This window comes from Pristis pectinata, chromosome 1 (genome assembly GCF_009764475.1).
Source record: "Pristis pectinata isolate sPriPec2 chromosome 1, sPriPec2.1.pri, whole genome shotgun sequence".
NCBI classification, from domain to species: Eukaryota; Metazoa; Chordata; class Chondrichthyes; order Rhinopristiformes; family Pristidae; genus Pristis; species Pristis pectinata.
The window spans coordinates 6672693-6816871 of NC_067405.1; the positions used below are offsets into that span (position 1 = coordinate 6672693).

Consider the following 144179-nt stretch of genomic DNA (forward strand, 5'->3'; position numbering starts at 1 on the left):
AGAGATGGGGAGGAAATTTCTGTGAACCCTTGAAATTTTCTGCCCCGGAGAGCTGGTGGCAGAGTCATTGAATATATCCCAAGGCCAAGGCCAAGGGGAATCAAGGGATAAGGGTTGAAGCCAAAATCAGAAAGCTTCCACCCCTGGAGGAGCTGTGTGAGCAGACCATGCTCCAATATCCAAGGTTCTCACTTGAAGAGCAACACATAAGACTCTGGAGGAACTCAGCAGGTCAAGTACCATCTCCATCTGGACTGATGAAAGGTCTCAACCCGAAACGTCGACTGTTCATTTCCCTCCACAGACGCTGCCTGACCCGCTGAGTTCCTCCAGCATTTTGTGTGTTGCTCCAGATTTCCAGCATCTGTAGTATCTTGTTTCTCCTTCTTACCTGAAGAACCCATCTAAATTCCACGTAGTTCTTGGGTTGGCTCAGTTAGTTGCTCTTGGATCGGGAGGTAGAAGTCTTGTCGCTGTCCAGGATCTGATCACGTAGTCAAGCTGAGGATCAAGGATGGGGGGGGTGGGGGGTGCTGGGTGTGGAAGCTTTCCAGAGGTTGACTGGGGCTCTGTCTGCCTTACTCAGGCAGATGTATAATGCCCTGGGCACTGTTTCAAGAAAGCCAAGGAGATTCTTACTGACCTGTCCAATATTCAGCCTTCACTACTACAGTTGATCCTATCTCTATATTATTGTTTGGGGGGATTCTGCTGCACTCAGATTGACTGCCACATTTCTTCTCTGGCTGCATATAGTGACAGTACCAGGCTGGAAGTAATTGGATAATTCCCTTGTTAATTAAACTCAGTTACCACAGCTGCAAAGTGGCTGAGGTTAATTATATGTGTTGAATTTACATATAACTATCCCCCACCCACTGCATTTTTATTGGGATAAGTTTCTGTAATTTCTGGTTCCTCTGTTCCATTAATAGACTCTGTTTACTGGGTAAATTGACTTTGCTAAACGGTGGTTACTGTTTTGGATCATTCACCTAGTCTCACCTTCAACTCATTTGCTGCTGCAGTGTTAGCAGTGAATAGAACATGGAGCATAGAACAGTACAGCACATGGTTTATCTCTTCTAAATTCTCTTTCTCACACTCTCTCTCTCTCTCACACTCTCTGTTGTACTCAGGTCACTGCCTGTGTGGAGTTTGCACGTTTGCATGGATTTCATGGATAAGGCTATTGAACAGTTTCCTTAGACAATGAGATGGACTATGACCTCACGATCTACCTTGTTGTGACCTTGCACCTTATTGCACTGCACTTTCTCTGTAGCTGTGACACTTGACTCTGTACTGTTATTGTTTTTACCTGTACTACCTCAATGCACCCTGTACTAACTTCATGTAACTGCACCGTGTAATGAATTGACCTGTACGATCAGTTTGTAAGACAAGTTTTTCACTGCACCTCCGTGCAAGTGACAATAATAAACCAATACCAATACCAATTTCTTCTGGGAAATCCTGTTTCCACTCACATCCCAATGACATGCTGGTCAGTAGGTTAACTGGCCACTGTAAGTTGTCCCTCATAGAATCTGGGGGGGGGGGGAGTTGATGAGAATGTGGGGAGAATAAAATAATGTAGGAAGGATGTGCTGGCCCTGGAGAGGGTCCAGAGGAGGTTCACAAGAATGATCCCAAGAATGAAAGGCTGAACATATGAGGAGCATTTGATATCTCTGGGCCTGAACTTGATGGAGTTTAGAAGGATGAAGGGGCATCTCATTGAAACCTACTGAAAGGCCTGGATAGAGTGGACGTGGAGAGGGTTTCCATCAGTGGGAGAGTCCAGGATCCGAGGGCACAGCCTCAGAATAAAGGGACATCCCTTTAAAACGGAGATGAGGAGGAACTTCTTCAGTCAGAGGGTGGTGAATCTGTGGAATTCGTTGCCACAGACGGCCGTGGAGGTCAAGTCACTGGGTGTATTTAAAGTGGAGGTTGATAAGTTCTTGATTAGTAAGGGCACCAAAGGTTACGGGGAGAAGGCAGGAGAATGGGGTTGAGAGAAAAATAGATCAGCCATGATCGAATGGCGGAGCAGACTCGACGGGCCAAATGGCCTAATTCTGCTCCTGTCCCTTCTGGTGTCTTATAGTCTTTTTTATTGTATATGCAACATTGACTCGATGGGCTGGAGCGCCTGTTTTCCCGCTGTTTCTCTTTGCATCAAGAGATGTCCTGATGCAGGGTTTCCACCCGAAACGTCGACAATTCCTTCCCCCAACCCCCCCCCCCCCCCCCCCCCCCCCCCCCAAACACACACACACAGATGCTGCCCGACCCGCTGAGTTCCTCCAGCAGATTGTGTGTTGCTCCAGATTCCGGCATCTGCAGTCGCCTGTGTCTCAGAGATGTCGCTCTTTCTTTCTCTCTTGCGCACTTTCTGTCTACCTTACAGCTTACCTGTCTCGGCACCTCCTCAAGTCTCTCTCTCTCTGCCCCTTTGCACATCTATCGCATAGTTTCCCCCTCCTCTCTCTCTCTCTCTCTCTCTCTCTCTCACACACACACACACACACACACACACACACACGCGCGCGTCTCTCTCTACCTGTGTTAGGATCCCAGGTGGTTTTACTGAGCCCTTTACCACCTCCGCTCCCCTTCTCCCCCCCCAACCCCTCACCTTCCCTTATATCCATTACTGCTTACAGTAAACAGATCCGCCAGCGACCCTGCCTCGCCACCTCCCCTTGCACAGATCAACCCCTCTCACGCTCTTGACTGACACATAAACAGCTTTTCTCTCTCTCTCTCTCTCTCTCTCTCTCTCTCTCTCTCTCTCCCTGGCTGGGGGCGACGTCAGCGGAGAACGTAAGACGAGCGAATGTGTGGAAGAACAAAGTGATTGTTCCCCTCGCTGGCAAACAGCATTCAGTAAAATCTGAGAGCGCGGCGCAGAGGCGAGCGCAGCCGGTCAGGGACCAGATCGCCGGGGACTCACCGCTAACTCTGGTGGTGGTGGGGGGGGGGGGGGGGGGGAGAGAACCCACAACAAACTGGCTGTGCTCCCTCTAACGTATCGCTGAACGATCCCGCCGCCTTTAACCCCTCTGTCTCCCTCTCCACCTTCTTTCACTTTCACGCCGTGACTGACTTAATTTACAATCTGTTCCTGGCTGAGATTCTGATCGCCGATTCCTTCCAACTCTCTCCAGGGCGCGTCTCCTGGTCCGGTCCACTTGTGAGATAACTATTGATAGGTGAAACGAATCCCCGACACCCATACCCTTGCAGGGACAGGGTATTGGTCTGCAGTTGGGTATGATCCCAGCCGGGACAGATTGACCGCAGCTCCCTTTCCGCGCACTGACTGGACTTCCCACGAAATTGACTCAACTCTCTTCCAATTCTTCAATCAATCCAACCTTCCGAGCTACCGAGAACTATCTGAGGTCTCCAAGCCGAGCGAGGGGGTTCTGAATTATCCTTAACCACGTTCCCACCTTCTCTGGAAGATCCTAGAAGATTTCCCCCCCATCCCCTTTCCCTTGTGAAGACTCCTAACTCTTCAGCGCCTTGTCTATCTTGTCCGGCACCTGGTTCCTCAGATCTCCAAGCTTCTCCACGTCGGTTCCATGTTGACCCAGATCTGCCTTCCTTCCAATGAGAACATCCTCCGAACTCTTCTCCAGATCTCAGCTCAACGCGCCGCCAACACCTCGACTCCTCGGAGCTGAAGACTACCTCCGCCTCGGGGGTGCCAGGTCCCGGGAGCGTCTCTCCATCTCTTGCCCGGGACGGTGCGAAGACAGCTCATCTCCCAGCCCACGCCCCTCATCACCCACACTCTCCGCCGAGAACCGCGTCTGATCGGGCCGAGTGGAGGCGACTGTCAAGAGGCTGGTCCTGAGCTCAACAGCGCCGTGAACCAGAGAATGGAGCCGGTGTCCCGGGGACAACTCGCTCTCTTCTTTTTGCTGCTCTGCCCTGCCAACATCATTAGCCTCTGGTGGTGAGTAATGAGAGCTCTGCCTCCCTTCCTCTCTCTGCGCTCTCCCCTCGTCACCCTCTCCTGTTCTTTCTTTGCACCTCTCCCTTCTCCCCTGCTGTCTCTTTCTCCTTCCTTACTTCCCGGCCTCTTTCTCTCTCTGTATCCCCCCCCCCCTCTCTCTCTCTCTTCCCTCTCGCCCGTCTGCCTCATTACAGATCTCAACACAGCCCCTATCTCTCTCGCCCCTTTCCCTCTCCCCCTCTCACTCATGTCTTCCCCTCTCTCTCTGTACCTCTCATCTCTTTCCTGTCCCACTCTCTCTCTCTCTCTCTCTCACTTCCCCTCTTTCTGTCCGTCTCCCTCTGATTCTGAACCTACCCCTTTCCCGTGTCCCTATTTCCCTCTGTAACTCCTTTCCTAGAACCTCCTCTCTCTCATTTCCTCCCTTCCCTCTGGTCTCTCTTGCTTGTTACCGACCTCTCTCCTCACCCTGTCTGTTTCTGTCCCTCTGCCCTTTACTCCGTCTCTTTCCATTCACCTCCTCTCTCGCACGCTGGGTTCTCCCTATGTTACATTTCTGCCAGAACTTTACACCTGAACAAAAGTGTTAAGATGCTCAGAGTTATTGACGCGTGTAAAGGGTGCTCTCTACTTAATTAAAGGCGTTTTACCCGCTGCACACACGGCAACATACATTTCATGAAACACATTTCTTGCACAGCGAGTGCTCTCTCGATGACAGGAATGCTTGTTCCTCTCCCCAAAGACAGAGGGAGAAATATCTGCCCGACCACATTTTCAGGAAGGCAGCCCTCGTCAAACTTGTCCCTGGGGAGAGCCATCTCCAAAACACACCGCCCCGAGTCGTTAGCCTCGCCAATGCCCAGAGCGGTGACAACGTACAGTGAACCAGCTCACGTCCCAAAGCAGTGAGATGAGAGAGAGAGAGAGAGAGAGAGAGAGAGAGAGGGGGGGGGGGGGGGGAGAGAGAGAGAGAGAGAGAGAGAGAGAGAGCGCTAGATGAGTTTACTTGCTAGTTAATTTCCAGCAAACCTTTACTAAATTCTCCCGGTGCTCGTGTGTTAATTGCACGGTGTGTTATAGGCATTTCCCCATTCATTCTTACGGCAATCTGTTCACAGTAGGTCATGGGACAGATTCCAAAGGGGTGTATGTGTGTGTCTGAGTGCAAGTATATCTGTGTGTGTGTGTGTGTGTGTGTGTGTGTGTGTGTGTGTGTGTGTGTGTGTGTGTGTGTGTGTGGGTCTGAAATATGTCTGTCTTTCTGTGTGTCAATATTCATGTCTGTGTGTGTGTGTTTGTGTGTAAGTGAGAGAGAGAGAAACTGATCATGTGCATGTGTGTCTGTGTGCGTGTCCATGGGTACACATGTGTGTGTGAATGTGCATGAATGTACGTATGTCTTGGATGTGTATAACTATGCATCTGATGTGTGTGTGTGTGTGTGTGTTTGATTAAATATATGCTTATAACTGTGCGTGTCTGTGTCTCTGTATGTGCATCTGTGTGAATGAGTGTGTATGTGTTTGTGTGGGTAATACCTCTGTATGTACTTGAGTGTGTAACTGTGTGAATTATGTATGTTTCTGTGTGTTTGTGTATGTGTGTATGTTTATGTGTGTGTATGTGTATGTATGTGTGTGTATGTGTATGTGCGTGTGTGTGTGTGTGTGTGTGTGTATGTGTGTGTGTGTGTGTGTGTGTGTGTGTGTGTGTGTGTGTGTGTGTGTGTCTCTGTTTTCCTGATTTAATTTTCTTTAATTTTCAATCGTTTCACTTTCCCCTTTGATTTGAATTTACTCATCAGGGGAGGTAAATTCTCCGTATACAACCCAGTGGATCCGCTTTTCATTTTAAACCACTTGATCAGATCACCACCCAAGTTAAACGCATGAGAATGAAGCTTATGCATCCTGTTCTTGCAACTTAACCCTTTCAGTGCCAACACAGTTCTAGTGCAAGTACCAGAGACCCTCCAAAAAAACCCACAAAAAAGTGCTGATTAATCACCTTCACTGAAAGTTACATTTCAGAAGCAGAGCAAGATTTCACTGTGATACAAAAATATTTTCTTGATGATGGCATTAAATTACTTACCCCGACACCCTCCTTCCCCATTCTTTAGCTCCCGTCACCCAGCTTTCCCAATGATATGAAATCTTGAGCTGTTTGGTTGTTTTGCTGTCTTCTCTCTGCTGTTATATCATGGCCCTATAGTAGTGTACTGATGAAAAGCGTCAAATGTCTCGCTGCCTTGGTGAAGCAGCCAGCATAATCAAAGACCCCACACACCCGGGACATTCTCTCCTCTCCCATCGGGCAGAAGATACAAAGGCCTGAAAGCATGCACCACCAGGCTCAAGGAGAGCTTCTATCCCGCTGTTATAGGACTATTGAATGGTTCCCTAGTACGGACTCTTGACCTGACAATCTACCTCATTATGCCCTTTAACCTTATTGTCTGCCTGCACTGCACTTTCTCTGTAACCGTGAAACTTTACTCTGCATTCTGTTATTGGTATTGGTATTGGTTTATTATTGTCACTTGTACCGAGGTACAGTGAAAAACTTGTCTTACAAACCAATCTTACAGGTCAATGCATTACACAGTGCAGTTACATCAAGTTAGTACAGAGTGCATTAATGTCATACAGGTAAAAAAAAACAATAACAGTATAGAGTAAAGTGTCACAGCTACAGAGAAAGTGCAGTGCAATAAGGTGCAAGGTCACAACAAGGTAGATCATGAAGTCATAGGTCATAGTCCATTTCATTGTATAAGGGAACCGTTCAATAGTCTTATCACAGTGGGGTAGAAGCTGTCCTTAAGTCTAGTGGTACGTGCCCTCAGGTTCCTGTATCTTCTACCTGATGGAAGAGGAGAGAAGAGAGAATGTCCCTGGTGGGTGGGGTCTTTGATTATGCTGGCTGCTACACCAAGACAGTGAGAGGTAAAGACAGAGTCCAAGGAGGGGAGACTGCTGTCCGTAATGCGCTGGGCTGTGTCCACAACTCTCTGCAGTTTCTTGTGGTCCTGGGCAGAGCAGTTGCCATACCAAGCCGTGATACATCCAGATAGGATGCTTTCTATGGTGCGTCAGTAAAAGTTGGTGAGAGTCAAAAGGGACAAACCTAATTTCTTTAGCCTCCTGAGGAAGTAGAGGCGCTGGTGAGCTTTCTTGTACTTCGTCAATGCACTGTGCAATGAATTGATCCATGTGAACGGTATGCAAGACAAGTTTTTCACTGTACCTCGGTACATGTGGCAATAATAAACCAATTCCAATTCTAATTCCAGTGCTAGAAAGGGGTCTTCATTTAACTCTGGGGAAATAGGGAATGATTAATGCAGACTGCAGATGTTGTAATCTGGAGCAAAAAGCAACCTAATGGAGGGACTCATCGGGTCAAGCAGGATCTGTGGGGGGAAAAGAATTCTTGACATTTAGAGCTGAGGCTTGAAGTGGTCCTGATATGGGGTCTTGACCCAAAATGTTGGCAATACCTTCCCCCCACTGATGCTGTTTGATCCACTGAATTCCTCCAGTAGTTTGTTTGTTGCTGGGGAATAACTAAGGTGTTCAGTCAGAACTATTTATAGGCAATAATGGATGGTTGGCACCAGGTTCAGGAACAGCGACTTCCCTTCAACCATTCGGTTCTTGAACCAGCCTGCACAATCCTAATCACTACAGTTCAGCAACACTATGACCACTTTACTCACTTTGCACTAAAATGAACTTTGTTTTCTTTTGTTCTAATTGTGCTCTTTCTTGTAAAAATTGTGTATTATTTATATTTATTTGATGTTTTTCTTGTGAATGCTGCTTATCTGATGTTGTGTGCCCGTGATGCTGCTGCAAGTAAGTTTTTCATTGCCCCTGTGCACACATGGACTTGTGCATAGGACAATAAACTCGACTTTGACTTTGAGATATGGGACAGAAGTTGAACTGAAAGGTGTAAGTTGCTTAAAAGTCCGCCTTTGGGAGAAGCAGGGTGTTGAGAAATGAGGTAAGAGAGTCGGTTTGATTTTTGACAAAGGAGATTGATTCCTTATTCAAAAGCCAGGATTTCCCCGTGGCCAGCCACATCAATTCCACATCCCACTCCCATACTGACATGTCTATCCACGGTCTCCTCTACTGCTACGTTGAGGCCAGACGCAGGTTGGAGGAACAACACCTCATGTTCCGCCTTGGGAGTCTCCAACCTGACGGCCTCAACATTAACTTCCAGTAACTCCACCCCTATCCCCTCCCTCCATTTGTTTCCCTCATTCCTGTGGACCCCTCACTCATTCCCTTTCCCCTCCCTCACCCTCATGACCTTCCCATCTATTCCCCACCTCCTTCCCTTTATTCCAGGGTCTACTGTCCTCTCCTACTGGATTCCTCCTTCTTCAGCCCTTTGCCTCTTCCATCAATCAACTCTCAGCTTCTTACATCACTCCCTTTAATCCCTCCCACCCCACCCACCTACGTCTCACCTGGACTCAACTATCACCTTTCAGTCTGTGCTCCTCCCCGTTCCCCGACCTTCTTATTCTGGCTTCTTCCCTCTTCCTTTCCAGTCCTGATGAAGGGCTGGAAAGGAAGAGGGCAGAAGCCAGAATAAGAAGGTTTATTTCCCTCCAGCATTTTGTGGGTGTTGCTCTGTATTCAGTGAGATATTCCTTAAAGTCCTTAGGAAGTATCAGAGGATGTATTGCTTTGTGTGTTGTGAAATGTTTATTATCTGCCATCGTTGCCAAGCATAAAAGTACAGTAAACAATCTGCTGGAGGAACTCAGCGGGTCGGACAGCATTTGTGGAGAGAAAGGAATTGTTGACATTTCAGGTTGAAACCCTCCATCAGGAGCCATTTCAACACCCCAGTACAGGTCTTCCACCTTGCCTAGTGTTAATGCCGGGAGTGGTCCATGTATCTCCATACACCCTGCCTAGTGTTAATGCTGGGAGTGGTCCATGTATCTCCATACACCCTGCCTAGTATTAATGCCGGGAGTTGTCCATGTATCTCCATACACCCTGCCTAGTATTAATGCCGGGAGTTGTCCATGTATCTCCATACACCCTGCCTAGTGTTAATGCAGGAGTTGTCCATGTATCTCCATACACCCTGCCTAGTATTAATGCAGGAGTTGTCCACATATCTCCATACACCCTGCTTAGTGTTAATGCCGGGAGTTGTCCATGTATCTCCATACACCCTGCCTAGTATTAATGCCGGGAGTTGTCCACATATCTCCATACACCCTGCCTAGTATTAATGCCGGGAGTTGTCCACATATCTCCATACACCCTGCCTAGTATTAATGCCGGGAGTTGTCCATGTATCTCCATACACCCTGCCTAGTATTAATGCCGGGAGTTGTCCATGTATCTCCATACACCCTGCTTAGTGTTAATGCCGGGAGTTGTCCACGTATCTCCATACACCCTGCCTAGTATTAATGCCGGGAGTTGTCCACATATCTCCATACACCCTGCCTAGTGTTAATGCAGGAGTTGTCCATGTATCTCCATACACCCTGCCTAGTATTAATGCCGGGAGTTGTCCACATATCTCCATACACCCTGCCTAGTGTTAATGCAGGAGTTGTCCACATATCTCCATACACCCTGCCTAGTGTTAATGCAGGAGTTGTCCACATATCTCCATACACCCTGCCTAGTGTTAATGCCAGGATCTCCACATGCTTGAACTGCCAGTGGAACTGGTAGAGGTGGGTATTGGTACTGGTACTAGTATTGGTTTATTATTGTCACTTGTACCGAGGTACAGTGAAAAACCTGTCTTGCATACCGATTGTACAGGTCACTTCATTACACAGTGTAGTTACATTGGGTTAGTACAGAGTGCATTGATGTAGTACAGTACAATAACAACACTTAAAAGACACTTGGGCAGGTACATGGATAGGAAAGGTTTAGGGGGATATGGGCTCAATGTGGGCAAATGGGACTGGCTTAGATAGGCATCTTGGCCAGCATGGACGAGTTGGGCCGAAGGGCCGGTTTCTGTCCTGTATTATTCGAATAAGAAGCTCAGAACTGAGACAGTAACAGTTTCTCTTTCTGTAGATGCTGCCTGACCTGCTGAGATTTACCAGTACTTTCAGTTTATCGTCCCAGTCTCCTGTCTGGCCTGAACCTGACAGAGACTGTTCTGGCTCTGTTGTTACCCTGGGAAGACTCCTCCTGAAGTCTAACCTGAGGTGTGAACTCTCGCATGCTTCCTGGCTCTCAAGCTGAGCCTGCCTGCTGTATCGAAGCTGGGTTATATCTTGGTACAAGCACAGCAACTCCTTTCACATGAATAGGAGACAAAAGCTGCTCAGAGATGGATAAGAAGTTTTCATTTTCTTATTATCTTAAGTTGATTGCAATGTAATTTTGGGGGCAGGGCTGTGTTTTAAATGTAAATAAAACCGAGTAATTTTACAATTTTTCAAGAACCCATGGGCAACACCAATAGCACTGTCCTCTTTGGCTGCCCATGATGCTGGCGGGTGGGGCCTCGCCAGCTGTTGAAACCCTTGTGTGAGTGCAGCCAACTACTGTGCCAAGACAGACACTGCGTCGAACAGGGCCGGGTCGAATCGCTGGGAACTAGGATCCCCATGGAAGTCTCCGCCAGGGACCGTGCCAAAGCAAACATCGTAGCCCTGGTGCAGTCGGACAATGAGGCTTGTGCAGTGTAGGCAACGATCACCTCTCTGCAATAAATTCCATCAAATTCCTCACATTTACTGTCATTTTTAGTCTCCTTCCACTTGGAACACAGCACAGCACCGGAACAGGCCATTTGGCCCACAATGTCTGTGCCAAACACGCTGCCAAATTAAACTAAATCTCTTCTACCTGCACATGATCCACATCCCTCCATCCCTGCATATTCACGTGTCTATCTAACAGCCTCTTAAACACCTCTATCATATCTGCCTCCACCACCACCCCTGGCAGCCTGTCTCAAGCACCCACCACTCTCTGTGTCAAAAACTTGCCCTGCACATCGTTAAACTCTCCCCCTCTCAGTTTACATGCACACCCTCTAGTATTTGGCATCCTGGATAAAATAAAGACAACTGTAACAGAGTTAATGAAATTAGGGAAGCACAGTGGTGTAGATAGCAGAACTGCTGCCTCACAGCTCCAGAGCCCTGGGTTCAATCACCACCTCTGATGCTGCTGTCTGTATGGAGTTTTTCACCTTCTCCCTGTGACCCCGTGTGGATTCCCTCCGGGTGCTCCGGTTCTCTCCCACATCCCAAAGATGTGCCAGTTGGTGGGTTGATTGGTCACTGTAAATTGCCCCGGGGAATTCACAGTGAGTGGTAGAGTCTGGGGGGAGTTGGTGGGAATGAGGGGAGGATAAAATAACAGGGATTTATGTACAATTAGTGTAAACAGATGGTTGATGATGGGTGCAGAATGTTTGGGCTGAAGGGCCTGCTTCTGTGCTGTTCTGGGCAGGCACGGTAGTGTAGGGGCAGGCACAGTAGTGTCAATTCCAGGCACTGTCTGTAAGGAGTTTGTATGTTCTCCCCTGCGTGGGTTTCCTCCGGGTGCTCCGGATTCCTCCCACATTCCAAAGATGTACGGTTTAGGAAGTTGTGAGTTGTGGGCATGCTATGTTGGCACCGGAAGCGTGGCGACACTTGCGGGCTGCCCCCAGAACACTCTACGCAAAAGATGCATTTCACTGTGTGTTTCGATGTACATGTGACTAATAGATATCTTATCTTATAACTTCATTAAACTTTGAATTATGAAGGTGTTTAAAAGAAGCTTATTATTTATCAATTGCAGGATTGCACTCTGTTGCAGTTTTTGCCCATTCCCAATTATCCATGGGTGCTGAGCTCCCCTCATCATCCCTGGAGCCCTCCTGATGAAGATGCCCTCACAATGTGCTGGGGCTTCAGTTCTGGGATTCTGAACCAACCATGATGAAAGAGCAGTGATAAAGCTACACACAGCTGTGTGTAGAAGGCCTGCTTGAAGCTGGGCTGAGAGGCAGCAGGTGTAGTTTCCTGGCAGGGATAGTTCAGATCTTTATCCATCTGACTTGTGTAAAATGAGGATGTGAAGAAAGAGCCAGACCTTTCAGTGACTGTATGAATTGATTCACATTTGACACGATTAATGCTCTTGGACGTTCCTGACTGTTGGATATTGAAACATTACCATCTGGTGGTGACAAGATAAGTCTTGTAAAAAAAAACTATGTACAACGCAGCTCATTTATAAAAGTTATCATAAGTGTACTTTATAAATGTCACATTTTGTTTCAAATGCCTAAAATTTACTGTTGTAAATTTTAAAGCCAGTTATTTCCTGCTGTTCCTTTGCTGAGATTATTTAGACTTGTCCTTCCCAACATCCTCCCCACTTCCCACCATCCCACCTCACCCCGAAACAAAGAGCATAACCACTGCCAAACCAGGGGATTTTCCAACGACGAAGCTAAATAGGTTATGGTGTGACCAAAAAATAACTTACATTTGTGTAGCGCCTTTCTTGGAGTAGAACATCCCAAGGTGCATCCTGGGAGTTCCAACAATGAAGAATTGACAAAGCCCATTTTTCCCATTATTGAGCGATCCAATACCCGAGGGCATGCATTTAAATGAGAAGGGGTAGGTTCAGAACAGACATGAGGGGTAAGTTTTACTGAGAGAGTGGTGGATGCCTGGAGTATGTTGCCTGATAGGGTGGTGGAGGCAAATTCATTGAGGACTTTTAAGAGGGGCTTGGATGGGCACATGAATGAGAGGAAAATGGAGGGATATGGACATTCTGTAGGTAGGAGGGAATAGTTATGTCGGCACAACATTGTGGGCCAAAGGGCCTGTTCTGTGCTGTACTGTTCTATGTTCTGTGTTCTAAAGCCATGTAAGTTGACATTAGGACAGATTGGTAATTGGTTTATTATTGTCAAATGTACCGAGATACTGTGAAAAACTTTGTTTTGCAAGCCATCCATGCAGATCATTTCAAAACGTAAGTACTTTGAGGTAGTACATGGGAAAAGCAATAACCGAATGCAGAATATAGTGTTATTTACAGAGAAAGTGCAGTACATTTTTGATACTTAGTAGAAGAGGTTGGATTTGGGGGAGCGGTAGAGGGACACAGATGTTGAAAGTGAGAGCCTAGAGCATAGGTCTAGCAGATGAAGGCAGATGTTGCATCCCAGTGTATGAAGTTGGAGTGATTAAAGATGTGCATTCCTTGATCACTTTAGCTTTAGGTGTGGGAAGTTGACTGAGATTTTGGAACACAGGATCTTGAGGAGAATCCAGAGTGTGGAGGCAGGATTGCAGAAGGTTTAGATGCAAGTGAAACAGTCATGGGTTTATTGACAAGATTTCGACTGACTCTGCAGTGCAGTACTGAGGGAGTGCAGCACCATATTGGTGCCACCATTCAAATGACCTGCTAAGCTGAAGCACTGATGTGACAGTATGGATTGAATCTAGTCAAATGGCCAAGTGCTTTCAAGGGCATGGTCTACATTTCTGGTACGTCAAATGACTGCAGCTGCTAAATGAACAGTCCCCTAGTATGATAGTATGGACTCTTGACCTCACAATTTACCCCGTTATGACCTTGCACCTTGCAGTGCACTTTCTCTGTAACTGTAACACTTTATTCTGCATCCTGTTATTGTTTTCCCTTGTACTACCTCAATGCACTGTGTAATGAATTGATCTGTATGGACGGGATGCAAGACAAGTTTTTCACTGTACCTTGGTACATGTGACAATAATAAACCAATTTAACAATTTACTAATTCAGTTTTTTAGATTATAACTCAATATTTGGTCTAATCAAGCCAGTTGACACCAGCTATTTGTGCCTTAGGATGTCTCAAAGTTCCATATATAATTGACCAAATGCAGAAATTTGAAAGATCCTGAAGACATCCTGGTGTACCTGACTCAGAATCAGAATCAGGTTTACTATCAGAATCAGGTTTACTATCACTGACATATGTTGTGAAATTTGCCATTTTGCAGCAGCAGTACAGTGCAAAGACATAAAAACATAAAAATGACCATAAGTTACAAACTTGAAGACTCTCTGTTCAGCCCCTAGACTCACTGTTGTGCCCAGTGGTGGAGCAATGTCTCTCTGAGTAGTGTTCCAGATACCCCACACCCTGTCTTCAGCTGTTATATTGCAGTTGCACAGGACATTGGTGAGGCTGCATTTGGAATATTGTGTCCAGTTTTGGTCACCTTGCTACGGGAAAGATGCTACTGAGCTGGAAAGAGCACAGAAAAGATTGGCATGCTGTATAGGCAGTCCTCAGCCAGAGTCAGCAGCCCCTACAGAGGTGGAGCACAGAACAGTACAGCACAGGAACAGGCCCTTCGGCCCATAATGTTGTCCTGAACTACTTAAACTAGTAATTAAACACCTAACTCAACTAATCCCTTCTGCCTACACAATGATAAGATAAGATCTTTATTAGTCACATGTACGTCGAAACACACAGTGAAATACATTTTTTGCCTAGTGATTTTGGGGGTCAGCCCACAAGTGTCGCCACACTTCCGGCGCCAACATAACAGGCCCATAACTTCCTAACCCGTACATCTTTGGAATGTGGGAGGAAACCAGAGCACCCGGAGGAAACCCACGCGGACACGGGGAGAACGTACGAACTCCTTATAGACAGCGGCCGGATTTGAACCCGTGTCGCTGGCGCTGTAAAGCGTTATGCTCACCACTATGTTACCGTGCCTATGTCCATATCCCTCTCTCTGCTCATTCATGGGCCTATCTAAATACCTCCATCATATCTGCCTCCGTCACCACCCCTGGCAGTGCATTCCAGGCAACCCCACTCTCTGTGTAAAAAAAACTTGCCCCACACATCTCCTTTGAACTCACCCCCTTTCACCTTAACTGCATGCTCTCCAGTATTAGATATTTCAACCCTGGGGAAAAGATATTGGCTGTCTACTCTATCTATGCCTCTAATAATTTTATAAACTTCTATCAGGTTTCCTCTCAGCCTTCGCCGCTCCAGAGAAACCAACCCAAGTTTGTCCAACCTCTCCTTATAGCACATGCCCTCTAATCCAGGCAGCATCCTGGTGAACCTCTTCTGCACCTTCTCCAAAGCCTTGACGTCCTTCCTATAATGGGGTGACCAGAATTGAGTGCAATACTCCAGATGTGGCCTAACCAGAGTTTTATAAAGCTGCAACATAATCTTCTGAGTTTCTGACGATGTTGCTAGGACTTGAGGGACTGAGTTTTATAGAGAGAGGTTGAGCAGGCTAGGATTTTATGCATTGGAGCATAGGAGAATGAGGGGTGATCTTAGAGAGGTGTATAAAATCATGAGGGGCATAGATAGATAAATGCACACAGACTTTTTCCCAGAGTTGGGGATCAAAAACTAGAGGGCACAGGTTTAAGGTGAGAGGGTAGAAATTTAATAGGACCCTGAGGGGTAACTTTTTTACCCAGAGGGAATGTGCTGCCAGAGGTAGTGGTTGAGGCAAGTACATTAACAACATTTAAAAGGTACTTGGACAGGTACATAGAAAGGAAAGGTTCAGAGGGATATGGGCCTAATGCGGGCAAATGAGTCTTGCTTAGATGGGCATCTTGGTCGGCATGGACTGGTTGGGCTGAAGGGCCTGTTTCCATGCCATATGACACTATGACTCTATGGTCTAATTCACATAAATTCCCAAAGTATTTTTTTTTGCCAATTTGAAATTTATTTGGGATTTCCCTGAGGCCACAAAAGTCCAATTCATATAAATCAACAACCCACTGAAAGACATTTGGAGTAACAGGGAGAGAGCTGGGGAGGGGGACTGATACTGCGCTCAGTGGGCAGGGAGACCTCCTCCTGCAAATAGATTCTCTGAGTCTGCTCCAGCCTCCAAACAGATCATCTATAGGAAGAATGTGATTGAGCTAGAGAGGCTGCAGAAAAGATTCACAAAGATGTTGCCCGGATTGGGGAGGGCTTGGGTTATCAGGCGAGATTGAATAGGCTGGGTCTGTTTTCCCTGGAGCGAAGGAGGCTGAGGGGTGACATGACAGAGGTTTATAAGTTTATGAGAGGCAACTTAGAGTATTGTGTTCAGTTCTGGTCGCCTCATTATAGGAAGGATGTGGAAGCTTTCGAGAGGGCGCAGAGGAGATTTGTCAGGCTGCTGCCTGGATTGGAGAGCATGTCTTATGAGGATAGGTTGAGTGAGCTAGGGCTTTTCTCTTTGGAGAGAAGGCGGATGAGAGGTGACTTGATAGAGGTGTACAAGGGGCATAGATCGAGTGGACAGTTAGAGACTTTTTCCCAGGGCGAAAATGGCTAACACAAGGGGGCATAATTTTAAGGAGATTGAAGGAAGGTATATCAGAGGTAAGTTCTTTACACAGAGAGTGGTGGGTGCGTGGAAAGCACTGCCGGCAGAGGTTATGGGGGCAGATACATTAGGGACATTTAAGAGGCTCTTAGATAGACACATGAATGATAGAGAGCTATGTGGGAGGGAAGGGTTAGAGAGATCCTTGAGCAGGATAAAATGTTGGCACAACATTGTGGGCTGAAGGGCCTGTACTGTGCGGTAGTGTTCTATGTTCTATGTATAGAAAGGATAACAGCCAGAATCTGTTTCTCACAGTAGGGGTGTCTAAAAGTACAGGGCAGAGTTTTAAGGTGAGAGGGAGAAGGTTTAAAGTGGATCTGAGGGGTAAATGTTTCACAGAAAGATAAGCTAAAATAAGATAAGATATTTTTATTAGTCACATGTACATTGAAACACACAGTGAAATGCATCTTTTGTGTAGAGTGTTCTGGGGGCAGCTGGCAAGTGTCACCACGTTTCCGGCACCAACATAGCATGCCCACAACTCACAACTTCCTAACCCGTACGTCTTTGGAATGTGGGAGGAAACCGGAGCACCCGGAGGAAACCCATGCAGACACACGGGGAGAACGTACAAACTCCTTACAGACAGTGGCCGGAACCACTGTAAAGTGTTACAGTGTCTGGAACGAGATGCCAGAGGCATCTGGATAGGTACTTGGATGAGCAGGGCATGGAGGAATGTGGAATTATTGCAGACAAGTGGGGTTAGAATAGATAGGCATGATGGTTGGCATTGCAAGGGTGGACCAAAGGACCTGCTTCTGTGCTGCACAGTTCTGTGACTCTTACGTGAATGAATTCAGGGTCCAGTTGTTGCACTGAGGACAGTTTGTAGATAGGAAGTGGCTTGTTCCTTTCGCTGTAGGAGTCAGAGGTTTAAAACCAATTTAAGGTCACTAACTTTCTTCCCTTCATTTTTAATGCATCTGATGCCTTAAAATGTTTTGCACGGGGTAAGATGGACCCTGTTATATTATAGTTAATAAATGCAGAAATTACAAAGTGGGTTATAAGAAGCAATTTATGCATCTCTCTAGCAGTCTAAGTAACCCCAGGATGCCCTACATAGCAGGATCCCACAGTCAGCACTGGGATATTGACCAGATTTGGCAGTAGGCAGGACAATGAGCGCACTTCCGCCCTTCCACTTCAAAACATTGATACGGGATCTGAGAGGGGAGACCTAAGCTAAACTTCTCATCTGAAAGATGAACAAACCTCTGATAATGCAGCACTCTGTACTGTTATTGTTTTTACCTGTACTACATTAATGCACTCTGTACTGACTCAATGTAACTGCACTGTGTAATGAATTGACCTGTACGATCGGTATGCAAGACAAGTTTTTCACTGTACCTCGGTACAAATGACAATAATAAACCAATACCAATACCAACACCAAGTGCAGTGGGGTGAGCGCTCTAGGGGGCATAGGTTTACGGTGAGAGGGAAAAGATTTGAAAGGGACCTGAGGGGTAACTTTTTCACGCAGAGGGTGGTGAGTACATGGAATGGGGAAGTAGTTGAGGCAAGTACAATAGTATCGTTTAAGAAGCACTTGGATAGGTACATGGAGGGGCGGGAATTAGAGGGACGTGTCGAACACAGGAAATTGGGACTAGCTGGGTGGGCACCGTGGTCGGCATGGACTGGTTGGGCTGAAGGGCCTGTATCCATGCTGTATTGCTGTATGACTCCAGTTGGACATAAAGGTTATGGACTTCAATGAAAGTTAATTAGTAGAGCAATGAAATAAGTGACTGTTCAAAATTTTCCAGAGAGCATTTGGGATCTGGTCAGTGGAAAAATGCTTTCTTTAATTCACTTGAATTTTAAACTGGAGAGTGCAAGGAAGAGTCTCAGCACTGGGGATGCAATTGTGATATAGAAAACTCGGTTATGCCACACATGGAGTATTGTGTGCATTTCTGGTCGCCCCATTACAGGAAGGATGTGGAGGCTTCGGAGAGGGCGCAGGTTTGCCAGGATGCTGCCTGGATTAGAGGGCATGTGCTATGAGGAGAGGTTGGACAAACTTGGGTTGTTCTCTCTGGAGTGGCGGAGGCTGAGGGGTGATCTGAAAGTTCATAAAATTAGGTGAAGCATAGATAGGGTGGACAATCAGATTCTTTGTCCCAGGGTAGAAGTGTCAAATACTGGAGGACATGCATTTAAGGTGAGAGGAGGAAAATTTAGTGTGCGGCAAGTTTTTTACACAGAGAGTGGTGGGTGCCTGGAACGGTCTGCCAGGGGTGGTGGTGGAAGCGGATACAATAGTGGGGTTTAAGAGGCTGTTAGACACACGATCATGCAGGGAATGGAGGGATATGGATCATAGCCACATGAATGATCGAGAAATGGAAGGCTATGTGGGAGGGAAGGGTTAGATAGATATTAGAGCAGGATAACATGTCAGCACAACATCATGGGCCGAAGGGCCTGTACTGTGCTGTAATGTTCTATGTTCTATGTGCAGGCAGCAGAGATTTAGTTTAATTTGGCATACTGTTCAGCACAGACATGGTGGGCCGAAGGGCCTGTTCCTGTGCTGTATTGTTCCGTGTTCTATGTTCCATGTGATGTGAGGTTCACACAAGACAGGAGCTACCCAGTAGCTGGTTATGAGCCTGTAATCCAAACATGTAGTTCTGATGCAATGCTTGAGTGGTTCATGAATGTTAGCAAAAAGATCAAATTACGGATCTTTGCTCAGTGTCAGCTATTTGATATTTGTGCATAATAAATTTGTGCTGGGAGGGTTAATTACAAAACAGTTTGTTTTCATTTTTTCATTACTAAGTGTTTGGCACAGTGAGGTGTGTGACAGAGACAGAGCTGGGAAACTGGTGAAAGGATAATAAAACTGACAAGCAAACAAGGGTACGCATTCCACAACTGGTAATGTTAGGGCACATCTGGGAATGAGTTACAGGATGGAATCTAATCAACAGTTTCAAATGGTTTGTACACAGAATAAGGGATACCTGTGAGTGAGTTACAGGCTGAAATCGAGAGGTTTGGATGGTTTACATATGCAATAATGGATATACTGAAAACTTGAGCCTAGCCTTGACGTGAATGCCATTTCACAGCAAACCGATCACAGTTTTGTCACCACCCCCTGACTGACGAGAAGAAGGAAAGAACTGCTGTCAACTCAGAAGACCTCAAGAGCAGATGTACCTCTGCTGAAGTTCTAAAACTGTGGATGAGAAGTTCAGTCACAAATTCACCAGCTGCTGGAGGAACCTATTGGGCCAGGAAGTTTCTGTGGAAGGAAATGGACAGTTGATGTTTCGGGTTGAGACCCTTCAACCAGACTTGTCCATTGCGTTTGTCCAGCAGCTTGTATATTATTCAGATTCCAGCCTCTGTAGTCTCTTGTGTCTTTAGTCACAAACTCACAGCCTCATCTCCTGAGTCTGGGAAGAGGAGGACATCCCAGGGTACCTCTGAGATACCATAATTGTGGCCATCTCCAATAAAGGAGACAACCCGATCAGGGTAACGATGCTGTCGGTCACAGGGAAAGTCATTGCCAGAGTCCTCCTCAGTTGGATCACTGTGTATCTGCCATCCATCCAGAGGCACAGTGGATATAAGAGAATCAACCATATTACACGGCCTTTTCCTCCCTACAGAAATATTTAATTCTGTTGATCAAGGATGACCATGGAACATCCTGCGCAAATTTGCCAGGTGACTGAAAGTCTCCATCTTCTGTTTTACGATGGCGTGCCAGCCGTGAGCTTAGCCAATGGGTCCACAGCAGATTGATGCACGATCGCCCCAACACTGTTGGCAATCTTTCTTGCTGCAATGGTGAACCATATCTCGACTAACAAGCTTCCCGCTGGGCATGGTGTTAACTTACTGGACAAATGGGAAACTGTCCACTCTAGAACCAAGTTAACCCAACTTCAGTCATCGAGCTTCAGTACACAGACGAGACTCCAGAGGTCAAACTCCTGAGTCATTGTCAAATTGTTAACTGAAGCAAATGATAGAATGACATGCTGTGGACCAGGGAGATGCTGTAGTCATAATCCTGTTCAAGAATGGAGACCAATCTGATTGTGGTAACTACTGAGGAGTTGTCCTGCTGCCTGCTCCAAAGAGAGTCATTGCTTATCACCCACGGAGCAAAACTCATCTCTGAACCTACCCTGTTGTACAATACACACTCTGACAATAAAAGTCCACAACAAGACTATAGAATGTAAATTGGTAAATTGGTTTATTATTGTCACATGTACCGAGGTACAGTGAAAAACTTGTCTTGCATACTGTCCATACAGGTCAACTCATTACAACAGTGCATTGAGGTAGTTCAAGGTAAAAATTATAACGGAATGCAGAATAAAGTGTGAGAGTTACAGAGAAAGTGCAGTGCAGGCAGACGGTGAGGTTCAGGGTCACAACAAGGTAGACTGCGAAGTCAAGAGTCCATCTAATCGTACTAGGGAACCATTCAATAGTCGTACAATAGTGGGATAGAAGCTATCCTTGAGCCTTGTGGTACGTGTTTTCAGGCTTTTGTATCTTCTGCTCTATGGGAGTGGGGGCGGGGGGAAGAAGAGAGAATGTCTGGGGTGCTTTACCGAGGCAGCAAGAAGTGTAGACAGAATCCATGGAGGGGAGACTGGTTTCCGTGATGTGCTGAGCTGTGTCCAAAACTCCCTGCAGTTTCTTGTGGTCTCGGGCAGAGCAGTTGCCATACCAAGCCGTGATGCATCCAGATAGGATGCTTTCTATGGTGCATCAATAAAAATTGGTGAGGGTCAAAGGGGACATGCCAAATTTCTTTAGCCTCCTGAGGAAGTAGAAACACTGGTATTGGTATTGGTTTACTATTGTACTGAGGTGCAGTGAAAAACTTGCATACCATTCGTACAGATCAGTTCATTACACAGTGCACTGGTGAGCTTTCTTGGTCGTGGCGTCAATGTGGTTGGACCAGGACAGGCTCTTGGTGATGTTCACTTCTAGGAACATGAAACCCTCAACCCTCTCAACCTCAGCAATGTTGATGTAAACAGGAGCATGTACACTGCCCCACTTCCTGAAGTCAATGACCAGCTCTTTTATTGGTCTGTTTCCTGTTCACTGACTGTGGACCATTTCCCATATCTGGGGAGACGCTTCTCAACAAAGGCAAATGTCAGTGATTGCCTCAGTGTCCCTGTGTGGTCTTTGGCCATCTGAGGAAGACAGTGAAGACCATGACTTCAACCCCAGCAAGAAGCTCATGGTCCACTGAGTAGCAGGGATCTCTGGCCTCCCGTATGCTTCTGAGTCATGGATTTACTTACAACAGGCAGTTCAGGTCACCGGATGGATATACCACTGATGTTGTCTCTGCAAAATCTTCTAAATGCACTGGAAGGATGAGTGAACCAGTGTTGGTGATCTCGCTCAGGCCAACGTCCCCAGCACTGAGGTCCTAGTTACAATCAGTCTGCTGTGTAGGCAGGTCACATCACTCACATGCCAAAGACTAGACTTCTGAATCGGACTCTTTATCCCAAGTTCCATCGTAGTAGGAAATTACCAGGAGGACAGAGAAAATATGTCGATGATGTTCTCAAATTCTCCTTAAAAAAATGTAAGAACCCCGCCAACTCATGGTAGGGCCTGGGGAGTGTTGTAGAACTAGGAGTACAAGTACATGGTTCCCTGAAAGTGGTGTGACAGGTAGACAGGGTGGTGAAGGATTTTGGCACACTGGCATTCATCAGTCAGGGCACTGAGTACAGAAGTTGGGTGGTTACGTTTTGGTTGTACAAGAAGCTGGTGAGGCCCACCGCGTTCAGTTTTGTTACCCTGCTATAGGAAAGATTTTATTAAACTGGAAATATTTACAAGGATGTTGTCAGGACTCGAGGGATTGAGTTACAGGGAGAGGTTAGGACTTTTTTCCTTGGAGTGTAGGTGACTGTGAGGTGATCTTATAGAGGTGTCTTTTTCCCAGGGTTGGGGAATCAAGAACTTAAAGGGCATGAGTTTAAGGAGAGAAGGGAAAGATCAGCAAGAAGATACAGGAGCCTGAGGGCACATACCATCAGGCTCAAGGACAGCTTCTATCTCACTGTGATAAGACTATTGTACAGTTCCCTTATACGTTGAGATGGACTCTTGACCTCACAATCTACCTTGTTTGACCTTGCACCTTATTGTCTACTGCAATGCACTTCCCTGTAGCTGTGACACTTTACTCTGTACTCTGTTATTGTTTTTACCTGTACTACCTCAATGCACTCTGTACTAACTCAATGTATCTGCACTGTGTAATGAATTGACCTGTACGAATGGTATGCAAGACAAGTTTTTCACTGTACCTCGGTACAAGTGACAATAATAAACCAATACCAATAATAGGAATTTGAGGGGCAATGTTTTTACACAGAGGGTGATGAGTACATGGAATGAGCTGCCAGAAGAAGTGGTTGAGGTAAGTAGAATAACTTTTAAAAGACAGTACATGGATTGGAAAGATTTGGAAGAATATGGGCCAAATGTGGGTTTCAGGTTGGAATCTTATCAAGAGTTTTGGATAGTTCAGATGATTTGTATACTGAAGAGTTAGTAACAAGCAGAGGGCATGTTCCGGATGGTGAGGGTCCTTAGTGATGGATGCCGCCTTATTGAGGCACCGCCTCTTGAAGATGTTCTTGAAGGTGGGGAAAGTTGTGTCCGTGATGCAGCCTCTTGCGATCCTGCACATTGGAGTCTCCATACCAGGCAGTGATGCAACCAGTCAGAATGCTCTCCACCGTACATCTATAGAAATTTGTAAGAGTGTTTGGTGACAAACTGAATGTCTTCAAACTCCTAACGAAGTAGAGCTGCTGGCCTGCCTTCTTCATGATTGCATCATGTGTTGGGCCCAAGATAGATCTAAACAAGAGGTCTGGAAAGTTTATACATACAATAGCTTGTAAACCTACGATGTCTGTTTTGTTGATTTGATTGGGAGTACCAGAAGATAATAGCTTCATGTTCTCACTTCTGGTTCACTGGCTGAAATTTTGACATTGACTGCATCAGTTGCATTAACTTCCACCCAACAAATTCCCTACCTCCTTTAGTTTGGCCTCCCATAGTTTTCAAGCAGGTAAGGTCTATCTGACTCACAAGGTGGCAGCTATTTCCTTTGGAACTCAATCTGCAGGGTGCTACCAGGCCACTCTTGATGGTGGCCAACCATATCCCCACCTGCAGCACATTCTTTGCTCCTGTTACTTTCAGTGCTTTCTCCTAGTGTTGTTCAGCTTGGTGAAGCACGGATTCATCAGCTGAGGGAGGACGGTAGATAGTAGATTGCCCATGTTTGACCAGTGAAACAAAGGACTGCAGATGCTGGAATCTAGATGGAAAACACTATCTTGCTGGAGGAACTCAGCAGGCCAGACAGCATCCGTGGAGAAAAGCAGGCGGTCAACGTTTCGGGTCAGGACCCTTCTTCAGGACTGAAGATAGGAAAAGGGGAAGCCCCATATATAGGAGGGAAAAGCAGAGCAGTGATAGGTGGTCAAAAGAGGGGAGGCGGGGTGGGCACAGGGTGGTGATAGGTAGATGCAGGTAAGAGATAGTGATAGGCAGGTGCGGGGGAGGAGGGGAGAGCAGATCCACCGGAGGACGGGTCAAAGGTAGGGAGAGAAAACAAAGATAGTGGGGTAGAAAAAAGAGAGATAGGCTAGGAAAGGGAAGAAAAGAAGAAGCATGGATGGGGGTGTGTGTGTGTGGGGGGCAGGAGAAGGAGTTGTGGAGATGACAAAGTGGGAGAGTTCAACGTTCATGCCGTCAGGCTGCAAGGTTCCAAGACGGAAAATGAGGTGCTGTTCCTCCAGCTTGCGCTTGGAATTTTCCCGGCAGTGGAGGAGGCCGAGGACTGACATATCAGTGATAGTGTGGGAGGGGGAGCTGAAGTGACTGGCGACGGGGAGATGTCATGTGCATGTTCGGTGGGATACAGGTACAATGAATAACTTGCTTGCAGCAGCATCACGGGAACGTAGGTACAGATAACACACAGAACATAAATTATACAATTATTGGTTGAATGGCCTCTGTGTGGTATGGAAATATGAGAAATTAAACACTCTGTTACAGTTCATTCTCTTAATTGAAATGAAGGAAAGATTTAGAGACACGGGAGACATTCTGATAGAAAACCTGCAGAAAGCAAAACAGGAGCAGACTATTCAGTCCCACAAGTCTTAACCATCAGTTAATGACATTATGGCTGTTTCAACTTTCCTCAGATTCACTCTCCTGCCTGATTCCCAGAACATGTGATTCCCTTACATTAAAATCCAGCTCTGAATATGTTCAATGATTCAACCTCTGCAACTTCTGGGGCAAGGAATTACAAGGAGTCACGACCCTTCGGGAGAAGAAATTCTTCCTCATCTCAGTCTTAAGTGGGTGCCCCTTTATTCTGAGCCTATGCCCTCTGGTCCAAGACTCTCCCAGCATTTATTCTGTCTTTCCTGCTAAGAATTTTATGTTTCTTTAAGATCGTCTCTCATTCTTCTGAACTCCAAACAGTACAGGCTCAACCTGTTCAAGCTTTCCTAGAGTCACAGAAACAGGACCTTCAGCCCAACTCGTCCATGCCAATCAAGATGCCCATCTAATCTAGTCCCATTTGTCTGCCTTTGGCCCATATCCCTCCGAAACTTTCCGATCCATGTACGCCCAAAAGTCTTTTAAATGTTGTTATTGTACCTGCCTCAACCACTTCCTCTGGCAGCTCATTCCATATACCCACCACCCTCTGTGTGAAGACGTTTCCCCTCGGGTCCATTTTAAATCTTTCCCCTCTCACCTTAAACCTATGACCTCTAGTCTTTGATTACCTTTCCCTGGGAAAAAGACTGTGTGCATTCACCCTATCTACGCCTCTCATGATTTTACACACCTCTATAAGGTCACCCGTCAGTCTCCTACGCTCCAAGGAATAAAGTCCTAGCCTGTCCAACCTCTCCCTATAACTAAGGCCCTGGAGACCTGCTAACATTCTCATAGATCTTCTTTGCACTATTTCTAGCTTAATGATATTTTTCCTACAACAGGGTTATCAAAACTGGACACAATACTCCAGGACTTTCCTCATGGGACAATCCCTCCATACCGGGGATCATCCTGGTGAACCATGACGGAATTGCCTCCAATGATACCGTCTCTGGACTTAAATAAAGGGGCCGAAACTGTTCACAGTACTGTAGGTGTGGCCTCACCCTACCTTGTACACTTGCAGTTAAACTTCTCTCCAATACTCCAGCCTCCTTAAAATAAAAGCCAACATTCAGTTGGCCTTCCTGATTATCTGCTGCATCAGATGGTTCACTCTCTGTGTTTCAGGTACGATGGCCCCAAAATCCCTTTCAGCTGCAGCTTTTTGCCATTTAGATAATAACCTGCTTGAAAATTCTTCCTTCCAGAATGAGCTATTTCACATTTTAAAAATTGTATTCCATTTAATGATGCAGCTCTATAAAACTCTGGTTAGACCACACTTGTATTGTGTCCAGTTCTGGTTGCCTCATTATAAGAAGGATGTGGAAGCGTTGCAAAGGGTGCAGAGGAGATTTACCAGGATGCTGCCTGGTTTAGAGAGTATGCATTATGAGGAGAGACTAAGGGAGCTAGGGCTTTACTCTTTGGAGAGAAGGAGGATGAGAGGAGACATGATAGAGGTGTACAAAATATTAAGAGGAATAATGTGTACAGCCAGCGCCTCTTTCCCAGGGTGCCAATGCTCAATCCAAGAGGGCATGGCTTTAAAGTAATGGGTGGGAAGTTCAAGGGAGATATCAGAGGAAGGTTTTTTACCCAGAGAGTGGTTGGGGCACGGAATGTGCTGCCTGGGGCGGTGGTGGAGGCAGGTACATTGGTCAAACTCAAGAGATTACCAGATAAGCATATGGAGGAATTTAAAATAGGGGAATATGTGGGAGGAAGGGGTTAGATAGGCTTAGGCAAGGTTTTAAAGGTCGGCACAACATTGTGGGCCGAAGGGCCTATATTGTGCTGTACTGCTCTATTTGGCTTTTTTTTTGCACTATTTATTTATTTCTTTTGAAACTTGTAGTAATTTCATGTCTTGCACTGTACTGCTGCCGCAGAACAACAAGTTTCATGGCATATAAGTCAGTGATAATAAACCTGATACTGATTCTGAACTTTTTGCCCATTCATAATACTTCTCTGTAAACTGGTAAATTGGTTTATTATTGTCACATGTACTGAGGTACAGTGGAAAATCTTTGTTTTGCATGCCATTCATACAGATCATTTCATTACAACAGTGCATTGAAGTCGTACAAGGGAAAACAATAACAGAATGCAGAATAAAGTGTTACAGTTACAGATAAAGTGCAGTGCAGGTAGACAATAAGGTGCAAGGCCATAAAGAGGTAGGTTGTGAGGTCATGAGTCCATGTTATCGTACTAGGGAACCATTCAATAGTCCTATAACAGCGTGGGTAGAATCTTTCCTTGAGCCTGTCACCTTCCTTCCTACTTATGCATTATTCACAAATTTGGCAACGGCACATTCACCTCTAAATCTCTAATAAATATTGCGAACAGTTGTGGCCCCAGCGTTAATAACTGCAGCCCACACTGGTCACAGGTTACTGATCTGATAATGTCCCCCTTATCCCCACTCACTGCTTCCCGTTAGTTAGTCAATCCTCTATCCATGTTAATACATTATTTTCCACACCAATAGCTCTTATCTTGCAAGGTAACCTTTGTGAGGCACCTTGTTGAACACCTTTTGAAAATCTAATACATGACGCCCACTGCTTTCTGCCTCCCCATTCTTCACGAATAAGAGCATCATCTTGGCAGTATTCCAATCTTCCAGTACCATAATATCTTCTACACATCATGACTGAGTCACATTGCCTCTTCACTTTGTTATGTCTATGTATTTTCAAATGTCTCCCTTTTTTGGTTTAAGCTCAGACACCCCAACAGCAAACCCAACAACTCCCAGAGCTAACCTGACCTCGGATCTATGTTTGCCCAAACCTTCTCAGCTCTGATCTGCTCAAGGTTCCACGTTCAATTCCATTGGAGAATGGCAGAAAATGTTGGCCATGTCAACGAGACCACATCCCACATTTGCCCAAGCCTACATCATCTCTACTCCAAATATAGTAAATCCTAATATTTTCTGATTCCAATCTTTCCCACCCAAAACTAATCTAATGCCCAAGATCTTTTTCTTACAAACCTCAAACTCTTCTAATCCCATAACTGATCCCAATGTTCATAGAGCTAAACCTTCCTAATCCCAAAATTACTAAATCTCAAATTTTACTATTTCCAACTTTACTGAATCTGAAAACATCCTAATTCCAAATCATGACAATCATCTTGGAAACAGAAAATTCTAGAAACACTCAGCAGGTCAGGCAACATCTGTGGAGAGAGAAACAGAGTCATAGGGTGTGATAGAGTCATACAGCACGGAAGCAGGCCCGACTCATCCATGTCAACTGAGATACCTATCTATGTTAATCCCATTTTCCTGCATTTGGCCCATATCCCTCTATTGGTATTGGTATTGGTCTATTATTGTGACTTGTACTGAGGTACAGTGAAAAACTTGTCTTGCATATACCGTTCGTACAGATCAATTCATTACACAGTGCATTGAGGTAGTACAGGGTAAAAACAATAACGGAATACAGAGTAAAGTGTCACAGCTACAGAGGAAGTGCATTACATGTAGACAATAAGGTGCAAGGTCAAACAAGGTGGATTGTGAGGTCAAGAGTCCATCTCATTGTATAAGGGAACTGTTCAATAGTCTTATCACCGTGGGATAGAAGCTGTCCTTGAGCCTGGTGGTACGTGCCCTCAGGTTCCTGTATCTTCTACCTGATGGGAGAGGAGAGAAGAGAGAATGACCCAGGTGGGCGGGGTCTTTGATTATGCTGGCTGCTTCACTAAGGCAGTGAGAGGTATAGACAGAGTCCATGGAGGAGAAGCTAGTTTCTGTGATGTGCTGGGCTGTGTCCACAACTCTCTGTGGTTTCTTGTGGTCCTGGGCAGATCAGTTGTCGTTTCCTATCCATGTATGCATCTTCTCCCGGCCCTTGTAATCTAACCCGATCACCTGACCTTATTCCTTTATCCCACTTATATTTATTCAGCCTCCCAGTTATTTTTCTCAACCACCCTTAACCACTCGAGTTTAATTCAGATAAGTGCAAACTGTTGCATTTTGGAAAGTCAAATCAAGGTAGTACTTTCATGATGAATGGTAGGGCCCTGGGGAGTGTTGTAGAACAGAGGGACCTTGGAGTTCAGGTACATGATTCCCTGAAAGTGGAGTCACAAATAGACAGGGTAGTGAAGAAGGTGTTTGACACACTGGCCTTCATCAGCCAGGGCCCGGAATAGAGAAGTTGGGAGGTCATGTTACAGTTGTACAAGATGTTGGTGAGGCATGTTGGACAGGCTAGGACTTTTTTTCCTTGGGACGTAGGAGACTGAGGGGGGAACTTATAGCATTGTATAAAATCAGGAAGAGCATAGATAGGGCAAATGCACTCAGTCTCAGGGCTGGGGAATCAAGAAATAGAGGGCATATTTTAGTGAGAGGGGAAAGATTTTATAGGAACTTGAGGTGCTAGTTCGTTACACAGAAGGTGGTCTATATATGGAATGAGCTGCCAGAGGAAGTGGTTGAGGCAGGTACAATAACAACTTTTAAAGGACACTTGCAGGTACATGGATAGGAAAGGTTTAGAGGGCAGTGTGTCTGTTTCTGTGCTGTATGACTCCATAACTCGATGACTCTCTATGGGAGCGAGTTCCACGATCTCACTCCTCTCTGGGAAAGGTTGTTTGAATTCTAACTTTTGGCTTCTAGTTATGTTCTCTCCTGCAAATTAAAACATCTCCACTACCACCCTATTGAACTTCTCTTTTCCAGAAGCAGATGCATCACCCTCATAGGCGGAAACGTAGTTCTTGTATCAGCCTTGCGAACCTTTCAGTTTGATCACCTCCAGTGCATCAATGTTGGTCAAGGTGATCTGGCTAACTCAGTCAAAGTTACACCAAGACACCCTGCCACCGTTGGGCCTGCCTTCTCTGCTCCACTGATTTCCTTGTGTTTATCTTGTGCAGGGCAGTGGGAAGCCCCTTGGTGATGGACCCCAACAGTATCTGTCGTAAGACCAAGCGTTTGGCAGGCAAGCAAGCTGAGCTGTGCCAGACCGAGCCCGAGATCGTGAACGAGGCGGCAAAGGGAGCCAGGCTGGGGGTGAGAGAATGCCAGTACCAATTCCGGAGCCGGAGGTGGAACTGTACAATCCACAATAAATACTTTGGAAAGATCCTCCAGCAAGGTATGAGCAGAATGAGATCAGGTATCAAGGGCGGCAGAGGGGTGGGGTTTGGGGTGGGTGGGGTGGCAGGGGGTCAAAGGGGAGGGGGTTCATCCATCACTTCACATTAATCCTTGAACATTCATTTAATCCCATCAACTATTCTCCTGAAGGGCTATTGGTTTGGCATTGCGTGACAGTGCAGCACCTCAAGCTGTTTAGTTCCCCACCACATCAACCTTAAATCTTGTGATGACAGGCGTGAAATTTAACCCTTTCATACCAGCATCCGCTCCACCTTGCCAGCAGGAACCAAAGTTTCTCAGTTGGGGTTCTCACCTTTACACCTTCCCATCCAACCCAACTTGTCTGTGTGGGTGTTCCTCCTTATCATATCTTCCACTGGAAGGCTTCCAGAGCTCAGGAATTCAAGGCTATGTATGTCCAATAGGAAGAGTCTTGGGTCTTGGAGATTCTTCGGTAAATTGGTAAATTAGTTTATTATTGTCACATGTAACGAGGTGCAGTGAAATACTTTTGTTTTGCACGCCATCCATGCAGATCATTTCATTACAGCAGTGCATTGAGGTAGTACAAGGGAAAACAATAACAGAATGCAGAATAAAGTGTTACAGCTACAGAGAAGGTGCCGTACAGGTACACAATAAGGTGCAAGGCCATGACGAGGAAGATTGTGAAGAGTCCATCTTATCGTACTAGGGGACTATTATAGTCTTATAACAGCGGGATAGACCAGTAGCGCCCACCAACTCTTTTTCCACTACATTGACGACTGCATTGGGGCTGCTTCCTGCACCTGCGCTGAGCTCATCAACTTCGTTAACTTTTCCTCCAACTTCCACCCTGCCCTCAGATTCACTTGGTCTGTCTCCGACACCTCTCTCCTCTTCCTGGATCTCTCTGTCTCCATCTCCGGAGACAGAGTAACCACGGACATCTTCTACAAACCCACTGACTCCCACAGTTACCTTGACTACTCCTCTTCCCACCCTGTCACTTGTAAGGACACCATTCCCTTCTCCCAGTTCCTCTGCCTCTACCGCATCTGTTTCCAAGATGAGGCTTTCCATTCCAGATCATCCGAGATGTCCTTTTTCAGTAACCGGGGCTTCCCTTCCATCACCATCAATGCTGCCCTCACCCGCATCTCCTCCACTTCCCACAAGTCTGTCCTCACCCCCTCCCCGCCTGACATAACAGGGACAGGGTTCCCCTTGTCCTCACCTACCACCCCATGAGCCTCAGCATCCAACACATCATTCTCCGCAACTTCCGCTGCCTCCAATGGGATCACACCACCAGACACATCTTCCCCTCATCCCCACTCTCCGCTTTCCATAGGGACCGCGCTCTCCGCTACTCCCTTATCCACTCGTCCCTCCCCACCGATAACCCCCCTGGCACTTATGCCTGCAATCGCACCAAATGCTACACCTGTCCCTACACCACCTCCCTCACCACCATTCAGGGCCCCAGATAGTCCTTCCAGGTGAAGCAGCACTTCACCTGTGAGTCTGAGGGTGTCATTTATTGCATTCGGTGCTCCCGGTGTGGCCTCCTGTACATCAGTGAGACCCGACGTAGATTGGGTGACCCGCTTCGTCGAGCACCTTCGCTCTGTCCGTCGCAACAGCCAGGACCTCCCGGTGGCCACCCACTTCAGTTCCATATCCCACTCCCATACCGACATGTCTATCCATGGCCTCTTCTACTGCCATGTTGAGGCCAGACGCAGGTTGGAGGAACAACGCCTCATATTCCGCCTTAGGAGTCTCCAACCTGACGGCGTCAACATCAATTTCTCTAACTTCCGGTAACCCTACCCCCTCTTTTTCCTCCCCCCCCCCAACTCCTTTGCCTTCTATTATTCCTGTGGCTCCCTTCCCCCGCCTTGATGACCTGCCCACCTCCTCTCCTCCCCTCCCCCATCCTTCATTCCATGGTCCACTGCCCTCTCCTACTGGATTCCTTTTCCTTCAGCCCTTCGCCTCTTCTACCTGTCACCTCTCAGCTTCTTACATCTTCTCCCCCTCCCCCACCCACCTACCTTCCCCCTCTCACCTGGACTCACCTCTCACCTGGACTCACCTATCCAATGCCTGCCTCCCCCTCCTCCCACATTCTGGCTTCTGCCCTCTTCCTTTCCAGTCGTGATGAAGGGTCTCGGCCCGAAACGTCGACTGTTTATTTCCCTCCACGGATGCTGCCTGACCTGCTGAGTTCCTCCAGCACTTTTTGTGTATTGCTCCAGATTCCAGCATCTGCAGAATTTCTTGTGTCTCTGACAGCGGGATAGAAGCTGACCTTGAGCCTGGTGGTACGTGCTTTTAGGCTTTTGTATCTTCTGCCTGATGGGAGGGGGAAGGAGAACATCCAGTGTGGGTGGGGTCTTTGATCATGTTGGCTGCTTTACCGAGGCAGTGAGAAGTGCAGGCAGAGTCCAGTCCAGAGACGGAGGCTGGTTTCCATGGTGTGCTGAACTGTGAACGCTCTGCAGTTCCTTGTGGTCTCGGGCAGTGCAGTTGACAAACCAATCTGTTGATGAACCTGGATAGGTGCATCAATAAAAATTCATGAGCTTCAAAGGGGACAGGCCAAATTTCTTTAGCCTTGAGTAGAGAGCATGGAGTTTCAGTAGGTGCTCAGTTATGTGGCTGCTGTGGCTCAGTGGCTAGCACATTTACTTCTGAGTTCCAAGGCTGTGAGTTCAAACCCCACTCCTGCAACTTGAGTGCAGAGATCTAGGCTGAGAATCCAGTGTGGGAGCACTGAACCTTTGGATGAGACCTTTGTCTGAGGCCCTGACAGCTTTTGACAGCTGGTTGCAAACCTTCAGGGACACCTGGCACTAAATAAATGCAACGCTGTAACTTCTTTATCCTAGGAACACTACTTGTTTATCCAACTGGTACTAACCCAAGAAGCGGTGGACACCTAGGTTTCCGCTGGTTGAGATGTCAGTCGGCTTTATTTGTTCAATCACAGGATGTGGACCTCGCCGTTAATGCCAGCTTTTATTGCCTACCTGTGAATTGAGAGGGTTACTTCCATCATTTCAGAGGACAATTAGGAGCTAATCACAGTGGTGGGTCTGGAATCACATACAAGCCAGACTGGGTGAGGGTGGTAGGCTTCCTTCCCTGAAGGATCTTCCTGAAGTGTTGTGTTTCCCTCCAACAATCCACGGTTAGAATTGGAATCGGTTTATTATTGTCACATGTACTGAGATACAGTGAGAAGCTTCTGTTTGCGTGCCATCCAGACAGATCATGCCGTACATAATTACATTGAGGTAGTAAACAGAAAACAGAATGCAGAATATAGTGTTGCAGCTATAGAGAAAGTGCAGTGCAGGTGGATAAATAAGATGCAAGGGCCACCACAAGGTAGATCAGGAGATCGAGTTTGTATTTAACCAACTTTTTAAACCAGTATTTAATTTAGTAAACTAGTATTTATGTACCAGTGTCATATTTAACCAGTAACCCAATTTTTGACGTATTGAAGTAGTCATGTACAAATATAGTCTTTAGTTCTGTCATAATGTCACACAAAGAGCGAGATTGCGGAGAACCCAAATGTGGAACACCAGAACAAGACTGGAGTCTGGATGCTTCCTCGGTACCAAACGCAGAACAGCGAACAGAAGGAATCTTGCCTCGGGACTCTAAGACAAGAGTCCTGACAGGGAAACAGGATCCGCAAAACCAGGACTGCTCCAGAGTTAATGGCTCAAAGCAGCCAAGAGATGAAGTACACCCAGAGAAAGACCAATAACCTGGCAACCAGTGTTTGTGAAACCAGGGTTCTTATACTAGTCTCCTGATAGAACTCAGGTGTGTGTCATTAGGCAAATAGTAGTGCATGGAAACCATCAAGGCACCATCAATGGGGATAAGGGGCAGAATCGAGAACCAGCACTCAGAACCGTGACAAGTTCTAGTGAAGTTAGAGGGTGGGGTATAATTCCCAATATTGTTTTTAGATTAATAGACTAACCTGTATTAATTTTATTGCATGTTGTTGCACTCAGAAGCAGAAACATTTGGGAGATACTTGGAGTTAATGTAGGTTTGGAAGGTGTCTCAACCAGTGCAGTGCCACCATTGTTAAGAGAGCTTGAATGCTTACGTGGCCATTCTGTATTATACATCTGGACAAAGGCTTTGAAAATGGAAATGGGGATGCATGAACAAAGAATGTATTGGTCCTGACAATGTCTTAATATGCAGGTTCTGGATCCTGATGTAAACTAAACCAGGGAACGATGTCTTTAGGAGCAAAAAACACACTGCTGGATCTGTGCTGGGGAGGGGGGAAAGAAATTGTTGATGTTTCAGGTCCAGACCCTGCGTCAGGACTGAGAGCGGAGATGGAAGATAGCCCGTATAAGGGAGTGATGAAACAGAGGCCAGTGGACCAAGGAGGGGTGAAGGATGTCAGATGGAGCCAGGTGGGGGAGTCGGGGACAGAGGGACGTGGGTGATAGGTGGAAATCGACAAGGAAGGAAAAGGGCAGCTGGAGCCAGGTTGGGTGGAAGGGAGGGTGAAGCTGGAGACAGCTTTTGCATCTACATCTCTTGTGTCTCAATCTCTTTAGGATGTGGTGGTCAGGTTTTCACCAGCTTGCAGCCAATTCTGGTGCATTAAACAGTTTTGCCAATCAAACTCTTCAGATACAGTCACATGACATTAGTGTTGCAATTTCCTTATAAAACTTCCAAAGAATATTTCAGTTAATTGCTTATTGTATCATTGATTTTGTCACTGAGTTTGCCAGCAGGAGTTATGGGTTCTGGGTGGACTATTAAATCTTCAGGATTTTTTTGTGATTAGTACAGGGTTTCCTGCACATAAGCCTCAGTTTGGGGAAGGATGATAGTCCTATGGGACTTAGACGTAGCTGCCACTAGAGAACAGCTTTGGTTATTTGGTAATTGATAATCAGTTTACTATTGTCACACGTACCAACATACAGTGAAAAGCTTTTGTTTGTGTGCCATGCGTACAGTTCATTCCATTCAAAAGGACATTGAGGTAACACAAAAGGGGAAAAAAAAGAGTGCAGAATATAGTATTACTACTACAGAAAAAGTGCAGTGCAGGTAGACAATTGAGGTGCAAGGGCCATGGTGAGGTAGATTGAGAGATCAAGAGTTCATCTTTATCGTATAAGAGTCTTATAACAGTGGGATAGAAGCTGTCCTTGAGCCTGGTGGTGCATGTTCCCAAGCTTTTGTATCTCCTGCCCGATGGGAGGGGGTGAAGAGAGAATGGCCGTAGTGGGAGGGGTCCTTGATTATGTTGTCTGCTTTCCCAAGGCAGTGAGAAGTGTAGACAGAGTCAACGGAGGGGAGGTTGGTTTTCGTGATGGACTGGGCTATGTTCACAACTCTCTGTGTTTTCCTGCAGTCTTGGGAAGATTTGATGTCTCTGGAATTCTCATTGAGCATCCAATCTATCAGAGACCATTGCTCATATGGGGCAATCATCCTTCTTGGTCTCATCAAGAAGCTATCCCCTGAGGTCTTGTCCTACTCACTGAATGACCATCTCTGGGGCAATTCACCTCCTTATTGAGTGATCATTCCTCTGGGACCTTTGGTCTTCCTAAAATGCGATCTCCCCTCTTTGCCTCTAATGTTGTTAAGTGCCTATCCCTCAGACCTTCTCTTTCAATAGCCATCTTTTCAAAACCCTTGGTCTTCCAGATGTTGGAATAAATTTGTTCACCCAGAGTATGTTTAATTCTAGGCCACCTTATGGAACATCTAACCCACCTGCAACCTTGGTCATATTGGATCGCCATCCTTCTCGGATCATTTGAGCCCTTGTTAAGCGTGACCATTCCTTAGAACCTTGGACTTCTCATTGATTGACCTTGCCTCCATGATCTCTAGTCTTTTCATTGAGGGAGCACACCCATTTAGGAAGCTACTTTCCTCAGTGACTCTCTCTCTTGGACTCAGGTCTTTTTATTCATCACCATTTTCCTCAGTCTCCTCGGACCATTTAGACCTTCAGACTTCTCATAAAGACTCATCAGAGCCTCTTTGTGGATGCACCATCCTTCTGACATTTTTTGTCCTCTTTATTGCTGTGATCCCCGATGGCATTCTGCAAGATTAGACCCCATGAAATCCTGGTTAGCTTATGTAACAGTAGTAGTTCTGAGCTTTGAGGTTTCCGATGAGTTCCTAAAGCACAAGGTCTGTTTAGATGGGCAATGACGATGGCACGTGAGTGGAGGGAGTTTGCCAATATCCTGGTCAATGTACTTCTTTCACCTAATACCAATGAACTGACCATTCTTCACTGATGAGGTGTTGCAGTGTTTACATATTGACCTCTTCATGTACCACAATGGTTAATGGACTTCAAAGTATATTGAGAAGTTCCTCAGCGTTACACAAGGAAAGTTAAAACAGTATCCTCCCACTGTTCTTCCAGTTTGGAATTTTTCAATACTACTTCTCCCAAAATTATATCCTTCTGTCTACATCCTTGGAAAACTTGTGGTAGAAATTGTCTTGACAATTTCATGAATATTATTGAGAACACAAGTCACGAGGCACTAATTAAATCCTTCACTGGGTTTAAAGAGATGCTTCTCTTGGGCATATGAACAACTCATATTTGAAAAGAAGTAGGATTAGAGCTATAGAGTCATACAGCACCGATACAGGCCCTTAGGCCCAACTCATTCATGCCAACCAAGATGCAAAGATGGGGCAGACATGGTAATCTAGCAGTTAGCGTAATGCTATTACAGGGCCAGCGACTCGGGTTCAATTCCGGCCACTGTCTGTAAGGAGTTTGTACGTTCTCCCTGTGTCTGCGTGGGTTTCCTCCGGGTGCTCCAGTTTCCTCCCACATTCCAAAAACGTACAGGTTAGTAAGTTGTGGGCGTGCTATGTTGGCACTGAAAGCGTGGCGACACTTGCGGGCTGCCCCCAGAACACTCTACGCAAAAGATGCATTTCACTGTGTGTTTCGATGTACATGTGACTAACAAAGAAATCTTATCTTATCAAAGTTAGTCCCATTTGCCCGCATTTGGCCCATATCCCTCTAAATCTTTCCTATTGTTAGTTCTATGGAAGCCAATATCTGCAACCTACAAAAACAGAAACATCATCTTCCCTTCACTTCCAGCCAGATGTACCACCAGCCCTATTCCCACCTGTTCTACAGCTCAAATCTAGCAGTGTGTTTAATAGTGAGGAAGGAAATGTGGGCTCCAGTAAGGTGTCAATGGAACTGGTCAGGTGGACAGGAGAAAGTGGTAAATGGAATTCGGTGCAGAAGAGTTCTAAGGTAATGTTGTGTAAGGTCAGCCAAAACAGGAGACTACATGATAAATGATTGGCTATTGATCAATGTAGAGGTACAGAAGGAGTGCATGTCCACAGCAGGACAGGTGGATAAGATGGATAAGAAAGCACATGGGGTAGTTGGCTTTATTAGCCAAGGCATAACAGCCTAGAGGTCACTCTAGAGGAACAATTTTCGAGGCAAATATAGAAGTGCTTTGACATTAGAATTAGCATTCGGGTGGCACGGTAGTGTAGCGGTTAGCATAATGCTATTACAGTGCCAGCGATTGAGGTTCAATTCCCGCTGCTGTCTGTAAGGAGCTTGTATGTTCTCCCCGTGTCTGTGTGGGTTTCCTCCGGGTGCTCCAGTTTCCTCCCAAATTCCAAAGAGGTACGGGTTAGTGGATTAACATGGGTGTAATTAGGCAGCGCGGGCTTGTTGGGCCGGAAGGGCCTGTTACCGTGCTGTATAAATAACGTTTATTAAAGAATATGAGCTGGGACTTTGTTGCAGCTTTACAAAACACTTGAAGTATTGTCTGCAGTTCTGGTCACCACACAAAAGGAAAGATGTGATGTGCAGGTGAGATTTATCAGGATTCTGCCTGGATTGGACGACTTTAGTTACGGGGAAAGATTGGATAGGCTGGGCTTGTTTCCCTGGAGCAAATTCTCTTCAACTCACCCCCCTCCAGATTCTACCATTCACCTGAACACCAGGGGCAATTTACAGTGGCCAATTAAACTTCCAACCCGCACGGCTTTGAGATGTGGGAGGAAATCGGAGCACCTGCAAGAAACCCACGCGGTCACATGGAGAAGGTGCAAACTCCACACTGGCAGAACCTGCAGAGATCGAGATTGAACCCGGGTGTCTGGTGTTGTGGGGCTGTGACCCCACTAGCTGTGCTCAAATAATAGAGGCTGATTCTGCAGTTAGCAGTGTTTTTTCACAGAGAGAAGCAGGGACCTTTTGAGTAGATCAGTTGAAACCCTAGTACAGAATAGAGACACTATTCTCAGCTTTGCATATGCTCCTTAAACCTTTCAACACTGATGATACTTCCTTTCAGAGAGCTGTTTAAAATGACATCTCTCTTAAAATGGAGGTGTTGATGAGTGCTTTCTGGATCCTGCCCGTGTGGTTTGGAATTAGACATGTAAATATACAAGAAATTAAAGCCACATAAAGAGATCTTGTTTCTCTAACTGTGTTCTCTAGGGGCATAGCCCAGCACTAATGAAACAGGATCCCTGACTGCTTTTCTGCCTTCTCAACCTGAAAGGAATGAGCCTTTTGAATAGCAACTCATAGAGCCATAGAGTTATGCAGCGACAAAACAGGCCCTTCGGCCCGACTCGTCCATGCTGACCAAGTTGCCTAACTGAGCTGGTCCCATTTGCCTTTGTTTGGCCCACATCCCTCTCAACTTTTCCTACCCATGAACCTTTCCTAACGTCTTTTAAATGTCGTATTTGTACCCACCTCTAACACTTCCTCTGGCAGCTCATTCTATATATCCACCACCATTTTTGTGAAAAGGTTGCCCCTCAGTTTCCTTTTAAATCTTTTCCTTCTCATTTTACACCTGCATCTTTAGTTTTAGACTCCCTACCCTGGTGAAAAGACTGTGACAATTCACCTTATCTACGCCCCTCACTATATTATAAACCTCTATAATGTCACCCCTCAGCCTCCTATGCTTCAGGGAATGAAGTCCTAGCTTAACCAGCCTCTCCAGTCTCAGTAACATCCACGTAAATCTTTTTGCACCCTCTCCAGTTTAACTCATAGAACTGTAGGGTTATACAGCAAGGAGAACAGGCCCTCTGGCCCACCAAGTCTGCACTGAGCTTCAGCCACCCACTTGTGCTAATCTTACACGAATCCCATTTTATTCTCCCCACATTCTCATCAAGATACAAAAGCCTGAAAGCACATACCACCAGGCTCAAGGACAGCTTCTAACCTGCTGTTATAAGACTATTGAATGGTCCCCAGTACGACAAGATGGACTCTTGACCTCACAATCTATCTCATTATGATCTTGCACCTTATAAGATAAGATAAGATATCTTTATTAGTCACACGTACACCGAAACACACAGTAAAATGCATCTTTTGCGAAGAGTGTTCTGGGGGGCAGCCCGCAAGTGTCGCCACACTTCTGGCGCCAACACAGCATGCCCACAACTTCCTAACCCGTACGTCTTTGGAATGTTGGAGGAAACCCACGCAGACGCGGGGAGAACGTACAAACTCCTTACGGACAATGGCCGGAATTGAACCTGGATTGCTGGCGCTGTAATAGTGTTACGCTAACTGCTACACAGGTATTGTCTACCTACACTGCACTTTCTCTGTAACTGTAACACTTTATTCTGCATTCTGTTCTCTTTTTCCCTTGTACTACCTTGAAGCACGGTGTAATGAATTGATCTGTATCAACGGTCTGCAAGGCAAGTTTTTCACTGTACTTCGGTACATGTGACAATAATAAACCAATTCCAATTCCAATTCCAACTTCCTCCAGATTCTACCACTCACCTACACACTTGACCCAGATGCCTTTGGGATATGGAGGGAAGTTAGAACGCTAGGAGAAAACAGAGTCACAGGGAGAACATGCAAACTCCACACAGGCAGCACTGGAGATCAGGATTGAAACCGGATCCATCAGTGGAACTGAGGCAGCAGCTCTAGTGACGGAACCGCCGTGCCACAACTGAATATCTCTACTTTTGTCTCTAAAGGTGCCTCATAAAAGAATAATAAGAGCTTACATCTGCATAACAACCTTGATGTAGCAATAAATCTCAAAGTGCTTCCTGAGGACATCATTAAGCAGAATTTGACACTGAACTACATGAAGAAATATTATTGGTATTGGTATTGGTTTATTTTTGTCACTTGTACCGAGGTACAGTGAAAAGCTTGTCTTGCATACCAATCGTACAGGTCAATTCATTACACAGTGCAGTTACATTGGGTTAGTACAAAGTGCATTGATGTAGTACAGGTAAAAACAATAACAGTATAGAGTAAAGTGTCACAGCTACAGAGAAAGTGCAGTGCAATAAGATGCAAGGTCACAACAAGGTAGATCGTGAGGTCAAGAGTCCATCTCATTGTATAAGGGAACCGTTCAATAGTCTTATCACAGTGGGGTAGAAGCTGTCCTTAAGTCTGGTGGTACGTACCCTCAGGCTCCTGTATCTTCTACCCGTTGGAAGAGGAGAGAAGAGAGAATGTCCTGAGTGGGTGGGGTCTTTGATTATGCTGGCTGCTACACCAAGACAGCGAGAGGTAAAGACAGAGTCCAAAGAGGGGAGGCTGGTGTCCGTGATATACTGGGCTGTGCCCACAACTCTCTGCAGCAAAATCTTGGTCAGTCAGGCCTTGAGCAGTGTTTATGAAGAAAGCGAGAGAGACAGAGTTGACAACATGGTTGCCAGTGAGGGAGTAATTACATAGATCATAGAACATAGAACAGCACAGCACAGGAACAGGCCCTTTGGCCCATGATGTTGGACTGAATTAATTAAACTGATGACGCCTAATCCCTTCTGTCTGCACATGGTCCGAATCCCTTTATTCTCTGCATATCTCTGCATATTCAGTGCCTTTCTAAGAGCCTCAAACGTCTCTATCGCATCTGCCTCCACCACCATCCCTTATATTCAGGGATTGTCAAGAGATAGGCATCAGAGGTTATTTAGTTTGTCCCCTTTGACTCTCACCAACTTTTACCGATGCACCATAGAAAACATCCTATCTGGATGCATCACGGCTTGGTACAGCAACTGCTCTGCCCAGGACCGCAAGGAACTGCAGAGTTGTGGACACAGCCCAGCATGTCACGGACACCAGACTCCCCTCTTTGGACCCTGTCTTTACCTCTCGCTGTCTTGGTGAAGCAGCCAGCATAATCAAAGACCCCACCCACCCCGGTCATTCTCTCTTCTCTCCTCTTCCATCGAGTAGAAGATACAGGAGCCTGAGGGCACGTACCACCAGACTTAAGGACAGCTTCTACCCCACTGTGATAAGAATGGTTCCCTTATACAATGAGATGGACTCTGACCTCATGATCTACCTTGTTGTGACCTTGCACCTTATTGCACTGCACTTCCTCTGTAGTTGTGACACTTTACTCTGTACTGTTATTGTTTTTACCTGTACTACCTCAATGCACTCTGTACTAACTCAATGTAACTGCACTGTAATGAATTGACCTTGATCAATTGTTTGCAAGACAAGCTTTTCACTGTACCTCAGTACAAGTGACAATAATAAACCAATACCAATACCAATACCAATACCAACACCAACACCAATACCAATACCAATACCAATACCAATACCAATACCAATACCAACACCAATACCAATACCAATACCAATACCAATCCCAATCCCAATACCAATACCAATACCAACACCAATACCAATACCAATACCAATACCAATACCAACACCAATACCAATACCAATCCCAATAGCAATACCAATACCAATACCAACACCAACACCAATACCAATACCAATACCAATACCAACACCAATACCAATACCAATACCAATACCAATACCAATACCAATACCAAGGAATGCAGAGGTCCTGGAGGTCTGCAGAGCTGGAGGAGATTGCAGAAGTGGGGAGATAACGGGAAACGACATTTCTTCTTGACTGGCCGTGTAGTAAAGCTGCTGGGAATGTGTGTGCCTTTGAGAGCTGTGCTCTTGTACAGTTAATGTGAGGACTGATGTTACAGATTTTCCATCTGCATTTTATTAGAAAGCAGAAATTTCAGTAAGTTTACACCAATGTTGAAACAATTCAGAGGAAGTGGCCAACGCAGTGGAAACAGCTGAAGAAACATTTAAATCAGTCCAGGATGCGTTGATATCTCGTATTCTGGGTTGACAGAATTATACAGTTGGCTGTAGGTTTATATAGATTGTTGTACAAAGCAGAACAGTATAACATTGGATTACTTCCTATCTTGGTGCTTGAGGCGTCATTCTTAAAGGGACTCTTCTGTCCATTGCCAGATATAGTCTGAAGCTTTTGATGAGGCGTGTTTGGTACTTACAGTGGATTTTTAACGTTTATCTCGAATAGGAGACTTTGATGGGATGCTAAACCAAAGAGCTGTCCATCAAAACTGATGGATTCCTTGGCAATATTTTCAAGAAGGGCACTGGAGTTCAGTCCCATTGCCTCACCTGGTATTTATGTCTTTTTTATCTAGTCATTTCTTTCAATCCTTGCTGCCTGCAATACAAACAGAAAATGTTAGAGATACTCATCAGTCAGGCAGCATCTGTGGTGGGAGAAACAGAATTAACATTGAACAGTGTATAAAATCATGAGGGGCACAGAGAGGGTGAAATCACACAATCTTTTTTGCAGGGTTGGGGAATCAAGAACTAGAGGGTTTAAGGTGAGAAGGAAGAGATTTAACACGAATGTGAGGGGCAACTTTTTCACCCAGAGTGTTACAGGTGGGTGACCTGACATCAGAACTGGCCATTTCTTTCACAAACAGGAAAGGCTGGTTATCTGAATTATTGAAAGGCTGCACCAGGCCTGAACGAAAGATGAAGTGATATTCCTCGAGTTTACAATGGTCTTTGCTGGAGTCAGGTTTTTCTTGGTGTACAGGAAACAATTCCCCACCCAGATAGGGTAGAAATTTGAAACATTTTTCCATCAAGAATTTATCTTTAGTGCACAAGAGGTCTGTTCAAGAGTCTTATAACAGCGGGATAGAAGCTGTCCTTGAGCCTGGTGGTATGTGTCCTCAAGCTTTTGTAGCTTCTGCCCAATGGAAGGGGGAAGAAGAGAGAATGTCCGGGGTTGGAGGGGTCCTTGATTATGCTGGCTGCTTTCCCGAGACAGTGAGGTGTAGACAGAGTCCGTGGAGGAGAGGCTGGCTTCTGTGATAGAAAACAAGTGGGGAAAAGTTGAGTAAAGGGAGCTAGATTCATGATGCTATTGGCAGAATGGGCTCAAGGGGCAGAAATGGCCTCCTATTCCTTTTTTTTCTATGTGCCAGGTAGCTCTGGGCAAGGAGAGTCAGTGTTACAGTGGGGTCGGTGTACTGTGCAGGGGATGGGGTTTAAGGCCATAATCATGAAAGAGGCAAGAGTGGGACTTGGCCTCAAGACAAGTTTTTCACTGTACCTCGGTACATGCGACAATAAAAAACCAATTGACCAATTTACCACTTCTTCACACAAAGACAAATAGTTAAATGCTTCCCCCCCCAAACGAACCAAGGGGAGGGGCTCAGTTAAGAATTCTTTTGCTCCCATTTCCATATCAACCTGTTTTTACTCCTTCCAACTCCCGTGTTTCTCTGTTCCTGTTCCCCTGTTCCCAAGTTCCTATTCCCTTGTTCCTATATTCTTTCTCTGTTCCATTCCCATCTTTTTCCTGTGTTCAGATATCCTTACTCCTGTTTGCATGTGTCTATTTCCACATTCCCAAGTTGCTATTCCTGTGTTAATTTTCCCTTATTCCTGTAATCGTATTCCCAAATCCCCATGAGTCGATTCCTCCTTTCCAGTGTTCCCACATTCCTGTCGCCGTGTTTCGATATTCCCATTTTGGTTCCGATTCTGATGTGCCTGTGTTTTTACTCCAAGTTCCAGAGCTTTTATTCCCACAATCTGTATGTTTCTATTCCAACATTCCTGTGCGATCACACCTGTTATGTTCCTGTTCCCATATTCCCAAGTTCCTCTGTTGTGTCATACTTGTCATGCCTTGCACCCTTCTAGCTATGGTGCTGCTGAGACAGTATTCTGCCTTATAGGGTATCTGTTTCCTCCGTCAACTGGACCAGCTCCTTCTGAATGTTCACAGGCTCCACCAGTGCCTGAGTAACATGTGAGCTGGGCTCCTTCTGACCTCATGGGACCTTGATTTACAAGTCAAAAGGGGCCTAATGTCCAAATCCAGACATCCAGCCAACTAATTTGAAACTGTTTGCATCGCTGGTGTCAATGAAGTGGAAAGATCAACAACCCCATTCTGAGACTCCTCCAATGCCCAGGAAACAAACCAAGGTTGTCCACCAGCCTGAGAGAGCAGCAGTGGCACAGTGGTGTTTCCTCCATTGGTTTGACAGCGTCTAGAAACTGCACAGTGGTGCAGAGTTAGTGTGGCTGTCTCACAGCTGCTTTTGGGTGTCTCCTGATTCCAGACTTCACAGCCAGTGAAGTCAGCCCCCAAACATCCCAGCTCACATCTGGTGAGCAGTAGAGGACAGAAGCTGGCCATCAAATGACTGGGTTGTTAAACAGTGACTCCTGGTCCTAGCATCCTCTCCACATACACCCTGTGAAGACTCCTCAGGATCTTGGATGTTCCAATCAAGTCACCTCCTGAACTCTGTCAGATACTCCATCAGCTGCCTGGATTGGAGAGCATGTCTTATGAGGATAGGTTGAGTGAGCTCGGGCTCTTCTCTTTGGAGAGAAGGAGGATGAGAGGGGATTTGATAGAGGTGTACAAGATGATAAGAGGCAGAGATCGAGTGGACAGTCAGAGATTTTTTCGCAGGGTGAAAATGGCTAACACGAGGGGGCATAATTTTAAGGTGATTGGAGGAAGGTAATAGGGGGATATCAGAGGTAAGATTTTTACACAGAGAGTGGTGGGTGTGTGGAATGCACTGCCAGCAGAGGTTGTGGGGACAGATACATTTAAGAGACACTTCGATAGCCACATGATTGATAGGGAAATGGAGGGCTATGTGGGAGGGAAGGGATAGATAGATCTTAGAGCAGGATAAAATGTCGGCATAACATCATGGGCCAAAGGGCCTGGACTGTGCTGTAATGTTCTATGTTCTATACAAGCCTGTCCTGTCTGATATTTCCCCAAAAGGCAACCAACCCATTCCAGGTATTGGTACAGTAAATCTTCTCTGAACAACTTTCAGTGCACTTACATAATTCATTAAGCAGTCCTCTGGATGTTGCCTCACCTATGCCCTACTCAACCCTACTTTCATATTCAATTCCTCCTGCAACAATCAGTACCATTCTGTTAGCTTTACTAATTACTTGCTACACTTGTATACCAGCCTTTGTTCTAGGACACCCAAATCCCTCTGCATGTCAGAACTCTGCACTCACTCATCATTTAGATACATTTGTATTGGTATCATCGAACATAGAACAGTACAGCACAGAACAGGCCCTTCAGCTCACAATGTTGTGCTGACATAGCTAATCCCTCCTACCTACAGAATGTCCATATCCCTCCATTTTCCTCTCATTCATGTGCCCATCCAAACCCCTCTTAAAAGCCCCCAATGAATTTGCCTCCACCACCCTATCAGGCAACACATTCCAGGCATCTACCACTCTCTCAGTAAAAAACGAACCCCTCACGTCTGTTCTGAATCTACCCCCTCTCACCTTAACTGCATGCCCTCTGGTATTGGATCACTCAATAATGGGAAAAAGATATTGCTTATCCACCTTGTCTATGCCTCTCATAATTTTATACACTTCCAACAGATCACCCCTCAGCCTCTGCCGCTCCAGAGGAAAGAGCCCAAGTTTGTCCAGCCTCTCCTGATAGCACATGCCCTCTAATCCAGGCAGCATCCTGGTAAACCTCCTCTGCACCCTCTCTAAAGCTTCGATGTCCTGTAGTGAGGTGACTAGAATTGCATGCAATATTAGTTTATTATTGGCACACATACTGAGATACAGTGAAAAGCTTTTGTTTGTGTGTTAGTCAGACGGATCATTTTTTTTCATACAAAACGTTTATTCTTTTTAAAAAAACTACAAAAACAACCAACAGCAAACACGCTACATCTAGTACAGAAAGAAACAACCGGGCCAAAACCAATACCCGCGCAACACTACGCCCGCAACCGCAAAACGCACGACACTTCACACCATAATCTCATCCGTCTCGTCCACCACACACGCGATCCCCTGAGGGGCAGTCAGACGGATCATTCCATACATAAGTAGTAAAAGGGGAGCCGGAACACAGAATATAGTGTTACAGTTTTGCTACTTTTATTGTCCAAAATGGACAATTTCATATTTACCCAAATCATGCTTCTTCATTTGCCAGGAACTTGTCCGCTCATTTAACCTACCTATATCCCATCTTATGCCCCCTTTGATACTTACTTTCTGATCTACCTTGGTGTCATCAGCAAACTTAACAGCCATACCTTTGGTGCCTTTATCCAAGTCATTACACAAATAGTAAAAAATTAAAACCCCAGCATCAATCCCCACAGAACATCACTCATTATATTTTGTCAATAAGAAAATGACCAATTTATACCGATTCTCTATTTCCTATCAACCATCCAATCTCCTATCCACACCAACATATCACATTTTACACCATTATCTTTTATTTTCCACAACAACTTTTAATACTGCATCTTATCAATTACTCCTGGAAATCTAAGTATAGTATATACTCCAGTGCTCTTTTATCCTGCACATCTTAGTTCTTCAAAGAACTTTAACAAAACCATGTTGATTCTGGAGACACCAGAGACGGCAGATGCTGGAATTGGAGCAACAAACAATCTGTTGGAAGAACTCAGCAGGTCGAGCAGCATCTGTAGGGGGGGAAAGGAATTGTTGACTCTTTGGGTCGAATCCCTGTATCAGGACTGAGAGTGGAGAGGCGAGATGGCCGGTATGGAGAGGAGAAGGGGAGGGGTGCTATGAGGTGATCGGTGGACTGAAGAGGAGGGACAGTCCTTCCTCAGCAATCACCTTTCCTCCCACAGATGCTGCTCGACCCGTTGAGTTCCCCCAGCAGATTATTTATTGCAACACGTTGCCTTTGCCTTGAATTTTTCTGAAAGCCCTGCTATAACATCTTTAGAACATAGACCATAGAACAGTACAGCACAGGACAAGCCCTTCAGTCCATGATGTTATGCAGAATTAATTAAGCTAATGACACCTAATTTCACTAATCCCTTCTGCCTGCACATGGTCCATATTCCTCCATTCTCTGCATATTCATGTGCCTGTCTAACAGTCTCAAACAACTCTATCGTATCTGCCTCCACCACCACCCCTGGCAGCGCATTCCAGGCACCCACCACTCTGTTAAAAACTTGCCTTGCACATCTCCTTTGAACTTCCCCCTCTCACCTTAAATACATGCCCTCTAGTATTCGACATTTCGACCCTGGGAAAAAGATACTGGCTGTCTACCCTATCTATGCCTCTCATAATTTTATAAACTTTTATCAGGTCTCCCCTCAGCCTCCGTTGCTCCAGGGAAAGCAATCCAAGTTTGCCCAACTTTTCCTTACAGCACATGCCCCCTAATCCAGGAATCATCTTCTGCATCCTCTTCAAAGCCTCCACATCCTTCCTATAATGGGATGAGTGGAATTGAATGCAACACTCCAGATTGATATTGGTATTGGTTTATTATTGCCACTTGTACCGAGGTACAGTGAAAAACTTGTCTTGCATACCGATCGTACAGGTCAGTTCATTACACAGTGCAGTTACATTGAGTTAGTACAGAGTGCATTGACGTAGTACAGGTAAAAACAATAACAGTACAGAGTAAAGTGTCACAGCTACAGAGGAAGTGCAGTGCAGGTAGACAATAAGGTGCAAGGTGCAAGATTGTGAGGTCAGAGTCCATCTCATCATATAAGGGAACCGTTCAATAGTCTTATCACCGTTGGATAGAAGCTGTCCTTGAGCCTGGTGGTACGTGCCTTCAGGCTCCTGTATCTTCCTAACCTACCTTAATAATCGCTTCTGACATTTTCCCTATTTGGGAACTACTCCCATTTCTCAACCTTCCCAAACAAGGCAGGAAATACAACAAAAACTGTCAGCGTGGGGATTCGAAGGTAGGATGGTGATTGGGGAAGGCTCAATTCAAGGTATGGAAGCATATCGTACAGCACTCAGGAGAGAGCATCCCAGGCCTGATGCAGGGTCGCCCCAAAACATCAACATACACTTTTTGCCTCCACAGATGCTGCTTGACCTGCTGAGTTCTTCCAGCATTCTGGTTTTTGTTCCAGATTCCAGCGTCTTCAGTCTCTTTTGTCTTCAGGGAGTATCTCTGCTCTGGGCGGCAGAGAGGCACAGCTGGTAGAGCCGCTGCCTCACAGCTCCGGCGACCTGGGTTCAGTCCTGACCTCCAGTGCTGTCTGTGTGGAGCTTGTACGTTCTCCCTGTGACCGCGTGGGTTTCCTCCGGGTGCTCCAGTTTCCTCCCGCATCACAAAGACGTACGGATCAGTAGGTTAATTGTAAACGGACCCAAGCGTATGTCTGTGTGGTAGGATCTGAAAGGAGTTGATGGGAATGTGGGGAGAATACAGATGGGATTAGTATTGGTGTTGGTATTGGTATTGGTTTATTATTGTCACTTGTACCGAGGTGCAGTGAAAAACTTGTCTTTCATACCGATCCTACAGATCAATTCATTACACAGTGCAGTTACATTGAGTTAGTACAGAGTGCATTGATGTAGTACAGGTAAAAACAATAACAGTACAGAGTGAAGTGTCACAGCTACAGAGAAAGTGCAGTGCAATAAGGTGCAAGGTCACAACAAGGTAGATCGTGAGGTCAGAGTCCATCTTATCGTATAAGGGAACCGTTCAATAGTCATCACAGTGGGGTAGAAGCTGTCCTTAAGTCTGGTGTTATGTGTCCTCAGGCTCCTGTATCTTCTACCTGATGGAAGAGGAGATAAGAGAGAATGACCCGGGTGGGTGGGGTCTTTGATTATGCTGGCTGCTTCACCAAGGCAGCGAGAGGTAAAGACAAGAGTCGGGTAGATGCTTGACGGTCGGCATAGACTGAGTGGGCCGAAGGGCCTGCTTTCACACAGTATGATTCTATTACAGTGCCTTTAACATAGTAAGCATCCTTAAGCACATTACCAAGGAAAATCCATCACTGTAGTAGGAGGTAATTAAGGCTTGTTTAACAAGGTAGGTTTTAAGAACCATCCTACAGGAGGACATGGGAGTTGTCAGAGGGACATAGAGTCATACAGCATGGAAACAGGCCCTTCGTTCCAACTCGTCCATGCTGACTGTGTTGCCCAGCGAGCTAGAAAGCTAGGTTAGTGAGCTAGGCATCGGCAGGAAACTGGGGGAAGCAGCAGAGTTTGGCCTGGCAGCAGAAGAGACCGATGCCAATGTACAGGCAGTGCTGAGAGTGGGTATGAACAAGAGTCTGAATTTGAGGACATGCTGGGATCTTGGAGGGCTGGAGAAAGAACAACGGGATAGTAAGTTTGGTAAGTTGGTGAATTGATTTATTACTGTCACATGTACCGAGGTGCAGTGAAAAACTTTTGTTTTGCATGCCATCCAGACAGATCATTTCATTACAACATTGCATTGAGGTAGTACAAGGGAAAACAATAACAGAATGCAGAATAAAGTGTCTGGAATAAAGTGCTCATGAGAAGGAGAGCGACTCGGCAAAACTAGGCCCATGTTTCCTCCGATCCCCTTTGATATCTTTATACATATCTGTTGACCAATGTCAAAGTCGAGTTTATTGTCATATGCACAAGTACATGTATGCACAGGTTCAATGAAAAACTTCCTTGCAGCAGCATCACAGGCACATACCATCGTATAAGCAGCACTCACAAGGAAAACATAAATTAAACATAAATTATGCACAATTTTTACAAGAAAACACAATTAGAACAAAAACACAAAGTCCATTTTAGTACAAAATGATCAAAGTGGCCATAGTGTTGCTAAACTGTAGTGATTGGGATTTTGCCAGTTGGTTCAAGAACTGAATGGTTGAAAGGAAGTAGCTGTTCCTGAACCTGGTGGTGTGGGACTTCAGACTTCTGTACGTGCTGCCTAATGGGAGCTGCGAGAAGATGGCATGGCGCGGATGGTGGGGATCTTTGATGATGGATGTTGCCTTCTTGAAGCAGCGCCTCCTGTAGATACTACCGATGGTGGGGAGAGATGTGCCCGTGATGTATTAGGCTGAGTCCACTACTCTCTGTAGTTTCTTACTTTCCTGCACATTCAAATTGCTGTACCAGACCATGATGTAACCAGTCAGGATACTTTCAACGGTACATCCGTCGACGTTTGTTAGACTGAGAACAACCCCATTCAATCCAGGGAAGTAATAATATGAGAGTGACATACTTTGGCCCAGCTACTCATGAAACCAGGGGTCCAGATGGGTTTTGGACAGAGGACCTCTTATCTCTGTATAAAAAATATAAAGCAGAATGTCCTTTTTTTTATCTTGTTGTAATCCTAAAGGCTTGGAAAACCTAAGCCAGACATAACAATACTAGGGAGAAACCAGTTCTGACTTTGGCAAGATTCAGCTGGAGAATGAGTTGTGGGCAAATGCCTTCTTCTATTCAACCTCTAGCTAAATACCACACTGTCAAGTGTAGATTACTTAACCAGACACAAGCCAACACTTAACGTCTGTGCTGTTCTTTCTTCAAGATGCATCGTTCTGTGCAGCAGAGACACGGGTACGCAATGATTGAGTTACCAATTATCTTACAGAAGATAAAAGAACAGTCAAATCTCTCCGCATGCCTTTGACTGATTGTGCAATGGGGGTTGATTTTTTTTTCCCTTAAGCAGAGTTTTGTGTATAAATATATGAAGACATTAAAAAAAATGTCCTCTTCTGGCACTTGCCTGCAAGTGTCTGACAGGTTGAGACAGAGACTCGTAGGTAAAATTTGCTTGGAATTTGTGTCCTCAAGGAGAGAGGTGAACTCATCGGAGTTTGGAATTGAAGCAACCTCCCACCCCTTCTCAAAGCAGCATGCATGGCTGTGCCACTATAACATGCTGGTTTTTTGGATTAAAAAAAGTACATTCTTACATGTTTACTCAAGGAGATTAACCCTTTCCATACCCCATTTTTATGACAGGTGGGCTGGATTATTTTAGCAGTCTTTGCTGCCTTTAGCGTGTGCAGACATAGCTCCGTGTGATGACTGTACTTTTTGGTGCAAATGTTTTTACAGTTTCCTACCAGGGTACATCTGTTAGATTGAACATCTTTAAAGATGGACTTGAAGTTTGACCTCAGCTGGGTCTGATGCCAGACAACCATGAAGGTTGTTGAGACTTCAGCGAAGGTGAGGAGGCAGATTCATCCAAGACTGTGTCAGGGACAGGGGACCTTGAAACGTGGGGAGTTTGGAGAGGCAGAGGGTATTGGCCTTGAAGCACGGAAGGGTAGGGTTATGATGGAGCAAATAGGGTGGAATTACTTCCTTATATTTTCTATAGAATCAGGCCAAGCAGCCCATTGAGTCAGTGCTGGGTCTCAGAGCAATCCCAGCATTGCCGTTGCCCCAAGTCCTATTCTCCCTCACCAGCCAGTTCTCCTTCCACCCACCTACACATTTGCAATGGTCATTTAACTTACCAACGTGCACATCCACCTAAACCCGGGGCAGGTTACAGTCGCCAGTTGACCCACCAACCTGCATGATCTCAGGAGGACCTTTCTCACCCAGGGAGTGGTGAGTACCTGGAATCCACTGCCTGAGAGAGTGGTAGAAGCTGAGTCACTGACAGCATTGAAGAAGTGACTAGACTACCACTTGAGTTGCCCGGGCATAGAAGGCTAATAGCCAGGTGCAGGAAGAGGGGACTAATACGGACAGGTGCCCACTGGTCAGTGTGGACATTATGGGCTGAATGGTCTGTTTTCCATGCTGTATGTTCTATGCTTTAGAGAGGGTGCAGAGGAGATTTACCAGGATGTTGCCTGGATTGGAGAGCATGTCTTATGAGGATAAGTCAAGCGAGCTAGGGCTTTTCCCTTTGGAGAGAAGGAGAATGAGAGGTGACTTGATAGAGGTGTACAAGATGATAGGAGGCATAGATCGAGTGGACAGTCAGAGACTTTTTCCCAGGGCGACAATGGCTAACATGAGGGGACATAATTTTAAGGTGATTGGAGGAAGGTATAAAGGGGATGTCAGGGGTAAGTTTTTTACACAGAGAGTAGTGGGTGTGTGGGGTTGTGGGGTAGATACATTAGAAACATTTAAGAGACTCTTAGATAGCCACATGAATGATAGAAAAATAGGGGCCTATGTGGGAGGGAAGGGTTAGATAGATCTTAGAGCAGGATAAAATGTCGGCACAACATTGTGGGCTGAAGGGCCTGTACTGTGCTGTAGTTCTATGTTCTATGTCTCTATGACTTTGGGATGAAGCCGGAGAGCCAGGATACTTTAGCGCCACTGATCAGGCACTAGTTACTTACACTGGCAGAGTTAGCAGTGCTCCATTTGAGAGCTGACCCTTCAGGCTCAAGGGAAGCCCTTCCCTTCTCCTACAGTGAAGGGCCAGCTGAGGTTGTCTAATAAAAGCAAATGCTCAGCAGGCCAGGCAGCATCTGTGGAAAGAGAGAGAGTCAATATTTCAGGTCTGGACCCCTTCATCGGAATCAGACCTGAAAAGTTAATTCAGAATCAGAATCAGATTTATTATCATTGACTTACATGTCATGAAATTTGTTGTATTGTGACAGCAGTACGGTGCAAAGACATAAGATTGCTATAGGTTACAAAAATAAATAAATAGTGCAAAAAAAAGGAATAACGAGGTAGTGTTCATGGGTTCATGGTCTGTTGAGAAATCAGATGGAGGAGGGGAAGAAGCTGTTCCTGAATCGTTGAATGTGGGTCTTCAGGCTCCTGTACCTTCTCCCCAATGGTAGTAACGGGAAGAGGGCATGTTCCGGATGGTGAAGGTCCTGAGTGATGGATGCTGCCTTCTTGAGGCACCGCCTCTTGAAGATGTCCTCAATAGTGAGGAGGGTTGTGCCCGTGATGGAGCTGGCTGAGCCGACAAACCTCTGCAGCCTCTTGCGATGCTCTTTGATTTCTCTCTCCACAGATGCTGCCTGACCTGCTGAGTGTTTCCAGCATTTTCTATCTTTATTTCAGATTTCCAGCATCTAGGATTTTGATTTTGATTAACAGCTGAGATTTGGTGTTCAGTTCTCATCTGGGACACAAACTACTGATCCACTTCTACCTTACATACGTATTTACTCCTCTCTGTGAAAAATATCTGCTTGATTCAGTGGGGTTGCTATTGACTCACAACCTGAGTTCAGGCATTACCCAGGCAGCACTGAGGGTGCCCTGAATTGCCAAAGGTGTTGGGTTAGAAATCCATCCTTTGTTGACGTTGCTGCTAGCAAGCTGGTATTCTCAGCTTCTTTTGTGTTACGTGATTGGATTGTGCAGACACAAGAGACCACAGATGTAGGAATCTGGAGCAACGAATGATCTGCTGGGGGAACTCAGCAAGTCGAGCAGCATCTGTGGGGGGGGGGGGGGGGGGGGGGGGGGGGTGGGGGGGAAAGAATTGGCGACATTTCGGCTTGAAATCCTGATGCAGGGATTCAGCCCAAAACATCGACAATTCCTTTCCTCCCACAGATGCTGCTCGACCCACTGAGTTCTTCCAGCAGATTGTTTGTCCTTGGGTTTAAGACGGCTAAGGGTTATGCAAGAGTCATAAAATTGGTTTAAATAGCTAAATTGGTTAAATTGGTTTATTGTTATTGTCACATGTACGAAAATTTTGTTCTGCATGCCATCCATACAGATCATTTCATCACATCAGTGCATTGAGGTAGTACAAGGGAAAAGCAATAGCAGAATGCAGAATAAAGCGTTACAGTTACAGAGAAAGTGCAGTGCAGGCAGACAATAAGGTGCAAGGCCATGACGAGGGAGATTATGAGGTCAAGAGTCCATCTTAATGTACGAGAGGTCCGTTCAGTTGTCTTGTAATAGTGGTATAGGAGCTGTCCTTGAGCCTTTCAGGCTTCTGTATCTTCTGCCCAACGGGAGGGGGAGAAGAGAGAATGTCCAGGGTGGGTGGGGTCTTTGATTATGTTGGCTGCTTTACCGAGACAATGAGAAGTGTGAACCATGGAGGAGAGGCTGGTTTTTGTGATGTGCTGAGATGTGTCCACAACTCTCTGGCTCTTTGGCCCAACTCGTCCATGCCAACCAAGATGTCTCTCCGAGCTACTCCCATTTGCCTGCGTTTGGCCCATATCCCTCTAAACCTTTTTTATCCATGTACCTGTCTAAATGTTGATTAAACATTGTAATTGGAAGAGCTCCAATCTAATGATCTGGGAACATGAGTTAAAATCTCAGCAGTTAATTAAATAAATCCAGAATAAATTGCAGCCAAAAAAATGTAGTAAAGAAAATCACCTTGGTCTCAGTGCTCTTCAGAGAAGAAAATCTGTTGTCCTTCGCCAGCCTGGCTTTTATATGACTCCAGACCCATATCAATGTGATTGCCAATAAGTGGTGAAACTGCTGCTGGAATCCCGCATAGAAGTTTGGTCTCCTTGCTTGACAAAGATATACTTGTGTTGGAGACAGTGCAGGGGAGATCACTAGACTGATTCCTTGGAGCAAGAGGTTGGCTTGTCAGGAATAATAGGGCCTACACAATTTAGAAGAATGAGGGTTTATTCTATTCAGACATAGAACTCTCAGAGGTTTGACAGGATGGATGCTAGGGAGATGGTTCCCCAAGTGGGAGAATCCAGAACAAGAGGAAGTAGTATCAAGAGAGGAGGCTGCCCATTTATGTCTGAGATCAGGAGCATTTTCCTTTCACATTGAGTAGTGAACCTTTTGAAATCTCTGTCCCAGAGAGTTGTGGAGACTGACTCATTAAACGTTTTCCATTGCTGAGATTGGCAGACTTTTAGACTTTTAGGGGTATCAAGGAGAGAGAGAGAGAAATCTTTATCAGTCACATGTACATCGAAACACACAGTGAAATGAATCTTTTGCGTAGAGTGTTCTGGGGGCAGCCCGCAAGTGTCACCACGCTTCCGGTGCCAACATAGCATGCCCAGAACTTCCTAACCCGTACATCTTTGGAATGTGGGAGGAAACCGGAGCACCCGGAGGAAACCCACGCAGACATGGGGAGAATGTACAAACTCCTTACAGACAGCGACGGGAATTGAACCCGGGTTGCTGGCGCCGTAAGGCGTTATGCTAACCGCTACACTAGAAACGTAAAGCTGAAACTAAGATCGGAATGTACTGAATAGTGGAGAAAGCTTGAGGGGTGATATGATCTAATCTTGCTTTTATATCTAAAGACAAAAATCAATGGATTTTTGCAATCTAACAGAATCAGAGGATGTGTTATGGACTTGGTGAAGGACCGCTTTTATGAGGGATAGAGAGTGAGAGAGCATTGAGGGCCAGAGTGACCTGCTCCTACTTATGTTCTGATGTTCTCATGACTCTTGACTGGTATTGGTATTGGTTTATTATTGTCACTTGTACCGATGTATTTCCCTCTGAAATGGCTGAGTGGTTCATTCAGTTCAAAGGCCACGAGGAATTGGATATAAATGAAATCAGTAGTGTCTTGATGGCGATGTCCACACAACATAAATTAATTTTCAATTGAGCATCTAAAGCACAATAAAATAAAGAGCTGTTATTACATAAAGACACAGTAGAAGCAACTGGCAACAGACTTTGTCCTGCTGGGATTAGACTGTGATGTTCACAGAAGTCCTGCCAGTCCTCTCAGGTGATCGGTGTTGAGAAGGGAGCAGAGAAATGTTCTGAACAATGTTTACTTTTCAATCAAATCACTTTGAAGGCAGAATACGAGGTTAATGGCAGGACTCTTAGCAGTGTGGGGGAACAGAGGGATCTTGGGGTCCATGTCCATAGATGCCTCAAGGTCGATAGGGTTGTTAAGAAGGCGTATGGAGTGTTGGCCTTCATTAGTCGGGGTACTGAGTTCAAGAGCCGTGAGGTTATGTTGCAGCTCAATAGAACTCTGGTGAGACCACACTTGGAGTATTGTGTTCAGTTCTGGTCACCTCATTACAGGAAGGATGTGGAAACTTTAGCGAGGGTGCAGGGGAGATTTACCAGGATGCTGCCTGGATTGGAGAACATGTCTTATGAGGATAGGTTGAATGAGCTAAGGCTTTTCTCTCTGGAGAGAAGGAGGATGAGAGGTGACTTGATAGAGGTGTACAGGATGATAAGAGGCATAGATCGAGTGGACAGTCAGAGACTTTTTCTCAGGGCAACAGTGGCTAACACGAGGGGACATAATTTTAAGGTGATTGGAGGAAGGTGTTAGGAGGATGTCAGAGATAAGTTTTTTTTACACAGAGAGTTGTGGAATGCACTGCCGGCAGAGTTTGTGGGGGCAGATACATTAGGGACATTTAAGACATTGAATGATAGAGAAATGGGGGGCCATGTTGAAGGGAAGGGTTAGATAGACCTTAGAGCAGGATAAAATGTCGGCACAACATTGTGGGCCGAAGGGCCTGTACTGTGCTGTAATGTTCTATGTTCGAAAAGGATGTTCTAAATGGAACAACACAACAGATTCACTAATGTCCTTCAGAGATAACAGTCTACTGTTTCTTATTTTTCATCTTTTGTGAGATTTGGGTATCGGTTTAAACGATAGCATTTATTCCCAATCCCCAACTGCCCCTGAGAAGGTGGTGGTGAGCCACCTTCTTGAACTGCCACAGTCCTTCTGGAGAAGGTGCTCCCACAGTGCTGTTGGGCAGGGGGTTCCAGGTTTTAGACCTAGTGTTGAAGAAGGAATGCCGATATGTTTCCAAGTCCAGGATAGTGTGTGACTTGGAGGGGAACCTGCAGGTAACAGTAGTGCATTTTGAAGGCGAAGGGAATGGATGTTTAGTGTGGTGGATGTGCTTGCGTTGCTCTTTGTCTTGGTTGTCGTTGGGCTTCTTTAGAGGTGTTGGAGTTGCATTTATCCAGGCCAATGGTGGGAATCCCATCACCTCCAATTCCTGAATCCCATATCACAGTTCCTGAATCCCACCACCTCCAGTTCCTGAATCCCATCCCACCCCACCCAGTTCCTAAATCCCATATCTCCAGTTCCTGATTCCCACGTCTCCATTTCCAGAATTCCATCATCTTCTGAATTCCATCAATTCCTGAATTAAATCACATGTTCACCTGGCAGATAGTGGAAAGGATTTGGGGCGTCAGGAGGTGAGCCACTCTTTGCAGGATTGCCAGCCCCTGACCTGCACTAGTGCTACTGATCCAGCTGAGTTTCAGGTCAACCAAGGATATTGATAATGGGGATGCCGTTGATAATGCCTTAATTGGACTGCCCTACAACTGTCTTACATCAATAATATTGAATCTCGCTCTGCAGCATCCCGGCAGATTACTTAGTTGTGTTTGTGGCAACAATTCCCGATCATAGAACATAGAACATACAGGTGTCTGAGGGTACATACCACCAGACTTAAGGACAGATTCTACCCTACTGTGATAAGACTATTGAATGGTTCCCTTATACAATGAGATGGACTAAGACCTCACGATCAACCTTGTTGTGACCTTGCACCTTATCGCACTGCACTTTCTCTGTAGCTGTGACACTTTACTCTGTACTGTTACTGTTTTTACCTGTACTACATCAATGCACTCTGTACTAACTCAATGTAGCTGCACTGTGTAAAGAATTGACCTGTACGATCGGTTTGTAAGACAATTTTTTCACTGTACCTCGGTACAAGTGACAACAACAAACCAATACCAATACCAATACCAATACCAATACCAATACCAATACCAATACCAATAGAACAGCACAGGGACAAGCCCTTTAGCCCATGATGTTTGCGTTGAACAATTAAACTAAATCCCATCTGCCTGTACGTAATCCATAACACTCTATTCCCTGCATATTCAAGTGTCTATCTAACAGCCTCTTAAATGCCACTGTTGTATTTGCCTCCACCACCACTCCCGGCTGCACATTCCAGGCACCCACCACTCTCTGTGCAAAAAACCGGCCCTGCACATCTCCTTTAAACTTTCTCCCTCTCACTTTAAATGCGTGTCCTCTAGTACTTGACATTTCTACCCTGGGAAAAATATTCTGACTGTATACTCTATCTATGCCTCTCATAATTTTATAAACCTCTATCATGTCTCCCCTCAGCCTCTGACCCTCCAGAGAAAACAACCCAAGTTTGTCCAACCTCTCCTTGAAGTTCATGCCCTCTATTGCAGCCAGCATCCTGGTAAATATCAGCATCAATAAATCAATAAATCTCATCCTTATGCTCACACTGAAAAATTAATAAATCTATTCCCTACTTAACCATGCTATCTTCAGAAATATGATGACGATATATATCTTTATTAGTCACATGAACATCGAAACACAGTGAGATGCATCTTTTGCATCTCACTGTGTGTTTTGATGTACATGTGTTCTTTTAGAGTGTTCTGAGGGCAGCCTGTAAGTGTCACCACACTTCCAGCGCCAACGTAGCATGCCCACAACTTCCTAACCCATACGTCTTTGGAATGTGGGAAGAAACCAGAGCACCCAGAGGAAACCCACGCAGACACGGGGAAAACATACAAACTCCTTACAGACAGCGGCCGGAATTGAACCCGGGTTTCTGGCGCTGCAAAGTGTTGTGTGTACTACCATTGGCCTGGATAAATGCAACTCCAACACCTCTAAAATAATTCATTGTCTGTGCAGTGCTCTGCATAGTTGGGGTCATGACAAATATTATTGAAATGCAAGCTTCTATGAGCACAGAAGATGAAGGAGTGATCCAACTTAGATATAAGATGGTCGAAGAAGTTCATCGAGCTGTTGAATTTTTATGGCATTTGGCCAAGGTGTCCATGCCAATTCCGAGTTGAACACATACACCTCCATGCTCTTTCCCAATAACCCTGTGACTTAATTTCTCTCAAGCGTCTGTCGAATTTCCTTTCGAAAGCAACAATTGATTCTGTTTCCACCACCTCTTCAGGTAGTGCATTCTGGACCATAATTACTCTCTGAGTGAAAAGATTTATCCTCTCACCCTTCTTGTACCTATTGCCCAAATATTAAACTTGTCAAGCACCTGTGCTCCATCCGCCCCAGTCATCCAGAGCTCCTGGTTGCCAGCCATTTTAATTCCCCTCCCCACTCCCACACCGACATGTCTGTCCTCGGCCGCCTCCTCCTCCACTGCCAGGGCGAGGCCAAATACAAACTAGAGGAACGGCACCTCATATTCCACCTGGGTGGTCTACAACACGATGGCAGGAACATTGAGTTCTCAGGTGACCTGCTCCCTCTCTGTCCATTCACTCTCTCCTCCTGATTAACCCAGTTCCTCCCACCCCTACCCTCCTGCCCCCCATCACCTTGTTCCTCTCCCCTCCACCTGCCCATCACCCACACACTCCTCCCACTGGGTTCCGCCCCCCCCCCCCACTATTCCTCTCTGCCCTCCCCACCTCCGTTATTTGCTTTCATGTTCCACCTTCCTCTCCTATCAGATTCCATCACCTCCCAGCCTCTGTCGCTATTTCCTCACTTCCCTCCCCATCCCCCCTCCTCACCTGGATCCACCTATCACCTGCCAGCTCTTGCTCCACTCCTCCCTCTCACCTCTTCGTACAGGTTATACCTCCTCTATCTTTCAGTCCAGGTGAAGGGTCTCGACCTGAAACATCAACTGTCCATTTCCCTCCACAGATGCTGCCTGACCCGCTGAGTTCCTCCAGTAGTTTGTTTTTTGCTATTAAACCCATGCCCTTTGAACCATTTGCTACCAGTTTCCTTTGTCTAAGCCCAAAATGGTCTTGTCCGTCTCTGTCAAATCTTCCCTCAACCACTGCTTCTAGGAGAATAACCCCATTATCTTCAGTCTAACCTTGGAGCTTACAGGTGAGATACTAGGAGTTGACTGGATAAATGGAATCGGGAACAAAGTCAAAAGGGCAGACGTGGTAGCGTAGCAGTTAGTGTAACGCTATTACAGCGCCAGCAACCCGGGTTCAATTCCGGCCGCTGTCTGTAAGGAGTTTGTACATTCTACCCGTGTCTGCGTGGGTTTCCTCCTGGTGCTCTGGTTTCCTCCCACATTCCAAAGGCATATGAGTTAGGAAGTTGTGGGCATGCTATGTTGGTGCCGGAAGCGTGGCAACACTTGCGGGCTGCCTCCAGAACACTCTATGCAAAAGATGCATTTCGCTGTGTGTTTCGACGTACCTGTGACTAATATCTTTATCTTATCTTATCTTAAGTCAAAGTCAAAGTCAAGTTTATTGTCATATGAACAAGTACATGTATGCACAGGTACAATGAAAAACTTGCAACAACATCACAGGCACATAACATCAGATACATCAATCACAAGAAAAACATAAATTAAACATAGATTACACAGTCTTTACAATAATACAATTAGAACAAAAAAAAACAAAGTCGATTTTCACGTAAGGTGATCAAAGTGGTCATAGTGTTGCTAGACTGTAGTGATTAAGGTTGTGCTGGTTGGTTCAAGAACTGAATGGTTGAAGGGAAGTAGCTGTCCTTGAACCTGGTACAAAGGAGTGATGTCAGGAAATACTGCTTTGTACAAAGGATAGTGAAGCAAGGGAATCTTTATCCACCTGCATCCCTCCCTTCCCCATATAAACAAAACTATTGAGGTTGAGGGGCTGAAGCTAAGATTGGTTGAAAACTATTGAGTAAGGACATTGAGCATTACTTATCTGGAGTGGGCAATTAGAATCAGTTGGTAGCACTCTCATCTCCATTACAAGGATTTAGATTTAAGTTCCAGTCCAGAAACTTGGGTACAAAATACCAGGTTGAGTTACTGAGGCTGTGCTACCCCCCCAGCAGTGTCACTTTACAGATGAGATGTTACGCTGAAGGAAACACTCAGCAAGTCAGCCAGCTTCTGTGGAGGTAGAAGCAGAGTTAACATTTCAGGTTCAAGACCTCTCATCAGAACTGGGGAAGAGACAAAGCCAAGTTATCGAGTAGAAAAGGTGGACAAGGACAAAGGGAATAATCTCTCATAAGGTAAGAACGAGTGATTTAATGTGGTAGTTGGTAGCAGATTCTGCCTCTTTGTCTTTGTAATGTGTTGTTCATAGCAGGGCCTACTCTGGCCCCATTCCTCAAATCTTTCTTTGCTATATCGATGAGTGCATCGGTGCCCTGCAGGACAGACCATACTACTGGGGAGAGAAAAGCTGAGCCAAAATCAATATGAGATGATTGGCAGAAATGGCCTGTCTGATAGACAGAAAGAAAGGGTGAGTTACCTAATGTTGGAGAATTCGATATCGAGTACGGAAGGCTGTAACCTACCCAGGCAGAAGATGAGGTTCTCTCCGTGACTCCCTCGTTCACTCCTTCACCCTACCCATCCCACTCCCACCCCGGGTACTTTCCACTACAACACCTGCCCCTACACCTCTATCACCTCCATCCAGGGACCCAAACAGTCCTTTCAGGTGAGACAGACTCCTCTCACTTTCTACAGACCAAGGGCGCAGCTACGGACACTCATATGGGCCTCAGCTATGCTGCCTCTTCGTGGCTATGTTGAACAGTCTCTGTTCCAAGTCTACTCTGGCCCCATTCCTCAAATCTTTCTTTGCTATATCGATGAGTGTATTGGTGCCACCTCTTGTACCCATGCAGAACTTGACAGTTTCATAAATTTCACCACTAATTTTCACCCAATTCACTTGGACTGTCTCTGACACCTCTGTCTCCTTCCTTGATCTTTCCGTTTCCATCTCAGGAGGTTCCTTATCTACTGACATCTTCTACAAACCCACTGATGCCCACAGCTGCCTCGATTACAGCTCCTCCCACCCTGTCTCTTGCAAGGATGCTCTCCCTTTTTCTCAATTTCTCCGCCTCCGCCGCATCTGTTCCTATGGTGAGGCTTTCCACCCCAGGACAGCCGAGATGTTCAACTTCTTTTCTAACCTGGGCTTCCCCCTGACTGGTCGAGAGAGCTCACACCCGTATCTCTGCCATTTCCCGTACCTCTGCTCTCACCACCCACTCCTCCCAGACCCAACAGGGATAGGGTCCCCCTTGTCCTTATGATTCATCCCACCAGGCTATGTATCCAACACATCATTCTCCGCCACTTCCGCCATCTCCAACGGGACCCCACTACCAAGCATATCTTCCCCTCCCCACCCCTGTCTGCCTTTCGCAGGGACCACTCTCTCCACGTCTCCCTAGTTCACTCCTCTCCCCCCACCCACTCCGGAAACTTTCCATTGCCCCCACCATAGGTGCAACACCTGCCCCTACACCACCTCCTTCACCTCCATACAGGAACTCAAACAGTCCTTTCAGGTGAGACAGAGATTCACCTGCACCTCCCTAAATATCATCGACTGCATTTGGTGCTCCAAGTGTGGCCTCCTCTACATTGGTGAGACTGAACGCAGACTAGGCGACCATCTCACAGAACACCTGCGCTCTGTCCGTAACTGCGATCTGCATCTCCCCGTTGCCAGTCACTTCAACTCCCCCTCCCGCACTATGGCTGATATGTCGGTCCTCGGCCTCCCCCATGGCCAGGAGAGTTCCAAGCGCAAACTGGAGGAACAGCGCCTCATTTTCCGTCTTGGAACCTTGCAGCCTAGTGGCATGAACATTGAATTCTCCCACTTTAGGTAATCCCCACCCCCCTTCACCACCCCCCCCCCCCCCCCCCACCACCATGCATCTTCTCTTCTTCCTTTTCCTAGCCTTTTCTCCCCCTCTCTTTTTACCTTTGACCCATCCCCCAGTGGATCTGCTCTCCCCTCCTCCCCCCCACCTGCCTATCACCATCTCTTACCTGCATCTACCTATCACCACCTTGTGCCCACCCCGCCTCCCCTCTTTTGTCCACCTATCACTGCTCTGCTTTTCCCTCCTATATGTTGGGCTTCCCCTTTTCCTATCTTCAGTCCTGAAGAAGAGTCCTGACCCGAAACGTTGACCGCCTGCTTTTCTCCACGGATGCTGCCTGGCCTGCTGAGTTCCTCCAGCGTCATCGTGTTTTTCATTCAGATGAGGTTGTTCTTCAGGCTGGTGTTGACCCTCACTATAACAGTGCAGGAGGCAATAAACAGGTGGGGGAAGGTGGTGAATTAAAGAGGGTTTGCTTGCTTCCTCAGATGGGTGTAAATGGACACTGGCACTGGTTCAAGGAAAAGTACGGAGTTATCCGAATGCCAACGTTCATCCCTCAAACAATGTCACAAAACGGATTATGTGCTTGCTATCACAGTTCCTGTTTGTGGGAGCTTGCTGTGCCTGAATACTTCCTGTATTGCAGCAGTGACTAAATTTCATTGGTAGTTAGGCACTTTGGGATATCATAGAATCATAGAAGGAGGCCATTTGGCCCATTGTGTCCATGCTGGCTAAAAGTTATAAAGTCCTGACAGTAACAGGAAAAGCTGTACAGTAATGCAAGACCGGAGGATCATACAATCATTGAATGGAGGGATAACTTAATTAGTTCAGCACAGCGTTGTGGGCTGAAGGGCCTGTTCCTGTGCTGTACTGTTCAAAGTTCTATGTTCTTGTTCCTTTCTCAATCAGTTGATATTCTTTGATCCTTATTCTACTGTGGCTTACATTTGGGAGGCAGACTGTCTCTGTCTGTCCACACTCCAGCAATTAGAACATAATTAGCCAAACTAATTAGACTAGTGACTAAACACGGAACTAAACTAGTCCCTTCTGCCTGCACACAGTCCATATCCCTCAATTCTCTGCAGATTCACATGCTTATCTAAGAGCCTCTTGAACACCCCTATTGTATCTGCCTCCACCAGCACCCCTGGCAGTGCATTCCAGGTACCCAACCACCCTCTGTGTGAAAAACTTGCCCCGCACATCTCCTTTGAACTTTCCCCCTCTCATCATAAATGCATGCCCTTTAGCATTAGACATTTCGACCCTGGGAAAAAGATACCGACTGTCTACTCTATCTGTGCCTCTCATAACCTTATAAACTTCTATCATGTCTCCCCTCAGCTTCCACCGCTCCGGAGAAAACAGCCCAAGTTTGTCCAACCTCACGTCCAGTCAATGTGAAATGCCTACTCCGCATTCGGTGTACAGTCCCTATAACGCTGAACTCACATGTGAATGCGGCCCGGCAGTGGGCTGTGGTTGAGGAGATGGTGTTGCTGCCATCTTTGTTTTCATGTTGACTGCTACCGGTGACTTAAACTCTGACCGCCAGCGAAGGCAAAGGATGGAGCTCGGAGGTGGATACCTGCACTGTTCAAACTCCAGACTGTCTGGCTCCAGTCAACTAATCACTCACTTGTGCCGAGTTCCCAGGTGCTACTTAAAAGGGTTCTAGTCTACTCAGGTCACCTTATCAATATACCAGAGTTAATGACGTCGGTACACCAGGGGCTATCTTGACACGTCCCACTCAGGAGGAATTGCTGTATCCTGCTCACTGACCCTTGACCCATCCATTTCTCACATCTTGAAAAATGTGTGTCTAGGGCTGGGAACAAGTTTGTACCTGTTTCTTCCTCATTGCTGCTTGTCACTGAGCTCCAGTTACAGAAGTGGGAGAGGAATCAGCATATGTTAGCTTGTGGCATAAGCTTTAATCTACAGGCCTGGCCAAGACTTGTTTCAAGGCAGGGTTCATGCCTGTCCAGTGTATTAAAATGGAAATGTCTACTTGTCTCCTTGTTTGATACTCTCTCACCAATAGAAACATCTCAGCATCTACCATATCATGCCTCCTTAGCGTCTCACATGTTTCAATAAGATCACCCCTCATTTTTGTAGCTTAGAAGAGTGAGAGGTGATCTTTTTGAAGGATATAAGATCCTAAGGTGGCGACAGGGTAGATGTTGAAATATTTCCACTACTGGGAAAGGTTTAACCAAGGAGACAGAGTTACATGATGTCAGGGCGTAGAAACTTCTTCTCACAGAAGGCAGTGAACATCTGGAATTCTCCACCTGAGAGAATGGTGATGGTGAGAAACTTAAAGAGAAGGTAGGTCCATTTTGAAAGATCAGGAAATCAGGGGCCATGGGGAACTGATACAGAAGAGAAGATGAAGCCTGGGGCAGATCAGCCATGGTCATAATGAATGGTGGGGCAGGCTTGATGGGCTGAGTGGCCTACTCCTTCTCCTGTTTTCTTGTGTTTTTCTCCTCCAGTTCAAGCCTTTGCCTTCCCTGAGCCAGTCCATATTTCACCAGGAATGTCTGTGCATTCAGTTGCTAGGACCTTACTTTCTGGAGTCCTCGCCCTAAATCTTTCTCTCTCTGTTACTCTCTCTCTCTCTCTCTCTCTCTCTCTCTCTCTCTCTCCTCCTTCAAGATGCTCGCCTGCCCCAATATCTCCTCACGTATCTCAGTGTCAAATTTTGTCCACTTCTGCTGAGCCGTAGAGCTATCTTCATGTCATAGAGAAATACAACATGGAAACAGGTGCTTCACCCCAACTCATCCCTGCTAACCATGGTGCCCACCAAGCTAGTCCCATTTGCCTGTGTTTGGCCTATATCCCTCTACACCCCTCCAATTCATGTGCTTATCCAAATGTCTTTTGCATGTTGCTATTGTACTGGCCTCAACCACTTCCTCTGGCAGCTTGTTCCATATACGTACCACCTTTCTACGTACCACCTTCCAACGTTTGACGACTCTTGGGCTGTACTCCTTGAAGTTCAGAAGAATGAGGGGGGACCTCATAGAAACATTTTGAATGTTAAAAGGTCTGGACAGAGTAGATGTGGCAAAGTTGTTTCTCATGGTAGGGGAGTCTAGTACAAGAGGGCACGACTTCAGGATTGAAGGGCGCCCATTCAGAACAGAGATGCGGAGAAATTACTTTAGCCAGAGAGTGGTGAACCTGTGGAATTCTTGCCACGGGCGGCTGTGGAGGCAAAGTCATTGGGTGTATTTAAGGCAGAGATTGATAGGTATCTGAGTAGCCGGGGCATCAAAGGTTATGGTGAGAAGGCGGAGGAGTGGGGCTAAATGGGAGAATGGATGGATCAGCTCTTGATAGAATGGTGCAGCAGACTCGATGGGCCGAATGGCCAACTTCTGCTCCTTTGTCTTATGGTCTTTGCATGAAGTAGCTGTTCCTCAGGTCCCTTTTAAATCTTTCCCTTCTCACCTTAAACCTTCGCCCTCTAGTTTTGATTCCCTTTCCCTGGGAAAAGGACTCACCCTATCTATGCCCCTCATGATTTTATACACCTCTATAAGGTCATCCCTCAGTCTCCTACACTCCAAGAAACATAGTCCTATCCTGCCTAACCTCTCCCAATATCTCATGCCCTAGAGTCCCGGCAACATCCTGTAAATCTTCTATGCACTCTTTCCAGCTTAATGACATCTTTCCTCTGACAGGGCGACCAAAACTGAGCACAACACTCTAGGTGCAGCCTCACCAATGTCTTGTACAACTGCCATGTAACATCCCAACTCCTATACTCAATGCCCTGACTGATGAAGGCCAATGTGCTGAACGCCTTCTTCACCACCCTGCTGGATGAATGCCTGACAATGTACTTTTGGTGTTGGTATTGGTATTGGTTTATTATTATCACTTGTACTGAGGTACAGTGAAAAACTTGTCTTGCATACTGATTGTACAGATCAATTCATTACACAGTGGTTACATTGGGTTAGTACAGAGTGCATTGAGGTAGTACAGGTAAAAACAATAACAGTTATTAATTAGTGCATGGAATGGGCTGCCGGAAATGGTGGTGGAGGCTGATACGATAGGGTCTTTCAAGAGACTGTTAGATCGGTATATAGAGCTGAGTAAAATAGAGGGCTATGGGTAAGCCTAGTAATTTCTAGGGTAGGGACATGTTCGGCACAGCTTTGTGGGCCAAAGGGCCTGAATTGTGCTGTAATTGTTCTATGTTCTATGTTCTCGTACAGAGTAAAGAGTCACAGTTACAGAGAAAGTGCAGTGCAATACAGCAAGGTAGATCGCAAAGTCCATCTCATCGTATAAGGGAACGGTTCAATATTCTTATCACAGTGGGGTAGAAGCTGTCCTTGAGCCTGGTGGTACGTGCCCTCAGGCTCCTGTATCTTCTACCTGATGGAAGAGGAGAGGAGAGAATGACCCGGGTGGGTGGGGTCTTTGATTATGCTGGCTGCTTCACCAAGGCAGTGAGAGGTAAAGGCAGAATCCAAGGAGGGGAGACTGGTGTCCGTGATGCGCTGGGCTGTGTCCACAACTCTCTGCAGTTTCTTGTGGTCCTGGGCAGAGCAGTTGCCGTACCAAGCTGTGATGCATCCAGATAGGATGCTTTCTAAGGTGCATCGGTAAAAGCTGGTGGTTGCCTACCCTAATGTTATGTGGCTCGGTGAAGAGATCTCGGATGCTTTTAAGGATGTAAGAATATAAAGAATAGGAGCAAGAATGACCATCTGACAACTTCATGTGTTTCCCACCATTCATTAAGATCAGAACAGAGAGACCTAGGGATACAAGTACATTGTTCCCTGAAAGTGGTGACACAGGCAGACAGGTTGGTGAAATGTGTGTTTGGCACGCTTGCCTTCATCAGTCAGGGCATTCGGTAAAAGAGTTGGGATGTGATGCTATAACTGTGCAAGACATTCATGAGACCGCACTTGGAAGTTTTGTGTGTTCTGGTCGCCCAGCATAGGAATGATGTCATTAAGCTGGAAAGGGTGAAGAATAGATTCACAAGGATGTCGGAAGGCCTGAGTTATAAGGAGAGACTGGATAAGCTGGGACTGTTTTCCCTGGAGCGAAGGAGGCTGAGGGGGACAGAGGTGTATAACATCATGAGGGGCATAGATATGGTGAAGGGCTACAGTCTTTCTCCCAGGATAGGGGAGTCTAAAACTGGAGGGTATAGGTTTAAGGTGAAGGGGGGGGGGAGATTTAAAGGGGACCTGAGGGGCAAGTTTTTCACGCAGAGTGTGGTGGGTATATGGAACGAGCTGTCAGATGAGGTGGTAGAGGCGGGTATGATTACAATGTTGAAAAGACATTTGGACAGGTATGTGGATAGGAAAGGTTTAGAGGGATATGGGTCAAAGGGACTCACTCAGAAAAGCACCTTGGGCAGCATAGATGAGTTGGGCTGAAGGGCCTGTTTCAGTACTGTATAAAACTCAATGACTCCACCTTTTTCCTGCACTATTAGAAATCACCCGTTCAGAAATCTGATGGTGGAGGGGAAGAAACTGTTCCTGTAACGTTGAGTGTGGGTCTTCAGGATCCTGTACCTCCTCCCTGATGGTAGTAACATGAATAAGACTATTAAACTGTTCCCTGGTATGATAAAATGGACTCCTGACCTCATTATCTACCTCGTTATGACCTTGCACCTTATTGTCTGCCTGCACTGCACTTTCTCTGTACCTGTAACACCTTATTCTGCATTCTGTTAGTGTTTTACCTTGCACCACCTCAATGCACTGTGTAATGAATTGATCTGTATGAACAGTATGCAAGACAAGTTTTTCACTCTACCTTGGTACAAGTGACAATAATAAACCAATTCCAGTTCCAATTTCCCTTAATAACCAGAAATCTATTGTGGATTCTGCATTGTGAACAAGCTCAATTCAGCTTCTGGGGTGGAGCATTCCAAAGGTTTGCTCTCCTCTCTGTCCTAAACCTTGCCCCTTATTCTGAAGCTTTCCCCCCGGTCCTAGGCTCCTCAGTCAGTGGAAGCATCTCCCTGTACCCAGCCTGTAGACCTTGCCTGTGAAGTGTAAATGCAGTCATTGTATTTTGTGACCTTCCGTCCTCTGTTTGATTCTTCTGCCTGTCTGCCACAGATATCCGAGAGACGGCCTTTGTGTATGCCATTACCTCGGCCGGAGTGACCCACGCCGTCACCCAGGCCTGCAGCATGGGCGAACTGCTGCAGTGCGGGTGTGACCGTTCCAGGACCCGGTCCCCACCCATACCCACTGCCGGGACTGGCACCGAGGGCACGGCCTGGGAGTGGGGTGGCTGCGGGGATGACGTGGACTTCGGCTACGAGAAGTCCAAGCAGTTCATGGATGCGAGGAGGAAGAAGGGCAAGAGCGACATCCGGACGTTGGTCGACCTACACAACAATGAAGCCGGGCGTCTGGTGAGTGACCGCTTGCTCTTCCCTCCGTGGTCCTTACTGCAGAGGGTACGACACAGGACACATTGGCACTGACTCTGTTAACAACTCTGCTGGTGCATAGTCCCTGATCCCAGCCTCATTGTAGCTGCATAAAACTTTGGTTAGACCATAAAACCATAAGATATAGGAGCAGAATTAGGCCATTCAGCCCATTGAGTCTGCTCTGCCATTCGATCATGGGGCTGATTTTTATTTTCATCCCCTTTCTCCCACCTTCTTCCTGTAATCGTTACCCCACCCCCCCTTACCAGTCAAGAACCCGTCAATATCTGCTTTAAATACACCCAGTGACTTGGCCTCCACAACCCTCTGCGTCTATGTATCCCACAGATTCACCACCCTCTGGTTGAGGAAGTTCCTCCTCATGTGTTCTAAAGGGACGTCCCTTTATTCTGAGTCTGTGCCGCACTGTGCTGACTAGTTAGGCCGCACTTGGAGGGTTGTGTGCAATTCTGGTCACCCCATTACAGGAAGGATGTGGAGGATTTGGAGAGGGTGCAGAAGAGGTTCACCAGGATGCAGCCTGGATTAGAGGGTATGAGCTATAAGGAGAGGTTGGACAAACTTGGGTTGTTTTCTTTGTAGTGTTGGAGGCTGAGGGGAGACCTGATAGAAGTTTATAAAATTATGAGAGGCATAAATAGGGTAGACGGTCCTTTTCCCAGGGTATAAATGTCGACTACTAGAGGACAAGCATTTAAGGTGAGAGGGGGAGAGTTCAAAGGAGATGTGTAGGGCAAGTTTTTTACATAGATAGTGGTGGGTGCCTGGAATGTGCAGCCAGGGGTGGTAGCAGAAGCAGGTATGATAGTGGTGTTTAAGAGGCTTTTAGAGAGACACATGAAAATACAGGGAGTGGAGGGTATGGATTCTGTACAGACAGAAGAGATTTAGCTCAGTTTGGCATCGTGTTCAGTACAGATGTTGTGGGCTGAAGAGCCCATTCCTGTGCTGTACTGTTCAGTGTTCTATGTTCTATGTACATCTCCACCATTCCCTCCAGGACACCATGAGTAGTGTTGGGCACCACACTTTAAGGAGGATATTTTGGCTGTAGAAGGGGTACAGAAAGAAACTTTGAATACTGAGACTGAAATTAGGTGAAATTTCAGAAATTAAGGTAGTATTCTTTGGAATTTTGAAGGGTAAGGGGTGATTTGATTGAAGTTTCTTGGGAGATTTGGTGAGGTCAATGGAGACAAACTCTTTCCCCTGTCAGGGATTCTCAGACTCGGGGGCAGAGTGTAAAAATTTTGAGCTAGAACTCAGAGGACTTCAGTTCGGAAACACACAAGAGGGTGATGGGACTTTGGAACCCCCTCCCACATGTGGCAGTGGATGCTAGGATAATCCTCAGGCAAAGAGCCCCCAAGTGGAGTTAAATCAAGAACAACCATCACCTCATTGATTGAAGGAACAAGGTTGAAGGGCTGAATGGCTTTGTGTTACCATTTCCTTGTATTATTGCTCTAGCTGGTTGCTTGACCTTATAGCAAGGAGATGAAGCAATGATGATCCGACATCTAATCAAGTGATGGAACAGGCTGGAGGGCCCAAATGGTCTCCTGACCTCATCACTGAAGGGCTTGCCTGCATTTGTTATCACTGTAGAGCGGGAATGGGGACAGATCAGCCAGCCAGCTGGTAGTACAGAGTGGAGGGGAATCTCCTCAAACCATCATTCCCTCCTTGAGCATCAGCTGGCTATGATTAGACTTTGACCGGGAAAGGCATGAGGAAAGTATTTCATGCCCAACAGATTCATACCTTCCTTCTTTCTGTGCTGCTCTGTATTGTACTTGCAGAGATTTTAGTGTCTGTATTTCTCAATGATTTATAGGGGTAGAGAACTGAGTTTCAGATGTTCTTCAAAACCTTCTTCTTTGATCAAACCTTTGGCCACTTTCCCAAAATCTGCTTACATGCCTCAATGCTAATCTGTCTTTGATAACACTTCTCTGAAGTGCCTTGAGATGCGTTGCTGTGTTAAAAACTCTATGTAAATGATTGCTTGGTTTACCTTCCCCTTAAATGCAACTGTACTGTTCACTTCAACAGTGGGAGCAAGTTCCTCATTGTCACCACCCTCAGAGTAATGTAGTTTCTCCTGAATTTTAGAAACATAGAAACATAGAAAACCTACAGCACATACAGGCCCTTCGGCTCACACTGTGCCGAACATGTCCCAAACTTAGAAGTTACTAGGCTTACCCATAGCCCTCTATTTTTCTAAGTTCCATGTAGCTATCCAAAAGTCTCTTAAAAGACCATATCGTATCCGCCTCCACCACCGTTTCCGGCAGCCCATTCCACGCACTCACCACTCTCTGAGTTAAAAACTTACCCCTGACATCTCCTCTGTACCTCCCCAGCACCTTAAACCTGTGTCCTCTTGTGGCAACCATTTCAGCCCTGGGAAAAAGCCTCCGACTATCCACACGATCAATGCCTCTTATCATCTTATACACCTCTATCAGGTCACCTCTCATTCTCCGTCGCTCCAAGGAGAAAAGGCTGAGTTCACTCAACCTGTTTCTAGTGCACTTATCAGTGTTTATTTGTGTGCATCCACACCTGAAGTTTGCTGATTCTGGGTCCACCTATCAAATCTTACCCATTGTAAGACCTTTGTGGAGATCGCTTAGTGGGAAACTGGTCTTTGTCCAAGTACGAGTGGAAGTAAAGAGTAGTTTGTGCAACTGTGGACCCTATGTGGACTCTTATTCATTATTTCATTCCCTCAGGGGGAATGTGACTTTGTTTTAATGAAACCTTCCATGAAGAGTAAAGCTACAAGTATATATTGGACCCTGGAGGTAATGCAGCAGAGTTCCTAAGATATTAATCTAACATTAACAGCCTACATTATTCAGTGACGGCCAGCCACATTCCTTGGATGACATTAGCATGGCCCCATCATGTTCCAAACCATTTCTGTTGATCTTTATACCCACCACTTTTGTTCTTAATCATTTATTCATCCTTCCTTATATTTCGCAGTTACGTGGAAAGAATATAGTTTTGCTGACTCCTGCTCTATTCAACTCAGTTAATTTTACACTTGCATTCCCCAGTTCTCTGATCGATAATGTGCTGTGACGTTCTCTCCAGCCAGAGTGTGTGCCCCTCAGTGGTCTTGCTGGGTCTGAATAGGGGAGCATCCTTGTTCGAGTTACAAGACCATTGGCTTGGGACCTCCTCCAACTTCAAGTACAAATTAAGTCTGCCTTTCTGTGCATTAGTGGGAGTGCTAAACCATTAGTGTTGCTGTGGTTGGAATCAGATAAGGAACCAAGGTAATGTCAGGTTGGCATGAGGAATCCCACAGAACTATGATGACAGTTTTGATCCCCTCGTTACTGCACACAGTTTTGGTCCCCTTATTTGAGAAAGGATATACTGGCATAGGAGGCAGTTCAAAAGAGATTCACTAAGATAGAGAGACACAAGAGATTACAGATGCTGGTTTCACTAGGCTGATTGCTGGGACGAGAGGGCTCAAGTTCAAGTTCAAGTTCAATTCATTGGCCTTTGAAGGCAAGCATACCTAATTCCTATTATCATAGGTATACAAACACAGGGTATAAGTGCCACAAAAATTAGCTTTTTACAGCAGCAGCACAGTACATTACAAACATAAGTTAACATATGCACTTTATTATAAGCATGCAATAGTGGATTAGTAAGTTTGCGGCTGACATGAAGGTTGGTGGTTTTGTGGATAGTGTAGAAGGTTGACGAGGTCTACAGTGGGATACTGATAGGATGCAAAGCTGGGCTGAGAAGTGGCAGGTGGTGTTCAACACAGGAAAATGTTAAGTGATTCACTTTCGACGGTCAAATTTGAAGGCAGAATACAGGGTTAATGGCAGGATTCTTAGCAGTGTGGAGGAACAGAGGGATCTTGGGATCCAAGTCCATAGATCCCTCAGAGTTGCTGCGTGAGTTGTTAGGGTTGTTAAGAAGGCGCATGGCGTGTTGGCCTTCATTAGTCGGGGAATTGGGTTCAAGAGCCGCAAGGTAATGTTGCAGCTCTATAAAACCCTGGGTAGACCACACTTAGAATATTGTGTTTAGTTCTGGTCGCTTCACTATAGGAAGGAAGGCAGGCGCGGTAGAGTAGCAGTTAGCGTGATGCTATTACAGCGCCAGCGATCCAGGTTCAATTCCAGCCACTGTCTGTAAGGAGTTTGTATGTTCTCCCTGTGCGTCTGCGTGGGTTTCCTCCGGGTGCTCCGGTTTAGGAAGTTGCGGGCATGCTATGTTGGCGCCAGAAGCATGGCAACACTTGTGGACTGCCCCCAGAACACTCTACGCAAAAGACGCCTTTCATTGTATGCTTCGATGTACATGTGACTAATAAAGATATCTTATCTTATGTTAAAGCTTTAGAAAGGGTGCAGAGGAGATTTACCAGGATGCTATCTGGATTGGAGAGCATGTCTTATGAGGATAGGTTGAGCGAGCTAAGGCTTTTCTCCTTGGAGCGAAGGAGAATGAGAGGTGACTTGATAGAGGTTTACAAGACGATAAAAGGCACAGGTCGAGTAGACAGACAGAGACTTTTTCCCAGGGCGGAAATGGCTAACACGGTGGCTAATTTTAAAGGTGATTGGAGGAAAGTACAGGGGCAATATCAGAGGTAAATTTTTTACACAGAGAGTGGTGGGTGTGTGGAACACACTGCCGGGGTGCTGGTAGGGGCAGATACATTAGGGACATTTAAGATACTCTTAGATAGGCACATGGATGATAGAAAAATGGAGGGTATGTGGGAGGGAATAGTTAGATTGATCTTAGATTAGATTAAAAGGTCGGCACAACGGCCGAAGGGCTTGTACTGTACTGTTATGTTCTATGTTCTATGCTTCTAAGGTCCCTGCTGTTTACTCTATATGTCCCACTAGAAGTTGACTTCCCAAAGTGCATTCCCTGACACTTGTCTGGATTAAAATCCATCAGCCACCGCTCCACTTAACTTTCCAATTGATCTACATCCCACTGCATCCTTCGACAACCTTCTTCACTATCTACAACTCCACCAATTGTCATGTTATCTGCAACCTTACCAATCAGACCACCTACATTCTCATCAGAGTCATTTACAGTATATACAGTATGTTTCAAACAACCAAGGTTCCAACACCGATCCCTGCAGTGCATCATTTGTTGTAGACATCCAGTGAGAAAGGAATCCATCCGCCCCTACCCTTTGCCTCCTGTTAACAAGCCAAATTTTCAAGGTTCTGTCCCTTCACTCAAGATTCTCCCACTAGTGGAAACGTCTCACCACCTTGAGGATTATCGACTCAGCCAGCTCCATCACGGGCACAACACTCCCCACCATGGAGAACATCTTCAAGAGGTGGTGCCTCAAGAAGGCAGCATCCATCACTATGGACCCTCACCACCCAGGACATGCCCTCACCTCGTTACTAGCATCAGGGAGGAAGTACAGGATCCTGAAGACCCACAGTCAACGATTCAGGAACAGCTTCTTCCCCTCTGCCATCAGATTTCTCAACAGTCCATGAACCCATGAACACTACCTCGTTATTCCTTTTGTTTTGCACTTTTATTTATTTTTTAATTTATAGTAATTTTATGTCTTTGCACAGTACTGCTGCCCAAAACAACAAATTTCACATCATATAAGTCAGTGATAATAAATCCAATTCTAATTCTGACCTAGCATGTCAAGTCCCCAGAGGGTGGTAGTTGTCTGGACAAACTACCAGAGGAGGTGGTGAAGGCAAATACAATGCAAGGCATTTGGGCAGGTACTTGGATAGAAACATAGAAACATAGAAAAACTACAGCACAATTCAGGCTCTTCAGCCCAAAGCTGTGCCGAACATGTCCCTACCCTAGAAATTACTAGGCTTACCCATAGCCCTATTTTTCTCAGCTCTATGTACCTATCCAACAGTTCCTTAAAAGACCCCATCGTATCCGCCTCCACCACCGTTGCCGGCAGCCCATTCCACACACTCACCACTCTCTGAGTAAAAACCTTACCCCTGACATCTCCTCTATATCTACTCCCCAGCAGCTTAAACCTATGTCCTCTTGTGGCCACCATTTCAGCCCTGGGGAAAAGCCTCTGACTATCTACCCAATCAATACCTCTCATCATGTTATACACCTCTATCAGGTCCCCCCTCATCCTCCGTCTCTCCAAGGAGAAAAGGCCGAGTTCTCTCAGCCTGCTTTCATAAGGCATGCTCCGCATTCCAGGCAGCATCCTTGTAAATCTCCTTTGCACCCTCTGTATGGCTTCCACATCTTTCCTGTAGTGAGGTGACCAGAACTGAGCACAATACTCCAAGTGGGGTCTGACCAGGGACCTATATAGCTGCAACAATACCTCTCGGCTCCTAAATTCAATTCCCTGATTGATGAAGGACAATACACCATATGCCTTCTTAACCACAGAGTCAACCTGCGCAGCCGCTTTGAGCATCCTATGCACTCGGACCCCAAGATCCCTCTGATCCTCCACACTGCCAAGAGTCCTACCATTGACTATATTCCGCCAACATATTTGACCTACCAAAATGAACCACTTCACACTTATCTAGTTTGAACTGCATCTGCCACTTCTCAGCCCAACTTTGCATCCTATCTATGTCCCGCTGTAACCTCTGACAGCCTTCCAAACTATCCACAACACCCCCAACCTTTGTGTCATCTGCAAACTTACTAACCCACCCCTCCACTTCCTCATCCAGGTCGTTTATAAAAATCACAAATAGTAAGGGTCCCAGTACAGATCCCTGAGGTACACCACTGGTCACCGACCTCCACTCAGAATACAACCCTTCGACAACCACTCTTTGCCTTCTGTGGGCCAGCCAGTTCTGGATCCACACTGCAATGTCCCCTTGGATCCCATGTCTGCTCACCGTCTCCATAAGCCTCGCATGGGGTACCTTATCAAACATCTTGCTGAAATCCATATACACTACATCTACTGCTCTCCCTTCATCGATGTGTTTAGTCACATCCTCAAAAAATTCAATCAGGCTCGTAAGGCAGGACCTGCCCTTGACAAGCCAAGGAGAGGGAGATGTGTGGTAGAGAGGTGTATGCTGAGTGAAGGGGGTGTATGCTCAGGGTCCTCAGAATTATTAATTCGATTCTTATTACATTCTCTGAGTCCCATTGAGCTCTTAAGAATATTAACCAGAGCCTCACTTAATTCCTCTCTCATTTCCTTCTAAGGTGCATACAGTCTGGCTCCAAATGCCTGTAGGCCCTGAGTTCTCTTCATAACAGACACTTTGCTACACGCTCCATTCATTGTAGATTCCGTAGATAATTTGATTTAGAAATTGCCCACTACCTAATTTATGAAGAGAGATTTGAAGGATACGTTTAAAGTGATTACTAGCTCGTGAGTCTCCATTGTAGTGTGGATTTTATTTTGGCAAACTTCTAAATTTTGTATTTCCTACCACCAGTCCCCTTGCCCTGATACTGAAGAGAATGTTAGATACTGTCAGAAATGCCTTGCTTGGTGATTTGGAAGCTGGTTTATCCTGGAGATTATTCTCTCCACTCTATTGGTATTGGTTTATTATTGTCACTTGTACTGAGGTACAGTGAAAAAACTTGTCTTGCATACCGTTCGTACAGATCAATTCATTATACAGTGCAGATACATTGAGTTAGTACAGAGTGCATTGATGTAGTACAGGTATAAATAATAATGGAATACAGAGTAAAGTGTCACAGCTACAGGGAAGTGCATTGCAGGTAGACAATAACGTGCAAGGTCAAACTCTATACAAAGGCTGTAGTTTTAATTTGAACTGTAGCTGGCAATAGGTGCAAGTAGGACCGTGACCAATATTAAATGCAGACTGCTCGTTCACTTACAGTCACTTTGCTGGGTTCTGATCCTACCTTTGCTCATCTGCTCACTCTCCCTGCATTCCACCATCCCGTCACAATCCCTCATTGTATGTACTTCAAATTATCCAAAATGCGGCTGTTTGTGCCCTCACCGGCACAACCCAACCCTTCACCCCTGAACTTGACTGATTCCCGGTTAAGCAACACCCCAGTTTTACTGCAACAAACAATCTGCTGGAGGAACTCAGCAGGTCGAGCAGCATCTGTGGGGGGAGTGGAATTGTCAGTGCTTCAGGTCAAAACCCTGCATCATAGTCCACAGTTGACAATTCCTTCCCCACTCCTCAGATGCTGCTCGACCCGCTGAGTTCCTCCAGCAGATCGTTTGCTGCTCCTCATTCCAGCGTCTGCACTCTCTTGTGACCCTAAGTTTACTCTCAACCTTCCTTCTCAAATCCCACCCGAGGCTCTCACCCTTCCCTCGCTCCATAGTCACTTCCAGCTCTGCAACGTTCCAAGATATCTATGGCCCTCTAATCCTGGTTGCTTGACTGGTCAGTCGATCAGCTCCATTAGTTGTGTCTGTGCCTTCAACCAGTGAGACCTGAATTCTGAACACCCCTGGATCTCTCTGTCTCACTCTCCCTCCTTCTTCCTCGGAACCTACATCAAACTAAGCCATGAGCTGAGGCCAAACACAAACCAGAAGAGCAGTAACTCACATTCCACTTGGGGAGAGGTCTACAACCCAATGGCATTAACATTGAATTCTCCAGTTTTAGGTAACCTGCTCCCCCTCTGTCCCATTACCTCTCCTTCTGATGCACTCAGGTGCCCCCACACACCTTCTTCTTTCTGACCCCTGCCCCCAGCCCCTTGTTACTCAGTTTCTTTCCCCTCTCCCCCACCGTTCCCATCTCCCCAGCATCCTTCCTTTATCTGGTTCCACTCGTGACCTTCCTTTCCTTTCCGTTTCCACCACCTGCGGCCCTTTGTTGCCTCCACCTATCACCTTCAGCCCCTTATCATTGTCTCGACCCCTCCCTCACCCACCTGGCTCCACCTGCCTCCTCACCTGGACCCACCTGTCGCTTGCCAGCTCCTGCCTCACCCCTCCCCCTCACCTCTGCATACTGGCTATCTCTCCTTCAGCCTCTCAGTCCCGATGTAGGGTTTTGACACAAAACGTCGACAATTCCTTCCCCCCCCCCCCCCAAAGATGCTGCTCGACCAGCTGAGTTCCTCAAGTAGATTGTTTACTGCTCCGAGTTCCTTCAGCTGTATGTATATTGCACAAACTATGAGCCACCTATCTGTATAAATTTTCTGTCCAGATGCCAATTTCTGTTTGGGAATGTTCCTATGATGCATCTTGGGATGTTTTACTATAAAGTTGCTAAATAATTGAAAATTAATTTCAATAAACATAGCCATGTAGTTAGCTCAGAAAAATGTAGTCTATAGGATTGTTAAGACGGCGTATGGTGTGTTGGCCTTCATTAGTCAGGGTACTGAGTTCAAGAGCCATGAGGTGATGTTGCAGCTCTGTAGAACTCTGGTTAGTCCACACTCCAAGTCACCTCATTACAGGAAAGATTTGAAAGCTTTAGAGAGGGTGCAGAGGAGATTTACCAGGATGCTGCCTGGATTGGAGGGCATGTCTTATGAGGATAGGTTGATCGAGCAAGGGCTTTTCTCTTTGGAGAGAAGATGGATGAGAGGTGACTTGATAGAGGTGTACAAGATGATAAGAGGCATAGATCGAGTGGGCATTCAGAGACTTTTTCCCAGTGCGACAATGGCTAACACAAGGGGACATAATTTTAAGGTGATTGGAGGAAGGTATAAGGGGGATGTCAGGGGTAAGTTTTTTATACAGAGAGTGGTGGGTGTGTGGAACGCACTGCCGGCAGAGGTTGTGGGGGCAGATACATTAGGGACATTTAAGAGACTCAATGAATGATAAAGAAATGGAGGGGTGGGAGGAGCTATGTGGGAGGGAAGGGTTAGATAGATCTTAGAGCAGGATAAAATGTCAGCACAACATTGTGGGCCGAAGGGCCTGTACTGTGCTGTAGTGTTCTATGTTCTTATACTGCAAGTTACCTGGAGGTGTAGTATTTGAAACTTCTTATCGAACCACTGTTATCACTGATCTAACCCACTTGTCTGTCACTTTCTTACTGGTAATCAGTACTGGCTCACTCTCACTTCTGGATTTACCACTGGAAAACCATAGTGTTAATTAAAATGAAGAAGAGCTTAACGTGCAAATGTAAAATTGATAGACAGATAAAGGCCACCTGACAAACACAGAGAAAACCCTAGGGGACAACAAGGGGAAAAAATACTTTGGAAAATTCCTCTCCCAGCTCCTCGGGCGATCTGAAGCTGGAGATCACGCAGACTATGTGATATCTAGAAAGAGACTTACTTTTCTTTAAGACACGATGTCTTCCTCAGTCAAGAACCCATTCAGCTCATTCTGTGGGCTATAGGGAGTCAGAATCCACCACACTCATGGGCAGTACATTTCAGGGATTCACTGCTGGCAGAGACAAGAGGACTAAACAATGTCCATCCCTTCCTACTCTTACCCGCGTTCCTTCCCCAGTCTTTTACGTGTGGGTGCCATCTGGATCTTTATGTCTTTTATGTAGATTGTTATGTCTTTGCATTGTACTGCTGCCGCAAAACAACAAATTTCACGTCATATGTCAGTGATAATAAATCTGATTCTGATTCTGATCTTTAATTATTTTATAGACATCATCGAGCTAGAGAGGGTGCAGAAAATATTCATAAGGATGTTGCCGGGACTGGAGGTCTTGAGTTATAAGGAGAGACTGGATAGGCTGGGACTGTTTACCCTGGAGCGAAGAGGTTTATAAAATCATGAGGGGCATAATTAAGGTGGATGTTCACAGTCCTTTTTTACCAAACTAGAGGGCATAAGTTTAATGTGAGAGAGGAAAGATTTAAAGGTGGCCTGATACAAGCTTTTCACACAGCGGGTGGTGGATATGTGGAACGAGCCTTCAGAGGAAGTGGTAGAGGCAGACACAGTTACAACATTTAAAAGATATTTGCATAGGTACATGGATAGGAAAGGTTTAGAACGATATAAGACTATAAGACCATAAGACAAAGGACCAGAAGTCGGCTATTCAGTCATCGAGTCTGCTCTGCCTTTCTATCATGAGCTGATCCATTGTCCCATTTAGCCCCACTCCCCTGCCTTCTCACCATAACCTTTGATGCCCTAGCTACTCAGATACCTATCAATCTCTGCCTTAAATACACCAATGACTTTGCCTCCACAGCCACCTGTGGCAACAAGTTCCACAGATTCACCATTCTCTGGCTAAGGAAATTTCTCCCGCATCTCTGTTCTGAATCGGCGCCCTTCAATCTTGAAGTCGTGCCCTCTTGTACTAGACTCCCCTACCATGGGAAACGACTTGCCACATCTACGCTGTCCAGGCCTTTAACATTCGAAATGTTTCTATGAGGTACCCCCGTCATTCTTCTGAACTTCAAGGAGTACAGCCCAAGAGCCGTCAAACGTTCCTCATATGTTAACCCTCTCATTCCTGGAATCATTCTAGTGAATCTTCTCTGAACCCTTTTCAATGTCAGCACATCCTTTCTTAAATAAGGAGCCCAAAACTTCACACAGTCCTCCAAGTGAGGTCTTATCAATGGCTTATAGAGCCTCAACATCATATCCCTGGTCTTATATTCTATTCCTGTAAAAATGAATGCCAACATTACTTTTGCCTTCTTAGGCTATATGAGCCAAACGCTGGCAGTTGGGACCAGCTCAGGTTGGCACCTTGGTTGGCAAGGATGAGTTGGGCTGAAGGGCCTTTTTCTGGTCTGTTTAACTCTATGACTCTCATGGCTCTGCTGTGCTAAAGTGAGTAGACTAAGAGCTGGAGCGTCTTGGACTAACTGAGATTCATTAAGCTAAGAATTATTCTTGTAGTTCCCCTCTGGACCATTTCCAGAAAATTCTATCACCCACTATGAAGAGAGACCAAAACTAGTCAAAGTACTGTTGCCTCCTAATGCCATCTATTACTGAATAATGTTCTTTAATTTATCCTGGAGATTGCAACTGCAGATTACAGAGTAGACTGTGGTTAATCTGCATGCATTTCAGGTAATAGTACTCGCGATACAATTATTATTTTATAACCAACTATGCTTAATCTGTAGAGCCTGCGTAAAATGACTCCTTAAGGAAGGATCTTTCAGGTAACTGAACAGTATGTATGTACTATGAGAGGTTAGGTTTAAAAGCGTGGCTCATTGTATGGCTGATGCACACAATCTAACATTCTGTCAGCTTCAGCTATTTCTCTTCAGTGATCCATGCGCAATAGCACAAAGATCCTTTGCACCCTCTTCCACTCTGGCATTGAAGCGGTAAGTGCATTCCATGTTGCTCTTACCAATATATACACATTTATCTTAATTAAATGACATTTGCCACTGTGTGGCCCACTTCCCTCACACACTGAAATGGCTTTGGATAAGATTGCACTGACATACGTCAACACAGATCAGCTCGTTCCATACACCCTCCTCCCTCTGTGTGAAAAGGTCGCCACATATCCCTATTAAATCTCTTCCCCTTTCATCTTAAACCTATGTCCACTAGTTTTAGACTCCCTTAAACTGGGAAAAAGGCTGCGAACATCCTTATTATTTATGCCCCTCATGATTTTATAAACCTCCATAAGGTCACCCCTCAGCCTCCTTCGTTCCAGGCACTCGCAATTCTGCTACCTAGCTCATAAGTACTGTAGCAAGTCTGGGACAGATTCCTGACTGACAGTATAAGTCAACTGTTACCTAATGCATTCAGTAACGTCAGTTAGCTACATCATATGGAGACTGGGTTATTATTATTTGTTCAGGCTTATGGTTATTACAGTACACCTAGCTTATAGTGTGACAACATACTTAATTATCAGCTATGGTATAAATAGATTACATATTATTATAAAATAAAAATATTCAAATACATGTGGACAGAATTATTAGTTACAATACTGAACCGAAGTCTGTGGAGAAACCCAGCTGCTTCACCTGAGGCTGCTGGGATCTGACTGTACATGCCAGCTTCAGGTTGTGTTCAATGTATCTTCTGTCAAAATATTTGGGGTAGGGTGTTCAGATCAGGATGATTTGCTTGCTACTTGCTACATGTTTCTTTAGTTCTTGATTAGGATTATTTTATGTGTAGCACAGTGAGCTGGCCAATGCTACTGGCTCAGATCAGTTCAGGTTGCTATCGGGAAAAATATGTAAGTTCTTTGATTCAGTTTGAATTCGGATTGGCTATAGAAGGGGTCCAGTTTGACTCTTATGCCTGAACAGATGTGTAGATGGCAGTGTGGCAGATAGTGCTGCTGCTCACAACTCCAGTGACCCGGGTTCGATATTTGATTTCTTTTTCTAGATCTATTTTGTATTATGGGCCAGACTGGTAATTGGTTTATTATTGTCACATGTACCAAGATACAGTCTCCCCTCCTTGGACTTTTGCTGCCTTGGTGAAGCAGCCAGCATAATCAAAGACCCCACCCACCTGGGTCATTCTCTCTTCTCTCCTCTCCCATCAGGTAGAAGATACAGGAGCCTGAGGGCACGTATCACCAGGCTCAAGGACAGCTTCTATCCCACAGGGATAAGACTACTGAATGGTTCCCTTATACGATGAGATGGACTCTGACCTCACAATCTACCTTGTTTGACCTTGCACCTTATTGTCTACCTGCATTGCACTTTCTCTGTAGCTGTGACACTTTACTCTGTACTGTTATTGTTTCTACCTGTACTACCTCAATGCACTCTGTACTAACTCAATGTAACTGCACTGTGTAATGAATTGACCTGTACGATCGGTATGCAAGACAAGTTTTTCACTGTACCTTGGTGCAAGTGACAATAATAAACCAATACCAATACCAATACAGTGAAAAGCTTTTGTTTTGCATACCATCCAGGTTGATCATTCCATACATAAGTCATTAAGGTAGTACAGAAGGAAAACAAAATAGAATTCAGAATGAAGTTCAACACATAAAAGGAGCTGGGGGAACTCAGTGGGTCATTGAAGGGAGGGAAATGGACAGTCAATGTTTCGGGTCAAGACCCTCCATGTGGGTTGTGCAGAATACAATGTTACAGTTACAGAGAAAACGCAGTGCAGGTAGACAAATAAAGTGCAAGGGCCATGATGAGGTAGATCTATGATATCACACAACATAAAAGGCCATTCAGACCATCGAGTCTATGCCAGTTCTCAGAGCAATCCCATCAATTCCATTTCCCCACATTTCCCTGTAACTTAATCCTTCTCAAATTCTGGCCAACTCCACTCTAATCCTCCTACCATCAACACATAGTGGAAGTTATTTGTAGTGGCCAATTAGCCTTCCAACCAGCAAGTCTTCTGGTGCTGTCTGTGTGGAGTTTGCATGCTCCCTGTGATTGTGTGGGTTTCCCTGTGGTGCTCTGGTTTCCTCCAACATCCCAAAGACTTTCTGCTTGGAGGGTTAATTGGCCGCTGTAAGCTATTACTTGTATAAGTGGAAGGTAGGAGAATTAGGGGGGAGTTGATAAGCATGTGAGAGGGAATAAATTACAGGGGAATAAATGGGGAAATGGGATTGATGATACTGCTCTGCGAGCTGGCATAGACCCAGCGGGCTGAATGGCCTCCTGTATTAGAGACATAGGGTCATAGAGTAATGCAGCATGGAAACAGGCCCTTTGGCCCAACTCATCCATGCCAACCATGGTGCCTACCAAGCTAGTCCCATTTGCCCGCGTTTGGCCCATATCCCTCTAAAGCTCTCCTAATCATGACTTATCTAAATGTATTTTAAATGTTGTCATTGTACCCGCCCCAACCGTTTCCTCTGGCAGCTCATTCCACATACATAGCTCCCTCTGTGTAAAACAGTTGCCCCTCAAGTTCCTACTAAATTTTTCCTCTCTTACCTTAATCCTATGCCCTCTAGTTCTTGATGCCCCCGCCCTGGGACAAAGACTGAGGACATTCATCCTATCTATGCCCCTCATGATTTTACACACCTCTACCATGTCACCCCTCGATCTCCTTCATTGCAAGGAGCAAAGTCCTAGCCTGCCCAATCTCTCCCCTATAACTCATGCCTTTGAGTCCTGGCAGCATCCTCGTAAATCTTCCCTGCACTCTTTCCAGTTTAATGACATATTTCCCATAACAGGGCTACCAAAACTGTACACAATATTCTAAGTGCTGTCTCACCAATGTCCTGTACAACTATACTCCAAGTGCAGTCTCACCAATGCCTTGTACAACTATACTCCAAGTCTGGTCTCACCAATGTCCTGTACAACTATACTCCAAGTGCAGTCTCACCAATGCCTTGTACAACTATACTCCAAGTCTGGTCTCACCAATGTCCTGTACAACTATACTCCAAGTGCAGTCTCACCAATGCCTTGTACAACTATACTCCAAGTCTGGTCTCACCAATGTCTTGTACAACTATACTCCTAGTGCGGTCTCACCAATGTGAAACATGAGAAATGTTGTGAGAAGTATCATTGACGGTAGTCTGGTCCATGTAAAATAGACCCAGAAACTGCAATCAAAGATGTTCAAGAATGTCACTGGAACTGAGAGAATACAAATATCATGAATGAATGAATAATAAAAAGAATGCGTGGAGAAACTAAAATTTAAACAAAAAACTAAAGCCATAAACACAAGATGGTTGCCAATGAACCTGGCTGGGAAATGGGTCTTTTTTTAACTGCTAGTGGTGGGAACATGGAAATCACCCTAATTGGAACTGGATGAGTGGAATAGATTAGATGCTTTCAAAGAAATATTGGATGGGTTCATGAGAGAGAAGGGGAATGAGAGAGAAGGTTAAAGGCAGAGATAGGGCAGATGGACTGGGAGGAGATGTGTGGGTAGCACAAGCAGCAAATGTTAGCAGGGTCAGTTGGCTCAATTCTGTGTTGTACATTCTTTGTAATTCTGCACCATACAAAGATATTCTTTTCCCCTGTTTATATATTGAGCAATGTTTTCTGTGGTCTATATCTGGCATCCACAACTATAATGTAGGTAGGCCCTGGTATTTTTTTCAAAATATGAAAAGTGTAACATTCTTGACTCCAAGCCAGAATTTTCTGGCTTAAATCCTGTTTACTTAAACGTTGCTCTTTATTGTTCATTACATTTTGTGGGATTTGCCGACCAGCCGACAATGGCCTCTCTTCAATAGTTGTGCATTGTCTGTCAGGTGCTCTTGAGTGTCCAGCGGTGCTATATAAGTGTAAGTCTGCTTTATGCAGTCTATGGAACCACGGGGAAATAGGACCAACTCAGTTCATCAAAGCATCATCAACTTATTGTAAAGTAGTTTCATTCACCAAGGAAAAGCAAGAGCTTTGTAAGATAGTTAGCAAATTAAATTTGGCCCTGAGCTGCCTGTGATTAGATGGTATATGGCCAGGTGCTTAGGGGCTGAGCCCACTGCCCAACCTCACAGCCCATAGTTTTTCTATGTCCTCTCATAGAGTCATAGAACTAAGAAAAAGGCCCTTTGGCCCATCATGTCCATGTCAACCACAAAGTAGCTCTCAGTACTAATCCCATTTAGCAGATTGTGGTCTGTAGCCTTCTATGTCTTGGCGATAAATATCTAAGTATTTCTTAAATATTGTGAGGGTCTTTGCTCCGCCATCAGGTTATTGAACTGAGCTAACCCTACCTCAGCAATGGAACACCATAGACCACCTCTTGCATTACATAGAACATAGAACATTACTGCACAGTACAGGTCCTTCGGCCCACAATGTTGTGCTGACATTTTATCTTGCACTAAGATCTATCTAACCCTTCCTTCCCACATAGTCCCCCATTTCTCTACCATTCATGTGCCTATCTAAGAGTCTCTTAAATGTCCCGACTGTTTCTGCCCCCACAACCTCTGCTGGTAGTGCATTCCATGCACCCACCACTCTCTGCGTAAAAAACTTACCCCTGGCATCCCCCTTATACCTTCCTCCAATCACCTTAAAATTATGTCCCATCTTGTAAGCCATTGTTGCCCTGGGAAAAAGTCTCTGACTGTCCACTCGATCTATGCCTCTTATCATCTTGTACACCTCTATCAAGTCCCCTCTCATCCTCCTTCTCTCCAAAGAGAAAAGCCTTAGCTCACTCGACCTATCCAAACCAACCTATTACAGTGGATTTGTCTCTTGTGTCTTTTTTTTTGCACTGTCTATTTTTTGCACAGTCTTTACATAGAACATAGAACATTACTGCACAATACAGGCCCTTCGGCCCACAATGTTGTGCTGATATTTTATCCTGCTCTACTATTTATCTAACCCTTCCCTCTTACATAGCCTCTATCTCTATCTCTTCTATAGTTCTCTACCTCTTCACTGACCCATACCATTTATGTATAATTTATGTTCTGTGTGTTGTTTGTACCTACATGCCTGTGATGCTGCTGCAAGCAAGTTTTCCAGTGTACCTGTACCTCACCGTACTTGTGCACATGACAATAAACTCGACTTGACTTGACTTGCTGACCCTCCGTTACTGAGAGATACCACAGGAGGTGGAGCAAACTGTGAGGGTTGATTGGGCATAAGAAGGTGAATTCTGAGGTCCCACCTCCTGGTCTGGCCACCTTTGACAGCTCATTGGCTGTCATTGGAACAGTTGTTAAATGACATTGAAAGTCAGGGACAAATGAAAACTGTGTAAAAAGAATTAAGTCATATAAAACGTCTTGATATAAAAATATAATATAAAAATATTGATAGAATGCAGACCTGGGCTGAGAAATGGCAGATGGAGTTCAACCCAGAAAAGTGTGAAGTGATACACTTCGGGAGATCGAATTGGAAGGCAGAATACAAGGTTAATGGCAGGATTCTTAGCAGTATGGAGAAACGGAGGGATCTTGGGGTTCACATCCTTAGATCCCTCAAGGTTGCTGCACAGCTCGATAGGGTTGTTCAGAAGGCATTGATGTGTTGGTCTTCATTAGTCGGGGTATTGAGTTCAAGAGCTGCGAGGTAATGTTGCAGCTCTATAGAACTCTGGTTAGACCACACTTGGAGTATTGTGTTCAGTTCTGGTCGCCTCATTATAGGGAGGATGTAGAAACTTTAGAGAGGGTGCAGAGGAGATTTACCAGGATGCTGCCTGTATTGGAGAGCACATCTTATGAGGATACATTGAGTGAGCTAGGGCTTTTCTCTTTGGAAGATGACTTTATAGAGGTGTACAAGATGATAAGAGGCATAGATCGAGTGGACAGTCAGAGACTTTTTCCCAGTGTGACAATGGCAAGCACGAGGGGACATAATTTTAAGGTAATTGGAAGAAGATATAAGGGGCATGTCAGGGGTAAGTTTTTTACACAGAGAGTGGTGGGTGCGTGGAACACACTGTCAGCAGAGGTGGTGGGGGCAGATAGATTAGGGACATTTAAAAGACTCTTAGACACATGAAAGAGAAATGGCAGGCTATGTGGGAGGGAAGGGTTAAATAGAATTTAGAGCAGGATAAAATGTCGGCACAACATTGTGGGCCAAAGGGCCTGTACTGTGCTGTAATGTTCTATGTTCTATGTTCTAAAACATATAGTAAAAAGTAATAAACTTTCTGTAAAAGACTACATAACACATTTAAATGAAGTAAAACAATTCAAAGATTTACCTGTACCTGAATGGGGTTGTAGTATGTATATCAGCCTTCCCCGGTGTAGCAAGATGACTGCTGCGTCATGTAGCCAACAGTGAGGATCTTGGTGGAGGAGGAGTTTTGATTTGCTGACGGGGAAGTCTGAAGCAAGGGAGACAGTGGTGCAGTGCTGCAAGGACAATCCAGGTTTGATCCTGACCTCCGGTGCTGTCGGTGTAGAGGTGACACATTCTCTGGATGCTCTGGTTACCTCCCACATCCCAAAGAAGTACAGGTTGGTAGATTAATTGTCCACTGTAAATTGTCCCCGGTGTTACTGGTCAGGCCACACTTGGAGTATTGTGTGCAGTTCTGGTTGCCACACTATAGGAAGGATGGGATTGTGCTGGAGAGAGTGCAGAGGATATTCACCAGGACGTGGCCTGGATTGGAGGACTTTAGTTATGGGGAGAGATTGGATAGGCTGGGCTTGTTTTCCTCGGAGGGAAGGAGGTTGAGGGGTGACCTGATAGAGGTATATAAGATTATGAGAGGCATAGAGAGGGGGGGAGAGTCAAAATCTTTTTCCCAAGAAGGGGTATCAAAAACATGAAGGCATAGGTTTAAGATCAGAGGAAGGAATTTGAAAGGAGATCTGCGAGGTATGTTTTTTACACAGAGATTTGTTGATAGTCGTCATGTGTTGCCAGAGGAGGTGGGAGAGTCAGATACAATCACTAGCTTTAAGAAGAATTTAGATAGACACTTGGTGTAGCTCCTAATGCGGGCAAATGGGATTAGTGTAGATGGTTAAAAAGGTTGACATGGACAAGGTGGGCCGAAGGCCCTGTTTCTATGCTGTATGTCTCTGTGCCTCTATGACTCTATGTGTCGGTGAGTGGTAGAATCTGCAGGGGAAGTTATAAGGCATTGCTCAGACCGCATTTGGAAAATTGTGAGCAATTTTTGGGCCCCGTATCTAAGGAAAGATGTGCTGGCCTTGGAGACAGTCCAGAGGAGATTCACAAGAATGATCCCGGGAATGAAAGGCTTAATATATGAAGAGCATTTAACATCTCTGGGCCTGTACTTGTTGGAGTTCAGAAGGATGAGGGGGGGAACCTCATTGAAACCTACTGGATACTGAAGGGCCTGGATAGAGTGGACGTGGAGAAGATGTTTCCATCAGTGGGAGAGTCCAAGATCTGAGGGCACAGCCTCAGAATAAAGGGACGTCCCTTTAGAACTGAGACGAGGAGGAATTTCTTCAGCCAGAGGGTGGTGAATCTGTGGAATCTGTTGCCACAGAAGGTGGTGGAGGCCAAGTCACTAGGGTGTATTTAAGGCAGAGAATGATGGGTTCTTGATTGGTCAGGGGGTTAACGGAAGAAGGTGGGAGAAATAGTATCAACCATGATTGAATACCAGAGCGGACTCGATGGACTGAATGGCCTAATTCTGCCCCCATATCTCATTATCTTATGAAGTTCATGAGACTGTGGGGAGAATAGTTTACAAGGAAAATTAAGGACGAAATAGGATTGCTCCATGGGCCGGCATAGATTCGATGGGCCGAAGTGGCTTTCTGCATCCTAAGAAAGCATGGAGCTGAGTTGCAATGGCTCCCTATTGCGGCTGTCAGTTAGCGTGATGCTGCCCAAGGACACAGAGGAAGACTGAGCCACAAGGAAGCTGTGACTACACACAGGGACAGAAAAAGAAAGGGTTTGCTTGCTGTGTGCTTAGACCCCACCTGTTCATGCCCCCTGCTTAATGTTAGTGGTCTTGAAGGAAAGAATTCCTTTTACATGAGATCTTTCACAACCTCAAAGGATTTACAGCCACTGGAACGTGTTTGGCCACTATTGTTAATGAAGGAGCACATTACCAATTAGCGGATGGATTTTCCCACAAACAGACATGTATCACTGACCTTTGACAGTGGAGCGGGTGGCCAGTGGGGAGCAGGTCGCTAAACCTGCCCCTCCCTCTGATTTTAATCTCCAAGACCTCAGAAAAGCAGAGCGAGGGGAAGGGTTCAAAGAACTGGCTCCCTTCACTCTGGGCTCCCTGGTGGCTCAGTATCCTGAGATTCCTGGTGGTTAATCTGCAGGGGAATCTTAACTGTGCACAGTTTTGGTCACCCCGTTATGGGAAAGATGTCATTAAGCAGGAAGCAGTACAAAGAATGTTGGCGGGACTCGAGGGCCTGAGATATAGGGAGAAGTTGGGCAGGCTAGGACTTGGGAGCATAGGAGACAGAGGGGTGAACTTATGAGGTGTATAAAATCATGAGGGGTACAGATAGGGTGAATGCACACAGTTTTTTTTTCCCAGGGAAAAGGAATTAAAAACTAGAGGGCATAGGTTCAAGGTGAGAGGGGAAAGATTTAAAAGGGACCTGAGGGGCAACTTCTTCACACAGAGGGTGGTGGGTATGTGGAACGAGTTCCCAGAAGAAGTGGTTGAGGCAGGTACAACAATGGCATTTAAGAGACGTTTATCCAAATGTCTTGTAAACATTTGGATCACTGTCTTTTAAACGCCGTGCATGGATAGAAAAGGTTTTTAGCGGGATATGGGCCGAACGCGGGCAATGGGACTAGCTCAGATGGGAATCTTGGTCGGCATGGACCGGTTGGGCTGAAGGCCCTGTTTCTGTGCGATATTACTCTATGACTCTTCAATGAAAGGGCATTAAAACCTCGCACAAGGCAGCTTGCTACATTAATCATGGCTTCAGTACAGTAAGTATGTAACTGAGGTGAGGTTTCTGCTGAAACAGCCTGACAATTCCTTGCCTGTAGCGATTAGCAAAGAATTCTTCAGAGAGTCTGGTTTTATATTGCCAATCTATCAGTCTCTTTTTCATCCCCCCACCCCCCCCCCCCCCCCCGCCGCCTCTCTCTGCCCCCTCCCCTCTTCAACTCTAGGCTGTGAAGAATTACCTGAGAACTGAATGCAAATGTCATGGGCTGTCTGGCTCCTGCAATCTGAGAACCTGCTGGAAAAAGATGCCCAGTCTCCGGGAGGTTGGCAACAGGCTACTCGACCGCTTCAACGGAGCCTTTAAGGTGATGGGGGGCAATGACGGAAAGACCCTCATCCCAGTGGGGCAGAACATCAAGACCCCCGACAAGCTCGATCTGGTCTACTCCGCCAACTCGCCTGACTTCTGCCTGCCCAACCGCAAGACGGGCTCCCCAGGCACCAGGGGAAGAGCATGCAACAGCACAGCGCTGGACTTGAGTGGCTGTGACCTGCTATGCTGCGGGAGGGGCTATAGGGACCAGACCGTGGTCCTGGAGGAGAACTGCCTGTGCCGCTTCCACTGGTGCTGCGTGGTACAATGCAAGAAATGCACCGTCCACAACCAACTCAGCCTGTGTTTGTGACCAGGGATTGGGGTGGAGTTAGGGGGGGGGGGCAGGGTGGGTGTCACAGGGAGCTGAAAGGGCCGACGGATGGAGGGAGCGAGTGAGTGCGGATGGGAGGAGCAACCTCGCCGAATCTGCCCGTGCCCCCTCCTCGGAGTCGCCACGGTGCAGACGGAGGCCGTTTGGCCCATCGGCTCTCCTGGCCCCATGCATTCCTGCCATCAGGCACTCAACACATCCATCCTTGTGGGCCAATCCAAAATCAGTGGACTCTTCCTCTTCCCAAATGGGTGACTCTTGACACCCCAGTGTCCCTGCCCCCATATTCCACAATTCTTACCATAAGCAAAAGTGTTTAAAGGAAGTTAATTAAAGTCTTTTTTGATTGCCATGGTGATTTTTTTTTCTTCCTCCCCTGAGATTTTACTCCCAGTTATTCCCTGGAGTCAATTCTCCAATACAGGCCATCCCGGGTAATGAACAGGTTCCGTTTTCACGATCGATTTTGTCCATAAGTCGGAAAATATACAAAAATCACTTGCAATGGTAACCACACTGCCACAGTATTGTAATGAGTGGCACAAGACAAAACCACAAGACTGATAAGAAACAAGTGGAGAGAGAGAAGAAACTAGTTCTGCTGTTCGTAGGAACAAACGTATGTACGTTCGTCTGACTTTTGAACTTAAAAATATTATGGGAGCTTGTTCGTATGCAGGGGTGTCCATAAGTTAGGGGACAGCCTGTACAATGGGACTCCAAGGATTCCTGCAGATAGGCAAACTGACTGAGGTGCAGATTAAGTGGATTTGCAGTGATTCCTTCCTGCAAGACTGGGCAATTTGGGGGGGGGGGGGGTAGTGAGAGTGGGAGTGAGATGGGGTCTCCAGTCTAAAGGAAGGGCCACCCACCTAGATCGTAAGTGAAGCAGAGGAGGAAATATTACCAGAGGACTGGATCCAACTGAAAACAAGAAGCACATTTGCAACCACTGCGGTGGTGAATAAACAAAGTTATCTCCAGGAGGTGGGTCTGGGTTTAAGCAAAGTCGTGGGGTGGGCTTTGCCAACTGTGGGTCAGTCTCTGGAAGCTGGAGCTCCAGATCGCCTCTCCTCCCTGCTGAGTGAGCAGTTTAAACATTAGCCCCTGATCTCAAAGGGAAAATGAACATCGAATTCTTTCATACTGATAAGCCAGGGACAGAAGATGTGAGTGGGATGGTTCACAAAATGCATTCATTTGATAATGAAACAAAAAGTCTGTTGTTATTTCTGTTGTCAGCATGTGTGTGAGTACATGAGATTGTGTGTGTGTGTGTGTGTGTGTGTGTGTGTGTGTGTGAGTGTGTGTGTGTGTGTATATCAGTGTGTCTGGGTGTGGATGTGTGTGTGCCTCTTATGAATGTGTATATGCTTGTGCTGTCTGTGCGTGTGCGTGCACATATGTGTGACGTATGTTCATGTCTTTTCGTGTATGCACAAGATAAGATAAGATTAAGATATCTTTATTAGTCACATGTACATCGAAACACACAGTGAAATGCATCTTTTGCGTAGAATGTTCTGGGGACAGCCTGCAAGTGTCGTCACGCTTCCGGTGCCAACATAGCATGCCCACAACTTCCTAACCCGTATGCCTTTGGAATGTGGGAGGAAACCGGAGCACCCGGAGAAAACACACATCATATTTGTCATTGTATGTATGCTTGTGTGCATTTGTCTGTGCATTACTGTACATTCTAAGTGTGTCGTGTCTATGTATGCACCCTATACGTCTGAAAGTGTGGATGTGAGCATGTTTATATGTATATACACACAGGCGTGTGTGACATGTGTGTTTTTCTGAATGTGTATACAAGAGTGCACATACAAGTATGTGCGAATGTGTTTCCAATGTGTGTGCATGTGTGTGTGTGTGTATGTGTGTTTGTGTGTGTGTGTGTGTGTGTGTGTGTGTGTGTGTGTGTGTGTGTGCATTTAGAGTCAGTGAAAGCAATTGCCTGGAATATCTGGCTGGAAGAATTTACAGAACCCATCTTCCTCTGAGAAGACAGAATTTTTGAGGCAAGTTTCTTTTTAATAAGTAGCTCACAGTTTCAGACAAAAATCTGCAACACATCTGTGGGAATTCTGCAAAGGCATCTAAATCCCAGATCAAATCCTTCTCATTCTCTTGCCTGTATCCCTTCTCTGTAATATGTTATATGTAAGACTTGTCATTAAATACATGAGGTTCTATTTAAGGAAAGGGAATTCTTTCCTACACAGTTTGCTAATTCAGACCAGAGGAAATGTGTTTTCATAAATATTTGTTTTCCTTTATTTCTTGACAGTTTGCAAAATGTTGTAAGGAGAAACTAAATATTGTATAAGATTAAGTTTTCAAGCTTACTTGTGCGTAACTATTTGGATATACTGGCCCATCCCAAGGATTCCCTGTAAACAATGACACCTCCTGGGCCCTTATGTGAATACCGACACACTCCAGAGGACCGTTTTAAACAGTGACACACTCCAGAGGAATGCCTATAAATACCGACTCCCTCTCCAGGGGTCTCTGTCTGAATATTGACACATTCCTGAGGATTCTCTATAAATGTTGATATGGTCTCCTGCGGTATCTACCGTACACTCTCACACTCCTGTACATACTGACAAACACCAGGGGGTTGCCTATAAATACTCCCAGGGACCCACTGAAAATACTGATACACTCTTGAGTACCCCCTGTAGATACTGACACACTTCCAGGGACCCACTGTAGATACTGGCAGCCTTCTTGGGTCCCCCTGTAGATACTGTCACACTCCCAGGGACCACCTGTTAATACTGACACCCTCCTGGGGTCCCCCTGTAGATACTGACACACTTCTAGGGACCACTTGTAGATATTTACTAGAGACCTCCTATGAATATTGAAACGGTCTCCAGGAACCTCCCGTGGTCACAGATGTCCACAGATAACCTGTAAATATTAACATGTTACCTGAGACCCTTATAAAAACTGATATACTCCCTGATCCCTTGTGTCTACTGACACATCAACAGGAGACCGCCAATAAATACTGACACAATCCCCGGAACCCCCCATAAATACCAGAGACTATTTAAAATTGACTCCCAGGGACCCTTGTAAACACTAACACATTGTTCAGGAACTGTGCAAATATGGACATATTCCCTGGATCCTCAGTAAATGCCGACAATCTTCCAGGGACTGCCTCTAAGTGCTGACATACTCAGAGGTTAAGTATTCCCTGAGTCTCTGTATATTCTGGCAACCTATCCTGTGACCCAGTAAACACTGAGACACTCCCAGACATCTCCTTAAATAAAGGCATATTCCAGGAGTTTGTTCGGAAATACTGATCAGTTTCCAGAGAACCCCTGAAAATACTAACATTCCACGATACCAGATACACACTGGGACCTCCTATAAACACTGACACACCCAGGGACACTCTGTAAATACTGACGTTCCCTTTGACACTGTTTACAGATACACACACACATCCTGGGACCCTCTATAAACACTGACACACATAGAACATGGAACATAGAACAATACAGCACAGGAACAGACCCTTTGGCCCACAATGTTGTGCTGAACTAATGACACCTTATCCCTTCTGCCTGCACGTGGTCTCTGTCCCTCTGCACATTCACATGCCTAAGAGCATCTTAAACCCCTGAATCATATTTGCCTCCACCACCAACCCCGACAGCGCATTCTAGGCACCCACCACTCTCTGTATAAAAAAACTTGCCCTGCACATCTCCTTTGAACTTAGAGAAATAAAGGAACGCACGTGCTGGAATCTAGATGGAAAAAGCAAGATGCTGGAGGAACCCAGCAGGACAGGCAGCATCGTGGAGAAAAGCAGGTGGTCAATGTTTCGGGTCAGGAGCCTTCTTCAGGATTGAAGATAGGAAAAGGGGAAGCCCAATATACAGAACTTTGAACTTACCCCCTCTCATTTTAAATGCATGCCCTTTAGTTTGACCCTAGGAAAAAGATAGCGGCTGTGTCCTCTATCTACGCCTCTCATAATTTCATAAACTTCCATCAGGTCTCCCCTCAGCCTCCGATGCTCCAATCTGGGACCTCCTATGGACACTGACACAGACTCAGGGACCCTCTGTAAATATTGACACTCGCCCACAGACCCTGTACAGATAATAATACGTACCCAGGGACCTCCTATAGACACTGATACACACCCAGGGACCCTCTGTAAATGCTGACACACTGCCATTGAACCCTTCAAAGATTGGCTCACTCCATTAGATTCCTCACAAGTACTGACAAAGTGGACACCCTGTTAATATTTACTCCCTCCCTCCCTCCCTGTGATCTCTGCTGCCACTGATGCTCTACTACTGAATCCCTATGAGTAACCTACCTTTCCTGTGGCACTCTGTAAATGCTGACACGCCATCATGACCCCCTGTAGATTCTGACGCTAATCCTGGGGACCCTCTGTGAATGTCAACACATTGCATGGGACCCCCTGTAAATATTAACATACAACAGAAACAAAGGACTGCAGGGGCTGGAATCCAGATGAGAAACACGATGATGCTGGAGGAACTCAGCAAGCCAGGCAGTATCTGTGGAGAAAAGCAGGCGGTCTACATTGACCTCCATGTGTATCTGGCCTGCTGAGTTCCTCCAACATCATGCAGCATCGTGTTTTTCATCTTCAATATTAACATATACTCTGGGTCCCCCTGTAAATACCAACATACTTCTGCAACCCCCTGTAGATGTGTGTACACACACACACACACACACACACACACACACACACACACACACACACACACACACACACACACACACACACACACACACACACACACACACACACACACACACACACAGGGACCCTTATAAATACAGATGACTTTCCCAGGCACCCACTGTAAGTATTGACGACTCCCACAGACCCCCTGTAAATACCAACAAATTCCTGGGGAATCACAGTTTAGTAACACAATCCCCGAGACCCTCCCCACTCTCAAATACTGACAGGTTCCTGGGAACTCCTATAAATACTGACACACTCCCTGGGATCCCCTGTACATACTGACACAATCCCTGGGCACCCAGTAAATACTGACACACTCCCAGGGACGTCCTGTAAACACTGATGCATTCCCAGGGAACTACTGAAAACACTGACGCACTCCTGGTGACCCCTTGTAAATACTGACACATTTCTGGGAGACCCTTTATACATTGATACACTCCTAGTGTCTCCCTGTAGAGAGTCTCAGATTCCCCAGGACCTCCTGTCAACACTGACACACAGACAGTGACTCCCTGTAACTACTGAGACATTTGATGGAATCCCCAGAAATACTGATACACTCCCGGTGACCCCTTGTAAATACTGACACACTCCCAGGGACCTGTGCAGATACTGACACAATCGTGGAGTCCTCAATGAATATTGACGTATTTGGCTGTACAAAACATTGATCCAACTGCACCTGCAGTGTTGTGTACAGTTCTCATTTCCATACTACAGAAAGCCGTGAGATGACCTTATGAAGGTTTATAAAACTCGATGGCCATAGCTATGAAAGATGGTCAGAATCTTTATCCCGGGGCAAGGGAGTCTTCAACTAGAGGGCACAAATTTAAGGTGAAAGAGGAGAAATAGAAAGGAAATCTGAGGGGTAAGTTTTTGACGCAGGGAATATCTGGAACGAGCTGCCAGAGGAGGGTGTAGGACACAGATGTAATTACAATGTTCAGAAGGTATTTTGGACAGGTGTTGGGAAGGAAAGGGAGTGAGGGAGACAGCCTCATGAGGATTATGTAAACAGACGTCCTGATCAAGGTGGGTGAAAAGGCCGTTCTTCAGTGCTGTACGATTTTATAATTCTATAACTGCCCATTTCCCACTGTAAATACTAAAACTCTCCTCATAACCCCCTATAAATATGGACATTAGAACCATAGAACCATAGAACAATACAGCACAATACAGGCCCTTTGGCCCACCATGTTGTGCTGCCCTTCAAACCACACCAAAATCTATCTAACCCCTTCCTCCCACGTATCCCTCTACCTTAAATTCCTCTATATGCTTACCTAACAATCTCTTGAACTTGACCAACGTATCAGCCTCCACCGCCACCCCAGACAGCGCATTCCATGCACCAACCACTCTCTGGGTGAAAAACCTCCCTCTGAGATCTCCCTTGAACTTTCCACCCATTACCTTAAAGACATGTCCTCTTGTTTTGAGCATTGATGCCCTGGGAAAGAGGTGCTGGCTGTCCACTCTATCTATTCCTCTTAATATCTTGTATACCTCTATCATGGCTCCCCTCATTCTCCTCTCCAATGAGTAAAGCCCTAGCTCCTTTAGTCTCTCCTCATAATCCATACTCTCTAATCAGTCAGCATCCTGGTAAATCTCCTCTGCACCCTCTCCAACGCCTCCACATCCTTCCTATAATGAGGTGACCAGAACTGGACACAGTACCCTAAGTGTGGCCTAACCAGAGTTTAGTAAAGCTGCATCATTACTTAGCGGTTTCTTAAATTCGATCCCACGACTTATGAAAGCTAACATCCCATAAGCTTTCTTAACTACCCTATCTACCTGTGAGGCAACTTTCAGTGATCTGTGAATATGAACCCCCAGATCCCTCTGCTCCTCCGCACTGCCCAGAATCCTGCCATTTACCTTGTACTCAAGCCTTGGAGCTTGTCCTTCCAAAGTGTACCACCTCACTCTTCTCTGGATTGAACTCCCTCTGCCACTTGTCAGCCCAGCTCTGCATCCTATCAATATCCCTCTGTAAGCTTCGTCAGCCCTCCACACTATCCACAATAGCACGATATTTGTGTTATCTGCAAACTTGCTAACCCACCCTTCCACCGCCTCATCTGTCATTAATAAATATCACAAAAAGTAGAGGTCCCAGAACCGATCCCTGTGGGACACCACTAGTCACAGCCCTCTAATCCGAATGCACTCCCTCCACCACAACCCTCTGCTTTCTACAGGCAAGCCAATTCTGAATCCACACTGCAAGCTTCCCTGGATCCCTTGGCCTCTGACCTTCTGAAGAAGCCTACCATGCGGAACCTTATCAAACACCTTACTAAAATCCATGTAGACCACATCCACTGCACTACCCTCATCAATCTTCCTGGTCACCTCCTCAAAGAACCCTATCAGGCTTGCGAGGCAAGATATTCCCTTCACAAGCCATTCTGGCTGTCACTAATCAGTCCATGATTCTCTAAATGCTCATAGATCCTATCTCTTAGACTCCTTTCTAACAGCTTACCCACCACAGACGTAAGGCTCACTGGCCTGTAATTCCCTGGACTATCCCTACTACCTTTTTTCGCCACCCTCCAATCCTCCGGTACCATTCCTGTAGACAACGAGGACTCAGGATCCTAACCAACGGTTCAGCAATCTCCTCCCTCACCTCACGAAGCAGCCTGAGAAATATTTTGACAGGCCCCGGGGACTTATCCGTCCTAATATTTTCTAACAACTCCGACATATCCTCTCTCTTGATATCTACATACTCTAGAACATTAGCCTCACCAACACTGTCCTCAGCGTCATCAAGACCCCTCTTCTTGGGTGAATACTAAAGAGAAGTATTCATTGAGAACCTCACCCACTTCCACAGCTTCTAGGCACATCTTCCCACCTTTGTCTTTAATCGGACCTACCTTTACTCTAGCCATCCTTCTGCTCTTCACGTACGAGAAAAAATCCTTGGATTCTCCTTAACCCTACGCACCAAAGCCTTTTCATGTCCCCTTCTCGCTCTCCTCAGCCCTTTCTTAAGTTCCTTCCTAGCTACTCTATAGTCCTCACCAGCCCCGTCTGATCCTTGCTGCTTGCACCTTATGTACGTTGCCTTCTTCTTCCTAACTAGTTGTTTCCCACCTCTCTGTCACCCACGGTTCCTTCACCTTGCCATTCTTTCTCTGCCTCACTGGGACAAATTATCCCTAACATCCTGCAAAAGATCCCTGAACATCGACCACATCTCCATAGTACATTTCCGTTCAAAAATGTCATCCCAATTTACACTCCCAAGTTCTCACCTTATAGCCTCAAAATTCGCATTTCCCCAATTAAATATCTTCCCAGGATTAAACATTCTCCCAAGACTCCATATAAATACCAATTAATTAAGTGGAAATGAATCCTGATAAATATGAGGTGATGCATTTTGAGACAACAAACGAGATGGGACATATACTGTGAACAGTAGGGCCCTTGGGAATCTTGCCGAACAGAGAAACCTTGGGTATATAAGTCACAGAAAGTGGCAGCACAGAGAGACAGGATGTTGAAGAAGGCATTTGAGATGCTTCCCATCATCAGCTGTGGCACATAATGTAAGGGTTGGGATGTCGTGTTACAACATTGGCTCAGCCACACTTGGAGTATTGTGTGCAGTTCTGGTCACCACTGTACAGGAAGGGTGCGATGGAGATGGAGAGAACGAGGACATTCACCAGGATGTTGCCTAGATGGAAGGGCTTGAGCTTTGGGGAGAGATTGGACAGGCTGGGCTTGATTCCCCTGGAGTGAGGAGGCCTGAGAGGTGATTTGATGGATGTATATAAAATTATGAGAGGCATAGAAAGGGTAGATAGTAAGAATCATTTTCCCATGGTTGGGGTGTTTAAAACAAGAGGGCATGTGGTTAGAGTGAGAAGGTTTTGATGGGATCCAAGGAGGACTTTTTTTCACCCATTGAAATGATTGGAATGTGGAACACACTGCCTGAGGAGGTGGTGGAGGCAGATACCCTTGCAACTTAAGAAGCATCTAGACGAGAAATTGAATTGATAAGACTATGGACCTAATGCAGGTCTTGGGGTCCAGATACGTGACTCCCTAAAAGTGACTGCACAGGTTGATAGGGTGGTAAAGAAGGCGTATGACATGCTTGCCTTCATTAGTCAGTTCATTGAGTTCAAGAGCCAGGAAGTTATGTTACAGCTTTATAAAACTCTGAAATTGGAGTTGGTTTGTTATTGTCACATATGCAGTGAAAATCTTGTCTTACATACCGTCCATACAGATCAATTCATCACACAGTGCATTGAGGTAGTGCAAGGTAAAACAATAACAGAATGCAGAATAAAGTGTCACAGCTGCAGAGAAAGTGCAGTGCAGGTTGGCATTCAGTTCTGGTTACCTCATTATTAGGAAGGACGTGGAGGCTTTGGAGGAGGTTTACCAGGATGCTACCTAGTTTGGAGGACATGTGCTATGAGGAGAGGTTGGACAAGCTGGGGCTGTTTTCTCTGGAGCGGCAGAGGCTGAGGGGAGATTTGATAGAAGTTTACAAAATTGTGCAAGGCATAGATAGAGTGGACAGCCGGTATTTTTATCCCAGGGTTGAAATGTCCAGCACTAGAGTGCATGTATTTAAGGTGAGAGGGGGTAAGTTGAAAGGAGATGTGAGGGGCAGGTTTTTTACACAGAGAGTGGTGGGTGCCTGGTATGCGCTGCCAGGGGTGGTGGTGGAGGCAAATCGCATAGGAGTGTTTAAAAGACTCTTAGGTAGGCACATGGATATGTAGAGAAGGGAGGGATATGGTCAGTGTGCGGGGAAGAGGGAGTAGATTAATTAGGGGTTATTGATTTAATTAGTTCAGTACAACATTGTGGGCTGAAGGTCCTGTCCTGTGCTGTACTGTTTATGTTCTATGTTCATAAATGGGATTAGTATAGATGGGTGCAACAGTTGGCATGGATACAGTGGGCCGAAGGGCCTCTTTCTGTCCTTTGACTCTTTGACTCTTAAGAGTGCCCACTCCCATTGTAAATACTGACTCATTCTCAGCGGCTCCTTGTACTCACACGCTCTCGGGGAGATCCTGGAAATACAGATGCACTCTCTATTCTCTGTAAGCTTTGAGTCATTAGTAGGATCAATTATCTCTCAGAAGGGTTTTTCCAGGGTAAGTAATTTGCATCCTTGCAGAAGTGTACAGAGCAACTATAATATCTTGAAGAAGAGTCACGATATGATCAGACATTGGGAATAATGTGGCAAGGAACGAGAACTACTCTTGGGATTGGCTTGGCTTTCTCATTGTGTGACTAATCGGGAGCCACGTGTTGATGTGCTGTGCATTACCGTTGGCCTTGTGATGTTCGTAGAGACTGAAAGTTGCCCCAGTAAGGAAAGGGTGTGATTATTGACATGGAACACTGGTTCATCACAGGTAGGATCTATGTTGGAGGAAAGAGTGTTTCAGGATGAATGAGACAAAAGGACAGAGGGAGACAGGTCGAGGGGAGGGGAGAGTGAGAGAGAGTGAGAGGAACAGAAAGGGTGAAGGGGTGTTAGGGTTAGGAAAAGAGAGTGACAGGTGAAATGAGCACAAAGAGGGAAAATAAAATGTACAGTGTCAGAGAGCGAGGTTGCCTCTGAATAATGGAGTGAATGAGAGAAAGTGAGCCAAGTCAAGTTTAAGTCAACATACAACATGCTGGAAAACTCAGCGGATTAGGCAGCATCTGTGGAGGGAAATGAACAGTTGATGTTTCGGGTCAAGACTCCCTCGACCCAAAATGTTGACTGTCCATTTCCCTCCACAGATGCTGCCTGACCTGTTGACTGTGTGTTGCTCCATATTCCAGTATCTGCAGTCTCTGGTGTCTCCAAGTTTAAGTCAAGTCGAGTTTATTGTCATGTGCACAAGGATGGTGAGGTACGGGTACAGGGAGAAACTTGCAGCAGCATCACAGGCATGTAGATTCAGACAACACACAGAACATAAATAATACATAAATTAAACAGAAATTGTACTAGACAGTGAAGAAAAAAAGTGTACGAAATGAGATATTAGTGCAAAACAAAACACTATTAGAGACAAGTCCATGGGAGTGCAAGAGGTGGTGTTACGTTGCTGAGGTAGGGTTAGGGGTGTGCAGGTCGGTTCAAGAATCTAACATTGTAGGAAAGTAGCTGTTCCTGAACCTGGTGGTGTGGGACTTCAGGCTTCCGTACTTCCTGCTCGATGGTATCTGTGAGAAGAGGGCATGACCCAGATGGCGGGGATCCTTGATGATAGATGCCACCTTCTCGAGGCAGCACCTGCTGTAGATGCTGTCAATGGTGGGGAGGGCTGTGCCCGTGATGGACCGGGTTGTGTCCACTACTCCCTGCAGCATTGCGTTCCTGTGCGTTGGAATTGCCATTCTGGGCTGCAAGGCAACCAGTCGGGTGAGAAAGAAACAGTGAGAAAGAAAGAGTGTGCAAGGAAGTGTGTTCAGGACAGCATGTGTAGTTAAAAGATGATATGTGTGTGAGAGAGGCTGTGTGAGACTGTCACAGGATGTGAAGAGTCTGTGTGAAGGAGTGTAAGAGACAAGCTGAGAAGGAGAGTGTGAGGTTTGAAAGTCAGAAGTCAAGTTTATTGTCATATGCACAAGTACGTGTCTGCACAGGTGCAATGAAAAACTTACTTGCAGCAGCATCACAGGCACATAGAAATCGATGCACCATAGAAAGCATCCTATCTGGATGCACCACGGTTTGGTATGGCAACTGCTCTGCCCAGGACCACAAAAAACTGCAGAGAGTTGTGGACACAGCCCAGCGCATCACAGACACCAGCCTCCCCTCCGTGGTCTCTGTCTTTACCTCTCACTGCCTTGGTGAAGCAGCCGCCAGCGTAATCAAAGACCCCACCCACCCGGGTCATTCTCTCTTCTCCCCTCTCCCATCAGGCAGAAGATACAGGAGCCTGAGGGCACATAACACCAGGCTCAAGGACAGCTTTATCCCACTGTGATAAGACTATTGAATGGTTCTCTTATACGATGAGATGGACTCGACCTCACAATCCACCTTGTTATCATCTTGCACCTTATTGTCTACCTGCAGCTGTACTTCCTCTGTAGCTGTGACACTTTACTCTGTATTTTGTTATTGTTTTTACCCTGTACTACCTCAATGCACTGTGTAATGAATTGATCTGTACGAACGGTAAGACAAGTTTTTCACTGTACCTCGGTACATGTGACGATAATAAACCAATATCAATGCCAGTACCAATACATAGCATTAGCAACACAACATTCACAAGTACATAGAACATTACAGCACAGTACAGACCCTTCAGCCCACAATGTTGTGCCAACATTTTGTTCTGCTGTAAGATCTATCTAACCCTTCGCTCCCACATAGCCCTCCGTTTTTCTATCATTCATGTGGCTATCTAAGAGACTCTTAAATGTCCCTAAATGTATCTACCTCCACCACCTCTGCCGGCAGTGCGTTCCACGCACCCACCACTCTGTGTAAAAAACCTACCTCTGAAATCCCCCCTATACCTTCCTCCATTCACCTTAAAATTATGCCCCCTCGTGTTATCCATTGTCACCATGGGAAAAAGTATCTGATTGTTCACTCATCTTGTACCCTTTATCAAGTCACCTCTGATCCTCCTCCGCTCTAAAGAGAAAAGCCCTAGCTCACTCGACCTATCCTGATAAGACATGCTCTCTAATCCAGGCAGCAGTAAATCTCCTCTGCACCCTCTCTAAAGCTTCGACATCCTTCCTATAATGGTGACCAGAACTGAACGCAATACTCAAGTGTGGTCTAACCAGAATTTTATAGAATTGCAACATTACCTTGCATCTCTTGAATTCAATACCTCGACTAATGAAGGCCAACACAAATATGCCTTCTTAACAACTCTATCAACCTGCACGGCAACCTTGAAGGATCTATGGACGTTGACCCCAAGACCCCTCTGTTCCTCCACACTGCTAAGTGTCCTGCCATTTGCCTTGTATTCTGCCATCAAATTGGATCTTTTAAAGTGCATCACTTCACACCTTTCCGGGTTGCTCCATAACGTGAAACATAAATTAAACATAAATTATACAAGAAAGAACACAATTAGAACAAAAAATGACTTTGGAGTGCAAAGTGGTCAAAGTGGTCATAGTGTTGTTCTACTGAGGTAGTGATTAAGATTGTGCAGGTTGGTTCAAGAACTGAACAGTTGAAAGGAAGCAACTGTTCTTGAACCCGGTGGTGTGGGACTTCAGGTCTCTGTACCTCCTGCCCGATGGTAGCTCTGAGAATAGGGCATGGCCCGGATGGTGGGGATCTTTGGTGATAATGCTGGTTGTAAAGGCGAGTGTATGAGAGAGAATTTGAGCGGAATTGGTCTATACTTACTGGAACTCAGAAGAATGGGAGGTCACTTAAGACATACTGTAAATAACTATGAACGAGATTGCCAGGGTAAATGATGAAAGTCTGTTTCATTTGTCCGGAAAATCTAACACTAGGGAACATAATTGTAGCATAAGGAATTAGTTATAGAGGATCGAGATGAGAAGATATTTCTTAACTGTGCATTATAAATCTTTAAAATTCTCCATTTTGTGGAGCTGTGAGTGCTCAAGGGTAAAGTCAAGAATGAGATGAATAGATTTTGGACCGAGGAAAATCAAGTGATTTCCCTTAGAAAGAGTGCAGGAAAGATTTACCAGGATGTTGCCTGGACTTGAGGGCCTGAGTCACAAGGAGAGGTTGCGAAGACTAGAAACTTTATTCCCAGGAACGTAAGAGATCGAGGGGTGACCTGATGAGGGGCATAGGCAGGAAGAAAGCACACAGTCTTTTTCCCAGAGAGGGGGTGCTAGAAAATAGAGGGCATAGTTTGAGATCAGAGGTGAGAGATTTAAAAGGACGTCGGGGGCAGCTTCTTCATGCAAAGGGTGGTGCGTATTTGGAATGAGCTGCCGGAAATAGTGGCTGAGGCGGGCACATTAGCAACGTTTAAAAGCCATCTGGATTACATGGATAGGAGAGGTTTAGAGGGCTATGGGCCAAACGCGGGCAGATGGGACTAGCTCGCTGGGCAACACTGTCAACATGGACGAGTTGGCCGAAGGACCTGTTTCCACGCTGAAAGACTCTATTACTATTTAACTAGTTGTGAGATGAGATGAGGTGAGATATCTTTATAGGTCACATGTACATCAAAACACACAGTGAAATATCTTTTGTGTCGAGTGTTCTGGGGGCAGCCCGCAAGTGTCACCACACTTCTGGCGCCAACATAGCACACCCACAACTTTCTAACCCATACGTCTTTGGAATGTGGGAGGAAACCGGAGCACCCGGAGGAAACCCACGCAGACACAGGGAGAACGTATAAACTCCTTACAGATAGCGACAGTAATCGAACCCCGATCACTGGCGCTGTAATAGCGTCACGCTAACCGCTACACTACTGTGTGATTAGATGGGAATGTATCAGCCATGCAGTTATTGAATGACTGAATAGGGTTGAGGGGCTGAACTGTTTATTCCTGCTCCTATTTCATGTTATTATCTTCAGGACTGCAAACCTCAGTACAGCTATAAATTTGCAATCATTTTCCCAACTTTCTGGTGACCAGAATTTGTGAAGCCTTTTATTTGAAACCGCAAGTCAGGGTTTTATGAGCAACACGCTGGGTGATGATACCATAGATTTGAAGGTGTGGCATAGAGCTGAAATGACCCATGACAATCTCTATGATGACCAGCACCGTGCCGTATGGAACCACATCCTGAAGACATGGAAGAGGCTGCAAATCTCCCCTGTTGGTGAAGCAGTTGTGTCAGAGCTGCTCTCACCTGCCTCCTGGTGGACAGTGGGGGAGTTGCTGTGGGAGACAAGGTTGACTCATGGAATGAGAAATAAAACACAGTGGGAGGCCATTCGCCCCATCATCCATGCATGCTAGCTCTTTGAAAGAGCCATCCAAATGGTCCCATTTCTCTGTTCTTTCCTTGGACACGAAGCACAGGCGTCTACGTGTGTCCACAAATCTCAGGGCCCTAACCCAGGCTGTGTTCTGAGCCAGCGACATCGTGTAGAGAGGTGAAGCACAAAAAAACTAACAAAATAATCAATTAAAATACAAGTGGAACTCATCTTGAACACTCTAGTTGTGGATTTGAACCCTCAGGAGAGTTGCAACGGAGATCGCCAAATGGAATTTTCCTTTAAAAAGATTTCCTTAAATTCATGTTGATTATTGCTTCCACTGCCCTTCATATATCCAAGAAGGTTAGATATTGTTCTCAGGGTCGGATAGGGAGCAGGGCACTGAATTTGAATGATCAGCTTATGATCGCAAAACTTTGTTTTGCATGTCATCCATACAGATCATTCATTACAACAGTGCATTGAGGTAGTACAAGGGAAAACAATAACAGAATGCAGAATAAAGTGTTACAGTTACAGAGAAAGTGCAGTGCAGGCAGACAATAAGTTGCAAGGGCCATAACGAGAGATAGATTGTGAGGTCAAGAGTCCATCCAATCGTACTAGGGAACCATTCAATAGTCTTATAACAGTGGGATAGAAGCTGTCCTTGAGCCTGGTGGTACGTGCTTTCAGGCTTTTGTATCTTCTGCCCGATCGGAGGGTGAGAAGAGAAGATGTCCAGGGGGGTGGGGTCTTTCACAAGATCACAAGACAAAGGAACAGAAGTAGGCCATTTCACCCATCGAGTCTGCTCCATGAGCTAAACTAAACTATTCCTATCCAGCCCCAATTCCCGGCCTTTTCACCATATCCCTCGATACCTTGACTAATTAGATACCCATCAATCTCCTCCTTAAACGCCCCCAGTGATCGGGCCTCCACAGCTGTATGTGGCAAGAATTCCATAAATTCACTACCTTCTGGCTAAAGAAATATCTCCTCATTTCTGTTCTAAACGGGTATCCTCTAATTCTAAGACTGTGCCCCTAGTCCTGGACTCACCCACCAATGGAAACAGCTTAGCCACATCTACTCTGTCCAGTCCTTTCAACATTCGAAATGTTTCTATGAGATCCCCTCTCATTCTTCTGTACTCCAGTGAGTACAGTCCAAGAGCCGACAAACGCTCATCATATGTAAGCCCCTTCATTCCGAGAATCATCCTCGTAAATCTCCTCTGAACTCTCTCCAACATCAGTACATCCTTCTTAAGAATAGGGGCTCAAAACTGCACACAGTATTCCAAATGAGGCCTCACTAGGGCCCCATAGAGCCTCATCAACACTTCCTTACTTTTATACGTTATACCTCTCGAAATGAATGCCAACATAGCATCCGCTTTTTTTACCACCGATCCGACTTGGTGGTTAACCTTTAGGGTATCCTGTACGAGGACCCCCAGGTCCCTTTGCACTTCTGTACTTTGAATTTTCTCCCCATCTAGATAATAACCTGCCCGTCTTCTTCCAAAGTGTACAACAGCACACTTCTCAACATTGAATCTCATCTGCCATTTCTTTGCCCATACTCCTAAACTATCTAGGTCTCTCTGCAACATTCCTGTTTCTTCAATACTCCTTACTCCTCCACCTATCTTGGTGTCATCTGCAAACTTAGCCACAAAGCCATTTACTCCATAAATGGTTTGGTTATGCTTTGATTATGTCGGCTGCTTCACAAAGAGGCAGCGATAAGTGTAGACAGAGTCCATGGAGGGGAGGCTGGTTTCCGTGATGTGCTGGGCTGTGTCCACAGCTCTCTGAAGTTTTTCTGGTCTCGGTCAGAGCAGTTGCCATACCAAGCCTTGATGATCCCAGATAGGATGCTTTCTATGGTGCATCAATAAAAATTGGTGGGGGCTGATTGAGACATGTCAAATTTCTTTAGCCTCTTGATGAAGTAGAGGTGCTGGCGCAGTTTCTTGGCTGTGGCGTCTACATGTGTCCACAAAAACTCAGGGCCCTCAACCCAGGCTGTCTTCTGAGACAGTGACATTGTGTAGAGAGGTGAAACACAAAGAAACTAACAAAATAATCAATTAAAATACAAGTGGAACTCATCTTGAACACTCCAGTTGTGGATTTGAATTCTCAGGGAGAGTTACAATGAAGATCACCAAATGGAATGTAGTGAACAGGTGATTCATGCACTAGGTTCTAAACCACGGGTCAGCCTGAGTTCAAGGTGTGGTTTAGTGAGCGCCACACCCTTTCATCCCCTCTCTCCCCTTGTCTCTCTCTTCCTCTCTCACCCACTCTTTCCTGGCTGTAAATTCATTCACTTCAGGACCTTGAGCTCCCAATCTCAGCTCGCACCGCAGTGCGGTACAGAGAGGGAGCTGCACTGCTGGCAGTGCCTATTTTCAGATGAGTTGCTTGATTGAGGCTCTGTTTTCTCTAAGTGTGGCAAGGGGTTTGCAGTTTTGGTACATCGGTACATCCTGATCTCTGGTGTTGTCTGTGTGGTGTTTGCACGTTCTCTCTGTGACCAAGTGGGTTTGATCCAGTTTCCTCCCATCTCTCAAAGATGTGCAGGTTGGTGGATTAATTGGCTGCTATAAATTGCTCCTAGTCTTTAGGTGAGTGGGGTAGCTGATAAAAATGTGGGAAGAATACCAATGTGGAAGTTAACCCAGGGGAGGGCCACTTAACACAGTGATTGGCAGGACCCTGGGGAGTGTTGTAGAACGAAGAAACCCAGGGGTATCAAACAATCTGATGGAGGAACAGCATCTGTGGGGGTAAAGGAATTGTCAACGTTTCAGGTCAAAACGCTGCATCAGGATCATGATGCATCTGTGATATAACCCTGCATCATTGACCTGGTACCTAGATACAAGAGGTAGAAGTACATAGTTCCCTGAAAGTGGTGACACAGGTAGACAGGGTGGTGAAGAAGTTGTACTGCAACTTGTCTTCATTGGTTGGGACTGTGAGCACAAGAGTTGTGAGTTAAGTTACTGCCGTACAAAACATTGGTGAGAGAGCTCGGAGTAATTTGCACAGTTCTGGTCACCACACTGCAGGAAGGATGTGCTTAACCTAGAGAGGCTGCAGGCACAGTAGTGTAGCGGTTAGCATAACACTATTACAGCGCCAGCGACCCGGGTTCAATTCCAGCCGCAGTCTGTAAGGAGTTTGCACGTTCTCCCCGTGTCTGCGTGGGTTTCCTCCGGGTGCTCCGGTTTCCTCCCACATTCCAAAGACGTACAGGTTGGAAGTTGTGGGCACGCTATGTTGGCGCCGGAAGCGTGGCGACACTTGCGGGCTGCCCCCAGAACACTCTACGCAAAAAGATGCATTTCACTGCGTGTTTCGATGTACATGTGACTCATAAAGATATCTTATCTTATCTTAAAAGATTCACCAGGATGTTGCAGGGATTGGACGGCTTGAGTCTGGAGAGACTGGACAGGCTGGGACTGTTTCCCTGGAGTGAAGGAGACTGAGGGGTGACCTTATAGAGGTTTATTAAATCATGAGGGACGTAGATAAGGGGAACGGCCACAGTCTTTTTCCCAGGGTAAAGGTTTAGGTGAGAGGGGAAAGAGGGGACCTGGGGAGCAAGTTTTTCACACAGAGGGCGGTGGGTATGTGGAACAAGCTGCCAGACACAGGTACAATTACAACAGTTAAAAGATATTGAGGCAGGTGGATGGATAGAAAAGGTTTAGAGGGATGGGCCAAATGCAGACAAAGGGGACTAGCTCAGGAAGGCATCTTGGCCGGCATGGATGAGTTGGGTTGAAGGGCCTGTTCCCATGCTGTACCTCTCTGTGACACATTCCCATTAACTCCCCCCAGGTTCTACCAGTCACCTACTCACGGGGAACAACTTACAGCGGCCAATTAAGCTACCAAACTGCACGGCTTTGTGATGGGGGAGGAAACCAGAGCATCCGGGGGGAGCTCTGGTGACAGAAAGAATGTAGGAATTCCACACAGACAGCACCAGAGGGCAGGATTGAACCCAGGTCACTGGAGCTGTGAGGCAGTGGCTCCACCAGCTGTGCCCCTGTGCCGCCCAAATGCAGACAGTGCATGTGATAATTCGGTAAAGTCAACTCCTCTGTCCCTTGCCAGCGTGGTTTGCTGTGTTGTGCACTCTCATTGGTCCATGAGAAGGGCATGTTAGACAAGTGAGGTTCCATGTGACACTATTCTACAAAACTTCTTTGTCTCATCCTGATGGTCAAACTTGGGGGCTTTCCTCCTGATGGCGTTGCCATGGAGTGTGTGCGTGTGTGTGTGTGTGTATGTGTGTGTGTTTCTGTGTGTGTGTGTGTGTGTGTGTGTGTGTGTATATGTGTGTGCGTTTCTCTGTGTGTTTCTGTGTGAGTGTGTTTCTGTGTGTGTGTATATGTACTGTATGCGTGAGTTTCCGTGTGTGTGTATACGTGTGTGCGTTTCTCTGTGTGTTTCTGTGTGAGTGTGTTTCTGTGTGTGTGTGTATATACCATATGTGTGTGTTTCTGTGTGTGTGTGTGTGTGTGTTTGTGTGTGTGTGTGTGTATATATGTGTGTGTTTCTGTGTGTATACGTGTGTGTGTTTCTGTGTGTGTGTGTGTGTATATGTACTGTTATGTTTTTGTTGTGTGTTATTTGTGCGTGAGTTTCTGTGTGTGTGTATACGTGTGTGCGTTTCTCTGTGTGTTCTGTGTGAGTGTGTTTCTGTGTGTGTGTATATACCATATGTGTGTGTTTTTGTGTGTGTGGTGTGGTGTGTTTCTGTGTGTGTGTGTGTGTGTTGTGTGTTTTCTGTGTGTTTCTGTGTGTGTGTGTGTTTCTGTGTGTGTATATATGCCATGTGTGTGTGTTTCTGTGTGTGTGTGGGTTTCTGTGTGTGTGTGTTTCTGTGTGTTTGTGTGTTTCTGTGTGTGTGTTTCTGCGTGTGTTTGTGTGTGTGTGTGTGTGTGTGTATGTGTGTATATATGTGTGTGTATACATATGTATGTGTGTGTGTGTATGTGTGTGTATATATGTGTGTGTGTGTGTGTGTGGTGTGTGTGTGTGTGTGTGTGTGTGTGTGGTGTGTGTGGTGTGCACATGCAGACTCAGAGGACATCACTGAAAGATGGACCTTACACTAAAGAGCCAAAGAATAAAGGACAAGACTCCAGTTCCCTGGCCAGTATTTGTCCCAGCTCCAGAGTGCTCACAAAAATGATCTGGTTACAATAAGAGTTTGGATTTTGGATCTTGCTGTGCACAGTTTATCTCAACAAGCAACAAACAGCCTGCTGGAGAGACTCAGTGGGTCCAGCATCATTTGTTGGCGTGCGTAAAGGAATTGGCATTTCAGGTCGAAACCCAAAGTTCTCTCATGATTCTGGTGACCACAGATCACACTTTTGCTCTGGGGTATCCTGGGAGGGAGGTGAAAGGTACCATAGAAATGCAAGTTTTTCTTTGCAGTAAATCCAGTCGGAAATTTTATCAGGTTAAGTGTCGTTTGTCAGGTTCCAAGAACATGGAATCGCTTCTATCGGGAGTGCTTCAGGTGAGTGGAATTAAGGAGAAACTGGATAAACAGATGTGGAGGGTGTGGGGCTAGGGGGAGATGGAGAGGTGGGAGGTGACTTATTTTGGGAAGTCAGATAGGGGTACAACATGTACAGGGTACGGTAGGCACAATGTAAATGAACAGCGAGACCCAGTGTTCCAAGTCCATAGTTTCCCTGAAAGTGGCAACACTACTGCAGAAGACATATGGCGTGCTTGTGATACCATTGCAATGAACTTTTCAGGTTAAGTTGTACAATCACGGTAGCGTAGCGGTTAGTGCAACGCTATTACAGCGCCAGCGATCGGGGTTCGATTCCCGTCGCTGTCTGTAAGGAGTTTGTGCGTTCTCGCGTGTCTGCGTGGCTTTCTCCGGGTGCTCCAGTTTCCTCCCACATTCTAAAGACGTACGGGTAGGTTAATTTGGGGGGTTTAAAATGGGCGGCACGGGACTCGTTGGGCCGGAAGGGGCCTGTTACCACGCTGTAAATAAAATTTAAAAAAAATGTAATTTAAAAATTTTAAAAATGTTACCAAATGACTCAGCACCATGCAATACATAAAATAAAGTGGTATTCAGCAAGGTACTACATAGTTTAAGTGTAGAAAATGGCAATGGAATGAATTGATGCATTCTCCATTGAAAACACTGTTTTGGCCAATTTGGTAGTTTTGTGATACCATTGCAATTAACTTTTCAGGGTTAAGTTGTACAATCGAATAAATGTTACCAAACAACTCAGCTTCATAGGTTGGGACATTGAATAAAAGAGTTGGGACGAGAAAAACTATGATGCTGGAGGAACTCAGCAGGTCAGGCAGCATCGGTGGAGAAAAGCGGGTGGTCAACGTTTCAGGTCAGAACCCTCGTTATGTTGCAAGTTTGCAAAACACTGGTCAGGCCAAAGTATTGTGTGCACTTCTGATCACTACACTGTAGGAAGGGAGTGATTGTACTGGTTTTGGTATTGGTTTATTATTGTCACTTGTACCGAGGTACAGTGAAAAACTTGTCTTGCATACCGATTGTCCAGGTCAATTCATTACACAGTGCAGTTACACTGAGTTAGTACAGAGTGCATTGATGTAGTACAGGTAAAAACAATAACAGTACAGAGTAAAGTGTCACAGCTACAGAGAAAGTGCAGTGCAATAAGGTGCAAGGTCACAACAAGGTAGATCGTGAGGTCATAGTCCATCTCATCGTATAAGGGAACCGTTCAATAGTCTTATCACAGTGGGATAGAAGCTGTCCTTGAGCCTGGTGGTATGTGCCCTCAGGCTCCTGTATCTCCTACCCAATAGAAGAGGAGAGGAGAGAGAATGTCCCGGGTGGGTGGGGTCTTTGGTTATGCTGGCTGCTTCACCAAGACAACAAGAGATAAAGACAGAGTCCAAGGAGGGGAGGCTGGTGTCCATGATGCACTGGGAGTGTCCACAACCACCTGCAGTTTCTTGCAGTCCTGGGCAGAACAGTTGCTATACCAAGCCGTGATACATCCAGATAGGATGCTTTCTATGGTGCATTGGTAAAAGTCGGTGAGAGTCAAAGGGGACAAACCAAACTTCTTTAGCCTCCTGAGGAAGTAGAGGCGCTGGTGAGCTTTCTTGGCCATGGCACCTACGTGATTTGACCAGGACAGGCTGTTGGTGATGTTCACTCCCAGGAACTTAAAGCTCTCCACCCTCTCGACCTCAGCACCATTGATGTAGACAGGTGCATGTACACTGCCCCCTTTCCTGAAGTCAATTTTGTTTTGTTGATATTGAGGGAAAGGTTGTTGTCATGGCACCATGCCACTAAGCTCTGATTCACTGGGATGTTCCTTGGATTGCAGGACGTTAGTTATGGGGAGCGATTGGATAGACTGAGCTTGTTTTCCCCAGAGCGAAGGAGGCTGAGAGGTAACCCAATGGAAGTAGATAAGATTATGAGAGGCATAGACAGAGAGTAGAGGCTCAAAACCTTTTACCCATGTCAGAGGTATCAAAAACAAGAGGGCATTAGTTTGAGGTGAGAATCAGAAACAGAATCAGTTTATTATCACTGACTTAGTTGACATGAAATTTGTTGTTTTCTGGCAGCAGTACAGTGCAAAGACATAAAATGACTATAAATTACAAAAATAGATAAAAAGTGCAAAAAAAAAGGAATAATGAGGTGGTGTTCATGGGTTCATGGACGATTCAGAAATCTGATGGTGGAGGGGAAGAAGCTGTTCCTAAATTGTTGACTGTTGGTCTTCAGGCTCCTCCTCCCCGATGGTAGTAATGAGAAGAGGGCATGTCCCGGATGGTGAGGGTCCTTAGTGATGGATACCACCTTCTTGAGGCACCGCCTCTTGAAGATGTCCTCGATGATGGGGAGGGTTGTGCTGAGCTGGCTGAGTCTACAACTCTCTGCAGCCTCTTGCAATCCTGTGCATTGGAGCCTCCGTACCGGGCTGTGAAGCAACCAGTCAGAATGCTCTCCACTGTACACCTGTAGAAATTTGTAAGAGCCATTGATGACATACCAAATCTCCTCAAACTCCTAACAAAGTAGAGCGCTGGCCTGCCTTCTTCGTGATTGCACCAACGCGTTGAGCCCAGGATAGATCCTCCGAGATGTTGACCGCCCGGGTACTTGAAGCTGCTCACCCTTTCCACCGCTAGAATTTGGGGTCTCAACTCAAAATGTTGACTATCCACTTCCCTCCACAGATGCTGCCTGACCTGCTGAGTTCCTCTAGCAGTTTGTTTTCTGCTCTGCAGTTATTCAACAAGGCATAGACGGGGTGATGCACGGTCTTTTTCCTAGGGCTGGGGAATTAAGAACTAGAAGACATACATTTACAGTGAGAGGGGAGAGATTTAATTGGAAACTAAGGGGCAACGTTTTCACCCAGAGGGTGGTCCATATGTGGAATGAGCTGCCAGAAGAAGTGGTCAAGGCAGGTACATTAACAACATTTAAAGGACACTTGGACAGCTACATGGATAGGAAAGGTTTAGAGGGATATGGGCCAAACGTGGACTAGCTTAGATGGGAGTCTTGGCCAGCATGGACCTGTTGGGTTGAAGGGCTTGATTCCGCACTGCATGACTCTGTGACTCTTTGACTCCATAAAACTACTCCAACAGCACCTCCCAAAGCTTTGATCGACGTCAGATGTCTTATCTGGCGAGGTGAGAATCTGAATCAGATTTATTATCACTGACATGAGATGAAATTTGCCATTTTGTGGCAGCAGTACAGTGCAAGCCGTAAAATTACTATAAGTTACAAAATAAATAAATAGTTCAAAAAAAAGGAATAATGAGGTAATGTTCATGGGTTCAGGGTCCATTCAGAAATCTGATGGCGGAGGGGAAGAGGCTGATCCTTAATCATTGTGTGGGTTTTCAGGCTCCTGTACCTCCTCCCCAATGATAGTAACGAGAAGTGGGCATGTCCCAGATGGTAAGGGTCCTTAGTGATGGATGCCACCTTCTTGAGGTACCGCCTCTTGGAGATGTCCTCGATGGTCAGGCATGGCAGTGTAATGGTTAGCATAATACTATTACAGCGCCAGCGACCCCGGTTCAATTCCGGCCACTGCTTGTAAGGAGTTTGTATGTTTTCCCTGTGACTGTGTGGGTTTCCTCCGGGTGCTCCGGTTTCCTTCCACATTCCAAAGATGTATGGCTTAGGAAGTTGTGGGCATGCTGTGTTGGTGCCGGAAGCTGGGCGACACTTGCGGGCTGCCCCCAAAACACTCTATGCAAAAGATACATTTCACTGTGTGTTTCGATGTACATGTGACTAATAAAGAAATCTTATCTTACATTTATAACAAAGATGAAGGCCAGTTGTCCCATCACAGAGGATCAATTGCATCATGTCCTGTTCCCCCTCTCCTTATCTCCCTAAACCCCTACAAATTAGTCTGGCTCACACACACCCTTTGACTCTTTTTACTATTGAACTACACTAAGTGGCCAATTAACCTGCCAACTCATCTTCGAGATGTGTGAAGAAACCAGAGCAACCGAGGTCCCGGAGAGAACATGCAAGCTCCACATGGAACGCACAGGAGGTCAGGATCGAATTCCTGAGACTCCGGAGCTATGAGGCACCAGCACCTACGTGCTGCACCGCCATTCCTTGACGTGGCTGGGTCTGAAGGCAGAATCGTCCGCTGCATAATCATCTTCTTGGGGGCAATAAGAAAGGGGAATGGAGTCTTAGAGTCATACAGCATGTAATCAGGCTCTTCGGCCCAACTCATCCATACTGACCAAGTTGCTTACCTGAACTAGTCCTATTTGCCTGCATTTGGCCCATATCCCTCTGAACCTTTCCTGTCCACGTAGCTGTCCAAGTGTCATAGAGTCACAGGCTCATAGAGTCATAGAATTATACAGCACGGAAGCAGGCCCTTTGGCCCAACGTCCATGCTGACCAAGGTGTTCCATCCAAGCTAGTCCCATTTGCCTGCATTTGGCCCATAACCTAAACCTTTCCAATCCATGTACCTGGCCAAATTGTCTTTTAAACACTGTAATTGTTCCCATCTCTACCACTCCTCTGGCAGCTCGTTCCACACATCCACCACCCTCTGTGTTAAGGACAAGCAGACAATAAATGGATTGAACCTCTCGCCTGGGTTCAGACTGGGGTTAAGGCAGATCTGGTCTCCCTCTGCAGTGGTGTCCACTAGAGGGAGACCTGGAGCTAATTATTTGCTTTTCGTGAAGAGAGTTGGCGGATGTTGATTCTGTGGCAAGATCAGGATTAGACCTGCTCTCATTTAAAGGTTACAACATTTTAAATGATTTAAAGCAAAAACATAAATTGTTGATTTGAAAAGAAGCACTGAATGCAAAAAAAAACACTCAAACATGTTCATACAAAAAATGGATGAACATAAAGAAAATGTTTCAGTTTATCTTGGACCAGGAATAATATCTTTCTATGATGAAATTGATCCTTTGGATTTCAAATGCTTTATTTATTTTATTTAAGGTTATCAGAGTACTTAAGGTGAGTAAAATCCACAGTGATCCCAAGAACAGAAAGCACTTGGACAATCCCTAAGATCTGGCAACAGATGATTGCCTGAGGCAAGCCATTTTAATTCTGTTTTCAAAACATTAAAGATTAAAGGTCTCTGTTACCACAGCAGCCAAAGAACATTACTGAGCTTCCTTTTATGACTCTCTGTTTTGTGTGGTCTTACAGTGAAACAACAAAGCCAAGTGCCATTAATCAGTCTTTCTCATTCATCAATCCCTTTATCAATTGATCTATTCGGCTAACTTTCTGTCACTAGTTAGTTAAAGTGTAGAACCTTTGCTTTGGCTGCCTGGACAGGTACCAGCTCTGTGGTAAACACTGATTGATTTCTGACTCATTGAAATCTTTGAGCTGATTGACCAAGTGTGAGGTGATCAAATGCAAAGGGCAAGTATATAGTTAATGGCTGGATCATTAACAGCATTGATGTACAGAGGAATATTGGGGTCCAAGTTCAAAGGGCAGTGAATCCCTGGAATTCTCTCCTCTGGAGGATTGTGGAAGCTGTATCACTGGCATATTTAAAACAGAGGTAGATACATTTGAGAGTGGATTACAGAGTATGAGATATAAGGAGAGGTTAGACAAACTTGGGTTGTTTTCTCTGGACTGTCAAAGGCTGAGGGGAGACCTGATAGGAGTTTATAAAGTTATGAGAGGCATAGATAATGTAGATAGTCAGAATCTTTTTCCCAAGGTAGAAATGTCAAATACCAAAGGGAAGAGCTTTAAAGTGAGAGGGGGAAAGGTTAAAAGAGATGTATAGGTTAAGTTTTTACACAGAGTGGTGGGTGCCTGGAATGTGCTGCCGGGGGTGGTGGTGGAGGCAGATATGATAGTGGTGTTTAAGAGGCTGTTAGATAGACACATGAATATGCAGGGATTGGAGGGATATGGATCATGTGCAGGCAGAAGAGATTCAATTTAATTTGGCATCATGTTCGGCACAACATTGTGGGCTGGAGGGCCTGTTCCTGTGCTGTACTGTTCTATAGAATCATAAAATCATAGAACAGTACAGCACAGTACAGGTCCTTCGGCCCACAATGTTGTGCCGACCTTTAAACCTTGCCAAAGACTATCTAACCCCTTCCTCCCACATATCCCTCTATTTTAAATTCCTCCATATGCTTATCTGACATTCTCTTGAATTTGACCAATGCACCTGCCTCCACCATCGCCACAGGCAGCGCATTCCATGCCCCAACCACTCTCTGAGTAAAAAACCTTCCTCTGATATCTCCCTTGAACTTCCCACCCGGTACTTTAAAGCCATGCCCTCTTGTATTGAGCAATGGTGCCCTGGGAAAGAGGCGCTGGCTGTCCACTCTACCTATTCCTCTTAATATTTTGTACACCTCTATCATGTCTCCTCTCATCCTCCTCCTCTCCAAAGAGTAAAGCCCGAGCTCCCTTAGTCTCTCCTCATAATGCATACTCTCCAAACCAGGCAGCATCCTGGTAAATCTCCTGTCGTTGGCAAGGTGCAGGCTTGAATAACTGACAAGATAAGGGGAAAGTTTAAAGGAGATGGGCGGGGCAAGTGTTTTATACAGAGAGTGGTGGGTGTCTGGAACTGGCTGCCTGGGGTGGTGGTGGAGGCAGATACAATAAGAGGCGTTTAAGAGGCTTTTAGATACAAATATGCAGGGAGTGGAGGGATATGAATCATGTGCAGGTAGAAAAATATTAGTTTAATTCAGCATCATGTTTGGCACAGACATTGTGGTCTTCTTGTGCTGTACTGTTCTATGTTCTATGTTCTTTGATTGGTTTCTACAGAGGTTGGTCTGCAGGTATTGAAACTCACCCTCTCTCTCTTTATTTGTCAGTCAAATATTTAGGTTTGTCCAACTGTTAAGTCACCCCCACTATCTCTTCATCCACATGTTGCTTATCATTATAACATCATGAATCACACAAGATCACAGGAGCAGTGACAGGTCACCTGACCCCTCAAACCTGCCCCCACCCTACCCTACGATCAGATCTCACCTGCCCCAGGCCTCTCCTGTCCCACCTCCCTGCAGCCCTCAATTCCCTGACCTTCCAAAAATGTTTCAAATTAGAATTTAGAATTAGAATCAGATTTATTACCACTGATGACGTGATATTTGCTGTTTTGGAAAAGCAGTACAGTGCAAAGACATAAAATTACTATAAATATGCCAGTGATCCAGCTTCCGCAACCTTCCAGAGCAGACAATTCCAGAGATCGCTGCCCTCTGCAACAAGAAATTCCAATGGAATTCAATTTTACATGAATTCCCCCCTATCTTGTAACCATATCCCCACATTGGAGACTCTCATTCTGGTGAAAGCATCCCAACATCTACACTGTTAAGTCCTCTAATGGTCTTATATATTTATAAGATATCTTTATTAGTCATATGTACATCAAAACACACATAGCAGTTAGCGTAATGCTTTACAGCGCCAGCGTCCGGGTTCAATTCTGGCCACTCTCTGTAAGAAGTTTGTACGTTCTCCCCGTGTCTGCGTGGGTTTCCTCCGGGTGCTCCGGTTTCCTCCCACATTCCAAAGACGTACAGGTTAGCAAGTTGTGGGCGTGATATGTTGGCACCGGAAGTATGTCGACACTTGCGGGCTGCCCCAGAACACTACGCAAAAAGGTGTATTTCACTGTGTGATTCGATGTACATGTGACTAATAAAGATATCTTATCTTATCTTAAATACATCTTTTGCGTAGAGTGTTCTGGGGGCAGCCCACAAGTGTCGCCAACATAGCATGCCCACAACTTCCTAACCCATACACCTTTGGAATGTGGGAGGAAACTGGAGCACCCGGACGAAACCCACGCAGACATGGGGAGAACGCACAAACTCCTTACAGACAGAGGCGGGAATTGAACCTGGATCGCTGGTGCTGTAAAAGCGTTACACTTATTGCTACACTACCGATAAGATCACCCCTCCTTCTTCTAAGTGCCAATGAATACAGAGTCAACTTCTTTAGCACTCCTGATAGGACCACCCTCTCACCCAAGTCACGTGCTAGAGGACGTGCATTCCCTCTTCATTTCAGTGAATTCCATTTGGATTGCATCCAATGCTTGTATCAAATTATTCTGCTCACTCTACGTCACTAGTTAGTTAATGTAGCCTGAACAGCAAACAGCTCTGGTGTAGACCCTGATTGATTTCTATCCCATTGAAGTCCATGGGCTGAACGGTTTCTACAGTGGTTGGGTATGGCGGCACGGTTATGTAGCGGTTAGTGTAATGCTATCACAGCGCCAGCGACCAGGGTTCAATTCCCGCCGCTGTTTGTAAGGTGTATGTACGTTCTCCCCGTGTCTGCGTGGGTTTCCTCCACGTGCTCCGGTTTCCTCCCACATTCCAAAGACGTACAGGTTAGGAATTGAGGGCATGTTATGTTGGTGCTGGAAGAGTGGCGACACTTGTGGGCTGTCCCCAGCACATTCTCAGTAACGCAAAAAGATGCATATGGGCAGGCACGGTAGTGTAGCGGTTAGCGTAACGCTATTACAGTGCCAGTGACCCGGGTTCAATTCCGGCCACTATCTGTAAGGAGTTTGTACGTTTTCCCCGGGTCTGCGTGGGTTTCTTCCGGGTCCTCCGGTTTCCTCCCACATTCCAAAGGGTTAGGAAGTTGTGGGCACGGTATGTTGGCACTGGAAGCGTGGCGACACTTGCGGGCTGCCCCCAGAACACTCTACGCAGAAGATGCATTTCACTGTGTGTTTCGATGTACATGTGACATGTATCTTAAAAAATGTGATGTAAAGGAAGCGGAATTGAAACTTACCTTCTCTCTTTACTTCTCAGTATCTAGCAGTTTTTAGGTTTGCTCAGCTATTAATGCATTCTCTCTATCTATCCACTCAATTGTTGTTTTTCATTGTAAGATTATAAACCGATTATTTACCCCACTCCCGTTCATGTCACCATACTCCATCTTTGAGTCAGCTGGTTGTTGCTTCTGATGAAATTCCACTTGAGTCTGAAGGACAGCAGCAGAGTTGGAGATGCCGCCTTTCAATTCAGATGTAAAACTGTGGAAGTTGCAGATTCCATGGAAGCATTCAATAGCGGAGAGAACGTCTCTGGTTGTCCAGACCAGTATTCCACCCTCAGTCACCACCAACAGCTTCTTCTCTCTTCTTGCCTTTGTTCTGAGACCGTGTGAACATCTTATCTCCACCCGACAACTGTGAAGAGAGACCACTTGGGTCAGCTACTGAGGAGAAGGGGAAAGAAAACTACCAAGTGCAGGAAGTTATAAGATCCTGAAGGGTCTTGACAGGAAGATGTGGAGGAGATGTTTTCTTTTGTGGGACTGAATCAGGGCTAGGATCACAGTTTAAAAATGTATTGTGTTCAGTTCTGGTCGCCTCACTACAGGAAGCTTTAGAGAGGGTGCAGAGGAGATTTACCAGCATGCTGCTTGGATTGGAGAGCATGTCTTATGAGTAAAGGTTGAGTGGGTTAGGATTTTTCTCTTTGGGGAGAAGGAGGATGAGAGGTGACTTGATAGAGGTGTACAAGATGATAAGAGACATAGATCGAGCGGACAGTCAGATATTTTTTCCCAGGGTGACAACGGCTAACACGAGGGGACATAATTTTAAGGTGATTGGACAAAGGTATAGCGGGGGACATCAGAGGTAAGTTTTTTACACAGAGATGGTGGGTGTGTGGAACGCACTGCCTGCAGAGGTTGTGGGGGCAGATACATTAGGGACATTTAAGAGACTCTTAGACAGAGAAATGGAGGGCTATGTGGGAGGGAAGTGTTAGATAGATCTTAGAGCAGGATAAAATGTCATCACAACATCATGGGCCGAAGGGCTTGTACTGTGCTGTAATGTTCTATGTTCTAAAAATAAGAACTCATCTATTTCAGATGAGATAAGGCAAAATATTATCTCTCAGATGATCTTTTAAACTATCTTCCTCTTAGAGCAGTGGAAGCACAGTCTTTGAATATTTTTGAGTCAGGGGTAGATAGATTCTTAATAAGCAAGGGGGTGGAAGGTTAACAAGAGAGGAACAAATGTGGAGTTATGATTACAGCCGTAGTCTGATGAAATGGTGCAGCAAGCCTGAGTCAGCTCCTCCTGCTCCTACCTTGTATGTTTGTGTGTTGGTATGTTGTCCTCAGCTAGAGTCAGCACCCTCTACAGAGGTAGAACATAGAACATAGAACAGTGCAGCACAGGAACAGGTCCTTGGGCCCACCATGTCTGCACCAAACACAATGCCAAATTAAATTAAATCTCTTCTGCCTGCAAATGATCCACATCCCTCCATTCCCTGCATGTTCATGTGTCTATCTTACAGCCTCTTAAATGCCACTATAGTATCTGCTTCCACCACCACCCCTGGCAGCCTGTTCCAGGCACCCACCACTCTCTGTGTAAAATACGTGTCCCACAGATCTCTGTTTAACTTTCCCCCTCTCACCTTAGATGCAGATCCTCAAGTATTTGACATCTCTACACTAGGAAAATGATTCTGTCTACCCTATCAATGACTCTCATAATATCATAAAATTCTAACAGGTCTCCCCTCAGCCTCTGATGCTCCAAAGAAAACAACCCGTTTGTCCAACCTCTCCTCTAATGCAGGCAACATCCTGGTAAACCTCTTCTGCACCCTCTCCATAGTCTCCACATCCTTCCTGTAGTGGAGGGACCAGAACTGCACACAATGACTTCATTTGAAAGCAGAAGGTTTACATTTGTGTAGCACTTTTCACATCCGAAAAGTACCAGAGCATTTTGCAGCCAAGGGTGAATTTTTGAATAACGGTCACAGATGAAGGGTGTCAACCCAAAATGTCGACCGTCCTTTCCCTCCATAGATGCTGCCTGACCCATTGAGTTCCTCAAGTGTTTGTGTGTTGCACTGTTGTAGAAACATTGCAGCCAATTTTTGTGTCACAACCTCCCTCAACAACAAGGCATTACTGACCAGAGAACCTGTTTAAACAAAGTTGATCGAGAAATTAATATTGGGCATCATTGGTCTTGAAAATCATGCCATGGATCTTTTACATTCACCTGAGAGAACAGGTTAGAACCTAATTTTGACACCTTGTTCAAAGGCAACACTTCTGACAGGGTAGTACTCTACTCCTTCAGTATTTCACCTGATGTTAGGCCAGGTTTTTACACACATCGTTCTGGTACAGGTCTTGAATCCAGAACATTTTGACTCAGAGACAAGCAGGCTATGAATTGTCACCATTGACAAGTAGAGAGTGAGTCTTCTCCGAATGACTACACTGAGTACTTCCAGTGTTTGTAAAGGAGTGCTCATTACTTTGAACCCAGGTGATGCAGAGGACATGGAGAGATGTGAAAAGAGACAGCTGCTGTAACATGGGCAGCGAATTGTACATGTCTACATTGTCATGTGTAAACATGCATACGTGTTCATAACAACTCTTTACCCTTTTTGAAATTCACACATGTGGTTCACATATACACACTTCATTTATTCACAGATTTTCCAAATCGCTTTGGTAAATTGGTTTATTATTGTCACATGTACCGAGCTATAATGAAAAACTTTGTTTTACATTTTGGTATTGGTTTATTGGTTTATTATTGTCACTTGTACCGAGGTACAGTGAAAAACTTGTCTTGCATACTGTCCGTACAGATCGATTCATTACACAGTGCATTGAGGTAGTACACAGAGCATTGAGGTAGTGCAGGGTAAAAGCCTGTGACAGAATACAGAGTAAAGTGTCACAGCTACAGGGAAGTGCATTGCAGGTAGACAATAAGGTGCAAGGTCAAACAAGTCCATCTTAAACAATCCATCCATACTAATCATTTCATTGCATTGAGGTAGTACAAGGGAAAACAATACAGAATGCAGAATAAGGTGTTACGGTTACAGAGAAAGTGCAGTGCAGGCAGACAATAAGGTGCAAGGCCATAATGAGGTAGATTGTGAGGTCAAGAGTCCATTTTATTGTACTAGGGAACCGTTCAATAGTCTTACAACAGCGGGAGAGAAGCTGTCCTTGAGCCTGGTGGTATGTGCTTTCAGACTTTTGTATCTTCTGCCCAATGGGAGGGGGAGAGGAAAGAATGTCCGGGGTGGGTGGGGTCTTTGATTATGTTACCATGATACAGAGTCCATAGAGAGGAGACTGGTTTCTGTAATGTATTGAGCTGTGTCCAAAGTTCGCTAGCCTCCTGGGGAAGTAGAGGCACTGGTGAGCTTCCTAGGCCGTGGCATCTATGTGGTTTTCTCAAAGGAATTTGTGCCTTTGGCATTTCCACTTCTTGGCTGGAGACCACTTGATGGCCTTGCACAGTCTCCATTGGATCAACTTCTGGAACACAATCATGGTCATACAGTATAACTTTTTGATACTCTCTGGTACATCTTTTGCAGGAATGAAGGGGTTAATATGAACATTTCAACTCCTTTGCTCTGACACATCTGGGTTGTAAAAAGTGCTATATAAATACTTCATTGTTTTCAGATGAAGTTATTGTGTGCAATTCTGATCACCCCATTGCTGGAAAGATATGGAAGCTTTGGAAGGGGCACAGAGGAGGTTTACCAGGATGCTGTTTGGATTAGATGGCATGAGCTATAAGGAGAGGTTGGACAATTTGATCGCCTATTTTCACAATGATCTCATTGTACTCTGTACTTCAGTGAATACTGCACCATCCTCATCTTCAAATGTCTGTTCACTGGATGACATTAGCATGTGTATCCGTGTTGTATTGCTTTATGACTCTATTTCTCAATGCTCAAATAGAAATGGATGAACCTGAGGATTCTAATCCAAGACTGGTTGTGCTGGAGGGCAGACCATAAGAATATAGATCTTACTTCTTTCTGTAGTGCTGGACCCAACATGTTTTACCTCAGTGTATTTCAAGTGACTATCAAGTACAAAGAAATTATCTGTCCTTTTCTCACAATAATCAATATGGGCTCTTTGGAAAAGTTTTATTGTCCATTTCCAAGTTTATATAAGTGTCTTCTTTGCTCTGGCTCTAAAACCTTTACTGATAATATGCTTATCTTCCAACTATTTAAGATCTATATCTTTAAAAGAAAACATCTTGCCATTGTTTTCATAGTTATAATGCCAGACTATTTAATGTGAAGTTCTTCTTAAAGTTTGTCTTCTCAAGTTCCACAACTGACCGCACTTAGCACAACGTGTTCCATGACAAGAGCCTGTTTCTGTTCTGTGTCTATTACTAACATAGAATGTCAGTTATTCAAGCCTGCACCTTGCCAACTATAGAACATAATCAAAGACCCCATCCACCCGGGACATTCTCTCTTCTCTCCTCTTCCATCAGGTAGAAGATACAGGAGCCTGAGGGCACGTACCACCAGACTTAAGGACAGCTTCTACCCCACTGTGATAAGACTATGGAATTGTTCCCTAATATGATGAGATGGACTCTGACCTCACGATCTACCTTGTTATGACCTTGCACCTTATTGCACTGCACTTTCTCTGTAGCTGTGACACTTTACTCTGTACTGTTATTGCTTTTACCTGTACTACATCAATGCACTCTGTACTAACTCAATGTAACTGCACTGTGTAATGAATTGACCTGTACGATCGGTATGCAAGACAAGTTTTTCACTGTACCTCGGTATGTGACAAAAATAAACCAATACCAATACAAAGGACAGTAGAGCACAGGAACAGGCCCTTCAGCCCATCATGTATGTGCCAACCATTTTGTTAAATTAAACTAATCCTTTCTGCCAGCACATGATCCATATCCCTCCATTCTGTGCATATTCAAGTGTCTATATAAAAGACTCTGAAAAGCCACTATCGTTTCTGCCTCCACCACCAAGCCTGGCAGTATGTTGCAGGCACCCTCCACTCTCAGTGTAAAAAACCTGCCTCGCACATCTCCTTTGAACTTTTCTCCTCTCACCTTAAAGCTAAGCCCTGCAGTATTTGACATTTCACCCCTGGGAGAACGATTCTCACCGTCTGCCTTATCTATGCCTCTCATGATTTTATAAACTTCTATCAGGTGGCATCAGGCGGTACGGTAGTGTAGCGGTTAGCATAACGCTATTACAGCACCAGCAATCGGGGTTCGATTCCCGCCGCTGTCTGTAAGGAGTTTGTACTTTCTCCCCGTGACTGCGTGGGTTTCCTCCGGGTGCTCCGGTTTCCTCCCACATTCCAAAGACGTACGGGTTAGTAGGTTAACATGGGTGTAATTGGGCGGCGCGGGCTCATTGGGCCGGAGGGGCCTGTTACCGTGCTGTATAAATAACGTCTAAAAGGTAAAAAAGGTCTCCCCTCCAGAGAAAGCAACCCAAGTTTGTCCAAACTCTCCTCATGGCTGGTATCCTCTAATCCAGGCAGCATCGTGGTAAACACCTTCTCACATCCTGTAATACATCGACCAGAGCTGCACACAATAACGAGATGACCAGAACTGCATACAATTACAACTATAGTGCAATCTTGTGCCTTCATCCAGACATTTGTTTGACTCATTACATCCATTTAAAGTTTTTTCTAAATCTCTCAGTTTACAACATTAGTCCCACACCACCAGGTTCAGGAAAAACTACTTTCCTACAACCATCAGGTTCTTGAACCGACCTGCATAACCTTAATCCTATCTCAGCAACAGAACACGACAGAACACCTTTTGCACTCCCATGGACTTGTCTCTGATTGTGGGTTTTTTTTGCACTAGTGTCCAGTCTTGTACAATCTTTTTCTTCACTGCCTGACATAATTTATGTTCTGGGTGTTGTCTAAATCTAGATGCCTGTGATGTTTCTGCAAGCAAGATTTTCATTGTACCTGTACCACACCATACTTGTGGCATGTGACAATAAACTCGACTTGACTTACACAGACACAAGAGGTTCTGCAGCTGCTGGAATCTGGATCAACACACACAAAATGCTGGAGGAACTCAGCAGGTCAGGCAGCATCTGTGGAGGGAAATAAACAGTCGACGTTTCGGATCGAGACCCTTCATCAGGACTGGAAAGGAAGAGGGCAGAAGCCAGAATAAGAAGGTCGAGGAAGGGGGAGGAGAACAAGCTGGCAGGTGATAGGTGAGTCCAGGTGAGAGGTAGGTGGGTGGGAGGGGGGGGGGGAGATGTAAGAAGCTGAGAGGCAAAGGGCTGAGGAGGAAGAATCAGGTAGGAGAGGGCAGTGGACCATGGAATAAAGGGGAGGAGGTGGGGAATAGATGGGCAGGTCATGAGGGCAGGGGAAGGGAAAGAGAAGGGTCCACAGAAATGAGGGAAAACAAAGCAGGGCAGGAGACGGGAGGGGTTACCAGAAGTTAGAGAAATCGATGTTGAGGCTGTCAGGTTGGAGACTCCCAAGGCAGAATATGAGGTGTTGTTCCTCCAACCTGCATCTGGACTGAACGTGGCGGTAGAGGAGGCCGTGGACAGACATGTCAGTGTGGGAGTGGGATGTCGAATTGTCATTTACACCTCCATTGACAGATGTGTCTCCAGTCCTCAACTCTGGAACTATCTCCCCCAACACTTCAGTTCCTATGCCTCTGTTCTATTAACACACTCCTTAAAATCTGTCTTCTTAACCAAGTCTTTGAGATCTCAATAGATATGGTTCAGTCAAATCTTAACTAATCGTGCTGCTACAGGACAGCTCAGAAATGAACTACACAAGTGCAAGTTGTTATTCCCTGCTGAGGAAATGTCTAATAGCAGAGGCACATTAGTGGGACCAATGTGTCAAATCTATTCCCCTTCCCCCAAATGTCTTGTTTTTGCAGTTTTTTTTTACTTTCTCTTGACTGCCTTGTATAATTGAAGATTTTTAAGATGTCTTTGTCACGTGTACATTGGAACACACAGTAAAATACATCTTTTGCGTAGAGTCTTCTGGGGCAGCCCGCAAGTGTCGCCGCGCTTCCGGAGCCAACATAGCATGCCCACAACTTCCTAACCTGTACATCTTTGGAATGTGGGAGGGAACCGGAGCACCCGGAGGAAACCCACGCAGACATGGGGAGAACGTACAAACTCCTTACAGACAGCAGCCGGAATTGAACCTGGGTTGCTGGTGCTGTAATAGCCTTACGCTAACCGCTACACTGCCGTGCCTGCCCAGTATCCATGTACCTGTTCAAACGCCGTGTAGAAATTGTAATTGTATCTGCCTTCACAACTTCCTCTGGCAACTTCTTCTGGATAGACATCATCCTCTCTGTGAAAAACTTACCCCTCAGCTCTCCTTTAAGTTTCTCCCCTCTCACCTTAAACCTGCACCCTCTAGTTCAAGATCCCCCTACCCTAGGAAAAAGATTTGTCTATCTATCCTATCTACGCCCCTCATAACCTTATAAACCTCTCTAATGTCACCCCTCAGCCTCATTTGTTCCAGTCAGAACATGCCCAGGGTGTCCAATTTTTCCTTAGAACTAAAACCCTCCATTCCAGGCAACATCTGGTGACTCTGTTCTGCATTCTCTCTTTGCGACCACATCCTTCCTGTAGTGTGGTGACCAGAACTGTACACAATACTCCAAGTGCGGTCTAACCAATGTTTTGTACAGCTGCCACATGACGTCCCAACTCTTATATTCAATACACAGGCCTATGAAAGCAAGCAGAACAAATGCCTTCCTCACTACCATATCCAGCTGTCTTGCCATTTTCAGGGAGCTATGGACTCACAGCCCAAGGTCCTCTGTACATCAACGTTTCTGAGATCCATTCCATTTACTATTTAAGCCCCAATGTGCATTACCTCACAGTTGTCCAGACTTAATTCTATCTGTCCAACTTTCTGGCAGATCTATGTCCCACTGTATCCTTAGACAACCTTCTTCACTTTGTACAAATCCATCAATTTTCATGTCATCTACAAACTTCCTAATTATGCCATTAACATTTTCATCCAAGAGGACCCGGCACTGATCTTTGCGGAACACCAGTCAGAACTACAACCTTCCACCTCTACCTTCTACATAAAACGTAGAACATAGAACACTACAGCACAATACAGGCCCTTCGTCCCACAATGTTGTGCTGCCATTTTATCCTGCTCCAAGATCTAGCTAACCCTTCCCTCTATTTTTCTATCATTCATGTGTCTATCTAAGAGTCTCTTAAATGCCCCTAATGTATCTGCCCCCACAACCTCTGCAGGCAGTGCATTTCACGCACCCACCAAACTTACCTCTGACATCCCCCTTATACCTTCCTCCAATCACCTTAAAATTATGTCCCCTCATGTTAGCCATTGTTACCCTGTGAAAAAGTCTCTATCAACTCGATCTATTCCTCTTGTCATCCTATACACCTCTATCAAGTCATTTCTCATCCTCCTTCTCTCCGAAGAGAAAAGCCCCAGCTCACTCACTCTATCCTCATAAAACATGCTCTCCAATCCAGGCAACATCCTGGTAAATCTCCTCTGCACCATTTCTAAAGCTTCCACATCCTTCCTATAATGAGGAGACCAGAACTGAACACAATACTCCAAGTGTGGTCTGACCAGAGTTCCACAGTGCTGCAACATCACCTCGAGACTCTTGAACTCAATACTCTGACTAATGAAGGCCAACACTCCATATGCCTTCTTAACAACCCTATTGACCTGCGTGGCAACCTTGAGGGATCTATGGGCGTGGATCCCAAGATCCCCCTGTTCATCCACACTGCTAAGAGTCCTGCCATTAACCTTGTATTCTGCCTTCGAATTCGATCTCCTGAAGTGTATCACTTCATACTTATCCGGGTTGAACTCCATCTGCCACTTCTCAGCCCAGCTCTGTATTCTATCAATATCCTGTTGTAACCTACAGCAACGTTCTACACTATCCACAACACCACCAACCTTTGTATCATCAGCAAACTTACTAACCCACCCTTCCACATCCTCATCCAAGTCATTTATAAAAATCACAAAGAGCAGTGGTCCCAGAACAGATCCCTGTGGAACACCACTGGTCACTGACCTCCAGGCAGAATATGCTCTATCTACCACCACCCTCTGTCTTCTATGGGTGAGCCAATTCTGAATCCACACAGCCAAGTTTCCCTGGATCCCATGCCTCTTGACTTTCTGAATACGCCTTCTATGAGGAACTTTATCAAACGCCTTACTAAAATCCAAGTACACCACATCCACTGCTCTACCTTCATCAATGTGCTTTGTCACATCCTCAAAGAATTCAATCAGGCTCGTGACGCATGACCTGTCCCTCACAAAGCCATGCTGACTGTCCCTAATCAGCTTATGCTTCTCTAAATGCCCATAAATCCTGTCTCTAAGAATCTTCTCCAGTAATTTGCCCACCACTGAATTAAGACTCACTGGTCTGTAATTCTCAGGGTTATCCCTACTCCCTTTCTTAAACAAAGGAACAACATTTGCCACCCTCCAAACATCTGGCACTACTCCTGTGGCCAGTGAGGATGCAAAGGTCATCGCCAAAGGCGCAGCAATCTCTTCCCTAGCTTCCTGTAATAACCTTGGATATATCCAGTCCAGCCCCAGTGACTTATCTATTCTAATGTTTTTCAATAGTTCCAGCACATCCCCTTTCCTCGACATGCCCTAGCATATCAGTCTGTCATACGCCATCCCCACAAACGTCAAGGTCTCTCTCTCTGGTGAATACTGAAGCAAAGTATTCATTAAGGACCTCCCCTACCGACCCCAGGCACGTTTTCTCTTTTATCCCTGATCGGTCTCACCCTCACTCTAGTCATCCTCATATTCTTCACATATGTGTAGGACGCCTTGGGATTTTTCTTGATCCTACTCTCCAAGGACTTCTCATGCCCCCTTCTAGCTCCTAAGTCCATTCTTAAGCTCCCTCCTGGCTACCTTGTAACTCTCCAGAGCTCTGTCTTATCCATGCTTTCCAAACCTCAGGTAAGCTTCTTTCTTCCTCTTGACAAGATATTCTACATCTCGTGTCAACCATGGTTCCTTCACTCTACCATCCTTACCTTGCCTCAATGGGACAAACTTATCCAGAGCCCCATGCAAGTATTCCTTAAACAACCTTCATATTTCCGCTGTGCACTTCCCCAAGAACATCTGTTCCCAATTTATACTCCCAAGTTCCTGCCTAGTAGCATCATAATTCCCCCTCCTCCAGTTAAATACTTTTCCATATCGTCAGCTCCTATCCCTCTCCAAGGCTATGGTAAAGGTCAAGGAGTTATGGTCATTATCTCTAAACTGCTCTCCCCCCGAGAGATCTGAAAGCTGATCAGGCGCATTGCCTAGTACCAGGTCCAGTATGGCCTAGTCGGCCTGTCCACATACTGTGTCAGGAATCCTTCCTGGACACACCGAACAAACTCTGCCCCATCTATCCCCTTTACACTAAGGAGGTGCCAGTCAGTATTAGGGAAGTTGAAATCACCCATGACAACAACCCTGTTATTTTTGCACCTCTCCAAAATCTGCCTCCCGATCTGCTCCTCAGCATCTCTGCTGCTATTTGGGGGGGGGGGGGGGGGTCTGTAGAATACTCCCAATAGAGTGATTGCTCCCTTTCTGTTTCTGACTTCCACCCACACTGACTCAGTGGACGATTCCTCCAGGACATCCTCCCTTTCTACAGCTGTGACACTGTCCCTGATCAGCAAAGCCACTTCCCCACCTTTTAAATTCACCCCTGTCCCTTTTGAAACATCTAAACCACGGAATATCCAGCAGCCATTCCTGCCCTTGCAACAGCCAAGTGTCTGTGATGGCTACCACGTCATAGTTCCATGTACTTACCCACACTCTAAGTTTATCACCCTTGATCCTGATACTTCTCGCATTAAAGTAGACACACTTCAGCCCATCAAACTGACTGCAATTTTGCCCTTTCAACTGCCTATCCTTCCTCACGGTCTTTCTGCACTCTGCATCTACTTGTACAGTAAATGAACCAAGCTCTGATCAATCACTCTGGTTCCCATCCCCCTGCCAAACTAGTTTAAACCCTCCCCAACAGTTCTAGCAAACCTGCCCACAAGAATATTGGTCCCCCTCCAGTTCAGGTGTAACCCGTCCCTTTTGTACAGGTTGTACCTTCCCCAGAAGAGATCCCAATGATCCACAAATCTGAAACCCTGCCCCCTGCACCAACTCCTCAGTCACACATTCATCTGCCAAATCATCCTATTCTTACCCTCACTGGCACGTGGCACAGGCAGCAATCCAGAGATTACTACCTTTGAGGTTCTGCTTTTCAGCTTCCTACCCAACTCCCTGTATTCCCTCTTCAGGACCTCATCTCTTTTCCTACCCATGTCATTGGTACCGATATGTACCACGACCTCTGGCTGTTCACCCTCCCCCTTCAGAATGCTGTGGACCCGATCCGAGATCTCCCAGACATTGGCACTAGGGAGGCAACATATCATCTGGGAGTCTCTTTCACATCCACAGAACCTCCTGTCTGCCCCTCCTTACTATGGAATCCCCTATCACTACCGCTCTCCTCTTCTCCCCCCCACCCCCTTCCCTTCTGCATCACACAACCAGGCTCAGCTCCAGAGACCTGGTCACTGTGGCTTTCCTCTGTTATTCCTCAGTTATTCCTCTTTTGCACTATTTATTTATTTTTGTAACTTGTGGTAAATTTTATGTCTTTATGTCTTGCACTGTACTGCTGCCGCAAAACAACAAATTTCATAACATATGTCTGATTCTGATTCTCAGAGGCTGGGTATCCTGCAGTGAGTGACTCACCTCCTCATATGCCAAAAGCCTTTCCACCATCTACAAGCCACAAGTCTCTACTCCTGCACTGCTTCCTGTATACTCATGACTGTGGCCAAATACAGTGCTACACAGTCATGAGTATACAGGAAGCAGAGTATACAGGGACTCGATCTTTAAGTCCACTGATGACAACTGTTATCGACCAGGTCAACAACAATGAGATGGAGAACAGGAAAGAGATTGTGACTTTGTATCATGGTGTCCGAACAACAACCTTAACGTCAAGGTTGTTGACCTAAGGAAGCTGGGGGCGGGGCTTGGGGTGGGAGGTGAACAGAGCTGCTTTATCAATGGTTGATAGCATCCCATCGTTCCCTCCACTGCAGGAAAGATTCACAAGGACGTTAACTGGATTGGAGGGCTTGAGTTATCAGGAGAGATCGGATATGCTGGGTTTGTTTTCTCTGGAGCTAAGGAGGCTGAGAGATGACATGATAGAGGTATATAAAATTACCAGAGGCAGAGAGAAGAGAAGGCAGCCAGGGTGTGTTTCCCACGGTAGAGATGTCTAAAACTAGAGGGCATTTGTTTGAGGTGAGAGAGAGGAGGTTTAAAGGAGACTTGAGGGGTAACATTTTCACAAAGAGTAGCTGGTGTCTGGAATGAGCTGCCAGAGGAGGAGGTGGAGGCAGGAACAGTAACAACACTTCAGAGGCATCTGGATAGGTACTGGAATGAGCAGGACATATGGAATTAATGCAGGCAGGTGGGGTTAGTATAGATAGGCATGACGTGGTGGGCCAAAGGGCCTGTTTCTATACTGTACAACTCTAGGACTCCATGACACTGGTCATTCTGGGCTTAGTACACAGTCCTGTGACGGAGACTACCTTAGCTCTGGAGGAAAGCAACACAGAACCTTTACGTCCGTGTTTGCAAGGGAAGTTTGTGGACTGACATCAACCTGCCAAGTAAATCCACCAAAAAAGATCTTCAGCCAAAGGAATTGGAATTAGAATTGGTTTACTATTGTCACATGTATCGAGGTACAGTGAAAAACTTGTCTTGCCTACCATCCATGCAGATCCATTCATGACACAATGCATTGAGGTAGTACAAGGGAAAACAATATCAGAATGCAGAATAAAGTGTTACAGTTGCAGAGAAAGTGCAGTGCAGGTAGACAATAAGGGGCAGGACCATGACGAGGTAGACTGTTAGGTCAAGAATCCATCTTATTGTACAAGGGGACCGTTCGGTATAACAGCGGGATAGAAGCTGTCCTTGAGCCTGGTGGTACGTGCTTTCAGGCTTTTGTATCTTCTGCCCGATGGGAGGGGGGAGAAGAAAGAATGTCTAATGTTTGGGGTTGGTGTGGGGTCTCTGATTATGCTGGCTGCTTTACCGAGACAGCGAGAAGTGTAGACAGAGTCCGTGGAGGGGAGGCTGGTTATAACAGGTCTTCACTAGAGTACAACAGGGCTGTTGTCAGAGATGATCTTCCTCTCTCAGAGAATGGCACAGTGGGGTCAGCACAGTGGAGCAGTGGTGGAGCTGATGCCTCAGTTCCAGTGATCTGGATTCAATCCCGACATATCTGTGTGGAGTTTGCATGTTCTCCCTGTAACCGTGTGAGTTAGAACATAGAACAGTACCGTCTTGTCCCAAACTAATTAAACTAATAACATCTCATCCCTTCTGCCTGCACAAGGTCCATATTGTTCCATTCCCTGAATATCCATGTGCCTACCTAAGAGCCTCTGAAACACCTCTCTCATATCTGCCTCCACCACCACCCCTGGCAGCGCATTCCAGGCACCCACCACTCTCTGTGTAAAACACTTGTCCCGCATATTTCCTTTAAACTCTCCCCCTCTCAACTTAAATGCATGCCCTCTGGTATTAGACATTTTGACCTTGGGAAAAAGATACTGGCTGTCTGCTCTATCTATGCCTCTGATAATCTTCTATTCTCTCACATCCCAAGGTGTACGGGTTGCTAGGTTAATGGGCTGCTGTAAATTGTCCCCCACAGATAGTGAGGTGGAGGAGGATAAAGGTCATGCGAGGACTGCAGATATAGATCAGAGTGGTCATCTATGTGTGGAGCCTCATGAGATGGGGGAGATCTTAAACAGTTTTTTTGCATCGGTATTTACTCAGGAAACTGGCATAGTGTGTATGGAAGGAAGGGAAACTTGCAGTAGTGTCATGGAACATATAGAGATTAAAGAGGAGGAGGTTCTTGCTGCCTTACAGCGAATAAAGATAGATAAATCCCCCGGGCCTAACATGATATTTCCTCGGACCCTGAGAAAGACTAGTGTAGAAATTGCAGGGGCCCTGGCAGATATATTTAAAATGTCCTTAGCCACGGGTGTGGTGCCAGAGGACTGGAGGGTAGCTCATGTTGTTCCGTTGTTTAAAAAAGGCTCTAAAAGTAAACCAGGTAATTACAGGCCGGTGAGCCTGACATCAGTAGTAGGTAAATTATTGGAAGGTGTTCTGAGAGATCAGATATACAAGTATTTGGACAGCCAATGGCTGATTAAGGATAGTCAGCATGGCTTTGTTCATGGTAGATCGTGTTTAATGAATCTTGTAGAGTTTTTCGCGGAGGTAATCAAGAAAGTAGATGAAGGAAAGGCAGTGGATGTTGTCTACATGGACTTTAGTAAGGCCTTTGACAAGGTCCCACATGGGAGCTTAGTTCAGAAGGTTCAGACACTAGGTATCCATGGAGAGGTTGTAAACTGGATTCGAAATTGGCTGTGTGGGAGAAGACAGAGAGTGGTAGTGGACGATTGTTTCTCAGACTGGAGGCCTGTGACTAGTGGTGTGCCTCAGGGATCTGTGCTGGGGCCATTGTTGTTTGTTGTCTATATCAATGATCTAGATGATAAGGTGGTAAATTGGATCAGCAAGTTTGCCGATGACACTAAGATTGGAGGCATTGTGGACAGCGAGGAAGGCTTTCAAAGCTTGCAGAGGGATCTGAACCAAATGGAAGAATGGGTCAGGAAATGGCAGATGGAATTTAATGCAGACAAGTGTGAGGTGTTGCATTTTGGAAGGACAAATCAAAGTAGGACATACACAGTAAATGGTAGGGCACTGAGGAGTGCGGAGGAACAAAGGGATCTGGGAGTTCATATACATAATTCCCTGAAAGTGGTGTCACAGGTAGACAGGGTTGTAAAGAAGGCTTTTAGCATCCTGGCATTCATAAATCAAAGTATTGAGTACAGGAGTTGGGATGTTATAGTGAGGTTGTATAAGACATTGGTGAGGCCAAATTTGGAGTATTGTGTGCAGTTCTGGTCAGCTAACTATAGGAAGGATATCAGTAAGATTGAAAGAGTGCAGAGGAGATTTATTAGAATGTTGCCAGGTCTTCAGGAGTTGAGTTACAGGGAAAGGTTGAACAGGTTAGGACTTTATTCCTTGGAGCGCAGAAGAATGAGGGGAGATTTGATAGAGGTTTACAAAATTATGAGGGGTATAGACAGAGTAAATGCGAGTAGCCTCTTTCCACCTAGATTAGGAGAGATAAATACCAGAGGACATGGCTTTAGGGTGAAAGGGGAAAGGTTTAACGGAACATTAGGGGGAACTTCTTCACTCGGAGAGTGGTGGGAGTGTGGAATGGGCTGCCATCTGGCGTGGTAAATGTGGGCTCAAGTTTTAAGAATAAATTGGATAGAGACATGGATGAGAGAGGTCTGGAGGGTTATGGACTGGGTGCAGGTCAACGGCACTAGCAGAATAAAGTTTCGGCACAGACTAGAAGGGCCGATTGGCCTATTTTCTGTGCTGTAGTGTTCTAAGGTTCTATGTGTAGGTGAGTGGCAGAATCTTGGAGCAGTTGTTAGGAATGTGGAGACAATGGATGACAGGGAAAATCAGGGGAGGAATGGGATTGCTCTGAGAGCCAGCATAGACAGATAGGGCAAATGTCCTCCTTCAGTGTCATATGGCAAAGGATCACAGAAAGTGGCCCAGCAAACAAATGCCAGCCCTTGGTGGGGGTTTCCCAATTAGTCCCATGACCCTGCATTTTCATCAAAGCCTTTTTATTTTTCCCCATGTCCATTTTCTGAATCTGTTATCACTGAGCTCTCGGACAGTGCACTCCAGATCACAACAATTCATGGATTAAAACAGTTCCCCTCTGATCCTTCTGCCAGTCAGTCTCTCTGGTTCCTGACCCTTCTGCCAATGAAAACAGTCTCCCTTCATTTACTCTGTCCAAACCCTTCCTGATTCCGAACACCTCTGTCAAATCTCTACTTAACCTTCTCAGTTGCAAGGAAAATGACCTCATGTGAAACTTTCGGAATTCATCCCTTGTTTTAACGGGATGTTTATTTTGGAAGGTAGTTTGTCCATGCAAAGTGGGATGAATTGGAGAGCTATTTCTAACAGTTTGCTGGGCAAATAGTCTCCTTATTTGTTGCCTCATTTTGTGATTATCTTCTATGCGACTCTGGTAGAGACTCATTATATTTCAACTCTGATTGAAGATTGGCATTGGTTTATTATTGTCACATGTACAAGATAAAGGGAACAACTCTTGTTTCCCTGCCTTCCAGGCAGACCATGCCATCCTATCACAGCTTGATATGGCAACTGCTCTTCCTGGGGCCGCAAGAAACTGTACAGAGTTGTGGACACAGCCCAACACATCATGGAAACTAGTCTCCCCTCCATGGACTCTGTCTTTACCTTTCACTGCCTTGGTGAAGCAGCCAGCGTAATCAAAGACCCCACCCACCTGGGTCATTCTGTCTTCTCTCCTCTCCCATCAGGGCAGAAGATACAGGAGCCTGAGGGCACGTACAACCAGGGTCAAGCACAACTTCCATCCCACTGTTATAAGACTATTGAACAGTTCCGTTATGCGATGAGATGGACTCTTGACCTCACAATTTACCTTGTTATGACCTTGCACCTTATTGTCTACCTGCACTGCAGTTCCCTGTAGCTGTGACACTTTACTCTGTATTCTGTTATTGTTTTTACCCTGTACTACCTCAATGCACTGTGTAATGAATTGATCTGTACGAACGGTATGCAAGACAAGTTATTCACTGTGCCTTGGTACGTGTGACAATAAACCAATACCAATACGTCAATACATCGAGGTACTAAAAGAAAAATAGAATGCAGAATATAGTGTTGCAGTTACAGAGAAAGTGCAGACAAAGTAGACAAATAAAGTTCAAGGGCCACGACAAGGCAGATTGGGAGACCAAGAGTTCATTTTTAGCAAATGAGGGGTCAGTCCAAGAGTCTGATAATGTATTTGGGGGTTTAGTTTGATCAGTTCAGATTGCATAAACAGAGAGAAACAGTTCCCATTGGAGAATGGACAAGGTCCAGGGGATAAAAACTTAAATTTTAAGGCAAATGATGCAAGGAAGTTGAGAGAAAAAAGTTTTATTCCACCGGGAGTGGTTCCAACCTGGAATTTAGTGGGTCTTGGGGAGTTGGAAACAGAACCAATCGATGCTTCATGAAGCAGTTAGATAAGAAGCAAAGTAAATTGCGGGACTGTGGGGAGATGGGACTGATGGGATTGCTCTCATGGGGGCTAGCATGGGGAGTCGATGGACTGAATGGCTTTCTTCTGTGCCATGATCTTGTTGCATTGCTCAAGAAAGGTAATAGGGATAATCCTGGGAATTATAGATCAGTGAGTCTCACATCACTGATGGGAAAACTATTGGAGAGGATAAAAGGGGAAACGTGCCTGGAGTCGGAAGAGGTAGGGGAGGTCCTTAATGAATACATTGCTTCAGTATTCAGCAGAGAGAGAGACCTTGACCTGTGAGAATGGCATACGACAAGCTGATAGGCTTGGGCATGTCGACGGGAGGAAAGAGGGTGTGCTGCAACTTTTGAAAAACATTAAGATAGATAAGTCGCCAGGGCTGGATAGGATATATCCAAGGTTATTACAGGAAGCAAGGGAAGAGATTGCTGCGTCTTTGGTGATGATCTTTGCATTCTCACTAGCCACAGGAGTAGTGCCAGATGATTGGAGGGTGGCAAATGTTGTTCCTTTGTTTAAGAAAGGGAGTAGGGATAACCCTGAGAATTACAGATCTTCTAGTCTGACGCTCCGGTTTCCATTCCCCTGTCAATCTATCTCTGCATTCTACGATCTTCAGAAGGTGATGGAGCAGAAGGTGAGAAACATACCGATGTAAGATGATAGGGGTAAGAGCGAGTGGTAAGATGGGCTTCTTTGGAACATAGAGCATAGAACATTACAGCACAGTACAGGCCCTTCGGCCCACAATGTTGTGCCGACATTTTATCCTGCTCTAAGATCTATCTAACCCTTCCCTCCCACATAGCCCCCATTTATCTATCATTCATGTGTCTATCTAAAATGTCCCTAATGTACCTACTCCCAATGCCGGGCAGAGTGTTCCACGCACCCACCACTCTCTGTATAAAATAATAACCCTCGACACCCCCCTTGTATCTTCCTCCAATCACCTTAAAATGATGTCCCCTCATGTTAGCCATTGTTGCCAATGAACATTCCAAAGTGTTTTACAGTCAATAAAGTACATTTGAAACATTTTCACAGTTATAATGTAGGAAATGTGTCAGCCAATTTGTACTTAGCTCCCACACAGAGGAAAAAGAATTTAATGACTTAATTTGTTTCATGAGCATTTGTTGAGGGATAGATTTTGGTCAGAACTCTGGGAAGAATATCTTTGCTCCTTTTTGAGAGGGTGCCTTGGGACCTCTACAGAGGGCAGATGGTTTTTTCAACTCTCAGGAGTGTGTTACGCTCTCTCGGTACTGTGTTAGATTATCAACCTTGGTATTTGACATGGATCCAAGCCCCAACCTTTTACCTGTGTGGACAAGGGAGGGTAGGAGTAGGTAGGGGAGAGAAAGAACATAATTTCAGTTCACAAGAAGAACTGGTCGTTTCATTATCCTATAGAACATAGAACAATAGAGCACAGGAGCAGGGCCTTTGGCCCACGGTGTCTGTGACAGGGTCGATACCAAATTAAACAAAACCCACCTGTCCATCTGGTTAAGCCATTCGTCAGACCGCATTTGGAATATTGTGAGCAATCTTGGGCCCCGTATCTAAGGAAGGATGTGCTGGCCCTGGAGAGGGTCCAGAGAAGGTTCACGAATGATCCCAGGAATGAAAGGGTTAACATATGAGGAGCGTTTGGTGTCTCTGGGCCTGTACTCCATTGAGTTCAGAAGGATGAGGGGGGATCTCATTGAAACTTATTGAATATGGAAAGGCCTGGATAGAATGGACATGAAGAGGTTGTTTCCATCAGAAGGAGAGTCTAGGATCCAAGGGCACAGTCTCAGAATAAAGGGATGTCCCTTTAAAAATGAGATGAGGAGGAATTTCTTCAGCCAGAGGGCAGTGAATCTGTGGAACTCATTGTCACAGAGGGATGTGGAGGCCAAGTTATTGGGCGTAGTGTATTTAAGGCAGAGATTGATAGGTTCTTGGATGGTAAGGGGGTTAAGGGTTATGAGGAGAAGGTGGGAGAATGAAAAATCATCCATGATTGAATGGCGGAGAAGTCTTGATGGGCCGAATGACCTAATCCTGCTCCTATATCTTATGGGCTTATGGCTATATTGTCAGAAACTATCCTTGCCAAACATTCACAATTTCTAACAGTTTCAAAATTCAGACTAAAAGGCACAAACAAAAATATAATAGACAAATGGGGTGTTTCTCTCCACATCCTAATTTAGTGGGTCTTTTTACAATTGCAATTAGAAAATAGAAAATAAAATGAATTATTAGGAAGGACGAGTTGTCAGAAGTGGCAAACAGGAATGAGCCGGAGTGCAGTTAGAGGAGAGGTAAGGACTTATGAATAATTTACTTTCAAAACTTTGGTTAGGCCCCACGTGGAGTAATGTGTGGTTTTCTGGTCGCCCCATTACAGGAAGGATGTGGAGGCTTTGGAAAGGGTGTGGAAGAGGTTCACCAGGATGCTGTCTGGATAAGAGGTTATGAGATATCAGGAGAAGTTGGATGAATTTGGGCTGTTCTCACTGGAGCATCAGAGGCTACGGGGAGACCTGATAGAAATTTATAAAATTATGAGAGGCAGAGATGGGGTGGACCACCAGAACCTTTTCCCCAGGGTAGACATGTGTTGTGTGAAATCATTCTTTACTGTTTTAAGGATCAAGGACTCTGAACACGAGCTTTGTAGACCAAAACTAATTTAATCACAAAGGCAAACACGGTACAGAATGGATGGGAACAGACACATGCTCGCTTACGCCCAGGGTACCACGAACACGAGAGAAAACTCGCAACTGGGGTAAAATACACTCACACACACACACTGATACAAACAAGCACAAAATAACAATGTACAGCTTCAGGATATAACACTTCAATGCCTGTCCCACACTAGCATTGGCCCTAAACGCCCCCTGAGTCTAGGTGAAATGCTCCCTAACCATGTGGTGATTCACTCTTACCAATGCTCTCTGCAGCATTGTCTCACTACTCCTGGGGTCATCAAAAGAGGAAGGGCTAGTGGATGCAGCCCTTTTTATGGTGCTGGGAGGCTGGGTGGAGCCTCACTGTTGTGATTTAAACGAACCAATGGTGTGGGAGTCAAAGGTTCCTGCCACAGCCAATGGTCAGGCAGGTTCAGAGACAAAGGGTACTGGTCAGGCAAGTTCAGAGGCAAAAGGTACTCCCACACCTCAGGGGTGGGTGGACCCGCTCCTTGATTGACAGTAGTATCACTTCCGATCAGAGGAGCAATGCTGTCCTCTGGTCAGCGGGGGTCAGTGTCGTTACTGTCATTTGACAGCCACGTGGATTTCTCACAACAACATGTCAAGTAATAGAGGACACGAATTTAAGACGAAAGTGGGGGAAAGTTTAAAGGAGATGTGCGGGGCAGGTTTTTTTACACAGGTGCCTGGAATAGGCTGCGGAGGTAGTGATGGGAGCACACACAATAGTGGCATTTAAGAAGCTTTTAGAGAAACACATGAAGATGCAGGGAATGGAGGGATATGGATCATGTACAGGGAGAAGAGATTTAGTTTAATTCAGCATCTTTTTGGCACAGACATCGTGGGCTGAAGGGCCTGTTCCTGTGTTGCACTATCCTAAAATGATATAGTTCACCAAACTGAACAGTGCAATATGCACACAGAAACCTTACATGCACCCAGCAACTGCACTTGTGACAAAAGCATGAGTATAGGCTGAGGACCAAGAGCATTGGAGGTTAGAACATAGTCCATTGGAGCCAAACCTTCGAACCCTGGGTCTCTATTCCAGCACATTTTATACAGAGTCATGGACACAGCCCAGCACGTCACGGAAACCAGCCTCCCCTCCATGAACTCTCGCTGCCTTGGTGAAGCAGCAATCATAATCAAAGACCCCACCCACCCGGGTCACTCTCTCTGCTCTCGTCTCCCATCAGGCAGAAGATACAGGAGCCTAGGGGCACATACCACCAGGCTCAAGGACAGCTTCTATCCCACTGTGATAAGACTATTGAACGGTTCCCTTATACGATAAGATGGACTATGACCTCACGATCTACCTTGTTGTGACCTTGCACCTTATTGCACTGCACTTTCTCTGTAGTTGTGACACTTTACTCTGTACTGTTACTGTTTTTACCTGTACTACATCAATGCACTCTGTACTAACCCAATGTAACTGCACTGTGTAATGAATTGACCTGTACAATCGATATGCAAGACAAGTTATTCACTGTACCTCAGTACAAGTGACAATAATAAACCAATTCCAATACCAATACCTTTTATGCAGTCATGCACATGCTCTGCAATACCTCACACCTTCCTTCTCTTAACAATAATTTTATAAAGCTGTGGGATTTGCTGTATCCAAATTGTTCTGTCCACTATGTCAAGTCAGTGATGTACTTAATTAGCCAGAAAGAGTTTGTGGCATTTATAGAAGGTGCAAATCTTTTCATTCTTGCTAGGCAAAGCTATATACCACTTCCTACACTTAGAGAAAACAGGGCTTCAGTCAAGCAGCTCGTCTGAAAATAAGCACTGCCAGCAGTGCAGCTCCCTCTCTGTACCGCACTGCGGTGCGAGCTGAGATTGGGAGCTCAAGGTCCTGAAGTGAACCTTGAATTCACAGCTAGGAAAGAGTGGGTGAGAGAGGGAGAGAGAGAAGGAGAAGCGAAGAGAGAGTAAGTAAGGTATGGTGCTCACTAAACCACATCCAAGAAACCATTGGAAACCATTGGCTTGAAAAATTAAACATGAATCAGCCACTCACTACATTCCATTTGGCAATCATCATTGTAACTCTCCTGAGAATTCAGATACACAAGTGGAGTGTTCAATACAAGTTCCACTCGTAAGACAATATACTCAACCTTGACCTTTTATCAAATCGCAGCTTTAAAATTAACAGATTGCCCAACACCAATTATCATTCAGAGAAAAGCATTCCAAATTTCGACAACCCTTTGAGTGTAATAGTTTTCTCACTTCACTCGTGAAAGGTCGGGTTGTAATCTCAGAACTGTATTCCCTTGTCCTCAACTACGCAGTCAGTAGAGATTGTTTTGACGAAGGGTTATAGACCCGAAATATTGACTGTTCTCCTATCCACAGATGCTGCCTGACCCACTGAGTTTTTCCAGCGTTTTCTGTTTTTAAGATAAGATATCTTTATCAGTCACATGTACGTCAAAACACACAGTGAAATACATCCTTTGCGTAGAGTGTGCTGGGGGCAGCCCGCAAGTGTCGCCACTTTTCTGGTGCCAACATAGCATGCCCACAACTTCCTAACCCGTACGTCTTTAGAACGTGGGAGGAAGCGGGAGCATCCGGAGGAAACCCACCCAGTCACATGGAGAACGTATAAACTCCTTACAGACAGGGGCGGGAATTGAACCCGGGTCACTGGCGCTGTAATAACATTACACTAACCGCTACACTACCGTACCTGCCCTTTCTCTCTACCCACCCTCCCAGCTCCACTTAATCATCACTATAAACCTTCTAAGTTCCAAAGAATGTGAATTGTTTGTGTAACCTCTCTTTGCTGTTACAGGTCCCACCCTAATGAATGGACACTTCCTCCATGAGCAGCACTTCCCCTCCAAGGTGTGGTGTCCAAGACTGCTCGCTGAACCTCAGTGAGTCTTACCAGAACTTTCTATAAATCACAAGATCACAAGACAAGGGAGCAGAAGTAGGCCATTCGGCCCATCGGGTCTGCTCCTAAGAAAAGGGGGGAAAAAAGGAAAAAGAAAAAGAAAAAAGAAATGAGAAATTGGGGGGGGGGGATGTCTGCTCCATGAGCAGAAGAAAAAACTATTCTAACCCAGCCTTATCCCCTTATCCCTTGATACTTTGACTAATTAGATATCTATCTATCTCTTCCTTAAACGCCTCCAATGATCTGGCCTCCACTGTTCTACGTGGCAAGGAATTCCATAAATTCACCACCCTTTGGCTAAAGAAATTTCTCCTAATCTCTGTTTTAAACCTGTACCCTCTAATTCTAAGATTGTGCCCTCTGGTCCTGGACTCACCCACCAAGGGAAACAGCTTGGCCACATCTACTCTGTCCAGTCCTTTCAACATTTTAAATGCTTCTATGAGGTCCCCTCTCATTCTTCAGTGAGTACAGTCCAAGAGCCGACAAACGCTCATCATATGTAAGCCCTTTCATTCTGGGAATCATCCTCGTAAATCTCCTTTGAAACCTCTCCAACATCAGCACATCCTTCCTAAGATATGGGGCCCAAAACTGTACACAGTATTCCAAATGAGGCCTCACTAGTGCCCCGTAGAACCTCATCAACACTTCCTTACTTTTATACACTATACCTCTCGAAATGAATGCCAACGTAGCATTCGCTTTCTTTACCACTGATCCGACCTGGTGGTTAACCTTTAGGGTACCCTGCACGAGTACCCCCAAGTCCCTTTGTACTTTTGTACTTTGAATTTTCTCCCCTTCTAGATAATAATCTGCCCGTTTATTTCTGTTTCCAAAGTGTACAATGGCACATTTCTCA

At 45.6% G+C, this 144179-nt stretch overlaps 1 protein-coding gene across 1 annotated transcript; it reads left to right on the forward strand.

The window, feature by feature from the left end:
* The first annotated feature begins 3026 nt into the window (after nt 1-3026).
* Nucleotides 3027-91591, forward strand: LOC127576911 (protein Wnt-6-like). Its single transcript, XM_052027769.1, has 4 exons — nt 3027-3973; nt 29538-29758; nt 68789-69090; nt 90640-91591. Exons 1-4 carry the CDS (start codon nt 3897-3899, stop codon nt 91099-91101), a joined length of 1062 nt encoding a protein of 353 aa, XP_051883729.1. The 5' UTR covers nt 3027-3896; the 3' UTR covers nt 91102-91591.
* Nucleotides 91592-144179: the final 52588 nt, after the last annotated feature.

What these genes read in the sequence shown, in the direction of transcription:
- LOC127576911 (XM_052027769.1), top strand. Translation starts at nt 3,897, where the DNA reads ATGGAGCCGGTGTCCCGGGGACAACTCGCTCTCTTCTTTTTGCTGCTC. An exon ending in AACATCATTAGCCTCTGGTG is followed by an intron (nt 3,974 to 29,537) that starts GTGAGTAATGAG and finishes TATCTTGTGCAG; the next exon opens with GGCAGTGGGAAGCCCCTTGG. An exon ending in ACAATGAAGCCGGGCGTCTG is followed by an intron (nt 69,091 to 90,639) that starts GTGAGTGACCGC and finishes CTTCAACTCTAG; the next exon opens with GCTGTGAAGAATTACCTGAG.